Genomic DNA, 113,514 nt, shown 5'->3' on the forward strand with positions numbered 1-113,514 from the left:
ACGACTTACAACTGTTTTTTTTAAATATTAATCAAGTGAAGTCATGCTTTGCCAACGCTGAAAATACCAAATAGTCAAATCCATGGGATTACCAAGACACTTCTTTTCTACAGGTCTCAACACAGGCCTTATTAAAGTGGACTCAGATGTTTGCTCCATTGGAAAGCATTGAAACACAGTGAGAAGCTGCAGCAGAGTGCTAACATTTCCATAAAGCCTAATTTATACTGAATCTGACAAATGATAATATTAATAATAATAATAATTATAATAATAATAATAATAATAATAATAATAACTTAAATTTGTGTAGCGCCTTTTTTAAGAACCCAAGGTCGTTTTACAGGAGAGGGGTGGGGGGGCAGCTTAAGGGAGAGAGGAGCAAAAACAAAACAAAAAGGAATAGCTAAACTAACAAACTAACTAACTAATGGGGAAAGGCCATGGTGAAAAGGTGGTTCTTGAGGGTTGTTTTGAAAGTGTCCATTGTTGGGGCATTATGGATTACGGGAGGGAGAGAGTTCCAGAGGGTGGGGGCTGCCACGCTGAAAGCTCTGTCCCCGAAAGTTCGTAATCTGGTACGGGGGTTGGACAGCAGACCCATGTTTGAGGACCACAAGTTCTGGGATGGAGTGTGCTGGTAGAGAAGGTCAGACAGGTATTAGGGGGCGAGTGCGTGAAGGGATTTGTATGTGAGGAGGAGGAGTTTGTAGGAGATGCGGAACTTGACCGGGAGCCAGTGGAGGTGGATGAGGGTGGGGGTGATGTGCTGCCAGGGCTTGGTGTGGGTGAGAACCCTGGCAGCTGAGTTGTGCACATACTGGAGCCTGTCCAGGGCTTTGTTGGAAACCCCAGACAGGACTCCGTTACAGTCGTCCAACCGGGAGGTGATGAAAGCGTGGATGAGGATTTCAGCCTCGGAGTCTGAGAGTGAGGGATGGAGACGGGAGATGTTTTTGAGCTGATAGAAGGGGGACTTGGTGATGTATCTGATATGTGACTGAAAGGAGAGAGTAGAGTCCAGGATTACACCAAGGTTGCGGACCTCGGGAGATGTTGTGATGGAACAGCCGTCGACGAGGAGGAGGAGATATCCAACCTTCCGGAGCAGCGGCTTTGGGGCCACAACCATGAGCTCTGACTTTTTGCTGTTGAGTTGGAGTCGGTTCGTTGTCATCCAGGTTTTTATGGCATGAAGGCAGTTGACCAGAGACTGTGGGGTGGGCAGAGTTGATGGTGAGGTGCTGAGATAAAGCTGTGTGTCATCAGCGTAGCAGTGGAAGTTAAGACCATGGTGAAGAATTATCTGGCCGAGGGGGAGCAGGTAGATGGTGAAGAGTGTTAAACCGAGCACAGAGCCTTGAGGGATACCATGGTTGACTGGGGCATGGGGGGAGGAGGAGCTGTTGATGTTGACAAACTGAGTTCTGTTTGATAGATGTGATTCAAACCATGAGAGAGCTGTACCAGTGATGCCAAAGAGGTTGGATAGGCGTTTGAGGAGGATTGTGTGAAACCATGTCAAAAGCAGCGGAAAGGTCCAGGAGGATGACGATACGGATGTTACCGGAGTCTGCAGCGAGGAGGAGGTCGTTGGTGATCTTGATTAGGGCGGTCTCTGTACTGTGGTGTGCTCTGTAGGCTGACTGCAGGGGTTCATCATTTCTGCTCAACGTGAATCGACTTTCATTAGAGAACAGCACTGAGGCCACTGGTCCCTCGTCCAGCGTAAATGCTCCCTGGCCCATTCAAGACGATGATGGCTGTGCCTGGTGGGGTGGTCAGGTACCCTTGCAGGTCGTCTAGCACGCAGACCACGCTGATGGAAACGGTTTAGAATGGTCTGACGTGACACTTGGGTGCCTCTCACCTCCCTTAAATGTGCCTGGAGTTGAGTGGCATCATCATCTGGTTCCGCAGGGCACTGTTCACAATGAAGCGGTCATCAGTGTGGGATGTGGCCAAAGGACGTCCACTTCTATGCATTTCTGTGACTCTTCCAGTGTCTCTGTTGCAACCTGCTGATGACACTCTGTGACACTCTAAGCTCAGTGGCCACTTCCCTCTGAGAACATCCTGTTTGAAGCCTGTCAATGGCGAGGTACTGTTGATCAGTTGTTAGGTGTCGTCTTGGTCTCATGATGTCAAAATGTGAACAGCATGATGAAGAGGACTGTTTAAATACCAATTCTAATTGAACCAGGAAATGTATTGGTCGATTCATGTATCAAACACCTGTTGTGAATTTTGTTGTGCAAAAAGTACTGAAACATTGAACAGTTGGACATGTGCTTTCAAAAGTTTAGAGAAGGTCAAATTAAGTTCACCTGTAAAGGTTATAGTGCACTTTAGGTTCATCCTGAAATTTCACCCGAAAGCCAGTGTGTATATATATATATATATATATATATATATATATATATATATATATATATATATATATATATAGTTGTATATTTATATATATTTCACATCTCCATGCCAACCCGCGCAAGAGCGAGGCCCGCCCCACCACAGCCAACCAGACGCCCCACCAGCTCACAAGCCTCGAGCGCCCATCCACGCAGCCGAGTGTGCTCAACACATTTTCTCCTCAAAATTCAGACTTTGCATGTGTGCCTCTGATTGTCAGGGTAAACGCCGGTAGGCGTATGTGCAGCTGTCCTATCATGTGAGCGTGATCAGATCACGTGATGTATTTGTCATGACGAACAGCAGATACACCCAATGAGACCAAATGATAACAAAATCGTATTTCTCCGATCACGGATATAAACTCAAAATGGGGCGGGCTGGCTACGAAAATGAATCAACAAAAGTAATGTTTTATTAGGATTTTGTTTTGGGGTAACTCTAATATTATAAGTTATTTGTTGACTACTTGTTACGGGGAAAAGTAATATTATTACTGTAAGTAACGGTACTGTACTAGTAAGTAGCTAGGACTAGTAAACACTGGTCATTTGTCACATACTGTAATTAACTTTTATTTTGGATACATTTTCACTTTCACACAGATGATCCTGAATTTGACATCCAGATCCGGTTAAAAATGGAATTTTATCTAAATTACGCTGTGATTCTTGTAAATTGAAATCTAATAAGGAGTGGCACAGTGAGGGAAAAAACACCCAAAATGCATTCCCTCGTTCCAGTGCGGCTCCATTATAACGTTTCAACGTCGGAAAATGCTGAATTGCACTATGGACGACATGCCTCTCTATCTCTCTCTCTCAAACACACGCACACACGCACGCGCACGCACACACACACACACACACACCCTCACACAGTCAGTATTTGTATTGACAGCCATACATACAGTATACTATGTGGGCTTAGGGGATTCCATGTGGAATAAACCAGTATCACTGCAGGATTCAACACACACACACACACACACACACACACACACACACACACACACACGCACATATAAACACAGCATTGCTTGTGATGGTGGAAATCTGCAGTCATTCAGACGTGCGCCCATTCTGCAAGATTAACTCCGTGGACCTGGCTGTCTGCCTGCAAGCCCCTGCAACTGATAAGGGAAGCGGTGCAGCAGCGCTTGGCACCACCCCACCTGCATGCCCCGTGCATCTATTTAAAGCTCCTAATACACAAATAATACACACCAACACTGTTTGCTATTTTGAGATTTGTGGAAATTTTTCACAACAGATCAGACTGCTGCCACACGTCACCATTAAAAATTCACAGTTCAGGGCTTTTTTTAGCGAATGGAGACATTTTTAGATCACAGGGCTGCTGTGACAGGGTTGGCCACAGCTCACCCTCAGACTTTCTTTTTTAAGCCGGTTAAAGGAACAAGACACACACTGCCAGTCAGTATGTATAAAAATATACCTTCTTTATTGGAAATAGACAAAAAAAGTGCAACAGACAAGGACCGACTCGCATTTTAGCCGAGTGGTTTCAACAGGTTTTTCCCGTAACACATACAAACAAAAAACAAAAACAGTAATTATCTGGAATACAGCTACAACGTTGCGTTAAAGAATCGTTACATAAATTATAGTACAAAACTGTACACGGTCTTCCAGTATTTACACGTGGTGTAATCATCAAACTCCGAAATTATTCTGAGTTAATTCCTCCTCCTGCCTCCTTTAAATAAACAGTAAAGAGAAAGAAAACTAACAGCAAGTCTGCAGTGGAGCCACATGACGGAAGATGAACTGTATCATCATCATTTAGAAGGGTTATATTGAAATAGTAAGAAAAACTGAAAAAAAACCTTTGAATCCAAGAGGATTGAACAAGATCAATCTGGGGTCAATGAATGTCTTCCTAACAGCAAATGTTGTTTTGGTCTAAATGTCAGACTACGTTTGGATGGAACATTTGAAAGGAGTAAAAAGATACGCGTCAAAGATTCCTGCATTGTCATTGTTCTGTGTGCTTCAGAGATCTATGAACCCTTTACAAATGTTACATTAAAATGTTTCAGGACAGCAGTTTTTCCTTGCGTGTTGAGTGTGTGTCTGTGTGTTCGTTTGTTTTACTACTATACTATACTTGTGAGGTCTCTGAATTGACAATTTTTTGGTTTAGAAGTGCACCAGAAACATGGGTCCCCACTTACCATGTGTATTTACTTAGACCTCACTTTGTGTGTGTGTGTGTGTGTGTGTGTGTGTGTGTGTGGTTGTGTGTGTGTGTGTGTGTGTGTGTGTGTGTGTGTGTGTGTGTGTGTGTGTGTGTGTGTGTGTGTGTGTTGGTGTGGGCGTGTGCACCACATGCATGTAAACGTAATTGGCCAAAAAATAAAAAAAATAAAAAAATGGAATAAGGCAACACAACGCGGTGTGTAAAATGCAGCGTTTGTGTGTGCCTGGTCAGTGCGTCGAGTCTCCGCTCTGTGCAGCCTTTAATAGCGGGCCGCAGAGAGCGAGAGAGAGAGAGAGAGAGAGAGAGAGAGAGAGAAAGAGAGTTGGGCAAATGTGGAGCTGCGCGTTAAAAAGTCAACGTTAAATGCAATAAAATAAAGTTAAAATAATGGTGAAGGGATGGATTCCCGAGCTCTACTTCGCGTCTCGGAGAAAACACTCCCCCGTTACATTCCTCTTGCAGTCTCTTAACTAGGCTGGCGTTGCTGTGGGTGTGTGTGTGTGTGTGTGTGTGTGTGTGTGTGTGTGTGTGTGTGTGTGTGTGTGTGTGTGTCTGCACATGTGTGTGTGTGGAAGGGTCCCCAAATTTCATCATCAACAGCTGACAACAACTGTTTGGTTTTGCAAATCGACACACAGAATGGAGCTATGTCTCCTTGTGTTAAATTGTGCGTGTTGGGAACAATGACCTTTTTTTAGTCATATCTCATTGTCAAAGTGTGTTTCGTCAGTGTGTGTGTGTGTTGTTTTTTTCAATGGAGGCTCCAGGTTACATGTCGCGGTCGTAGTCCCCCGTCATCCTCCGCGCGTTGGAAGCCAGAAAGATGTCGTTGTCCCGCGGGCAGTCATGGTGGCAGGAGCAGGTCTTGATGAACATCATCTTCTTGCGGAAGACATCGCCCTCGGGGCAGCGGAACTCCACCTCCGAGGTGATGGTGGCGTGCGGGGTGCAGCAGCGGCTGTCCGTGCACACGCCGCAAAACTTGGGCTTGTAGAGGCGGACGCTGGCGCAGCCCGACAGCTCAAAGCGCATGCCCCGCTGGGCCTTGGGGGTCCGCACGCACTTCTTTCCTTTCTGCGGGAGAGAGAACGATACGATTGTGGGATTACATAGAAGTCCCCAAACGATAGTGTCAGTGTCCTCAATGTGAAGTGCATTCGCAATGATACAGTGAGGATAAGAAGCAGAAAAAAACCTTTAACCCCCAGCGCTCACCAACTGATCAATTGTGACGCAACTGACTGTGTGATATTTGGACCAAATGCCTACAGAAGGTGATGCGTGAACTGTTGCTGAATATATATATGTGATATGTGAAATCTTGTTCGAAAACTCGTTGTTTGTTTTTTTTGCAACTTCCGGTTTCTAACTACGTCTCTTCAAAAGTCCTGCTTCACCCTGAATATACCAAAGCCTTGGGTCTAGCTTTTGCACCCCACCTTGATGTCCTTCCCTTGCTCGGCGTTACAGGGTCTGATGATGCAGATGCGCGTCTGCCTCTCCAGCTGGCAGCGCTCGTTGTCGTTGGTGACGCGCGATGAGACCCCCATGCCGCAGGTGGCCGAACACTCGCTCCACTCGGTGGTCTGCACCACGCAGTTGTCCCTGGAGCTCTCCGGGACTGGGAGCGGGAGCGGCCTCTGGGCCGACACCTGCTGGAACACTGAGAGGGGAGAGGAGGAGTCGGGGAAGGAGGAGGAGGAGTGGACCCAGGGGTGAAATTCAGAGGCTCCTGCATTGAGCGTCAGATGAAAGGGAAAGCAGAAAGGAGGAGGCGGTCAGAGAGAGAGTTGGGATTGATCACTACAACTTCTGCAAAGAGGTGTCTGAAGGGGCAGCTCACCGGCCATGGCCGACTGGTACGGGTTCTCCTGCGGTGTCTGATCGCAGACCCACTCTTCGCAACACTTGCCGGGGATCTGTATGCGCCGTGGGTACGGGCAGTCTGGGGAGGGAAGGCGAACGTGGCTGGCGCAGGTGGGCACACAGCCGATCTCGCCGTTCATGCAGACGCAGTGGTGCTTGCAGTTGGGCTGGAAGCTCTCCCCGCTGCGGTAGACCACGCCCCCCAGGTCGCAGGTCTGGCCCTCCTGGGCTGGAGATGAAGGAAAGGACAGAATAAAGATATAATCTAAAAATTCTGCAAAATGTATTTTCTCTTTCACAGTCATTGATTGACCTAAGTCGTACTTAAAGACACACAGGAAGTTTTATTTTATTATTTATGTTTGGAACCTTTTGCTTGTACATGGAAACAAATGGAGAAAACTGGGTGAATGTGCACATTCTAAGCTTGTATTCAAATAATATTTTATTTATGCCTGTAATTGGGACTGTAGTGGGGAATTTATCATATCTTACTTGATTGTGGTGGAAAAAATGTCTGTGTTTCCGGAAGAAAAACACATTTTATAAGTTAAGTCTTATCTGTCATTTGTTAACAGGGAAAAAATAATGGATTTTTTTTCTATCATTTGTAATGACCTTTTCCCTTCTATCTTTTTTTTCTATATTTTTGCATACTGGCAGCTATAGCTTCTTGAATTGGCAAAATTATAAAGCACAATGATTTTGTGATTTTGTGCTGAAAACAATCGGCCCCACGCGTTAGTGGAATTCGGTAAATGTATAACAAAATGGCAAAAAAGACCCTAGACTGTGGGTTAAATTAAACAGTAGCTCTGGAGCATTTCCTTGAAAACACACGCACATCCACACACGCACGCACACACGCACACACACACACACACACACACACACACACACACACACACACACACACACACACACACACACACACACACACACACACACACACACACACACACACACACACAAAGTGAAAAGTGGGGGTACTGACCCATGCAGATGCCTGTCTCGGTGTCGCTCAGCACTGAGTAGTCACAGTAGAGCTCCTTGTGGTAGTCACAGGGCTCCAGCAGGGCACAGGGCTCGCCCAGCTGCCTGGCACACACCTTACAGCAGCCACAGTCATCCAGAACTAGGCTGGTGCCAAAAGGGCAGGGAGTCGGCTCCACGGGGCAGTCACAGGGCTGGGAGCAGTCCTGTGCGATGACCTGCAGAAGGGGAAATATGGGGTAATGCGTTTAAACTCATTGATATTTACGGTGCATATAATTACATGAGCTTTTTAATACATGGGCTGATGTCTCTTTTATTGGCTGTAGTTTTCTTGCGACAGTAAAAGTCACTGTGTGTGAGCAGTAATCACCACTAGATGGCGACACCAACCAAGCAACTTTTGTTGCTTTCTACCAATTGGGAACCATTTAGTTGTTATGCTGCATTCACATCATATTAGACTTAAAAAAGTTATTGACATTTTCAGGTGAGTTCAAGTCCTGGTTCTGTACCAGGGAAAACTTAACGTGTTGGATCACATGTTGCTTTCTCACAAAGTATAAATTTGCACACCCAATAATATAATAAAACGTTGATAATAAGACATGACTGTACAAAAATGATGATTCATTATGATTACATTTTTCATTTTGGATGTTTTCAGAAAGTTCCCATATTTCTACATCAAGCGGCTACATCAAAGTAATGACCATATATATATGTGTGTGATAAATAAACTCTTGAATCTTGAATCTTGAATTGTAATTGCTAAACAATTATTTTGCAGGAAAAACATTTTGCTTGAATTTTTTGGGGTTCTTTTGGTTTTTTTTTTTTGTGTGTGTGGGTTCAAACGAGAGATACCAGTGTTTGACAACGTGTTTTTCTAAATCCATTCCATCAAATTTCTCATAGTCATGGCAAGTCAAGTCATTATTATCCTATTATTCCGTGGACCTTGAACGCACCACTGTCTTGTGTAAAACGTGCTATTTGTTTTTCCTATGGAGCACGTGACCACACCTCCAGAGGAATGTTTTGGTGCCTACTCCATGTTGCCTTATGAATCACCAAGGAAAGTATAGACATTTCAAGTTTAATTTTATTTTAGGTAGTATTTTACTATTTACCTGACACCTTTTTTAAATAACTTCACAAGTTGCTGCATATTTTTACCCTTCAATCTTCTTTTTAAAAGATGTTTAAAGGGAACAAAAAAATAGAAACAAACTCACCGAGGTGATGAGAAGCAGGAAAAAACAGAACTTGGCAGGAATCTCCTCAGACATCGTGTGTTATTTGAACAGCGCGCTGTGCTACACAAGTGGTGTCGTGGTTAAAATTCTCCCGGAGGTTCCTTCTTCCTCTGTCCGAGCAGTTCGCTAAACTGAGGCATGGAGGGGAGAAGCACTACTTTAAATACTCCCGTGGACGGGGTGTAGCCCGAGAAACAGGAGTTGTGCCACGCGACCCAAAGAGGTGAAAATATTCAAATTCCAAATGGCTTTCTCAAATCCCCGCGGGGCTTAGAGACAGCCCCGCTGAATCGGGCCATTGTTTTCTATTCCACCTATAAAGACATAAGTCCAACCAGGTGTCCCTGAGCCGGAATGGCCGTCTGAAAGTTTAATTTTACACGGCCGGTGAACATAGGGATTTTTTTTTCCTTTCATGACACAGGTTATTGTTGTTTTCCTGTAACGTGTGCTTTTGACACAAGCGTTAATGCTCTCTGAGCGGTCTAGTGGCTGGAGTGGTAGGTGACGTGCAGCATGGTGGCTTAATGACACGGAGAAGCTGGCATGTGGCTGGCATGATGTTTGATGTGTGCAGTAAACCACAATCATTTGTTCTTTCCCACACACTCAGCCACTCCCCTTGTTCTTTTTAAATGCCATATCCAGACAGGTAGGGATGTTGATTACTGTTGGAATGTAATTTACTCAGTGAAATCCAAAAGGTCACAGAACTATACTCGGACCTTCAGATGATTAAAGACCAGGGAGGCAAACCTGTCATCTTTCTGCAGTGTTGAATAAATGTCATGTGTGTTTATTTGCACATTTCTTTGGCAAGGAAATTAAGTCTTGAAGTCCTTTTTTTGTTATTTACTTTTTTCTACCTGCTTGGCATACAACAGTCTGCAAGTGGAGTTTGCAAGAACTGCTGCAACTCTGTCCTGTGGGTGACCTGTTGGATGACAAGAGCACAGCTTTTTTGTTACACAGAACTGCCACCAACCCCCCTCTTTGGAGAACGATCTTACCATGTTTTGGTCTATAAACAACTATCATCATTACTACTCCAAGAAGGGAGAATCACCAGGGGTGAGACAAATAAACAGCCAGGTCCCATGTTGACAGACCGACACCCGCCAGAACCGCCCTCCCCACAGGCGAGCCGGCGGGGCCTCCATGCCCACCAACGCCCCATGCAAAGACAAGACCTGCCCCACTGCAACCGGCTACATGCCAGACCCAGCTACAGGCCTCGAGCGCCGAACCAGGTAGCCGAGTGCGCATGGCGCAAGGAATTTGACGTAAGCCCCCCCTCGCCAGCAGGAGGCGTCGCAGCAGGCCAGAAACCAGCCAGCACCAAGGGCAAGCCGCCAGGACCCGAACCAAGCCGGCAGGGGGCCCACCCGGTCACCACCCGGCCAACCACGCCCCCACACCAACCCACCAGCTCCATCGCATCCCCAGTGCTCAATGTGTGCTGTTGGTAAATACAGTTAAAATTGCAGGGTGTGGGGGCACAAGTCCTCCAGACATGTTGATCCACATCCCTACCCACAGAGCTCACACCACACCTGTCCCATAGACGTATTGTGTGGTGTATGTACTGAATTTGACTTCTGGCACTGGGAGAGATAGGTGTAGAACAACCAGATCAAAGTCCTACTTTAAAAGACTTTAAGACTTTATTCTGGTGATAATCAGTTATGACTGCATTGCCTTTTCAATGGGCTTTCCTTAGGGTAAACCTGTCAAGCTATGTTACTCTTATTTAGTAGCTCAAGTATTATATTTATATTATATTTTAGCATTGCATCAAAAGTTGAGCGGGAACCTGTCTAAATGAATCCCTGTAAGGTAGACAATGCATAAGCGAAATAATAGATATAACTCAGTAGCGATTAGCTAGAAGTAGCTACATAGACAGCTGTCTCTCAGCGACAGCAATTAACCTTCTACATAGACAAATATTTTCTCTTTCGTGGCAATTAACTACATCAGCTATCTTTTTCATCTTGTGTGTGTATTGTATCTGTCTCAAAGTGAGTAAGATATATGATGTTGTTAATGTTCTTTATGAGGGGGTTGAGGTGATGCCTTACAACTGGTGTTTTTATATGCCCTTTTGAATTTGAAGCTGAAGCATTAATGCCGGGAGGTTGATGACCAATCTAAATTTTAGCAGCTCCTTGAGATGATATCAAGCACAGAAATAAGGTAATGAACCACAATTAAAAATGTACATAATCAGCCACAACATTAAAACCATCACTAATAACCACTAGTATTGTGTAGGTCCCCCTCGTGCCGGCAAAACAGCTCTGACCCGTCGAGGCATGGATTCTACAAGACCTCTGAAGGTGTCCTGTGGTATCTGGCACCAAGACGTTAGCAGCAGATCCTTTAAGTCCTGTAAGTTGTGAGGTGGGGCCCCCATGGATCAAGCTTGTCGTTCCAGCACATCCCACAGATGCTCGATCGGATCGGACCCTAGCCCCGTCCATCCAAATGATGTAGAAGAAAACCTGATTCATCAGACCAGGCCACCTTCTTCCATTGCTCCATGGTCCAATTCTGATGTTCACGTGCCCATTGTGGGTGCTTATGGCGGTGGACAGGGGTCAGCATGGGCACTCTGACCTGTCTGCGGCTACACAGCCCCATACACAGCAAGCTGTGATGCACTGTGTGTTCTGACAACTTTCTATCATAACAGCATTAACTTTTTCAGGAATTTGTGCTACAGTAGCTCTTCTGTGGGATCGGCCCAAACAGACTAGACTTCGTTCCTGACGCGCATCAATGAGCCATGGGCGCCCATGACCCTGTCGCCGGTTGTCATTGGTTGTCCTTCCTTGAACCACTTTTGGTTCATACAAACCACTGCATACCAGGAACATCTCACAAGACCTGTCGCTATGGAGATGCTCTGACCCAGTGGTCTAGCCATCACAATTTCGCCCTTATCAAAGTTGCTCAGATCCTTATGCTTGCCCATTTTTCCTACTTCCAACGCGAAGACTTCAAAAACTGACTGTTCACTTGCTGCCGAATATATCCCACCCCTTGACAGGTTCATGTTGTGGCTGATCGGTGTAAATTCACATGGGTAAAAAATTCTAATTTAGAGGATCTCTGTCAGCTCAAATCTTCCTGTGGGGATTTGTACTCGGAAACTGTCGCCTTTCTTACCCATTGTGAGTTTGAATCTGAAAAACACTCATAGGAATATCGTCAGTGTCGCCCCCCCCTTCTGAGCTGGCCTTTACTGGCAACTATTTGCTATGACACGTCTGCTCTATACTGAACTACATATAAATTCAAGGTTTGTCTGCTCAGAGATTAAACTGGGCACAGTTATGTTAAGTTACGTTCCATTGGCCAATATGTAATAGAGCCTCTCATTCAACTCGAATGCCTCCTGCTGTCCTCAACCATGGGCTGGCTGGAGACAACCATGCCTTGGCAGTGCAGAGGGGCCTGGCATGGAGTTGAAAACACGTACTGTACTTAAGTTCAAAACACAACCGTAACTAAGGAGTGCCGTACACTTTCACAACTGTGAGGCTTGCAAAGAGACCTTCTCGCTCAGAGCAGAAGTTGGTAAGATCAGATCACACTCAGTTGCGTGCGAAATCGGCCCAGCCCCAGTCAAAGTGACAGAAACTTCTCTCTGACATGGACCTTAGGGAAGAAACAGAGCCACTAGAAAGCATTGCAGCAGTCCATTAATATGCCTTCCCACTTTTAGAGTTAAGAGTCCTGTCTAACCTGCATATAGAGACAATTTTATTGAGGCAGGCAGAATAAATCCAATCCTAAGAAATCAAAACCATTTGGGCTTTATAGGGATTAAGGCTGGTGCCTTTACCAGATAAATTTAGGAGGGAAGGTTTAGCAACATGCTAAATGCCACACCGGTCCGTTGCATGGTCACTCACTGAGGAAACCTGTGATTCCCCTAATCTGCATGTCTTTGGAGTAAAGCCCCTCAGCCATGGAGAGTACATGCAAACCCCACACAAACTGGCCTCGAGACAAGAACTGAGCCGAGATCTCCAGTGCTGAAAAGTGACACCGTTTTCCAAGTTGCCACCCAGAATTCCCTTTGTGTTTCTAAACTCCTTTGAAGTGTGACCAGCTTTGGTGCTGGGTGGGACAGATCACGCACCCAAAGTTGGAAGATTAAAGATAATATTGTCCCCACTAATTTTTGTGAGCCCACAAGATAAAGACAGAACATGCTGGATAAGGATGTAAATTCCAGTATATCCAGGACATTTGAGTTGAGTATATGCCTATCAAATGTGACAATATGAATATACAGTATTTCCCTCTCCTCACTAGTTCTTTGCAATATTATATAAACCATGGTCGCTGGTTTGCGAGCCAGAAGCCAATTAAAAGAGAGGCTGTCAGAAGTCAACAGGAAATCATGGTGTAATTTTTGCTGGATGTTTTTGCTTCAGTGACTATTGACCTCAGTCATCTCAGTGTTCATATTCACTTTGAGTGAACTACGGGCCACCTGACTCAACAGGTTGCTAGTTACAGCAGGATATGCAGAGTTAATTACATCCTGTGTTATGCCAAAAACATTCGAAATGAGCGAAAGTGTTTGACTGGAATCAGAGCTCAGCTTGGCGCTTTCAGCTTCTGATGTGTGTTCCGATGACTCACTCGAGCTGCCATTCCCAGACGTTTATGCACAGGCCACGGCTGAGCACACGGGTCCCCGGGACTAAAATCCCCATTACAAGATCAACACTTCTTAAACCCCCTTCGCAGGCCTTAAAGGACAGAGACGGGGAGGGCAAGACAAACAGTTGAGCACACCTGATCCTTGTGGTTTTATCATGATTAGGAATCAACCTTCCTGAATTGCATCGCTACTTAAAAAACAAACATCCCCTTACTGTACATGTACCAGCGCCGTATCCACTCCCCAGCTCCCATGAACCCAGACAACGTGTGAGGGCCAACAGGCTGACCATCGACTTTTCTCGGACCACCCATCGAGGAGATAGGGCAACCGGATCAGAGGTCATAACCCAGAGTGGTGCAAAAAAAAACAACAAAAAAACCTTTTGCACCGTTCTTTCAGCTGAGCAACGTTTCCCGAAAGATGACCTCACCTGTTATGGCTAGAGCAATCCGCTAGCATGGCAGGGTGGAGTCAACACTTTGACGCACAGTGTGATCAGGCCAACGGAACTGATTACGTTGGGTAACTTTCCTGCTGAGGTTGGAGAATGCAAAGGTGGGGTCCTTCAACCTTCAGACAGTTTCCCTTGATGCCCATTGTCCTGGGTTTCCATGAATCTGCAATATTCATTTCATCTTGGATGATGGCTTGAATATAATGTATATTAATATAAACATACAATAAGTAAAGAACCCCGTATTTGGCATAACTTCTGGAGTCCCAAACTTTGAGTTAGTACGTTTTGGTTCCGGGCCATGCAGTGTTAGTCAGTGTCAGCCTTTTCTGTTGTGATATCTCATCGTCCAATGGAATGAGCATTACAGACTAACAGAGGTCAGCCAAGGAAGACCTACAGAGCCTTGTCTCTTTGTGGGTCCCCCCTTCACCTACTCTCCACCACGACATCCCAGCATGCATCCTTCATCCTCCCTCCACTTAACCAGAGGAGGAAAACGACTTGCGGTCTCAACCCAGTCTCTCAGACCTGGACAAACTGTTCGAACTGCAAAGCAATTCTTCTTTTCTTGCCAATATTATTACAACTGGGGCTGAACTGAACACATCAGCAAAAAAAAAAGATTGTCCAGTGATTTAGTTAGCACTGAGGTAATGTAATTAGCTCCTTCTCAAAATTTGCTTGATTGGCCCGTCACTCCTCTCCCAGGACATTACTTCAACATTTGAATATTTTGTTGTTTCCCGATGTTTATTATTTTCAGTCTTTTCCCATGGGACTACCGTTGGTAAACCCCCTCCACCCTTTGCTTTCGAGACGCCTGGTTCAGCATCTGGAGCTGTTCCCACCCATTCCTATCACACATACTCCAAACTTCAAAGTATTAGCCATGGTGTAGGGATTTGCCAGTGGGTTTTTTTTTAATTTGTTGTTGTTTTGTTTTTTTTACATCCCCAAAGGAGTCAGTTCTCTGACAGGAATGTTTGGCGACGGTGTGGATTCAGGCACCTGTATCCTATGCACATGGATGCCAATTGGCTTAACTTATTATATACCTTAATACCTTATTTCTGTCTCATAAGAATATACAGTATATATAGTATATATGTAGCCAAATATTAGGCAGAGCCTCCTATATCCATTATTCCCCATTTGGAGAGATTAACTTAATAATATGTTATTGCTTCTGGACCAGCTCTTATTTCACTAAATTTTAATGAGAGCTATAGCTCATAAAATGCGTGCCCAAAGGTACAGAAAACATGAGTGGATCATAGAAATATATAAAGTCTTGCGATAATGTCCCATTTTCACTCATGGGTTTCACAGAGAGGCTTGAGTTTTGGCCAAGTGTGGGTGAGGTACAAGGAATTTCAGTTTGCTTTTGATGGAAGACAGATAGACAGGAGTTATAGGCAGTCCAGTTACAGTATATTTTGGAGCGGGCGGGGATGAGATAGAGAATGTCCAACGCCCTCCTTTAAAGAAGAAAGAGTTAAAGGAGCTTGCATGACAATTCCAGAAATAGTCAACTCCAGTACCCCAGAAAAACACTGATGAACAAAAAACGCTGGCGCTTTTTTTCTTTTCTGAGTAAAGGTTTGACCGAATGCCAGCATCTGCATTGCATAATTTCTACCAATGCCGGCAAAAAAAGACCTGCAGACGTAGAGATGAGTCGTGAAACCTTTTTTTTTTCTGCCTGATGTGGCTTCTTCCTCTCCCAAGCTCAGGTTGTTTTGTCCCAAAAGGCTGTGCCTCCGGGAGACCTACTGAGGTTACAAAAGCAACTCTTCTTTAATGAGGTGAGTTGGGGGGGGGGGGGGGGGGGGGGGCACACTAAAAATAGCCTGGGTCTCTTGGACAGAGCCCCAACACAGGCTTCTTCCTCTCTGTTCCCCCAGGTTGTTGTTGAAGTCTGGTACATTCCTCACACGCTTGGCCAGCCCTGTCCCACCCCCCCATCCCCTCCACCTCTACCCAAACACACACACCACACCACCCTCCACCCTCCCTGTTTTTCCTCCCTTCCACCTTCTTCTCCTTGAGGTCTGAAGAAGTGATCTCGAGAAGGACACTTTGTGCAGTAGCTGTGAAGTAACAGTGTTTCCAAGGCTCCCGCTTGTGGTTTGCTCAATGTCATTTCAAGATTCCAGTTTCTTTTTTTCCCCGTCCTCTTCTCGAAAAAAAACTAAAAACGATTGTGAACATCATTCACTGTATGTCCTGCGTTTGAATAGTTTTGTCTACGCTGCAAAAAATCTGTGTCCCAAAAAGTGGAAGATCCGCAAACAAATGAAAATACATTTAGAAAAGATACATAGCAAAATGATAGACAAATAAGGAGAGATTTCTTACTAAAAGTTTTGTGTGATTGTTGTGAGATTATATAATAGTGTTGCCAAAAGTCTCTATTGTAATAAGGGGAGCTGTGTTATTTGATCAACATAAGTAACAAAAAAGTTACGTATTTCACATTAAAGAAGTCTCTTAAATCTGTTACTTTTGACGACATATTTTCTCAAAGTCAGATGAAAAATCGTATACACAGAGCTTAGTGTATTGTTAATGTAACATTTTCAGATTGTTTTTGCAGTGCAGAGAATCTATTTTTAACCAGTGCATTAAATATTACAGACAGTGCACTCTGCAATTACACTTAGCAGAATAGGTCGTAAGTATGTATGTGAGTTCTGCTCTCTCAATTAAGGTCATGCACAAAGATGGCTCGGGTTCTCGAGAAGGGAGAGGAGCCAGAATGTTGCAGTGATGTCGGCCTACTCCATAACATCTGCCTGCTCTTCCTCGCAGCCATGGGAAGTCACAGAAGGACAGGCGTGGATCCTGGTTCCCAGGTCCAGATGTCGCACATATGAGCACAAAAGAACACACACAGGTAGCAAAGCCGCTCAAAAGGACCGGACAAATTCTCGGAAATGCACGGCACCTGACCCAAACATGCGGCCAAATAGGTTTGCGCACACGCACGCACGCATTCACGCACGCACGCACGCACGCACGCACACACACACACACACACACACACAGATATATACACACATTGTTACAAATTGTTTCCGCACCTGTCCAGCTGTCAGGCATTTCCATCCAACAAGTCAGTGACCCATAGCCTGCCCCCACCCCCCACATAGGGGTTCTTAAGTCAATAAGCTGAGCCCTTGTTCTATATATATCCCTGTCTGTTTATCCGGGCATTGGATCCTGAACTGAAGACCTGTTTTCCAATGTCGGTTTACTCGGTTGCCATCTTGCCAAGACTCCCAGGGAGCACGTTTGAGGCTTAATAGGCCAGACTCCTATAGCCTTCAATGGGGAGCGGTCTATAAGGAAGGTATCTTGCGGGGCTAGTTGTGGCAGACGAATTGTGGCAGACGATCCACTGGCCCACGGCCTCGTGGGCCAGTCTACTTACTTTCAAACTTACCTGCTCAGTTGGTGCGTTTACACATATTTTGCATTGTCATTTTGCCTTCAGTGAATTTCATCGTGTCTGACTTGGTTAGCGACCTGGTCTGGTTAATAGGTGGACAATGGTGAACTATTTTCTCACATTCTGAGCACCTCAACGATGATGGCTTTCTCGCCCAGCCATGTTGCAACTCTCTGTGGCAAAACTAGCTAATGGACTGCCCCATCTCCTGAAGGCTGGGAAACCTGTTTACCCGCCATATTTTTCTGGATAGTGAAGAAGGCCGCAGTTAACAACAAACTAGGAACTGCAAGCAGCAATAATAAAGAATGAACTAACACTAAATCTACATCCATGCTCAGGCAAATCAAGCAAAGAAAATTAATTCTGTCTGTTATCTTTCATTTAACTATGTACCATATCTGTGTATTGTTAACTATAGACATATATATGTGGAATTCCTCAGGCTTCTGCGGATGGCCTCAGCAAGTCCTTTTATTGTAGACCTTGGTAGGCATCTCACGAAGCTTCTCCGGCTGCAAAGGTCAAAGTGTTTACCAATCACCTACACAAGTAAGTTCCATTTGTCTGTTTTTAGTTTTCATTTGTTAATTTTAACTCCTCTACCAACTGTGTTGTTATTAGATAATCACATATTTGTGATTCTTTGGTCCACGAAAAACGAATGGTACTTCAGGTTGTTTTTTTGCCATAACGATTGCATGCAGATTTAGACTTAATTGAGAACATGTGTCCCAACATTACTGACAGTAGTGGCTTAACTATTATACAAATATATGACTTAGTACTCTGGACACTGGATCCCTTGAACATTTCTCTGGTTTGAAGTAATTGCTGATAGACTGTATGAGCATATGGCTTTCATCTGTCTATTATTGACTGAGTGAGAAATAATGAGGGAAGGTGTTCAATCCTTAGCGGGATAATAGAACTTGAAGGGAGCATTTTCAGGTTACAAGACATGTACATGATTCATATGGGAGGAAAACTCATTGGAGGCAATGTAGCGCAATGAAATTGCTGTTAAAAGGACCCTCATATGCCATTATCCTTGTAAGAACCTAATTTTTAATGGAATTTTTTAAAGGACACGGATTTCTATAATGATAACTGATTATCAAAATGATTATAATAAGTGATATAATAATAATATTTTGCTGATAGAATTAAAAAAAAATTGGAAAAAAAATAATTTTCAATCCATGCAAAAAACACCTTTGTGAATTTTTTTTGTCATGATTAGGCTAATCAAATATCTTGCATTGAAACGTTGAATATCACTTTAAATCTAGGGTTTGTTGCATCATTTTGTTGCATAAATATCATTATTGAAATGAATTATACCACAGACTCTGGACCAAAACTAATGGGTGCACCTGACGCAACACCATTTACATACTACATGACACAAAAGATATTACTGAATGTCGAGGGGTAAAGTATGTAAAGACGTCTTCTCATTGATATGGGAAATTGGTCAACAAGATATAATGATAATCCACCCCCTATTTTTTGAGTAATTTTGTTCACAAACAGACAGACATTGACATACATTCCAAAAACATAAACTTCTTGGCAGATATATTTCATATAAAGCTGAATACATGGCCGTGCGTACATCTAGAGAGCCTTAAGTCCCCACTGCCGACCCCCTGAGAAGGAAGGTTGCTGATTTTAAGGCTTTGAGGAGCACCCGAGGTGCAGCTTTTTCATCTGACCTGCCCCTCGAGCAGCGCTGCAGTTGGCGTGGCTAATGTGACTTATGTAAGACTGAAACAATTAGAGTCGTATCTCTTGTTGCCAGGTCTTACCCCCCCCTTCCATCCCCCAAAATAGTGAGACAGATCCATCCGTCCCTGGTAGCTGGACCGGCAGGAACCTGGAGGCCCAGGGAGGCGTAAGTCCACACCTAAGGCCAGGGGCCAAGTGGCCCGCTCCACCACTCCTGCTACATGGCCCCCCAGGGCCAATTTAAGCTGTGGCCTATATTATATAATTATAGATGACCTTCTGGTCTTATGATTCCTCCTGCACACACACACACACACGCACACACGCACACACACACACACACACATGTACACGCACACACACAAACACACACGGGACACCGACTGAGCCAGCTCAGATGTAAAACCGTATATGAAAAGTCCAGAATGCACATTATGCTCATAATGATGAAATGAATGAATAAATTGACTGTGTGCTTACTGCTTGGGGTGTTCCAGCAGCCTGACCCGGCTGCTGCCCATGTGATCTGACCCCATCAGGAGGCTAGAATAACACATTCGGGCAGGAGGGGCATTTACTGGTGTTTCAGAGGGCATTTTACTGGAAAGAGTTTCCTGTTTTAATTTCTTGAACAAATGAGAAGTACCTGACAAAGGTACTTTGGCAGACACTACTCTTTCAATCCTCAGCGTTTCAATCATGCGTGATCTGTGTGTGTGTGAACTGTGCGTGCCAATGCAAATCTTGAAGAGCTGGTTAGAATAAATAGATATTGTAGAAATAGTGCAAAAAGTAAAAAAAAATAATAATAATAATTATACTTGAATCAATTAACTCCTTATGTGATGAGAATGTAATATGTCTTGTGATAGAAAGTCTTAGAATGAGCTATTCTATTCACGCAATATAGTTAATATATTTTCCAAAGCTATCCTAATAACCGTAATCACACAATTCAAGATTCAAGAGATTCAAGAGGTTAATTCGTCACATACATATACATACTTTCATACATATATGAAAGTATGTATATATAAGTATGAGAAATGTCAATGCAACGCACCCAGTGATTACAGACAATATGTCCTAGACTGAACACAGTAGGCCCGTCCAAAGAAAAAATACCTATTGTATATTTCAAGATTTTCCAGGTAGTGGATGATGTGTAAACAGTGCATTGTACAACAGGTGGCAGCCATTGAGAGTCTGGCTAAACGAAGGACTTCAAACTGAATTTTTAAGTTTTGGCAGCTGGCTTAAATCTGTTAGCTGTTCGCCCCTTCATTGTGTTTGATGGCTTTGATTCTCATTAAAAAAGATTGTGTGTGTGTGTGTGTGTGTGTGTGTGTGTGTGTGTGTGTGTGTGTATGTGTGTGTGTGTATGTGTGTGTGTGTGTGTGTGTGTGTGTGTGTGTGTGTGTCAAATGTAGAAGAATTGAGTAAACCACATGTCCGGTTCCAAAAATGTCTTCGGTAACGCATGGTTACCATGCCCATTTTTTTTTTTTTAATACAGCTGTGTAAATGGATGACAGAGCAAATGTGTTAGCAATGGAAAAAAGACAACCGCTCAGCAGGAAGAACAAATCGGGGGCTCACAGGCAGGTGTGTAATAAACACGGAATGGAAAAGAGGCTCGGTAATGACTCGTTTCAAAGTTGCATCCTGCAAAGGGCTCTGCTGGGATTCGTCGGCTGCACGTATTCCTCCATCACATCACACACAGACCTTGCATCTTTTGGTATGTATTTAGGAAAGAAATGCTGTGGTTAACACGCGCAGAACACCAGTGCATGCTTTCCAGTTATACCAGATTTGCCTTTTCTTCGTGGGGGGGGGGGATTCTGGACACATAGTCCGGGCGAAAAAGCACATAGAGTAAAGAGAGAGAGAGACGGAGGGAGGAGGACGAAGAAGAAAAAAAGCCATCTACAAGACTGGAGGAATGTTCTTCTCTGCAGCCGTGCTTCTCATTCACGGCAGGAAGTGCCAGTCAAACCGCAGGAATGCAAAGCGCTGGAGCAGACATAGGTTTTCCACATGAGGAGGAGAGTGTGTGTGTGTGTGCGTGTGTGTGTGTGTGTGTGTGTGCGTGTGTGTGTGTGTGTGTGTGTGTGTGTGTGTGTGTGTGTGTGTGTGTGTGTGTGTGTGCGTGCGTGCGTGCGTGCATGCGTGAATGTGTGTGTGTGTGTGTCTGTGTGGGAAAGGGGGCGATAAAAGAGGCAGACGGACCATCGGTCGGTCCTGTGTGATGTCGGAAAATGGCCCTCGTACAAAACCAGATTAGGGAGATAAAGAGTCTGCTGGCATTCCATTATTTGTGAACATTTACCCCCACCCCCGCACGCAAGGAATATACTGTACATCTTGATATCAGCATATTGAAAGTGTATACTGGGAGATATATCTGACAGACAACTCAACAAGATTTACAGTACTTGCGTCGGGGCTCCATTGCTCATCATTCCCGGTGTACAGCAAAACACAGGCACTTAGTGAGATAGAAATATAGGAGTGATGGGCTCCAATCCCCCCGCTGGATAGAAGAGAAGAGCCCAACAGGTGGATGCAGTTGAGGTGGAGGGAGCGCAGCAAAGCAGGTAGGGCAGCCTAAATAGGCCGCGGAGTGTTGTTCAGTTGTCCGACAGAAATAGATGTCAATAACTGTTAAGAACATCTATTTTTATTCATTTATTCCACCATACATCCCAATATATTCTTTGTCCTTCATGAATAGATTATAATATATAATGACCACAGATTGTATGGCGGTTGCCTTGCAGCTACAGATCCTGGTTCTGAGGGCTCCCTGCCTTACATCCCTTGATGTGACCCACCAGCCTGACCGGGAAAGGCAGGTAAAGAAATTGTAAGGATGGATTAATGGGGACAAAACAGCCACAAATGATGTGTATGAGGTTATTTAGCTAGCTTTGAGAAAATAATCTTCAACGTCTTTAGCTATTTTACTTTCAGAGAGTAAAATTGTCCTTCCGTAGTGTTTTTTACATCGTTTTTTAATTGTCTTTTTTTGCATTGATTGTTTGCAGTGTGTGGCACTTTAAGTCATCATCCATGCCTGGGGGCCGCTGCAGCTCTCATACAGTCAGACAGGGGGAGTCCTCTGCAATGGTGGAGCCTCCCCGCTACTGTCCTGGTCAGACTGGAATGGTTTTCTAAAGGCCCCCCTCAAAGTTCTTCAAATCATCCCAATTTGGACCCAAAACAACAGATGGGAGTCGTGTACGTCCCTTTCACCATTATACTATGGCTATGAAGGGGGCTGGAGTTCCATCATCCCAGACCCCTGGTTGATGGTGTTTGCCTGTCTGGCAACCCAAACACATCAAAAAGCTAATCGTCTATTGAGACTCGTCTGGACCTAAAAAGAAAACCAAAAAAATCCCCACTGATGTATTGGATAAGCACAATGCTGACGCAGTAAGCAGCGACTGGAAGATACCACCCATTGGAACAAAGAAAGTTCAGCAACTGGGCCAGGCAGGAGGTAGACCGAGTCATAATAAGCACAAAGCCGGGAGACTTAACTAGGGAGCTAAACTAAACATCATCAGCTAGCCAGCATTTAGTCCCACACCCGTCACCTCCCTTGTCAGACAGATTTTCCCTCCCTCACTACAGCTGATTATAAACAGGTTAACGTCCAGGCACAGGTGTCTGTGTTAGCGTATGTCCAAGCCCTGTGGGACGATGTCACGTGAGGTCACGCGTGGTTGGAAACTGTCTTTTGAGAATAAGTGGATGTATAAACCCGCCGTCCTTGTCCATCAAGCATCAAAATGGGAAGCCAATATACAGGCCTCACTCTCACATCTAGGCCAGCTTTGGTCAAAGTGTTCTAGAAATGCCGGATTATCAACAAATTGAATGAACGTGGGGGCACCAACAGGTATTGAGATGAGAACACAGCATAGAAAACACAGCATGTGTTCATGTTATTTTACTGAAAAAAAAACAACAACAACTTTGTAAGTCAATGTCGTTTCAAATATGCACTGTGGGCACAGGCCTCGCAGAGTTAAAGGAGCAGCTTTTTGCAAGGTGGGGGAGTGGGGCTGTCTGTGAGAAAAGGCAACGCTGTCCAAAGCCGCCTGGAACAGGAGGCTGTTTTGACTGCTGGGAACTGGCAGAAGTAGCAATGTCCCCTTGGGATAAAACTGGAGCAGGTCTGAGAGGAAATACCACTGGCACACAAAGAAACGTAGGCGGGCGGGCGGGCGGGCGGGCAGGGAGGCTGGGCGGGTGGGCGAGGGGGCGAGGGGGCTGGGCCCAATCCATCCCTGGTTGGGTAAAACAACCGCAACTATAGCGTTGGAACTTGCCATGACCGTAGTGGAACATGGAAAAGGGAGTAGGTGGCGGCGCACAAGTGTGCTTTGCTGTGAGCTGACAGCCTCCGGTGACAAGGTAGGGGGAGGTACTTTTTGGGAACTCGGATTCCACGGGTTCTCCGCAGTGTCCCGGGTGGTGTATCACATTGCGGACCCCCCCCCCCCTCCTTTCAACCTCCCCACCCCAGTCCTGCTCTCTCCTCTGAACCATCTCACAGTTTCCCTCTGAGTACACACACACACACACACACACACACACACACACACACACACACACACACACAACACACAGACACACATGCACACACACACAGGAGAAAGCCCTTGAAGGCCGTCCAGCTTCAACATTTGGCGCGCCTGGAAGGAATTAACAGGGGGTGGGGGGAGAGGAGTGAGATGGATTGAGGTGGTCCTTGCAATTTTCCCAGAATCTCAGGGAGACCCACCCAAACTCTGCACCTTTTCTGCCCCACCCCGCCCAAGCTACCCTTGAACCCCAACCCACCCTTACCCGTCTCAGCCTCACACCTTCCCCCACTTTGTTCTCCTCACACATGCTACCCCTGTGTGGCAAATGGGATTGTTGTGCTCCTTGATATACATAATAGGATAGTGTCAATCTCTATACACATTGATGGCCTAGCGAACCACAGTCAAAGCATTTCGACAGCATCAATAGCATTGAGACCCAGTGAGTGCCTGTGTGGGGAGCACAGCAGCCAGACACTTCTTTCTATTGTAATGGTTGTAGTGTTTACACACAATGGGCCTCATTGAGAAACCAACATGGAAGTCCCTCCACTTAATTGGTGAGTTCCCCAGGTCCACCAGAGTTATAAATACCAACCGTTCCTAAACTGGATGTGTGAGTCCGACCAAGTTGGTTTGAACAGGGAGAGGCCCCGTCGGCATCTCGACGGCACACAGAATTAAGGGGTTGTGTGTAAATGAACCATCAACTTAAGCCAACATATTCGCGCGGCCCCTGAAGACATGCTTTATAGCACAATTAACCAAGTGCTGCAGTCAAAGCAAATAGACCGTTGGTGCAGGGTTTGACAGCACGCTTTTGGGCCCTTTTGTAGATCACCATTAATCGTTAATATGGTTACAATCAGAAGCCCGCTGCTCCACAAAAGCAATGCATAATTTCTCTAAATGAGGTTTGGCACCACTGAAATAGATTTTTCCTCAAGATTAAAACACTCTAAATAGAAACCACTTCACAGCATTATGCCTTCCTGCAAGTTTCCCAAGACATATATCTTGATCTGGGCAAAGAAGAAATTAAGACGAGGAAGAAAAAAAAAGATGATTGTATGCACATTTTGTAAATGACTGCCCGCTGTTTGATGGGTAATCGTAAAGTAGAACCTGGCCTGTGACTATCTGAGGACAGAGGTATGGTATATTAACTTGGGTCCAGCTTCAGGGAGTCATCATCAGACCTGAGTGATGTCATATATGCATCTAATGATATGTATGCACGCAGACTTTTCTTGGTATACATACTATATAGGCTTCTCTAAGAGGTTGCTGTATATAACGACAAATAGATTGCTCAAAATTGTACTCATTGAGTCCAGAATGATCTCAGACCAGTTCTGTTATTGGTCCTTTTTTCTTTTTATCTTTATCTTTTTGTGAACTAGGTGCGAAGGTACTGAGACCAAAATTCAAAGAGGCTTCAGCTTCAAGCCATAGGACATAGACATTACATAAGGTGTATATATACAGTGTATATATACAGTGTATGTATGTATATATATATATATATATATATAGAGTTTATTTTTGTCTATAGTGATCTATTGTGAACCCTAACCCTAAAAAAACGAAGCAAGTGACAAATTAGAGGAACGTGAAGTTAAGGGTCAAAGGTCATCCGTAAACTGTGTAAAAGATTACAGGGTAAGGGTTAGTGGGTGTTCATTCAAGTGAAAAGAACGTGTGTGTGTGTGTGTGTGTGTGTGTGTGTGTGTGTGTGTGTGTGTGTGTGTGTGTGTGTGTGTGTGTGTGTGTGTGTGTTGTGAGTGGGATTAAAAAGAAGAAGCCCATGGCCTTCCTCTCAGATCACACCTGCCTCACCGCGGACAGAGTGGGAACACTCCACTCTCTGCTCCACGGTCGGGCATTCAGGGGGGAATCCTCGCATCTGGTGCATGTTAGAGGTGGATCTGCATTGATCCAGCGTGGAGAACAAGGCGGAAAAACAGTCCTGGCATGTCCACGATTGCGGGTTTTGGACTGGGTTGGTACGGTTGGGGGTTGGCAGAAGTGGGTGGATGGAGAGTTTTCTGGGTGCTGGCCAGGTTCAGGGGAAGAGCCGAGGGAATCCTCGCTGTCTCATCTGCCAAGTGGCTGAGGGGGCTGATAGTGTGTGTGTGTGTGTGTGTGTGTGTGTGTGTGTGTGTGTGTGTGTGTGTGTGTGTGTGTGTGTGTGTGTGTGTGTGTGTGTGTGTGTTGAGGAGAGGGTATCATAGTACCCAACTTTGTGTCCAGCACAGTGAAATAATGAAAACGTCTGTATGAAGTCATGCATTTTAAAGGACACGCTGGGAGACTTTTTTTTTACCACTAGCTATGTAAGCCCATATATGTTTTATGTAAATATTCTTAAAATTTGCTTCTCTTCTTCTTCCACATTTTTCACTGTTTGCTCTTTTACTGAGTCAAATTCTTTGTATGTGTGAGGGCACTCACACTCACTAATTCTGAGAAAATCTCCCCGTTACGCACGGGGCTTTTTTGTTTCATTTAATTCATCTACTACAGTACATATACAATAAAAACATACTGTTTCATCTGTTTTGTGAACAGAGAGGAGATCGCTCTGATGGCCAACCTTTTTTTATTTTTTATTTGAAGGGTTAAATATACAGGAGATTTACGGGAAAATGTTCAAATGGGGAGGACAACGGGTAAAATACAGGAGAATCCCGGAGAAAACAGGAGGGTTGCCAGGGAGGGTTGCCAGTGATTTTCTTTCAGAGTTTTCATTGGATGGGCAGACGATTCCTCTGGGTGAGCAAGGCTTATCTCTGGGCTTGTCTCTCCCCAGCCCACCAGTAGACACGCACCTGTCATGCAGTATGTACAGTTACAGAATCAGAATGAGTTTATTTTGGCATGTAAGTTTTCATATACAAGGAATTTGTCGTGGTGAAGATCAGTGCGTTGCTCTACAGACAATTGCCATTAGTATGGCTGCTAGTATTGCTATGGGTATAAAATCAAATCAAAAAAAAATATATATATATACAGTATATAGTATATACTGTACGGGATGAATAAATAATGAATACAATAATATGGGTATGATAACAATAAATTAGTTGGCATAAATTACTACAATGTTATTACTACATTATGACAATGTTATTACTGCATTATGACACAGTCTACAATGTTGCCATCGTTGTCTTTTTGTGTTTGTATGTGTGTGTGTGGGGGGGGGGGGTTGTCCTAAGAGGAGGGTACAGTTGATCTTTTCGCTCACTGTCGCTGGAAAAACACTGACGCCACAGATGTCAAGTCTGGAAGAAGGCTCAGTGACAGGAATAGGAGGTGTGTGTGTGTGTGTGTGTGTGTGTGTGTGTGTGTGTGTGTGTGTGTGTGTGTGTGTGTGTGTGACAGTTTGTGTGTTTGTGTGTGTGTGTGTGTGTGTGTGTGTGTGTGTGTGTGTGTGTGTGTGTGTGTGTGTGTGTGTGTGTGTGTGTGTGTGTGTGTGTGTGTGTGTGTGTGTGACAGTTTGTGTTTTGGACAGCTGACTGGCTGAAGCAGATCACTGGGAACGGTTCCATTAACCAGAGAGAGGAGATGTTGTCTGCTGCACGGTCACACCCTTAGTGTTCCTACCTAGCGGACACCATTCCAGAATGTGCGTGTAAGAAAGGTAGAGATGCAATGATACCGTGTTCTCTGACTGAGTGAGAGTACTGATTCTGTGAGAGTTCTCATTCCTGGGTACTTGGGATACTGAATACTGATTTAAAAAGTCAGTACAAAAGTCACAATAATAATTACATCACTGAATGTGAGATCCCCTGTGCGCCCTATGGGCAATGCTGGAAAGACATTACACGAGGCAAACTATTTATTTAGTCATCATTTTATATGTTGTGTGTGATTTGAAAAAGGAAAAAAAAAGGCTTTTGATTTTTATGTTTTTTCCAAATTGATTAAAACAAACAAAAAAATAAAAAGTTTAAAGTTGTGTCTTTACACCCCTTTGTCTGGGCCTTTTCCGGGCCTGAGTTTGCGGGGTCTAGTACCCACTGCTGGTACCGCTAACCAACTCTGCAGCCCTAATTAGTGGTGATACGTAGTGAATACAGCAAAAAAAGTGTTTGATAAAGAAATATAATATGATAGTTAGTACAGAGCTACTGCGCTGAAGGGACCGATGAGCCACTTATTGACTTTTCGTTGTGTCATATAAGTGCTCTTGTCACCAGATACAGGAACAACATTTTTTTCTGACTAGGACCCCCCCCCCCCCCGAACAATCCCCAGCTCGGGTTTGGATTTGAATGTCCCTATTCTTAAGGTCACGAGGTCGGCGAGTATGGAGACAAACAAATTGATGGATATTTTCCGCAGACGCAAAGTGGACGCAGTTCCTGGTCCGAAACCTCAGATCAGAAATGTAAAAGAAATGCCCTTATTGTTCAATTATTCATTTTGCATGTACCCCCACCCAGAGAAAACGCAAAACCCAAGTAAAAGAAGCCTACGACGCTCTATCCAGGAGTGTTGCGGAATGAGATGACTTAATGTGAAAGGGATGCAGAGGGGGTTTTACACAACCTCCTGGCGTTCGGGGGTCTGCGTGTTGGGACTCCCAGAGCGACTGACAAGTGAATGAGGGCGTCGCCCCTGATCCTCAGCCAGCACCAGCCCCGCCTGCCTGCGCTGGTTTAGGATGACCAGCCTGAGTCTACAGCCCAAATAAGTCTAAATACTGTATATACAGTATATATACACTGTATTTACTGTATATATACTGTATATATACACTGTATATACAGTATGTATATATAAATACTGTATATATATATACACAGTATATATACTGTATATATACACTGTATATACAGTATGTATATATATACTGTATATATATATATATATTTGTATATATATACTTTTTTTAACGTATTATTTTTATAGGGCAAATGTATAGGGCTCAAATGCATAGGGCTCCAACACACACGCACATGCACACACACACACGCGCACACGCACACGCACACGCACACACTCAACCAACATCTGTAACCCATTGCACCTCTTAATTATCCCGGGGTATACTTTATGGAAATTGCAACGCAAGACATTGGAATGTAAACATGACCTGACGTGAACTCCCCTTCTACTGTAGAAGAACAGTGACAAGTCACTTCAGTTTAAATAAAATAGTTTTGTTATGAAAGTATATTAACCAGATATCAATATCGAGGTATCGGTATATTAAAAACAAATAGTGATATTTGATTTAGTCAATAACGGCCAACACAAATTGGAAAAGAATCGAAACTAGACCTGTTATAACAACATAATGAGATAATGCAGTGGTCTAGTTTACCAGTTTGGTCATAATACCTGGTGGTAAGGCCACAGTATTGTGGAAAAAATATATTTTGTGAAACTATGACCGATCTAACACACCAGCTAAAAGACATAATCACTGGTTAGCCTGTAAAATTGGTGTGTATGGGGTTATTGCGATACATAGTAGAGCAGCCAAAGCTCAAGCTTCTTTAATGCTGCGAGCATCATCTGCATGTCATACCATTTTATCCACATTTTTAATCTTCACGTGTAAAAGGCTTGAGCTGCGGCAGCTGGATTTAATTCACCGCTGGAGATTCGATGAAGATTAGTTGTTGCGCGGAAAAAAACCTCCACCCTGCACCAAGTCCAGGGAAACCCGTATCTTTTTTCCCCTCTGTTCTGAGTCAACCATCCACACTTCTAACCTAACAGGACAACCAGCAGAACACACACACACGCACACGCACACACACACACACACACACACACACACACATGCACACAAAACGACACTGAATGCAGGGCCCCTGAAAAAAAACCCCAAAAAAACATGTGCAAGTAATGAAATCCTGGAGGTTTCTCTCTACGCCCAAGTTCTTTTATCTAGCTTCTCACGCACCCTGTGTGACAGCAAGGGGAATGGATTATTGAAGCTGGCAGGGATAAATGGCCATTTGCTTTTTTTTTTTTACGCGCGCGGGGGGGGGGGGGGGGGGGTGAAAGGGCCTATAATACATATGATATACAGTTCTTGTTTAAAGATCAGGGTGAGTTAAATCCATTGTCAATAGTTTCAAGCGTGTTGATCTACAGCCTTCCTCAGTAAACGTCGCATTGAAATGACATTGAAGGCCACAAACTAATTAGGTGCGTTTGCTGTTATGTAACTAGGGACAGTTGGAGTGTACTCCAGTGTACCGCACTAAATGGGGATGAAGGAATTAGTGTAGTTTTCCATTTTGAAGCCATTGTGAGAACAGGAACCGGAGCTGCTCAAGGAAGCCCTACTCTCCAAAAAAAACGTGTCGCTTCGGTGGAGTTCATTCACAGAAAAACATCACATCAGCAGCGGATCACAGGTGATCCCAGAAGCACGCGACATGTAGGGTAGAGAAGGGGATAAAGGCTTTCGCGGTTTGACGGGTGTTTCTTCGCACGCTACCTTCCTCGCAGGAAGGTAGCGTACAAGCCCCAGCCAGCATCTACAACAGGCGGCAGAAATGGTTTCCCCGGAGCAAGGATATGACATAATGTGCATCTGAGCTCCAGGGGCAACGCCTCAGCCTCAGTTTCTTTGAAACCTATTTGCACACCTTCCTCAAGGGTGGTGATGATGGGGGGGGGGGGGGGGTAATAGGATATCCATTCTAATTAAAGGAAACTGTACATGCTTTAAAGGGGCCCTCCCTGCAGCAGCACGGCCCAGTCTAAAACTGTGCCAAGGTGAGAGATGGGGCGAACTCTTGAAATTGGGTCACAAGCGTTGTTGTAATTGCCGTGACGCTCGAAGCCTAAGCCTCAGGACCGGACCACCACAGGTCCTGATAAATAAACACTGATTACATTACATTACCTGGCAGGTACCAATACTGATATGAGACACGTGTTGTGTATTTTGTGTATCCCCATGCACAAATTTGATACCAAGAACTATGTGAAACAGGGCAGATATTAAAGGAGCTATCAGTAACAATGGAGACCTATAGGGCGCCATAGAAACTCAAATTACGTTGGCAACAGCCTGTCTCCTCCTCCACGATCCCAAAGTGAACAGTCGTTCCATGCTGCTGACTTTGCTGCTTTCTAACATGCCTCTACTGGAGCCATATGTCAATCATCATCTTCGATTGACCCCAAACTCAGGGTATAAGTTTAAGGCTTAGAATAACTTTTTGGTATGTAGTTTGTCTTATCTGTCCTTTGTCATTTTATAACCTCACAAAGATTTCTAGGGGCATCTCCGTGTGTAGGTCTCCACCTTCACCCTCGTGGGTTGCCTGACTCTTGAAGTGATTGGTTTCCCTGTAGGTTTACTTGCCCTCGTGGGTCGTCAGTCTGAAAAAGCGGTCAAGTCCAAAGCCTGGTCTGCACTGCCATCTGCTGGGAAATGTTGGTCAGCGAGGACTTCAACAATTAAAATGACGATCTGGATTATGTGGAGAAAATACATCTGAATAAATAGGAGACACAGCAGGAGACAGGATTGAGTTAAAGACGTGTTTATTTAATACATACTGACAGATAAGATAATAGAAATCAATACAAAATAACAAGTAGACAGGTTTTTAAAACTGGGGTTGCATTTTAGAGGATGTTCTTGATACTGTACTCAATGGCTGAATGGTTGATAATGCAGTGCTTTAGCAATATCTACAAACATTGCGATATTTTATTTATTTGTGATGTTGAAGCTGTTACGACATCCATTTTACAGCACTTGGTTTACAGCCACAGCCACAGCCAGCGCGCCATAGCTTCTCCATCAGCCGCGTTGCCTTGCAGGCTAATAGTGTACGATGTTGAAGTTGTCCACAGATGGTTCACGGGCTGAGCTGGTGAAATCATGCTACAACAACCTCACCCTCGCCCAGGGAGCACAAGACTACACAGAGAAAGACTACAACTTCCACGTGGCCCTCCACGCGTTTCATGTCGTCAACTACCAGAGTGTACAAGTGTGAGTGTATATATGTGTATATATTAAATAAAAAACAAACAAACAAAAAACAAAACAAACAAAAAACAAAAACATTCTCTGCCCATAGAAACACAGTACATTTGTTTAACGTTGACAATTTGCCATTTCTATTCCGAATTTATTTTATTTATACATACACATATATATACACACATACACATATATATATCTATATCGTGAAGTACAATGAATGCTAGTGTTAGTGCAGTAAATAAGACAAGATGCTGAATGAAATGGATCAATTGAAATGGAAAAAACCTAACTCTAAACCCTAATCTCCTATGTCTGAGTTTAAACAGTTTTTCTCAGGTGGCAGAAATTATTAAAAAAAAAAAAAAAAACCTCAGCACATACTCTCTCTAACACACACACACACACACACACACACACACACACACACACACACACACACACACACACACACACACACACACACACACACACACACACACACACACACACACACTTTTGCCCAGACAACATTCTGTCAAACTCACCACCACAAAAGAAAAAGGAACTCTCTTCCTCGGGTACTGTGGCGGTAAAATAAATAGAGCAGTGAGCGACGGCCCCCGTTTCATGAAGCCGTGCGCCAAATGATGATGCCCAGTATGACGAGCACGATGGAACCAACCAGAGCCAGGATGCACATCCTCTTCCTGGACTTTTGCTGTGAGAGAGACAGAAATTTCAGTTAAATTTCTGGAGTTATATGATCGCTTAGTAAGTATTTATTCACTTCATTATAATCTGTCTTATTTTCTGTTAAATTTTACTCTTTGGCAACACATTTCCATCTGAACGTCATGTCAACAAAGCTTTATTTAATTGAAGTAAACAACTGAGAGAGAGAACAAAGAGGAGAAATGTTTTAGCTTTTTATATGAGATTAGATTTAGTTGATTTTTTACTTTGAGTTTTCCATACAATTTCCATAGGGTATTTTATTTCAGTTCACAAAAATGTGTTTGTTTTGATAGTATGTATGTATGTATGTATGTATGTATGTATGTATGTATGTATGTATGTATGTATATATATATATATAAATAAAATTCCCTATGGAAATTGGCAGTGACGCAAATTCAACCAATCCTGGCATTATTTGTGGCAGTTTGCAATTTTGTCCAATCCCACATAAAGTTCCAAAAATTAAATAAAATAACATTACTGCAAATTTACTCAATAACCACATTTTCATGCATGAAATGATCCAGTTAAATCAAATAGTTTGCAAATGACATTACCATGGCGACATGACCAAAACATCCTACCTGGCTATTGCACAGACAGTCGACTGTTATAGCAACACAAACAGATCACATTTACCTGGCAAAATAACTGCAAAGAATGAATGCAAAATAAACATCTGCAGTGAGATACAATCTTTACGAGTAAAAAGCTGTTTTCCGGGTTCATTCTGGCATTACAAAATGAAACTCAATGACTTTCAAGTACTTTTTAAGCACTATATTTTCATGTTCAAGGACTTCATGCAAAACAAATATAATACATGTTCAATATGATCTTTATTAAAAAATGACAGTCTAAGTCTCATTGTGCATTTATTCTACTCTATTTATATTAGTATATCTATTATATATCTATGACTAATCTCTTTATCATCTACAATTATAAGTGTCTATTTCCAACCATGTTTGATTCAATGTACATTTCCCTGGCATAATTTGTCGCAAAAGCGATTCTGGATTTTTATTTATTACGTTATGTTTTGAATAACAAAAACACTTTAATCACATCACTTTTTTTTTCAAGGACTTTCCAAGCATTTCAGCACAAAAGAGGATATTTTCAAGGTGTTCCAGTACTTAAATTTCTGAGGACGAAATTCAATCACTTCAATAACCTCAAGCACCTGGTAAGAACCCTGTGTTTATCATACCCTGCAATATTGTAGTGGAAAACAAACTATAATCGTCAACTCAAAGTCACATTCCTGCTGCAATTTTATAACAATCGGGCAATTGTATATAAACATATAAAAAAAGCTGCTATTGCATCACAGCTGTGGCAAAAAGCCACTGCGAATTCAAACATTTTGGGCCGCAATGATTCCCCAAAACCTCTTGAGAAAGCCTGGCGGGACTGAGGGGTGGAATGTCTCCCCTCACCTGGTAGTACGCCGCTCTCTGCAGCTGCTCCGTTCCCCGCTCCACGTGCACCTCGGCGTTCTCCACGTTGGCTTCGATGCTGTCTGTAGTGCGGAGAGGACGGGGTTGGTCACAAACAGGACATACTGAGTACAAACGGAACGTGTGGGGAGTAAAGGGATGATGACACTTACCGATCATATCTCCCTGATCGTGGATCATTACCGCCAAGTCCTTAAAGATCTGGTTCACATCCATGATGTCTGACTGCAATGGGGGAGGGGTATTTAGACTAGTTATGCACGACACTCAATTGGGGTTGTTGAAAAGGATCAATAGTTGCATTTAGGCGTGTCCTGTCCACCCAAATGTTGTATAGATTTCACCCAAATGTATGTAGATGAGATTATGGTGTTTGGCATTTACCTTTCAGTTGCTGATTAAGGTATGTGTTCCCCAGTGTGTGGGAGCCATTTGAAGCAACGCCCCTTTTTATGATCCATGTGCTTTTGTTATGTTCTGTTAACATGTGGGCCATTGCCATTACCCACTGATTATGATTTCTATAATAATCAGATCTCTATATTATTAATATGGCTGGGAATTTGGCCTTACATTATTGAGCATATAGTAATTCTCCATTAATCCCAACATTGTTATTGATAATGTGCATTGATAAATGTAATAACGATTGATAAATGTGAATAATTAATATGATAACCATTATTTTTTCTTATTTATTTTTTCTCACACACACACACACACACACACACACACACACACACACACACACACACACACACACACACACACACACACACACACACACACACACACACACACACACACACACACACACACACACACACACATTATGAGCTCTCTGTGTAGCTGGTTTAAAGCCTCATTTTGGTTTTATCTCAGAGCACAGGACCCTCTTTGTGTCTGCGTCTCCATGTGCAGCTGAGGTTTTCAGCATTAAAGTGTCTGTTTGCTCACAATGAAAAACAAGTTAGAGCCAAAAAAAAACAAAAAAAAAAAAACGCTGAGAACAAGAGACAAAGAAAGATGGACACAAACTGCGTGTGGAATGGAATTCTACCTGTTCATATTATTGTCCAGTGTATTTTAGTATGTCTTAAGTTTGACTTTTCTGCAAGATCAGAAAAGTGCATTCTCAACTCCATGACATCTCTAATTCCCTTCTAATTTCCTAAATAGAGTATCTTTACTAAACTTGAAGACAGAACAAGGCACTTGACAACAGTGAATTTATTTAGTGGACTGAACTGTAAATCTCTTTCAAATTGAATAAGAAAAGGGCGTCTTGCCTCCAGTTGCCGGATGTTTGTCTCCCTCTCCTTGATGAGCTCCAGGTCTTCCTCCGTTATGGCGGCCTCTTCCGTTTGCATGGTGGTCTGGCCCCAGTCGTCTTGGCTGCAGGAGAAGACAGAAGATAAGAGCGCTCCAAAATAGACGGTGAGAGACCTAGAATCATACCTGAGCGAGGGCAAGTGTTAAAGTAGGAGTACACAATGACTCCAGAGGAAGAAGGGGCGTCTTACTTCTCAAAAGACACAAGCTGGTCGTCTGCGGTGGCATCGTCAGCCTGAAGAAGAGGAACCGACATGAGAGGATCAGGTCAAGTTCACCAAAGGCTGAAGTCAAAATTATTAAACTGTAGACTTTAATATACAGAGCTATTACAACAAAGTCTACTTCAAGCAATTTTCCAGAGATCTCAAGGTGCATAATCTCTCTCTTTTTTTTTGATGCCTTTTGACCTTGATGCCTTAGAGCGATATATGAGACCTGTCGCTTTTTTCCTCAATCAAGTTTTCTCATCATTTACTTGTGCTAAGCATTATGGAAAAAAATCCTACGTTTCCAGACATTCATTCAAGTTTCAAGCCAATTTCTAACATTGAAAGCGCAACATTACAAACAATAAAGAAAGCATAATTCTAACTTCCAAAATATTGAATAAAGCCTGTAAATGGAAACGTATCATTTGTCAACTCTTTTCTCAAGGTCCCACGCCCTTACTGAGAGACGGGATCCGGCTCTGGCCCGGGCTACGGACTCCTTCTCCTTCTCAGCGGCGCGGCGCTGGATCGCCTGGAAGTTGTTGAGAGCTGCCGAAAAGTCATTCATGAGCCGCTCCCGCTGGATCTTCTGCTGCCTCTATGGAGCGACGAAGGAGCCATGAGGAAAGTGAAATGGGAGAGAAGATAGAGGCATATATCTTCAGTAGGTAAGGCTAAAACCTTGCTGCCTATTTTACACCAATAGACAGGTTTCTCTGCAGCAATGTTTTAAAATAAATACTTGCCTGGTCTGAGGGCAATGAAGGCAAAGGGATGGAGCCCAAGTCTTTGAGGTGCTTGTTGGTTTCTTTGGCCAGCTGGTTGGTGTAATGCTGTATTTGCTGCCTGGGAGCACAACGGTTAGAAAGTGATTTATAAGTCCACATAATTCACATTCACCAAGAATTCAAACTGAGCGGAGTCTAATGAATGAGCAAGAGGTGACATATGGGAGGGGTGTAGAAGAAGAGAACGAGAGATTTTAGGTTGTAAAAAAGAAGAACTTACAGGCGGTCTTGAAGTTCGCTGTTGTCTTGTCGCGTCCCTAGTTGGTTTACCATGTTCTTGATCTGGGCAGCTGTATGAAAAGTAGGCACATGCAAATTATTTTTAGCCTGTATTCTATAAGTTAGCGCTAACATATGAAAAACACACTTTTTCAGTGCTTGTGCACATACATTTGGGTCTCTAAAGGCCCTAGTAACATACAAACTGTGAAATAAGACAACACAACCATTTTTTGTGAGCTGCTTTTGTTGGAAAACATGTGATTCAACAAGCCATTCAGATTTGTGTCTTCTTCCTATGTCACTTGGAGACTCATTAGAATTAGAACCACAGCCCATCTGAGTAACTATGGCTCCACGGATGGAGAACTACCAAGCCCTGCCGGACCCCCTAAGCATGGGAACTGCTCTGCTGGCTGGACAGACCAGCACCAATCTTTTACAAGAAAGAGGAATTATTACCAACTGTCTGTGTCAAAACAGCAGATGAGAGAAATGTAAGTATTTAAAAAAAAAATTGAACTGTGTGTTTATTTCTAAAATAAATAAATAAATAAATTAAGAAAAAAGGTATGTGAAAGGTTGACTGTAGCTGCGCCATAAGATCCGCTGCGTGTTTCTCTAAACAAAACCATGTATTTATGTTTATTTTACGATTTTTCCTAATTGAATGAAACAAGAAAAGCCCTGTGCGTTGTCCCAGTGTGGAGCAATCAGCAGCGCAGTAGTGCCCTTGCCTTATGAAAGTCGGAACATACTTTTAAATTTGGCCTTGTAGTTCTAATATGAGTGAAGATTCAGCAGTTGGATTGCTTATGATATTGTTTATAATTAATTAAAATGTTATTCTTGTGGATTTCATAACCTTGTTTTATCCTGTTATTGTAATGCACACTGACTCTTATTGAGCATAATCACCGGGTGTCATGACATTTCACTGCATATATGTATGACTGTATGTATGTATGTATCAAATATTCTCTTGAAGTTGGAAAAAAAACAAACCCAAAAATACGAACAAAACCGACTGACTATATTAAATGGTTGAAAAAAAAAAAAAAAAAGAGTGTAATAGGTCCTCTTTAATGAACCGCAGCGGTGGAACACCTACTGTTTTGTGTGATCTTCTGGATGTTGGAGCTGCATGTCTGCGTGAGCGTGTTGAAGTCCCGCGGCGCCGCACGGTAGCTTTCGGTCTTGCTGTAAGACATGTCTGTGCCGGTGGCCGGACGCTGGAGGGTGAAAATACAATCTCGGTGGAGGGAGAGGAGAGGAGAGGAAAGGGTGTGGAGCACGCTGGCCGGAGCCCAATTCTGCAGGGTGACAAGAGATTTCTTCCCAACACAGTCCTCACTGCAGTCAGCGTTATCAAAACAACAAGGTTCGGGGTTCTTTTCTGCGTGACATATTGGGCGAGGAAACGATCCTTTTGAACAACTTTTCAATGCAGCAAGAATGACATGCAATGCCACCGAGTGGATGATGAGAATACGGACGAGTCAAACAACTAGTTCATTTGAGACAACCTCATTCAACTTGCAATTATCGGCCGGATGAGAAAATAGCTATCTGGAAACGAGGTTCACCAATCAACCCCATCGATTTATAATAACTTAACGCCGCCACAAGTTAAGGTACAGCCGCTGGATGCGTACACTTATTGCCAAGATGGCATTATTTAAGTCGGTTCAATGTGTCATTCGTGCCACGATACGACGGGACAAGCCGGATGGCTGAGAGCGGCAATGTGCATAAACTCCGATCAGCTGTTTCAAACTGACTGACTGACTGACGCTAGCTAGCTAGCTCACACACGATGACGCCAGCGGACCAGCAAATAGCCAAAAAGCTTTTCTTTCTGCGTAACACATTATAACAACGTTGTATCTCGATTCTACATTGGTCGTACACAATGTATAAGAATCCCAGCGTTACTTGCGGTGTTTGTAGAAGAACAAAATAGCAGCTGCTTTCCGTGGCTTGTTTCGTTCCTCCCGAACGTCAAAGCTCGGCTTCCGGGTGTGGCGCATGACGTCCGGACGTAAAGTCACGCAGAGCGCTAATGCCGCGTTCCCTTGCAACTCGGCAATCAGCCATTCGGACTCGGTAGCCCCGATTTCCGAGCTAAAGATGCCGTTGCCTCCGTTCGGGGAAACATGTTCGCCCGCAGCAAATGTGTGTTTGTTCGGTAAGCACGTGAATTCTACAAACTACAAAAGCCGACGTCAAGGTGCCATCGACACTTTAGCGCAGTTCGGATCGAATTGAGAAGTGTGTTCAAATAAAACTCATGCAAACCTCGTCCCGGTGTAAAGTCAGGTCTGTTTTCTCGGGACAGATCGTTGTGGCCAGTTCAGACTGGGGCTTCCGTTTGAGTGGCCCTCCCTTTGCACGTTTTACAACTGGGTCGGATTTGTCCCGAGTTTCGTTGTCATCGGAACGCATCACGACCTAACGGTCCGCACCCGACTGCACCTGGAGTCAACATTGTGAAGCCACATCCAAACGGATTTGTATCGAAATAAATCACAAGTGGAACATTTTTGTGAGACTGAAGAGTCATGCTAAAACACATCTTAACGTTATTGCTCATTCTGATTCATTGTAGGCTGTGAAGAATGGCAGGGTTTTTGTTTAGTAGAACATGCCCCAGGCCCCGACATGGCCCTCTGGTCACTGGAGAACCTTGTGACTCTCATGTGGTTCTCTGCTCAATAAACAGGAGGCTTCGCTGTGCCAGATCAAGGGAATTAAGCCCCATCCATTCTGCTGGGATTGCTTCCCCGTTCCAATTTATAAGTAGGTTCTACTTTTTAGAGATTTCATCTCTAAACCTTTTTTTTTTTTTTTTTTTTTTTGCATAATTCCTCTCATTGGTTTGTCAGTGACAGAAAACGCACTGTTGCTGAAAGCTGGTTGACTCTACTTTCCTTTGCAATGACAAAATTTCCTGATCTATTCTACACATACCACAACTCTGAAACACCCTCACGATATACCCTTCTGGAATCATTTATTTCCGCAAGTTAATACATGACCTCAGAGCAGATTGTTTCTTGAGGTGACAGCTCTCACATATTACATCGGTGAATGCCACAAACTGATATGGGATAAACCACCCAGCAGTACTAGTCAGCTCATCTCATTATCTTTTAAAAATAAATGTATAATTTTTGAACTACACACTTTCGTACATGTGTCGCAACATCATTTAAAGTATAGATTAATTTACAACACTTAAATATGAATATTTTGGATGTCTCGTCTAAAAGGTTTTTAGCTTTTCATACTTATAGTGGCAATCTCAAAGTTTTATTATGTTATTTCTGGTGGCATCTATGGCGACGTGCCGTAATTGCAGGTGTGTTTTTGAACCCCACTTCGCAGAGATCAAAACAGTGTCGCCTGTGTGACGTGAGTAAGTTGGTAGTTAGCACCCGGACCAAACACTGCTGGGTGATGGAAAGTCGCCACAGACAGGTTCTACATACTCAGAATACTGCAAATGAAAGGACTTTCATCAGTGTGCCATACCTCATTTGGCGATAATGACTTAACAGACATTTATTTAACTGCAAATCTTCCAGATTGGCATTTGAACAAAATGCAAGCCATCTTCTTTTGGAAATAGACAGCTTTAAAATAAAAAAGGAAATGAGTGGTTGTTGTGGCCAAAGTCTTTCAAACATCAAAAAGAAAAGATCTCTCTGTGGCTTGAGGGAATTCCGAGGTCATATTCGGTAGAGGCGTCGGACAGTTGCCAGTGGGAGTCGATGAGGGCGTCATAAAATTCCTCACTGATTTCCATAAACTTTTTGTTGGCCTCCATCACATCCAGCTGTGGGTTCGGATCTGAGAAACAAACAAGGAGACAAGCAGACGATGAAATAACATTGACAAATCTTTATCGTAGGGCTGCAGGAACAAAATTTGAATATAATTCACACACACACACACACACACACACACACACACACACACACACACACACACACACACACACACACACACACACACACACACACACACACACACACACACACACACACACACACACACACACACACACACACCTTTTTGAATGATGAAAGAGTCATACGATTATTTTATAAATAAATAATTGATTATAAAAGTTTTTGCTAAGGTTAGCAGGCGGGATTTTTTCAGGAGCCATCTGCGATCTGCTCTGCCACAGCAGGAAACTGAGCAAATTCAATACATCAAGAGTTTATTTGCTTTGTTTGGAGAAAAGATCACTCTGATCAGAGCTGTGGAACCCCCCCCACCCCGAGTTCTAAATTTGAGCATTAAAAATTTCCGAATTTATTCGAATATTAAACAGAGCATTGCAGAGATCCAGTATCAAACGGGCCCCGGGGATAAATTATTTAAGACCGTAGTATCGATGAGTCCCGAGGTTCCGGGTTCTGTTAATGATATTGGAAGAAAGAAAATTGATCTCTAATATGGCCATAGTCCTGACCGCAGCATTATCGGACTGGTTATACGTCACGAGTAAATAGCCAATCCACACTGTATTCCCTATTTGTGGGAGGGACGCGGGAAAGAGGAACCCAGCGAGAGAGAGAGGGAGAGAAATGCACAGCTCCGACGAGAGCCACCCCCCCCCCCCGCTCATGTTACTCAAGTTGAAATAAACATCACAATAGTCTGTGCTGAAGTGTACTAGGGCCACGCAAAAAAAACAAAAAGCAAAAAACAAAGCCCTGGAATAACCTTCAGAGAACTTGGAATTTCAACTTTAAAGTCTCAATTGAGTTTTGAGAATAAAGTCGGCATTCTGAGATTAAAGTCAAAATACATTGTGAGAATACAGCCGGAACATATTCCATATGAGAGAGGAGTGAGAGAGCGACAGAGATAGAGACCTGGAGGGTTCAGATTTTTTACTGGTTTTAGTTATATTTACTTTAATCATTTTTACAGGAAAGAAACCTGACAAAGCTATTTAGTTCATTATTTAATCTATTCAGATATTCATACGTTTCAGTTCAGTTTACAAGAAATACTGCTAGAAGCTCCCTGCACTTTATTTAGAAAAATATAAGTTGAAAAGTTCTGCTTTCAAAATTTCTAGAAATTAATTAAACAGATGTTTAAAGGAAGCTTTGTGTTGGAGTTTGTGTTACTGTAAATTGACGATTTTCATTTAACTGCAAAACTATATCGGCCCAAAATAGTCTCCTTGATTAATAATAATCGGTATCTGCCGTGAAAGAACCATATCGGTCGAACTTTGAAATACGAGCAGTCATTCAAAACATTAGGAAAAGTGAATCAGATACAGAGAAATGTACCGTTTGACTGCCAGAATAATCCCATATAACGTTACATTAAATTTTAGTTAATTAAACATCAAATCCAATGAGAAAACAAACAATAGAAACTATGCGTGGGGAGTTCTCTATCGGGGAAGCGCAGTGAGCACAGATTGCGCGCCCCGATCGCTCCCTCTCCAAGCATAACACGCATCAAATAAACCAGTGTTAACTCTGCTCTTAATTCGTTTTAAGTTTATCTTAAAAAAATGAAAAATAACTGATAAGAGTACCATTAAAGGACTGGATCGATAAGCAGTATTAGTAAGAGAAAGCGATACAGTTAAATCTTAATGATACCCATCCCTATTCGTGCCCCATCCTCACACTGTTTTTATGAGTTCAGACTATTTGATTCCGGCATGATTTGCCCCTCGCAAACAGGTTATTCATTTATTATTTTACAATCTTTCTTAATTGAATGAAAAAAAAAAAAAAAAGCGCAGGGGCAGCCCAAACGGCAGCTCCAGCGGGGCAGGGCCACACCCGTCTTCCTCGCTGCCGATGCGCGTGCCAGTGATGGGGTGCCCGCGATTGGCACACCAAAATAGTGTTTTTATTTGAAATGCACGTTATGTTCATGCACAGGGTCCAAGCCCACAGCATGTGGGTGAAGACCCTATTGTTATTGCTCCGTTTATTCTTCATGTTTTATTTTATATCTGCTTCTGGAACTAAACAAATGTGTATTGAACCCTGCGTAATGGGGCCACTTTCTCCGTGACTCTCTCCCTGATCACCCCCCGCTCCATACGTTAGGTGCAGAAAATAATCTTAACGAGTTGTGCCCCGTTCCCCCGTGGCTTGTCCCCACACTGCTTTGAGTATTTTTATTTGGAGGAACGGGCATGACGACGGGGGGGGGGGGGGGGGGGGGGGCACAGCGATTGTGGCGCAGATCGACCCCAGGACGATTCACACACAAAAATATATATTTATGATTCCCTTTATTTATAATTCCCAATTGAAATGTTATCCCTTTGCAAGCTTCTGTTTTATCCTGTTATTGTAACGCACACTGACTGCTCAACTTGAAGAATCTCATTCGACTGACGAGTTTCCAACAGATGACTAATTATTATTATTATTGTTTTTTTTTAAGTAAACTCTACAAATTCTACTTATTCAAATAGGTGGTTTAGCTGGCTTCAATATACAGTCTTCAACTATGACTACTACCAACAAACCAACTAACTCATTGTTAGTTGCTTTGGACAAAACTGACATTTAAAAAAATAAAATAAGAGTAATAATACCCAGCCCTAGACACAATAATGGAGGAAATCACAACACAAACCTTCCAGACCATCATCTTGAATGGCTTCAGTTTCCTAAGGAAAAAAAACAAAACATTCTTGTTAGAACAACTTGGATAATTTATGTAAATTGTTATGGATGTGGAACCAAATGTAAACAAATATAGAGTATATTAACACAAACAAACCCAAGTGAACCTACCTGAGGCTGCGGGATGCACTGTGTGTAATCATACTGGTTGTAGTTGTATCCGTAACTGGGTGCATTTGGGTCGTAGCCCCAGTTTGAGTAGTACCCAGAGTACTGCTGCTGCTGCTGCTGTTGGTACTGGTCGTACTGGTGGTAGTTTTGGGTGTATCCTCCGGGGCTTGACTGCCATGATCTCTCCTCTGGTGGGTTTCTGTTCCTGCAGGCCACAAGATAATTACAAGGGGACACGACTTATTGACAGAAGAGATTGGAAAGGATTCCAGACCAGAAACATGCTTCTACGTGTCTGGAGGGGACTTACTTGTTCGTAGCCAGGCTCAGTCGCAGGGGTTTACCCCCGAGGCCCACAGCCCCCTGACACTCATCCAGTGCCCGCTTCTGCAGCCTCTCGTCTGGGAACTGAACAAAGCCACATCCCCTGAGGACAGAGAGAACACATCTGGTTAGGGATGTCACGATCATGACATTTGAGGTGGAGACTGTCATCCAAAAGTTGCGATTAACAACTGAAAAGTATTTTTTGTTCATTTATGTGAGTATTGTAATATAATATATAATAGTGTAATAATTCACATACATCATATGAAGAACAGATATTATTGGTATTTATCATTGGAACAGAACCCAACTGATAGACGCACCTAATTGTGAAATTTCAACAACATAGTTGAAATTTTCATTAGATATGGAAGGTAACATATGACTTTGGAATCTAACTTTTTTTTTTTACAAAATGATTGTGATAATCTGAAATAATTGTGACCGGGCGATTATGTAATAATTGTGACAGTTCTACGTTTAGTCACATAAACAATTAAAAACACAAATCACAAAGCTATCACCACTGCCTAAATATGGACTTGGCTTCAAAGTGTTTTCTCCATGGAGAAAATAAATAGGGTTCCCTCACAGTCTGTGACAATAACCAGCTGTTAAATGTTTTTTTTTGTTTTCTTTTTACCTATTAATCGCTGTAATGGCACTTAGGTAATTGATTTCTGTGACCGTTTTCACATCAAATAGGTCATTTTGCTAACAGCTACCAGCAATCTAAAAACTTGGGTGCAGGTAATTTGTGTCACCCACTGCTGCAATAGCCGCTCTACATTACTATGATGTAAGGCTGCAGATATTCCTCGTTAAGCACGGTTCTGCATCTCCGAGCAGAGCGATCTTGATCGCTCCTGAAAAATATCCTGCCAAGTTCCCACTGTCAGGTGGCAAATGCCCTGCGATCCGGCACGGTCTGCGAGCCGGTGGTTGAAAAATCCCTTTGGAATTCCATATTTGGGCAAAGTTCATGACACATTTGATGACCTCCAACTAGCAAGGTCCTTGACAGTGATAATTAGAACTCACTTTGAGTTGCCTGTGCTGTCCAGCACCACCTTTCCTCCACGACAGGATGGGTAGCGGTTATAGAAGAACTCGTAAAGCATGCCATCATCGACCTCTGCTGTGAGATCTCCCACAAACAGAGAGTACATCTGGCTGTGAGGAACAACAGATGGACAGACCAGAAAGGGAAACGGGCACAAACAGAGAAAGAGAAAAACAGGATGTTAGAAAAGGGAAAATATGTAAGGGATAAGATTTCCCTGGGACCATCTCATTTAGTAGAGGTTGGATTCAATGACAACATGAATACTCAGAAAGAGTATTCAAAGACAGTAGTTCCAGAAATCATGAAATTGAATGGATCCTTTCTTGAAAGCAAAAATGGTACAGACAGGGGAAATACGCCTTTCCTGCATTTCCCTTAGCATTGGGCTTTATTAGTCAAAAAATGTTCATTTATTTCATAAAATTTACTTTAACCAGCATTCTCAAATTACTATAAGCCATCCAACATCATAAAAATGTCTTTCATGGTTGCAGCAGTTTACCCGGCATAACATAATTTACAAATACCAGAGTTTCCGTTAGCCGGTAATTACCTATTTTTGATCGGGGAAAAAAGGAGAAGCAGAAAGATGATGTATCGTTGCCAACAGGGACACATATATTCATAGTTTGGCGTTTTTTTGGGATATTTAAGTTCCGACCCAAAGCAGACTGTAAATATCCACTGTGTTGTAAAATATATTGACGAGACGTTCCAACAATAAAAACAATAACACTGCACTTTATTATTTATTTAGACTTAGCTGTCATATTAAATTAAAGTTTTTGATTTTATCAACATTTTATTTAAATGAAATGTTCATTAAAGATGCTGCACTTGTTACTTATTGTTCATGATTGGAAATTATTTGATTTCAGATAGTAATATTCGTAATATTTATATTTTTAAATAGCGTAACTGATGGGACTAATTTTATTTTGAATATTTAATGATAAAAAATCCCCCCCCTCCCTCTCTCTCTCTCCCCCTCTCGCTCCCTCTCTCCATGCCTTGATGATTTCACTCTTTGCATAGCCTGCCTATCAATTTGTTTTAAGCTCAATAATTACAGATAATATTTGACCGGAATCCTACCATTTGTCCAGGACATTGAAATCTTCTAGGACACGTGGACTGTCACCAGTTTTTTCTAACGGACACTGACAAATTCCTATGCCACTCAGAGCCCAAAAAATAAGCTATATCTCCAGGGTTACCTGAACTTTTTTTCTTTATTCTTGTGTGGTTACGTAAAAGGTTGAAGTTTTTGTAAGAAAGGCCTTGCTTTCTGTCCAAAGAAAGGTCGGGAACCACTTCTCTACATCACTAAACATATGAGACCTGCTCAGATGTTGAGCTCTTTGGAGTAGGCTCAAGTCACTATGTGCATTTTGAAATTCTTACTCCAACGAAAATGTAGACTCACCCGCCGTCTCCTTGCTTCCCAAAGGTGGCTCTATTTAACTTAAATCTTCGTGGCTGTGGATGAAAAGAATGACTCCATAAGTTCAGCATTCACACTCATGCGGTTGTCCATCAATGTAGATGTGAACATGTATTATTATTAACAATAACATACCGGATTGGCTCCCGGTAAGACTTTTCCGTTGATTTTGCGTAGACACCTCTCGGCGGTGGCCTCATCCGTCATCTGCACAAAGCAGTAACCCAGACCTCCACTGCGTAAAGGAAAAACGTTAAACATAAAATAAACTAATTCCGTGGCGCATGTGTAGGATCGACATATTATTTACTACAACCTACCCGGTCAATTTGCTGCGAATGATGCGCACAGTTAAGACCTGTTCGCCCATGGTTCCAAAAGCTCTGGTCACAAACTTCTCGTCCATGTAGGGCTCCAGCTATGCAGCCCAGCCAGATACGTTTTGGAAAGCAGCGGTCAGAGAGAATCATGTCAGTCAAGACACTTGATCACTTATATTAATAATAATGTTAATATTGTTTCAATTTGTTTCAATGTATTAAAAGCTGGGTTATATTGACAAATCAAATACAGTACACTATTTTTGGACGAATGGTGGTGTTTTCAGGATATTTACACACTAGAAACATTTGAGGCACAGTTATGAGGAACAAGTTAAGTTCGAATAGTTAGCTAGAACGAGCCAGAAGAGTTATGAAGTTCAGAAAATTGAATTACTTTACTCACTATAACCAGAATACCAGGCGATATCTTATCTCATATCGCGATATCGATATTATAGCGACATATCGCCCAGCCCAACGAGTGATTGTGTGGCTGTAACAAATTCGTCAATTCGCTATCTGACCGGTTGGCACGTTTGTTTGATTATTCAGACGACGGTTGTTCGTTTGGTTCTGGGCTATCGAGCAGCTATTTCAACTACATATTTTTGTTTTCAAACACCCTAGAAATCGACTTACGTTTCCCATCCAAAGCGTGCTCATTGCGCTGCTGTTACGACCGCTCCCGTGCGACTGCTTTTGCGAAAAGTAGCTCGCAACTCCCAGAGCAAAAGAGGAGCGAAGAAACGAGGGAGCGCGCTGTGCGCGTAAGATATGCGTCACCGTGTGCGTGATGACGACACAGGAGGACGCCGCAACGTTTAAAGGGCGAATCCAACAGACGAAACAAACAGAAACGTCTCTGTAAAAACGCATCTGAAGATAGGTAGATTGCCTTCTTGGTTCCACTTTATCTATTTTATTTCTATAAAAATACGTATTTTTCTGTATTTATTTTATGTATAATTAAATTACCATTGTAATCGTATGATACTGTTGTCACAATCCTATGTTTTTGTTTATTATTAAACGGAACCTATCTATTTGCTGCACTATTCACTGCTGATTTCCGACTTGTAAATGACTTTGTATAACTTTGATCAATTTAATAACACGTTTAAAGGGTGAAAATAAACAAATTAATTCATTGTCAAAATTGTGGTCACATTCTAAGGTTAGTATAGACCTTCTACTTGTTTCTAACGTTTCACAATTCCCATACAGAACACTAATTTAAATGATTTTAAGCATTTTAAGGCAGATGTGTTCTAACCATAGTTCTGCTTTTTAGAAAAGAATGTTATATATATATATAATATAAATATAACATAAACTATATATTATATAATATTATACGTAGTTATAATATTTCCTCTTGCACATGGGACTCCTGCATTGCACTGCATGTGCATGACCAAGAGATCTCGGTCTGTGATCGGTTTTTGATCATTGACTGAGTTTAGGTGTGGTCTTAAAACATCAACAAATGTGTTTCAATTGTGACTAAATTAAATTAAGTGTGTGTTAGTTAGGGCTTTTTCCATCGCTTTGCCTGGAACAGTGCATTGACAGTGACAATGATGCCATTGAATTACCTCAGCTTGGGAAGATAAAGGAATTTTGCAGGATCTGTTGTTATTAACTGGCATTTATTGACTGCAACCACTGTAAATAAAACCAAGTCCTTTGTTTTTAAGCAGACCAAAATTTGAAGACAAACACACATTTGTTTACACATTGCACAGCAAACAAACAAAATTATACTCCATTCTCCAAAATCGTCCAAAAGGATATGTAGTGTTTATAAGAACAAGTACAACAACATTAGAATGTATCCTTGAAGGAGCCACATGTCATTTGCACCATTGATTTGATCACCGTAACCACCCAAACCCCAACAGACTGACAGATAAACTGAGTTTATGGGATTAAGAAGTTTGAAGAACTTCAAAAGTTTGAAGAGTTTGTCAAACATTGAGATATCTTACAATTTGTGTGGTTGGGGGCCAAAATAGAAAACTTCTAAAGAAAGGGGAAAGAACGGATTACCCATCGTTCATCTCTCACAGAACGAAGCCCTTTCTGCTTCTTGCAGCAATTCTCATTGAGTCATGATTTACATTACTATGGAAGTGGGATGCAACATAAAAAAAAAAACCAAAAAATAATAATAAACTCATGGAGGGCTGCCCAAACATTGCAGATTTAGATTTTTCACCTTTAAACCATTCTACCAACCTAGATATTTTGTTCCATTTCTATTTCTACAATTAAATATCCTGTTGAAATCTAGACACATTATGAGTATACAATGGTTGTATGAAAAAAAAAGAAGTACTAAACACACACACGGATGATCGCTACAGTTTTTAAATGGTATTCAAAAATGTTATTAGACGTCTCAGAATTTGTCTTGTTTAAAGCCTGATTACCAGACAGGTCCACATCAAATTCTATTCCAATACATTTTTTTACTTAATCACTCTAAACTCCAAGGGTATACTATTTATTCATTGGTAACATTATGGATCGCATCAATGACATTGTGATTTTAACATGGTCCATGAAGTCAAACAAGGAAATGGGGGGAAAAGGCATAGCAACAGCAAAAATCCCCTCCGACACCAAACCTCACAGTAACCACAGTGCAATAGCTCGACTACTAAACACGTGTGCGTCGATAAAATTAACATGAAAGTTTCAAATGTCCATGCACTCTTCAGTCAGAGGCACACCTTTAAGGCAGAGAATGAGATATACAGTAAGACCCGAGAACTCCCGACACAAATTAGAAACGACATGGAGACTGATCTAGGGGTATGAACGCGCCGTCGTTGGATAACACCGCAGCTCATTTCAAAGTTTGACAATGTGCATAAAAAAAGATGATCGGAAAAAGGAAATAAGCCCTTGCCACAAATAGCAGTCAGCATCAACACTCTCCAGAAGTCAGTTGATAGGAAGACACGTTCCCCACACATTGCATGCGGAGGTCCAATTGATATTTTCACAGATCTGATTAGCGAGTCGAGAACGGTTTGTGAATATCTCAGGCTGATTACCGTTAAAAATCAGGACATTTTTGGGTATAAATCATATGAGAAGCAGCGTAAGGGGCTGGGCTGAAGCTACATTCACACTCCGGCCCACTCTTATCTACCACTCTTATGTGACCTGATCCCCCGCGCTCCCCAAATCAGATCAGTTGTATCTCACACAGATCTGAGACAGCTACTCAGAATGTAAACAAAACAAAACAAAACTACACTAAATGTGGTGTTATATTTTGAGATGGCAAACAGGGCCTCCTTCATATGCGGCATTGAGTTCGAAACATACACTTGAGGAATGCGAACGAGGGGTATCAACCTTACGTGGAAATCGTATCGCTCGTGGAAATTCAGAACAAATCAGTTAAGCACTCTCTCTGTAATATAATTGTGCCTTCGTTTGTCGTCTAAAGTGCCGACTGAGACTGCACCACCAATGACAAATAAAGGAAGCTAGGAAGAGAAAAAAACAACAACTACGCAATGGTGTGGGAATATAACCACGTAAACCATGTGACCTTTGTGAAACTAGGAGTAGTGAGTGCAGTGCAGTGCAGTGAGAGAAGGAGAATTCATTGAAGAGAACAGGATTAGATTATGGGATCTGACAGGAATTGTGCACGACTCCAGGTCTCCGGAGCAAGGGGGGGGGGGGGGGGGGGGATAATGAAAATGTACGGGAGGAAGACGTAGGACCATGAAGGGGGAAGAAGATGTCGAGGTATACGAGTACGCGTTGCACGGATTCCGCTCGTAAAACATGCACTGAAATGCAAGCAATGCCAGCCCCCCCCGCACAAGCTTAGTCCATCTTCTCCTTCTGCACGAGTTTGGGAGCGTCCACAAAATCCTGTCCATAAAACATGATGATGGCGCCCGTGAGCGATCCGGCCACTCCCCAGAACGTCATGTAGGTGGCGGTCTCGCTCCAGTTGTCGCCTGCGGAGGGAAACACCGGACGGTAGATGGATTTAAGGAATAAAACCCATTTAAACCCAAACAGAGGAGATAAACAAACGCTTACCAGCAGTGAGGAGGCAGATGACACACATGAAGAACGCCACCAGCATGATGACGGGCAGCTACAGCAGAGAAAAATAATGGGTTTAAATCAGAATCAGAATCAGTTCATGCTGCCGGGTACATTTACATATACTAGGAATTGGCTATGGTGAGGTTTGGTGCGTTTCACTACGGACGATAAGCCAAAAACAAAATAATAATAAATAAAGCTAAACAGTCCAAAGAAATTCAGAATAAATATTAAATAGATATATAAAAAATATACAGAATATCAAAATGCAATACTATGCACAGGATACCTTTTTTTAAATTTGTATAAATGGCATACATTATAAATATGAATTATTTATATGTACTAACTAGCTTATTACAATATGTACAGCTCATGGACCTCAAAAGGCACAGATACCAACAGTTTGGAACTCTGAGGGGAACAGCGCTGTTCCAATACCACAGTGTAACTATTTAGGAGTGACTTCCAACTACTTACTGCAAGGAATTTCCAGTCCTTTTGGACACAGAGCGGAGAGGGGCCGTCTGACTCGTCCACGGCATAGTTTCCCAGAAATAGGTCGATGGCATCCTAGCGGAGACATAGAGTCAGTTTACTTACTCAGCCAGCGAACGATCAATCCAAAATACCAAACACAGCTTTGCTAAAACCCGGAGGTTAAACGGATCACCTTTTGCATTGAAGCAACCGAAGAATTTCAAAAATGACACCGGAAAGATTTTTTTTTTTTAATATATATAAACATGTATTACTCTTTTTATGCATTTTATAAATTATATTTTGAATAATTTGGCAACTGAAAATCTAAAAACCTGATATGAGTTGTTGAAATGGTTATCCATTTTGGTTATCCCACATTTGAAAAAAACACATTTCGGTCTGAAAAAAATACTTTTGTTTGATTTTAACAATTCCACCAATATGAAAGAAACCGTTTCTATCTTAAACTCGCCCAAATACCACAGTGCTTGAAAAACTTTTTTTTTGTTGTTATGTAATAATACATAACACTCTCCTGGTTTGAGGAAAACACTGAACGTACTTGTCGGAAACCGTCTGAAAAATTGTTTTTGTAGTAGCGGATCATGGAGTTCCAGCCGTCCATCAGCAGGCCCCACTTGGTCCTCTTCCCTGTCCTGGAAGGAAGTCAATCAAGCGACATCAATTAATGTGCAGAGCAGGTGGCTGCTCTAAAGTGACTCACTAACATGATTAGTGCATTAAACCAAGGGATCTGCGGTTATTTATGCGTATTTCTTCAAAGAGGGGGCCGTTCTGTACCTCGTGAAGTCGGTTTTCAAGGCTCCAGTTCCTGCGTACTGCACAGCGCATGCATTAGCGTTATCAGCCCATGCTGGTTATGAGAACACACACACACACACACACACACACACACACACACACACACACACACACACACACACACACACACACACACACACACACACACACACACACACACACACACACACACGTCGAGGTCAGACACTCCACCTGCATGATGCATCTATTAAAATCACCTTATTGTGATTTAAGATTGAACAAACTCTTAATGTGGACATACATTTAATATTTGTCATAGCCCCGTGGTAATACTGAACAAGTCACTTTCAATACCGTTTTTGTAGGTTTTCTCAAAGTCGACTTGCTCTTCGATACGTTGGCTCACGTTCAGGACCCCCATTCTCTGCAGAAAGGTGTTCATAAACACATATTGAGTCTGCGAGCCTCATGGTGTGTTCTGTACAGACCTCCCTTTACCCCCAACCCCCCCCCCCCCCTTCCCCATCTGTCGCATATCCATCTTACCTGCAGCTGGGACTGCAGGGAGCGGCGGGCGAGCAGGCTCTGGATGACATTGGTCCTGTCCAGACAGTCCATGCAGTTGCTGCGGAAGGTGCCCTTCTGCTGCGTCATGGCCTTCCCCTCAGTGCTCACCATGAAGTAGCTAGAAAACAGATGGACAAAAGGAGAGAGGGAGCGAGAGCGAGAGAGAGAGAGAGAGAGAGAGAGAAAGAGAAAAAGGAATTAAAAGTAGATTATTTCGAGTCTGTTTTTGCTGAGTCATCATTTTTATTTTCACTTTACTTTCATTTTCTCACTGCCCCCTTGCAATTCCTACACACCTACCACTACGGGGCATGCCCCACAGTTTGAATACCACTGGGTTACTGGACAATTCCGATACTATTTTTTTTACCTAAACCTTATTTTCTCATCATTGGGAGTCAATATGAGTGATTGGCATGAGAATTCATTTTGTATTAGGAGAATAGCTGAAGACGACGACCAAGCTGCAATACGTGGTACAACCGTGACCACGTTCTTCAGCGATGACAGACTTTAGCGCAATTGCCCCGGTACCAGAGATTCCTTTTGAAAGCACATAGATAAGATCCAGTGTGAGCTACCTGTATTCATCCTGCGCGTCGGCTACCGCGTCCACCAAGATCTGCAGGCGATCCCATCTCATTCTGCTGCACTCCTTATGGAAGTCAAACGCGATGTAGCTGTGAAAATCACGGTCAGGAGTGAGCGCACAAGAGTGCCGAACCTCACAGTTTGTGAGGTAGGACGACTTGGATGGAAACAAAAATGGGGAAAAAACAGCGAACGATAAACTCACTCGATCATTCCCTTGTCCGTGCCAGACATCATCTTGGCGAAGGCCTCCTCTAGGGGCTTCTCCGAACCTTTCTGATTAACCTGAGGAGCAGAAAGACAACGTTTATATAAAAATGTCATATAATGTGATAAGATCTCTTTTCTGTTCTGGTGATGTGGAACTGGAAGTTAAGGAGTTCAATGTCAAAGTAATCAAACTTTAGGTTTCCATATGAATGCACTATAAACTGACGTAGGAGCTTAAGAGAGCAGGTCTATCAGGGCTGGCAAATTGAACAAATTAAACCTTTTACTGAGACCACTCGGAAAGAAAAGTAGGACCAAGTGACTTTCATTTCAGAGCCCCATTTGAACATTTAATCATAATGTATACACCGCGTTCCAAATTATTATGCAAATTGGATTTATGTGTCATAAACATTTAATGTTTTGTTTTTCAATTAAACTCATGGATGGTATTGTGTCTCAGGGCTCTTTGGATCACTGAAATCAATCTCAGACACCTGCGATAATTAGTTTGCCAGGTGGAAAACTACTATTAAAGAGGCCTTGACATTAAAGGAAAACTACTTAAGAAGGATGTACCACATTATTAAGCAGGCCACAGGTTTCAAGCAATATGGAAAAGAAAAAGGATTTCTCTGCTGCCGAAAAGTGTCAAATAGTGCAATGCCTTGGACAAGGTATGAAAACAATAGATATTTCACAAAAACTTAAGCGTGATCATCGTACTGTGAAGAGATTTGTGGCTGATTCAGAGCACAGATGGGTTTGTGCAGATAAAGGCATAATGAGGAAGGTTTCTGCCAAACAAATTCATGGGATTAAGAGAGCAGCTGCTAAAATGCCATTACAAAGCAGGAAACAGGTATTTGAAGCTGCTGGTGCCTCTGGAGTCCCGCGAACCTCAAGGTGTAGGATCCTCCAGAGGCTTGCAGTTGTGCATAAACCTACTATTCGGCCACCCCCTAACCAATGCTCACAAGCAGTAATGGTTGCAGTGGACCGAGAAATACATGAAGACTCATTACTGACGAGTGACGTGCAACCCTGGATGGTCCAGATGGATGGAGTAGTGGTGGTTGGTGGATGGCCACCATGTCTCAACAAGGCTGCGACGTCAGCAAGGAGTCTTGTTTTGGGCCGGAATCATGGAGAGAGAGCTGGTCGGCCCTTTTAGGGTTCCTGGAGGTGTGAAAACTACCTTGGCAAAGTATATAGAGTTTCTGACTGACCACTTTCTTCCATGGTACATAAAGAAGAACCGTGCCTTCCGTAGCAAAATCATCTTCATGCATGACAATGCACCATCTCATGCTGCAAAGAATACCTCTGTGTCATTGGCTGCTATGGGCATAAAAGGAGAGAAACTCATGGTGTGGCCCCCATCCTCCCCTGACCTCAACCCTATTGAGAACCTTTGGAGCATCCTCAAGCAAAAGATCTGAGGCTGGGAGGCAGTTTGCATCAAAACAGCAGCTCTGGGAGGCTGTTCTGACATCCTGCAAAGAAATTCAAGCAGAAACTCTCCAAAAACTCACAAGTTCAATGGATGCAGGAATTATGAAGGTGATATCAAAGAAGGGTCCTATGTTAACATGTAACTTGGCCTGTTAAGATGTTTGTGATTGAAATAGCTTTTGATTTCAGTAAATATGACCTCCTTATGCTGCAAATTCAACAAATGACCTTTTTTAGTTCTTTACAACCTATAAAATGTTTTGAAACTCTGTTGTGCATAATAATTTGGAACAGTGCATTTTGAGTTTTTTTATTTTTGAAAAAAATACTGTTATCAATGGGAGGTTTGTTCAGTAAGATTTGAATTACACCCTAACCGTTGATGACTTGAAAATGATACTGAATGTCATTTGCATCGACTATTTAGGAAAATCAGAGAAAAATATCATTTGCATAATAACTTGGAACGCGGTGTAAACTGAGTTCCTGCACACCAGAATGTTAGAAGTGCCCAGAAGTGATGACTGTGGCCGTGGGAAGTGACATAGAATCGCTTCCTGAAGGTGTGAGGAAGCGACTGTCGTGATTTTTGAGACCAATGTCAACCTAACTTAGAAGACAAAGATTGCTTACCAGATTAAGAATGGTCTGTTTCCCATAGATCAGGACCTGAGAGTCAAAATGTCTTTTGAAGCCATCCATCTAAAATAAATGTTTTAAAAATACAAACAGGTAAGACTTAAAAGCTCATACTCACGAGACCGCTAATAACTAAGCAGCGAGAAAGGCACTTACGTGATTGGTGGTTTTGCTGATCAGAGGTTTGGGCTTGTACTTCAGGTTGGGCCTCTGAGACCAGAAAAACGGCATGGAGCCTCGCGTCTGTCAGGATGGGGGGGACAAGAAGTCGTGAGGACATTTTCTTCTGAACCTCACAACTTTCCTTTTGAAACGCTTCAAGACAACTGCAAACCTAACCAGAGAGTGTACTTCCAACACACAAAGAACCACCAGCGGCCATGTTCCCCATCACTGTTATCAGTATACTTCGTCAGAAGTCTAGTCGTCACGATACAGTAAGGACACAAAATAGATGCTCTCCTTGACGCATCCAATTAGGTGATTTGGACCAATTGCATAAAGGGAGAGGTTGACAAAACCGTAAATAGTTCACTCTGGGGGCCTGTACGCACTGCAACATGCAACCTTGAAACAACGTCTTTCCGGTCGGTCCGGGTTTCAAACTATCTTTTTGCTACAAAAGTACTGTTATGCAGTACTAAATGCTCAATCCGTCCATAGAAACATGGTACAAAAAGCAGACAATTACCACAAGAACAGACACATGAAGAAAATCTCCGCACTTGCCTGTACAAAAGATGCCCTCGCTCCTTCGTACAGAACAATCTGCTCCGTCTCCACAAAGTTGGCGGCGTGGCCTTCTGAGTCAATACCTGTAGAAAGGACAGAGGGCAAAGATATACAACACGGATACCAGTCATCACAAGCGTTTCTTTGCCACCAAACCCAGCCAGGTGCGGAGTCCCGAGCTGGGCGTAGGAGGCTCTTTACCTCTAACGTAGTATCTGACTCCGGCCCTGAAGCAGCTCCGCCTGGAGAGGAGGATCCACTCAAAGATCTTCCCATTGATGCGGCACGGCTTAATGACAATGACTGGGCCGAAAGAGGTCAAGGTATATGCTGGTATATACAGTTCATCATAATATCAATTTTGTAATATGAGACCATATGTCGCCTGGGATTTTGGTTGTGGCAACACCGTAATACAGTTAGATGTTGTCTTTAATAATGCCATTTTCTGAACTTCGTAGACTGTTCTAGCTCATATCCTGGCCTCTATCTCCTTGGTTATAATATTCACACTACTAATGATTGGTCTTCAAATGTTTCTTAGAAAAAGCACCAATAGTCATCCCAAAATATCATCAAGTCAAGGTATTCATTAAAAATAGACATTGTGATTGATTTTGTCAATATGGCCCAGTCCTAGGTCAAAGAGAAGGATTTTCTAAGGAGTCTCTTTCCAAAGCATACATATTTTCACAGTGCGCTTTGCAAATGAACACTAAAGACATAAGCCTTTTCTTCGACTGTTATATTTACACCCACACAAACGGGCCCAAGTTAACTGCATGTCTGAAAAACGTATTTCCTAAACCATATCAACAACGCGTCCATGGAAAAAGCTGTAAAATACCCTTACAAATAGGCAGAGCTGTACATACATGATTGTAATGATTTGAGCTGATTACAATCATTTATCAAAATTGCTACATTTCATATTTATATATTTAATTCAAATTTCAAGCCATTGTTGGAAATTTTGCAAAAAACAGAATGTGAATTAGGTGCACTTCCATCGATTGAGTTGAAGGAAATACACTACCATCTGAAGTTTTAAGCTGATGTTCAATGCCAATAAATGCTTTTTCTTCATAAGGTGTATTGTATGCAGGTTTGTTATTATGTATGTTATCTAACACTCTATCATTGGTTTATACTAAAATAGTGACATAAAATGAAGATTAACTAACTGGTTGCAATCATTTGTATGACAGTAGATAGTCAGCTGAAATTTCACGGCCATGACAATCCTGGTAAGACAAGCTTGGAATGAAAAGGATACAGCCATGGACAACCGGGAGTGCAAACTTGGCAAGCTGCAGGGCCGCATAAGAATGACACAGTTAATGTCGACAAACAATATATTATAGGATAGATTTGCTATTTTTCAACCTGGGCCTTATTGAAATGTTGAAGAAGCCCAATTTCCTGTTTCTAGTCTCTTATGTTTCTCAATGGTGTGTTGTCAAGAACATTCAGCGAGGCTGAGGTTATAAATGATGGCAACCAACAACTTAAGAACGCCTGGGTTGAAAAAAAAGTTTGCCTATCCTTTAATAATATAAAAACAGTGACAATGCACATTATACAACATGAAGATTAGTGCTAGAAAGGACGGAATGGAAAACACTTCCTGGTCACCTCTGGTTGAGCAGCCAATTCCCTCAGGAGATTCCCATTCCAAACAAATCTCTGATCTGCCTGAAAACAAAGGGCTCAACGTTAGACCAGCGGCAGTATCATTATAGAGGAGCCACAGCACTCTCGCAGCTTTTAATGGGAAAAGCTGCAATGCTAAAGATGAGTGACACATGGTATCAGTCAAACTCTGCCACACCTATGTGCAGCAACAAGAAAATCCACCAACCGTCCTTTCAGATTTCCTTTCACACTTGTTTCGAATGTCGGAAACGTCATTCTTTCAAGGGACTGAAACCTAATACTGTTACTAAGGTCAAAAGACTTCCTGACAACAGGGTCATTTGGAACAACATTTACCACTGTGTTGATTTAAATAATCATTATCATTTAAATAAAAACAATAACTTGGGTACTCCAAAAGTTTGAATGTTTCCGATATGGGCGCCGATCTATAGGCTCCTGTAAGATTCACTCCAAACGAACCAATCCAACGAAACTCTCCTTTGTAGGATTGGAATTTGAAACTGAGAACAGCAAGTTCCCAGCTATAGGCATGGTGGATGACCTGTTTTCAAACCACACCCACCTTTATCCATATCAAACCAGACGGACTAGAATTAGGAAAAGAGGAAGTGACTTCACATGGAAGACGGCCATCTTACCACACAATGCTGAGTTGTGTATAAACAACTGGGACTGACAGGTTTGACAAGCCATTTTGTATGAGTGCGACTGTGTGCGTGTCCAAAGTAAGGAATTGGGTTTGGGCGTATTGGGAAGACTAACTGGACTCCTGGGCAACACTATGTGAAAAGCTTTTGCTTCCTACCCTCTCCAGCAGGCTCATCTCGTGGAAGTCGGGGCTGGTGTTGGCGAGTCTCTGCAGGGTGTGTGTCAGGTCGAAGTTGGTGCAGAAGTAGAAGCTTTCTGTGCTCAACACGTTGTCGATCATGGACAGGAAGGTCTTGTGCTCTTGAGACTGAGACGAGGTTGAAGAAAAAAAAAAAAAAAAACATTTACATTTAAGAGATGCTTTTCCCTCACGATCCTGGCGACGCGAGAAAGTTGGGCAGATCTTTACTTTACGCAAATAAGCATCCACATGGTGTAGTGATGGCCAATCAGAGGGCGGATGTGTTCCTCCGGCTGTAAAAAATATATAAATATTCCTACCGATCATAAAACGAAGGAGCAGCTTATTGTAATGAGAGCCTGCTTTCCGTTTGTACATGACGCGTCCATGTTTTTTTAGAGGTACATAAACAAATAAAACGAATTGCTGTGTGGTGAGGATTATTACATGCATTATTGTGAAACCAAGTGAATCACTGTTTGAATGGTGGTTAGCTAACATCATTGACTGCCAAAGTAAGGAATGCCTTCACATTATGTCCAGTCATTTTACATGCAGTAGATATGTGGCTTTTATTTTAATGAAAACGGGAAACTTTACAAATTGTTAACATCATTTTGACAAAAAATATATGAATGTTATATGATGAGTTTACTATTTTTAAACCCAGGCATTCTTAAAAATGTTGAAGAGGCACAGCGTCGGAGCAGTGCGGATTTAGCCAAAGGGGCGGATTTCCAGAAGTCAGTTATATTGTTTGCCTCCTGATTTTTGAAAAGGAGATTAAAAATTTTGCCGTTTGGACTGCATTCAAGCACAGTGAGAAGCTCCAGAAGAACGGTATTCTTCTCAATGGTGTGTTGTCATTCATTGACTGCCAAAGGAAGGGATGCCTTCACATTATGTCCACCCAATTAACATATATTAGGATGATATGTTGTTTTTATTTCAATAAAAAGTGGAAACTTTACAAGAATACAGTCGATATAATGTCAACAACCAATGTGAATACTAAATGATAAGTGGATTCTCTAAAAAAAACAACAAAAAAAAACATGGATATATAGAATTACATATAAAATAAATGTATTCATATTCTAATGATTATCAACATTATTATAACAATTTAAACTTCTACATAAAGTTGAATGACCAGACAGTCCTGGTTACACTTCCCCAAAAGGTTCAACAGCGTCACCCCACAAACTACAAAGTGTAAACCTTCTTGAAAACAAAGATCCTATTTCATAACTTTTGTCTGGTTGTTAATTGGCGTTCTAGGGACATTAGGCATCTGTTTCCTGTTCCAGCCAAGCTACAGAGTTAAAGAGCCTGAGCGTAATCCCTCTCCAGGTGTCCTAGCATTCCATTCAGGTTTCCGGAAAGGGAAAACAAGCGAGCGAGCAGGCGATGGCTGACTTAAAGCATTAGTTGCTGTACCTCGCAAAGCTGAGAGGCCACTGTCAAGGCCTCTGGGCCTCTACGGGTCCGAGTTGGGCTAATAGGATCTGCGTCGCTAAGCCAGTTTTCTTGGACAGCCAAGCATGACAAGATTTAGACACCCCACCCCCGTCTTTCTTAACGACTGTATCTGCCTCCCTGTTTTCAGACGGTTTTTGTATCGTTCCATTACTAACCACGTCCATATTTTCCCAATGCCATTATAATTGATTTATAGTCCTAAGTACAGTATACATGTAGCCCCTGCAGTAACTATTAAAATTATCTCCAAGTAATTTTTTTTAACCTAGTAAATGACAAAGCCCCAAGCCAAGGCTGGCTTTTCAATTAGCGGCGCAAGAATGGAAGCAAAGATTAATAATGTACACTGGACGGTTGACTGAAATCAGACACTGCCGGGCACAGGGAATAAAAGTGATACTGTTGGAACGGGGGGCCAGCCGGCTCACTCAGACATACTGTAACTCCGTAAAACCCATCAGCTCGGAGCAAACCGTGCAAATTTCACATTTCTGAAAGGCATCAAAAAACAGGGTACTGTGCTCAAGGACTCAGACTTGTAAAACCCTCTGACCTCCAAAGCACAAAACAACATGACTTCTTATAGTTACATTCTTATAGCTAAGTTCCCATTTCCTGTTTGTCAGTGACAGTTTAATGTCCAAATAATGAACGGCATCCTGATGAATAGGAAGTAGCAAGAAGTTAGAATGGCTGACCTGGTCTTCTGTGAGGTGCAGCAGTGTCTTCTTGTAGGAGATGACATCATATTCCACCATCTTCCACACAGCGTGTCCAAGGAGGCTTCCCACGTTTCTCTTCTTTGTTATAACAATCAGGTACATCCCTGTGGGGTGGGGAATTAAATAACTCCATGCTAATGTTTTGTACATTGCATAAGGAAGACTTGTACAAAACTTGACCCTAGATGTTGAGGATTGCAACCAAACATCATGAGCACACACCTGCTACCAGCCGGATGGTTCCCATGATGCCGCAGATGGGCCTTGTGATGGCTGAGGGGGGAACTTCCCTTTTCACTAGTAAATAAAGAAAATTAACATTATTACTTTCAAAATCACAGAATGACAAAAGTATAAAAAAGAAAAGATAAACAAAAGAAAAAAGAAAATAAATAATATTAATACATTAATAATAATATTAATTATTATTATTATTATTATTATTATTATTATTATTATTATTATTATTAATAATAATAATAATAATAATAATAATAATAATAATAAGAATCAAGAACCTTGCATTACGAGTTTAATTCGTTCCATGACCGAGCTCGTTTTACAATTGAATTTTCCCCATTGAAATTAATTGAAATATAATTAATCTGTTCCAAATCCCAAAAAACAGCCAAAAATCACCCAAATTTTTATTTATATGGGTTTTAAACCAGAAAAGGTGTAGTTACACTATGCGCGTTCCTTTTTCATGTTTATCAAGCAAAAAGCACACAAAAATAAAAGAAAAACACTGGGAAAACACAATAGAGATGCTTCGACAACAAGATATCTGCGTGACCTGAGCGAGCGGTGGCCACACTTGTCGGGAGAGGGTGTGCGAGCCTAGCAGTCACTGTATGAACCTCGCTCGTAATGTGGATTTCCACTCGTAAAACAAGACAAAAATTTGCACGAGCCTCGGCTCGTAGAACAAATTACTCGTTAACTGGTACACTCGTAATGCGAGGTTCCACTGTATTAGGTATGTAATACAGTTTTCAGGGTTCTCTGAAACGCAGAACGATTTTCCGAGTATACTTTGAATGCCGCATCGGCTCCCTCAATTTGTCGTCTCCTGGTTGCTCGACTCGCGGTGCAACCATTATGAAGACTACATAGCGCAACCCTCTAAATGTGAATGAGCACCCAGAGATGGAAACCGGACTTATACAGTATAACAGCGGTTCAGGATGTCACAAAGCGCCTCGCTTCACAAACTAATCGAGGTACGCCAAAATTCTTCAACTTCGAGATAGTTTGCAATGGTTTCTCCACTAATTCCTGCCACATATATAGATCAATGTGAATAAAACTTGCACCACAAGATGTCTGAAACGCTCCGGTTGTTATGAGACCATGTCCGTGGGTTCAGCGTTTGTCGCGTTCCAGATAGTTTTAGCCCGAGAAACAAAGAATGAGAATAGTTTTTTAAAATACAAAATCCCAGCATATTTTCGGGGTTTTGTAAAATGCAGCACGAGTCACAGTGTTATGAATTTACTTTAAACGCAGCATCGGCTTCATCTCTTCATCGAGAGATGAAGCTTGGACTTAAATAAGTTTGGATGATGATGTCACAAAGTGGCCTGCTCCTGAAACTTATTAAAATAGTCTCAACATTCTTCTACTTCCGGTAAAATTTCCGGTGAAAACAGTTTTTCACTAAATTCAGCTCAAAATGTACATCGATATTGATCAAAATTGAACGACAAGACATCTGAAACATGCACATGTCAGTGCGTACTGCGATTGTCATGTTCCAGATAGCCTGAAAAACGCCAAGAAGAAAAGTAAAAGAAAAATCTGGCTTTGTGCTGAAAGCCTAATAATGATAATAATAATAATTATAATTATAATTATAATAATAACAACAACAGTAATAAGCCAAACCACTATATAAATTCTAAAATTTATCATTTGAAACAAGATAAAAAATAACCATATATAAGAACAGTAAAAGAAAAGAAGAAAATACTACTAACTACTGTTGCTATGAGTTATACTGGACAATAGCGATGTCAATATGAATATAATATAAATATATCCAAAAAACTGAATAGAAACATGCAATGGAGAGAGCCTGACTATGGGTTGCAGAATACAAGTTGAGCAGATCCACATTAAGGTCTACTGGGAGAGACTGGAAGAATATACTGTACACTTCACATCCAGCAGGTAATGATTGGAGAAGACTCTTTTACTTGGAAGAGTTTACGTTTGACTTTTGTCGTGCCCGTAAAGATGGATGAAATGCTCTCCATTTTCCACTGCAAATTGCAAGACCCATCTCTTCAGGTTAGGCCTGGACCCTGCCTGCACTGACTTCTGCACCACCTAAGGATCCTTACCTATATATCCTTAACATTCTAAAAATAAAACATCTTTGACTTAACTACTTTGGACAAAAGAGCCCGCTAAATGATATCATGTAATGTCATTTCTACCTGTAAGGGTCATCTCATTGGACACCCTGTCAATGGCAAGGACTGCATCAGCCCCTTCATCACAGGCCTCGATAAAGAACTTTTCAGGGGTTGTATGCCTGGGAAAGAGCAAGAAAAGTAATTATGAAGCCTTGCTTTGTTTGATAAATAAGAATTACTTTTTAAAGAGTTCTGCAGTCTGTTTCTGTCATAGTTGCACAAATGGCACTGATAAGATGTGTCTGGTAACTGGAAGCTGAACCCAAGGATGTCTGACAGCTTCACAATAAACCCAGTGTAAATTGCTAAGCTAGGGTGGGTGTTTATTAAAGTTAATAAGAATGATAATGACTCAATTGTCAAGTATATGGCAGGAAAGAAAATAGTATGAATTATAGGTCACAAAACTTTCATGAAAATGCTTACAGCAACTGATTTGCCAAAGAAGCTGTTCACACTTTTAGCGCGTTCCTGCAGAAATAATGGATGATCGCTAAAAAATTATTATCGTGTTAATGCAACCATCAGTGGCTTGAAAGTAATTATGCATTATTATTGCAAAGTAATTAAATTGCTGTCAAATACATTACTCTTTAAAATCACTTTTAATACCACGCAGTCGATCTTATTGAATTAAAGCTGCACTCTCACAAACTGAATGTGAATAATTCACTACAATTGCATTTCTTGGATGTATAAGGATTAGGGGTGTCACGATTCCGATTCGAAATCGAAAATCGATCAAAATGAGCACTCGATTTCGAACTTCCAAATCACAAGCAGGTTTGTGATTCCCCCCGTATTTTTGTGGGTAATATTGTTAGACACGGTTGCCATATTGGGGCGGTCAAGATCTGCCGGTAAAGAAATGCAGTGTGATCTGGGGGTTGTCGACTATGGCTAGCCCCGCCCGTTCATGACATTTGGTGCGGAGTTTGGAGAGCTGCGCTGCGCCGTTGTGCCATGGATGGGTCCGCTGCGCAACGCGCACTGCACCCCCCCCATGTGGCATGAGGGCTGCAGGAACAAAAACTGAATACAATTCGAATATTACAAAAAAATAACAATAAAGTTCAATATAAGTTCATCCAGTTTGTTGCACAGTGAAAGCACATTACAGAGAAATATTCCTAGTAAAGGTGTGCCAAGTTCGCGTCGGCGAAGACGCACAGCACATATCCCTGTCCTCCGGCGTTTCATTGTGTGTAAGGGAGAGTGCACCTTTGACCAGAACTCCAGAAATTCCAGAGAGGTGGCGATGAAAGAAATAAACCCGACCATCACCAACGAAATGTTCCCTCGGGCAGAGGTTCCCAACCACCAGCTCGTGGAACTTTCCGGGCATTTGCCACCGGACCATGAGAACATGGCCGGGATGTTTTTCAGGAGCCATCTGCGATCTACTTCGTAACAGAGCAGCAGCAGAAGGAAACAGAGTAAATTAAATACATTGAGAGTTTTGATTTGCTTTGTTTGGAGAAAAGATCGCTCTGATTGGAGCTGCATGTAGTAATTTGCCTTTAACTGTAATACCAACGTTCCCCTCTGGCAAAAATAGCATCTGTTTTTCTGCGTTTATTTTGGTGAGTAACTTTAAAGTAGTGTAAGAAGTAACATATTGTTTATTATTCTAAAGTCTCGTTTTCAGAAAGCGCTTCACTGTTTAGGTGTGTGTTAAACATTCACATATTTTTGTTATTATATAATTTTTAATATTCAAATAAAATGTGCTTATCTAGAAACAAGTGTTTTCTTTACAAATCAAGACTCCATAGTCTTACAATGACATAGCTGTCAGTGCTGAAAAAAAAAAAAAAAAAGTTTAAATCAAAAATCGCATCGAAACCTTAAAATCGAATCGTGGATTTGGAGAATCATGACACCCCTAATATGGATGGATATCAGAAATCCTAAACTATCCCTTTAATAACGGTAAGGATTCATTTTGAGTAAATGGACAGTTGTCCACATTGTTGCTGTGCTGGCTCTAGATTGTCACTCGGAACGGTCTCAACCACTTTCCTTACGTTAAATTGTAACACCCTCAAGTCCAAGGATGTTTGGAAGCACAGAGAACGGTATTGAAACACTGAGCAGCTTCGCATGATGCAGTGAGAGTTACACCGTGCAGCACAGAACACTCCATTGTTCGGTTTCCTAATCCAAACAGCTGACTACACATTTTACTGTACAGTACTCGGATATGACTGAGTAGGCCTACACAAAATACAATTCTTTTTTTGCCACACCAATGATAGGATCCTAGCCACTGGTTGACCGAAACATTTTGTCCTGGATTAACTTTCAACTGGGAGTGGTCCTTAGAAGCCTGGTTAGGTCAGCATTCCAACCAATTCTCTTCTGGTTCCCACTTGAGGACATTAGCCCCGAAATGAGGAGTGTGCACAATGACCGACTTGACCACCGTATAAAACTCGTTGCCATTGAGTCTCCCTCTTTTACGATCTGTGTTGCGCGCTACGGATGGACGAGCGCACGGATCCAGACGTGCCGGTCAGCCGAACCAGGCAGGCACCGACAAGTAGTGACGGAAAATCCGCAAACGATTCGTTCGCAGCGAACCGATCTTTCAAAAGGAGTCCGGCGTCGCGAGTCACTCCGGCAAAAGAATAGGCGAGCGAGTGAATCTTCCACTCAAACTGAATACTAAAGACTAAACACTAAAGACTAAAAGTGAACGCCCGAGGGAAAAGGGCCAAGGTGTCCAAGGTATTAGCCATAATTCATTTTGAAAGTGACTGATTAACACTTTGCATGTCTCTGCCCAAATAATTTGTTTTGACACAAGTAGGCAAAAATATGTGATCCACGGTTCACATCATTACGCCTAAATAAATACCTATGACAGAATTAAATGTTTGGGGTTTTTTTTGTGAGAATTCCATTCACATCTCAGAGCGGGCCGGCCGTCTCCATCGTACGTCGTACCAACAGAACGAAGAGTCGGAAAATCGACCGACTCATTTCACCGAGCGACTCGTCAAGAACCTTTCGCCGCTACAGCCAACTTCAGCCGGATGATGTGTCATCGACTTCTGACAACCGATTTGGGTGGGGGGGGGGGGACCCCAACAACCTACTAAAAATGCTCGCGTTTGCGTCAATAACAGCAACCGCTCTTAGTGTTCGCATACGGTGTGAATTGGCACAAATCTGAACGACGTCACTGGGAATATCGTACTTACAAATTATATCGCTCGTAGACGGCCGCCATCTTCACTTCATATACCTGACCTGGGTGACGTAAGAATAATAAATGTGGGCTGTGCGGGTTGCCAGGTCCTGTCGTCGAGCACCGCCCTATTGCAAGGGGTATAGTACATACTGCAGAGGGCGTATTTCAGTAAATAAGTATCCAAACTGGCAACCACAGAGGGGTGAAACGGGTGTTTTCCCTCCGCCAAGCCAGTGTTTACAGCCGGTCTCATGTCGAGCGGCCCCGCTGCTCAGGTAAAACTAGCAAGCGGTCAAATATGGGGACCATGACACCAGGTTGTCTGTAGGTGTCAGAAAGTTCAATTGAATTCCCCTGAAGACCCTTTACGAGTATTTATAAGTGAGTTATTTGTATATTAAAATTAAAACAACAATCAAGTTCGCGTCTCGATATTTGTTAATTCAGCCATTCCTGTTGCTGTTGATAATTCCCCTTGCAAGGAGGTCGTGTTTAGATAATTTTACCTGGATAAACAAAAATCACCACCTGGAAAAACAAACAAAAAAAAATATATATATATATATTGTGCTTGAAAAAGACAAGGGGGATTCAAATGACTGTATTTCGTGGGTACACTGAAAACCAAGTGGCTAGGGAAATGTTGAGCAGCTCCAGGCTCTTTGTGGCTTTGATTTCTCATAAGAATTAACCGTTTTAAAATTTACATTGGGTTGCAGTTATGATATCGCTAAACGACCTTGTAATATTTCGCATTCCCATGATTCAAGATTCAAGATTTTTATTTGTCACATACATATACATACTTTCATACATATTTGCAGTGAAATGTAATAAACACTTTGAATAAACACTTTTGCCCTGGAAAATACTTTTTTTCTGTCCACACATTTTCAACAACAAAACAATGTCAACAACATTGCATTAATAACAATATAGTTTATGCTTCTGAACTATTAGACAGCGAGGTGACCTTTTAAAGTACTTACTTTCACTCCATGGAGAATGCATCCCCGTTACGAATGCCATTCCCTCCAGTTGAATCAATTCAATTAAAGGCCATTTATATAATCAAGTTATCAGTAAAGCAGAGCCTAAACGGATGCTTGATGGAATAAGTATAGTATAACAGATGTGAAATGCCCCAACGAACATTAGAGACACCTTATTAGAGCATGTTGGACTGTTCACGTCAATGAAGTGTTGTTAATAGTGATAGTATTTTCAGTGCTAGGGGAGACACCATCATGCACATGAAATGAGGAACTCGCTGTTTGCTATATTTGCTGTCAAATTATTTAAAGATGACATTACATACGCTGGACCTGGCTTAGGCAAGACTCTTTGAAAGTTCCCTTGTGCACCATTGTGGAATGAGATTTATTCAGAAAAATAAAGTAAATAAGTTGTTTATGTATAGTAATACTGAATAAACCTCATGAATCTTGAACCTTGAATCTTGAAGGGCAATTCATATAATGATTATGTTCCGTTTTAAATTCTAAGGATATTTTGTCCATGAAATGTGAAGTTTTGAATTTAGAAATATATAGAAATTGTGCATTTCTATGTAAAAGTGGTGACTATTGTGATTTTATCCTTATGAATGGCGTTCCTATGAATTTACAAAAGGCAATTTAGTCGACAGAAACAGGCAGTTTTTCGGACGCCCAAAGCCTTGTGAAAGGACCTGGTATAAAGCCCCTGCACACGAGGCGAACCGTCTCTCTGGCTAATTGCTAGCAACAGTTAGTGGGAGCCTGGTGTGTGTGGGAGAACTCTAACCCCCCCCAAAAAGAAAACAATGGCTCATGTGACGCCTTTAGGTTTTCAAATCCCACTGAAGAAACATTGTTCTACTGTTGCTCTCAGGAAAACGGTACAAATGTAAGTCTAGATATTATTGGCATCATTCTCTGTTCTTTGCAGCGCGCTTAGTGCTAGCTTCTCCCAGCACGTGGGGGCAGGTCTGCAGTTTTCGTGTCTTAACTGAAACAAAAGAAAAACATGATTTTTTTTTTTTTCCAATTCTCAGATATTGGCGACGTGGTTGATCTGTTTGATTTGTTGCTAATTTCAGGCAATCGAGCGCTAAACCGCTGCTGCGTCAAGATCCAGATGCAAGACGGGATAAAAGTTTTAATCGCATACCTTGATCAAAAAAAACAATCAAGATATGTGCTGGGCGTGTGTAACGGTAAGTCATTACACGTGTGGCTCGATGGCGCCTGTACGGAGTTGATATGCTGCAGTGATGACCTTACTAGACTAGAGTCTCTGATTCACAACATGAAGCTCTTTTCACAGTGCACTGAGGAAGCATATCTGTTACAATACTTAAATTACGTAGATTTGACTGTTTTAACTTGTAATGTTTCTACTTTTAGACGTGACGAGATGATGGAGGTGACTGGGAGACTGATCCAACTCCCAAGTCGGTAAGCTATACCCCAAAGTTTTACTGAATCGCAATTTTGTGGAGTGATGATTTCATAGACTAGAGTCTCTGAGCAAAAAGCATGAAGTTATCTTTCACAGTGCACTGACCACATTGACGTAACTTCAAGTAATTTATTTTGGCATCCGATTGTGTTGACGATTATTCTGTTTTGACAGTTTATGCCTCAGTGCGATCTTCAAAATGGCTGATATGGACTTTGCACCTGTAAGTATAAATATCAAACTATTTTAAAAGGGCTGGGTGATATTAACGTAGTAAAAATCACAATTTTGTTTGGCAATTCTCTTGATATAGATTTTTTTTTTTATATTGTAGCGTAATTGAAGGCATTGCTTAAAAGTTGGAGCAGTCTCTGAAGTTCAGAAATTCCATTGCTTTACAGTGATGCTGTATTACATTTATTCATGAAAATCAAAATCTCAGCAAAAAGTGTCCTATCATGATATTGATGCGATATATTGCCCAGCCCGGGTGTTTGTCCTTGTTATATTGAAACTGTCAATGATGATTCAGTTATCGGTTCGACTGATCTATACTGATGTTTGCTCGCAGCGCACTGAGACAGTTTTAGCCAATTTACTTTTTCATCACCCAAGGGAAAATAATTCCAAGACTAATATCTTGTCTTTCCATCTTGACATGTGAACACAGGAATGACTTCAAAGGCTTGGATTTCAAGTAAGTATCCTTGTCTGGGTTGCATTCTTTCATTCAAGTCCTGGGTTTGTATGCTACAAAGATGATCTCATGAGAAGTCTGATTCACAACATGAGGCTCTTTTAACAATGCACTGACAGCAGGTTTTTTATTACGTTTTTCTTGTGCTACATATAGGTGTGATGACATGATGGGAAGACTTTGAGACACTGCTCAATCTACCAACTCCAAACTAAGCAGGTCAGTAAGCTATACCCCACATTTATACTGAATTGCAGTTTTGTGGAGTGATGATTTCATAGACTAGAGTCTCTGAGCTAAAAGCATGAAGTTATCTTTCACAGTGCACTGACCACAGTCTTTACATAGCTTAAAGTTCTTTCTTTGCCTTTCGATGGTATTGATGATAATTCTGTTTTACAGTTTTCTCATCGCTCTGAACTCTTCAGATAATCATCGTTTTGCACCTGTAAGTACTGATGTGAAAGTATTTAGGGCCTTGTAATTAGTCTATCATTGATTCAGTTATCGGTTCGACTGATCTAAACTGAAGTTTGCTCGCAGCGCACTGAGACTGCAGACCTGCCAACCTGCCCCCATTTTGTGTACCAACTTGTGAACCAACTACTCTTAGTCAAAATACGCAGGTACAAAATGCCAGCAGAAACTGCAAAATTATATATTGTAATTTAATGACTGAAATAAATACAAAACAATATGTACATTTATTGGGTATTTAAACAACATCCCTCGAATTGGACCGATGCTGCGACGTGCTTGTGGTTCTGTAACCCTCTCCTCTCACTCACTCAACATCCACTGATAGGCAGTGCGGCGGTACTTTATTATCCACTGAGGTGTAATGCTGCATTGCTCAGGTAAAATGGATAGTGGGGGAGTAATAAGCAAGCACAAATGACTAATGTTAACATGAAACGTAAGATGCACCGTTTGGCCGCGGACCGGAGTTTGTCAGTTTTCACCGACCTATGTTTCAGATTCTGTGCCAGTCAAATGTACACACAATACTGTGTTCATGTACTGTACTCGTAAAAAATGTTCCGATACTCAAACCAGATGCCAACGTAATGTAACCTAGTTGCGTAGATGGCGCTCACATAAAAGCTGAATAATGTTGGAGGTACTTCAAGGTAAACAAAGAATATTCGATTAATTGTTTATCTATCGCCTGACAATATTCAGTAATTGTGTGACTTATCTTTTACTTTCATTAAAGCAGAGTTCTATTCGTGATAAAGTTACTCTTTGAAACTTGGTTCTTCACGTGTCACCCAGTAAAGAGAGTGAGAAGCGCCAGCCTTTAATTTTTTGATTGCGATTTGCTTGCAAAATACCAAATAAGTATAATAAAAATGTATGCATTTAGACACACAATGTATTTGTCATCGACGTACAGCAGATCGAAATCTGCAGGTAAAAAAGAATACAATAAAAAATGTGACTCAGCCAAGAAAACAGCAATCGGTGCATCTCTCTTTGGTAAACATGTTCAGTAACTTTAGGAGATTATGCATTTCAAGGGGTATATCCTAATGTGAAATTATGTGCGTGTGTTAGCTGTAGTATCTCAGATATGATGTGATTAATTTTAGAGACTGCTAGGTGTGAATAACGAATCGTCAAGCTGCAGTGACTAAGATGCCACGAGACACTCAGTTACACTATTGTACTAAAAAATATTGTCAGGGTTGGCAGGTCTGGGACTGAACTAATGCCTACTGTGTTGTGGCCCGAAGGCAAATGATTTTAACGCTATTTACTTGTTCTCCCATCTAGACGTGAGCATTGGAAAAAGTTGAACAGCCTCAATGTCTAGTAAGTATCTTAATGTCTGCTATGGAATAAGGTGCCGAACCAATATGCTGCAATGATGATTTCATTAGACTAGAGTCTCTGATTTACAACATGAAGCTCTTTTCACAGTGCACTGAACAGACATTGTCTTTCATTGCCCAAATATACAATATGGCCTTTTACTGACTCAAGCATATATTTGATTTGTACCTCAATAGGCATGCAAGGAAAAGAAGGTGGACAGAATCCATAAAGTTCATGACTGTTTAGCGTGTGAGTATCTTGTCACCTGGTCTCAACAACTTTGTGGTGCGATTTCTTGTGCCGGCATTTTATTTTTAAAAGACAAATTGTGAATCCTAAACTATATTGGCCAATAAACAAATATCACTGATCTGTTAAATTTAGAGTAACCTGGATGCTTTGTTTGGGGTCAGAATGCTGTCCCTTTGATTTTTCTCCATTGGCTTTCTAAAATGGCCAACTGTCTGCCTTTGTTATTCCCTAATATACAGATTCTGATATTGACATGTATTTGGAATATTCTGATCAAAATGCCATAAATTGGTCTGGTGTTGGGCAGATGCCCAATATCAATCACTACATGAAGCTTGGTTTCAATGCATTGACCATATAAATCACAATGCTCTTGTGCTGCATTTTTAATCACTGTTGCATTTACAGGTGCCGTGACTTGGAGAATTAAAGAAGTTGTGACCAATGAACCTCTCAAGTGACTCTGGATCCAGGAGTTGCCTGAAGGCTGCAGACACCGTGGACTACAATGTGTTTTTAGTAAACTCAGCGAGTTTCTTAATGCATAGGTGTCCTTTCAGCAGAGTGACTTTCCAATGGGTGACTTCCAAAATAAATGGCGTTCTGTAACTTGTGTTGACAATCTGTTTATCAAAGTATGCATGCACAAATTGGGTATTTAAGTCTTGACTGCAATGTGTTTATATTTTAGTTAGGTCGCTGAGGCATTTATGATGAGTTTTCTACTCAGAATGTGAAGCTGTGATGTTTCAATGAAATGTAATTTCCTCAAAATAAACATTAAACTTGTGTTTTCGCCGAGCTTGGTTGTTGCTTTATTGAACGGCCGAGCACGGCCATTTCCCCGAGAGGGTCAAAAGAAAGTAAACTAAGTAAAGTAAGGCAGCGGCGCTTTGGGGTTGGAGTCCTCCAAACCGGATGTGGTAGTCATTTCCGGTGATGGAACGCGATAGAACGTGGAGAGAAGACCGTGAAGACCAGTTTCTCCGGAGAGGAACCAGGTCCGGCCGCGTCGCGGTGAGTGCCGCTGGGTGACCGACAGACACCGAGCTGTGCCCCCGACGGCTCAGAGACGGTGCCGGTCCCTCCATTTGGATTGAAGGTGAATATGTATTTTAACTGAAACATTTTCCTTACTTGCATTGGTAACCTTGGCAGTATTGAGATCGCTCGGCATCCTCACAGGTTACCTCCAAACATGCTAGTTAGCTAGTGTGTGCTAGGTGATGCTAGTTGCTAATCGGACCTGCAGGGGAGAATGTTTCGTAACTGTCTTTGCATTCAGGTTTTTCATCGGTACGGTGATTATTCCACGCTTATTGATCTTTCTCCTCCGCAGGTACGAGGAGTTGTCGTTGTGGCGAAGTTAACTTCGTAGGGGAGGCTTGACGCCAGGGTAATGAGCTCTGCGCTTCTCGCCACATAACACTTCCACCGGGTATTGTCCCTAGGCGTTCTAAGACCAAGGGGAGAAACGATGGCGATGTCGAACCCATTGTTGTTTTAAAAAGCTCCTTTGTGACGCTAGGGAGGATCTCCCTGACTTTACGAGATAATTTCAGAACGCTCCGGGGTGTGTCGCCTCAGGAATTCACTTTGTCCTAGCTTCAACTGCTGCAAAAAAAAACAACCATCTGATCTATTAAGTCATTTGTTTTATAGTGGGGGCTCATGCTATTTAAGAACAACCACAGGACTGTGCAGCCACCCAATACAAGGGAAACCCTCAGTTTCACACCAGCACATTCGGTTACACGGAATTAAGTAAAAAGGAAGAAATAAGCCTGGAGATGATTGCAGTTGTGGGTAGAGTGTGGGAGTGGGTGCGTCCCACCCTCTCATACCGGCCTTGGGGCAGCAGCTCTATGGTGGACCAGCCGGCTGACCCTGGAACAAATGTGGGGAAAAGCACCACACATGGCTGGGGCCTGGGCGGCGTGAATGCGTGGCTGTACGGAAGGTTCCGGGGCGAGCCGGGGAGCGTGAGCGAGGAGTTCTGGGAGGCCCAAGAGAAACTCCAGCCCACGGAGACGGAAGTGCTCGGGGCGGGGAGACCAGATTGCGAGAAGGGCTACGCCTCCAGATGGTGGGGCAAGATCCGGCCGCTTTCCTTCTCCTTCTGGAATCCCAAAGCGGGATCTGGTGTGGCGAGACGGAGGAAAGGTGACCTCACAGGTCACCACGACAACGACGGCGAGTTTTCCGACTACGAGACCCCGCCGCCTTCCCCCACGCCCCCGACTTCTCATCTACTCTTCCCCTTCGCCGCATATGCCAGCAGCTGGAGCGGCGAGATCCTGCCCGAGCACTACGACATCTGTTTCAACTTCCTCCGCCACCTGTTCGACCTGTTCACCGTGGGCTTCCTGTGGACCGTGTCACCGCCCACCAAGCTGGTGCTGGAGGTGCTGGGCGTGCAGGGCGCGCTGAGGCTGTGGCTGCATGGGATGGCCATGTTCCTGGTGTCCACCGCGGGCATGGCCGGCGTGCTCTGGTTGATCCAGGAGTACCTTCCCCAGTTCGCCTTGATCTACGGCATTGTGCAGGCAATAGTGATCTCCGTCAGCGTGAAGCAGAGCCTGATCCTGGGAGGAGTGGAGGAGGAGAAGGAGCAGGAGAAGGAAGTAAAGGATGACAACCAGGAGGTGGAGAAGGATGGAATGGGTGATGGTCACAAGGAGCAGCAGGGGTCTTCTACAAAGGGCATGGCCATGGCCGGGCCCTGACTGACACTAAGTTTGGTAAGTTCCTCTTGGTGTGTCATTGTAATGCTGCAGTGGTGGGTGACTTGAGGCATACTGTCAATATGCTTATGGGATATGAGAAATGGATTCCTACACGCTGGCCTTGTAAAACATGAGTTTTCTCCCTGACGTTTCGCCCCAGCTAGACCTTAGTCAGTGTACAGAAAGTGAAGATTTGGAGATAATTACTGGTGGTCTTTTTGAAATAATACTCACCGTTATCGTCAGATATGACTCAACAGCAGCACCAGTACTCATACCGGGACTTTGATATTCTTCTTTATACTTGGAATACTAAGTTAAAGATCCAAAACTTAACTCAAAACACCCAAAACTCATCATATAACCAGAACAAAAACTGTAACATTCCCTAAATGGTGTGAAACCAACTTCACTGAATGGCGTTATAGAGGGGGCAGCATCTGTTATATTTATCCTCACATTTTACACAGACAATCCCAATGTGAGAAGGAGTGGAAAATCAAATTAGTTGAATTGAGTTGCTGATAAGGAGCGGACACAGCCCGCTCTTTCCATTGAATTTTCTTTTAATAGTGACTGAACCGAGGCGGTGCATTCAAATTGCATTATGGCTAGAACCTAGCACTCAAGGGTCCAAAATAATTCACTGCTGCATGACTGAGTTCAAAATGTGTTTGCGTTCTGCAAAAGAGGAATCTTAATCTTCAATAGATCCATTTTTTTACTCAAAGATAAAACCAAGTGAAAGTGGTGTGGACTCATATGCATAAGATTATTCAATTTGCTTCGAGGAAAGATAAATTCATAATTAATTCATTCTTAACTTAATTCATACCTTTACAAGATTCCATGATTAAAATGAAAATAGCAAGTTGGATGTTCTTAAGAATTATTTCTTGGAGCTGGATCTTTACATTTATTTCCTAATTTCTGCCAAGGCCAAAGTGAAAGCATTAATAGGAGACTTGAAGTGGAATCATCTACCAATGCTGCCACTTTTCACTGGTGAAGCAGCCTTAATCTATTTAGTCCAAATGAAGGCAGCATTGTGTGGCGGTGTTTGAGGGGGGGAAAAAAATCCATGACCATTTTGGTTTCATTTTTTCTTCCCACAGAGCCGATTCACCACCGAAGAAGCCGCTGTGTATTCCGAGGATGCGAAAGATGCAGTTTTAATAAGAAATGAGCACCGGACGTTAAGCGTGGCGTCCAGTCGGAGCTCGAGGCTCCAGGAAGCATTTCACTGTTACAGTAAAATGCTACTCACTCTCTTTTTTTCCTCTTTAAAAAAAACAATCTTTCCTAATTCAATCGAACTATCAAGCCTTTTTTTTTTTTTTTTTTTTTACCGGTTCCAGGTTTTGGAACCCGGCGCTGTTCCTTAAAACGGGAACGGATCAAGAGCTCGGGACTTAGCTGTCGTTGCTTTTCTGACGAATCTGTTAACTATATTTTCCTAATATGTCGATTCTAAATACCAGCACTTTAGGTTCCAGAGTGTGCGCTCGCCGCGTTCCTTTTGCCCACGTGCAGTCTTCTGCGCCGTCGCACACTTTGCACGCTCCACTTTAACGTCAACAGGAAAGAAATCGTAACACTTTAAAAAAAATGTGTTTTGCGATGGATGTTTTTTTTTTTTTTTCCTCTCCGTGCCACGGCCTCTTAATCCATGTCTCGTGGGCTGGGAAAAAAACAAAACAGGTTTGTTTTGAAGATCCTCGCAGCTTTCATCTTGGACATTTTTCTAGCCAAGTGAATTTTAAGCTGTCGCCATTTCACAAACGAGCATCGTATTAGAAGTGGCAAATGCCAAAGAAGTTTAGACAATGTCTCCCAACTGTTGTATGAGCTTTGTCATGAATGGTATTTTTGTATATAAACACTAGATTACAGAGATTTTTTATTATTTTTTTCCTTCCCCCCTTCAAATGGGCTGGATCACTCGTACACATGACACCTGGACGTAATTCTGGACACAGTGCTGCATCACAGTGGGAAACAGAATTACCTGTTTTGTAAAGTTGAAGAAAAGTGTCATGGAAGCCCCCGCCGCTTGCGTACACTCAGGCCACGAGATGTTCCACCCGCTCAATAAAGCCCATACCTTTCTCCTTTGTGTTGGAATTCATTTTCAGCCAGAATTGAGTTTGCAGTCCCTCTTATGTGGGAACCAATGATCACAGTTCAATGTTTCCATGTTAAGTGGATATAAGCTGATGCAAAGTGGTCCAACGCCTGTTTTTGGTGGTTTGCAGTCGCTACCACCGTTGAGCCGTTGAACTCCATTCAAATCTAAGTTGTGTTTTAATTATCTACTTTTTGGCCGTTTTATGCAGAAGTAAGCTACTGGGTTTAGTTGATATCCATAGACCCTCAAAGTAAAATAAACTATTTGAGACTTGGAGCTGAACATGGCACATTTGCAGTTCACTGTTAAACTACAACACGGAACAAATGTTGGCGTCTGTAACAATCTTCTCAATCATCTCCAGGCTTCTATTGGTCGAAGGCAGCAGTGTTCTGGAAAGTTATTGTTCTGTCCCCTTTGGCGTTTGGAGGCTTTCAGCAGCCATTTTATGGTTTTCCTGACCATAGCAGTACCTATATGTTTACTATTTGACTTTTTGTATTGTTTGTCCTTATTTTTGGCACTATTTTGTCTCATATCTATTTCGCTGTCTTAACTCCTGCTGCTGTAACACCCGAATCGTCCCCATCACCCCCACCCGGGGGATGAATAAAGTGTTATCCAGTACTCTTTCTGAAATTCCTAATACTTAAAGCACATCAACTTCCTGTATGCTAATATTATTTCTCACTTGTGTATTATCCTTGGCAGGGTTTGTCTTAAATCCCTTACAGGTCGCCTACTCCCTTTAATACATCGATCATGTCACATCCAAATTCTATAAATTTGTGTATGGTCGAACATGGTGTATGACTTTTGTTTTAACTTTTTTGTTTCATATCCAGCTACAGCTCATTGTAGATGGATGATGCAGCCTTTGCAAAGTAGTCGTTACTTCCTGCATGTCTTACGTTATGTAGCAGTTGTGTAGAATTGTGGAACACGGCCCCCCTACTCTTATCAATTCTACAATCTCCTGGAAGGCCGTCAATCTACGCACTAACCATCAGTTTTGTGTGTCCGCGTGAAGCCACCACAAGGGCCCCCAGCCTTCAATTAAACCCAAAACCAAGATAATGACTTTAGACTCTGATCTGGGTGCATTGCAAATTGAGGTGGCGAAGATGAATCGACTTGCGTACTTTACGAGCAAAAATGTCCAATTTGACACATTTATACTTGTATAATAATGGCAATTGTCTGAAATCCATATGGCATTGGGTTTAAAACAAGATCATAACATCCATGGATTGGAAGTGAATACAGTCCCCACTGGTATTAAAGGTGCAGTGTGTAGAATTGAGTAGAATCTAGCAGTGAGGTTGCAGAATGCAACTGAATACCCTTCCCCATGGCCATGCAACATGGCGGCCTCTGTGAAGCGTACCTGCTCCCTAGGTAGATAAAAACATCCTTCTATGGAAACGCCAACACAATTCTTATTTTCATGGGATTATACACTAATTAAAACATACGGATATTGTATTCCATTTCTGCCAAGTCCATTCACACTGCACCTTTAATGAGCTTTTCAACGTCGGCTCTATCAAATACATTTTTGTAAGTACAGTGTTAACGAGCTAATGACAATGGTGTACCATACCAGTGGGAAATGGAAAGTGAGGGAGTACCAATTCTCTCAAGTGTGAGGATGAAGCTGTCAGCTCCCAAATGCAACAACCCCAAAATGTTTACACTGTAAGTACTGTTCTTCAAATTACCACTAGCTTGGTGTTTTAAGAAGGCTAGCAAACTATGCTGCCCGTCCCGTTGGGGGACAAAAAAAGTTTTGATTGATACACTTGTAACGTGCATCAAATCCCTTTATTTTACATGTTAACTCATAACCACCAGACAATTTGACCACGGTTTAAAACTTTTATTCACATTAAATCTGCTCTATGCATTTTGTCGTATATACAGAATGTGTTGACAGTACAAGAACAATTTACATCTGCATGTATTGAAGTTACTGCAAATGGTGGCCTATGAAGGAAAATGTTTTTTTTAATCCACAGTATTGTCACATAACACGAGAAGTGCAGTTTGGAACCAAGATATGACGATGCTGTAGACTTTGGATGGTGAAATTGGAATCTTGGGAAAGACTTGTGGTAATACCAAGCTCAAGCCAGCGGCCATGCAGCCTAGCCCGGCAGTAACTGTGTGCCTCCTTTGTTTTGTTGCGTTGCAGAAAAGTAACAACTCAAAACACCAGAATGCTACATGATTATTCACTTAACCTCCCCACAGAAACAGGCTTTTGGCAAACTTGAAAGCTCTGAAGCTGCAGCTCTTCATAATCTGCATGCAGCTGTGCTAAATACGGGTAAATGGTTTTGGTGTGTTTTCCTAAAAAAACAGAACTGCACAGAAAAAAAAAAATCCCCAGGAGAGATGGACTGTGTCATTCATGCACATTGATGCACAGGAGTTATTTGTGTGGAAAACATTTTCATTCCTTATAAAGAGGACTTTTTATTAACATACTGTCATACACAACTTAACCTTCATACCAGCGAGTGAAAAACAGTGAAAGCCTGATTCAAAGAAAAAATTATGCATTGATCAAGCATTATGATTTAACTCTTTCGACGGACACTGAAAAATGTACGATAGCCATCAACTCTTAATAAAACACGTTTTCAACCTCTCTTGGATTGTCGATATCAGATAGGGTTCCAGATTCAAAACACCTTTGTCTGCATCTAGTAAAGGCTGTGTAGGTAGGCTAGTAAGATAATAGAAGCACATGCTCCTGCCAGCCCCATCTCTCTCCTAGATCTCTCAAGACCACACAGATGCCTGTGTTTGGCAAAATGAGCAACTCAAATTCCCATTTTTTTTCCGAAATATAAGCAAATAACAGAACTGATGTGTTGCTGTTTGCTGGGCTCAATTTGTCACTGCATTTAGCATAGTCAAACAAACAAATTCCCCTATAAATCGAAAAACCCCCCAATAAAAGCAGTTAAGAAAATGATCTTTGATGGCAAGCAAACTGATCTTCTGAGAGCCTCTAATGCTTAAAACATTATATTCATTAGCAGGGAGGAGGACGGGGAATCGCGCTCTGGGAGATCTCCGTATGAACGGTGGCAGACTTCAACAGTACCAGAGCGGCAAAACACTCACATTTTAGGCTCGCGCTAGCACGAATTCAGATTGAAAGACTGGATTTGTAGAATATGACTATACCATTTCAGAGAGCGCATTAATCATCACAAATGCAGTTGACGATGCAGCTTCCTATAGCTTTACATCCAATTGTCAATCCAATCGGCTGTTTGTCGCAAGTAAACACCGTGCCCCGCTACGTTTCCCATGACCGCTCCTCCACTCATTTAAAAATCTGTGCCGACTCCCATAACAACAACGTCACGACACAGACTACGGCCAACTGCATGTCAGGTGTTACAAAATCAAGCGTTAAGAAAAGCAAATAAATAAGGGAATCTAAGAAAAATAAGTGAATTATATACAATCACTTCTGCCTCCTCACTAAAAGGAACAGACTTGGCTGTTTGCTGCCTTCATCCTTCTCTGAACACCTTTTTTTTGTTTTCATAATTCTTGCCTGGTAGCGACAAAGTGACAATTGAACAGAAGTGAGCGGAGTATTGCAGTATATGCCTCAATGTCGCGATCAGGTCGAGGAATCCACCGTCTCCGGGTACACAGCAGCGGGACTCTTGTGATATTAGTGGGCGGAAGAGCCTCCGGAATTCGAGGGCGCTGCAGTTCCGCGGCCGCCCTGCTGCCCGTGACCCCCTCGGCCGTGGCCAAGGATGCAGTGCGCGCTCCCGCAGCCCTCGTCTTCCTCCTCCTCCGCCTCACTCTCGGAGGAGGACTCTCCAAACTGTCGGGGCTTCTCGTAAACGCAGCAGCCTGAAAACGTAAGTAAGTTTCTTGTTTTGCAATTCCATATTGCTGTTGTTGTTATACCTTTTCTTTAAGGCGTGCAATACACAACTTGGAAGATAAGGCAGTCGACAGTGCATTTATCTACTAGCAATATTCTCTGACACCTATTTTTTTTCCCAATGACTTTTCAAGTACTTCAGCACAAAAAGTGGATATCTTTAAGGCATTTCAGTACTTACATTTCTATAAACAAAATTCAAGCTCTTCAAGCACCTAAAGGACCTGGTATAAACCCTGTGCAATGATGACTATGCCTAACAGTTTTTTCAGGTGGACAAAAGAGTACAATACCTCCATTGCATTAAACATATTGTGTGTTTTTGCCTTTTCATAAGCTGTGTGCAAGAAAAATAAAGACCTTATCCTGTAATGGGAGTGGAGGTGAAATCCGTATAAAGTTTTGACTACAGAAAGAAGAACTTACATTTTGAAGACCTCCTTCCGAGGTGTTCGTTGTCAACGGTGTCACTGGACCACTCTACTTTCTTCTCTGTCTTTCTCTTCCGCAGCTTGATTGTAAGGCTCCGGCCCTCCTAGGACACATGGAAACAGGCCTGCTCAGTATTCTCCTCCAGAGGTAGGCTTAAAGTGAAACGAGGCAGCATTGAGCTATCCTATACTTAATGTGTAATAGGGCTGATCGTGTTGACACAATCAAATATCACAATTTATTTTGACCAATAACTCAATATCAGTAATTTGACAAAATTTCTGGACAGCTACTGGGGATTTCGTAAGATATTTGAGCACAAGAAATAATCAAGAAACAATCATTAGTCATATATTATAACCAAGCGAGCAGAGGCGTTGATTGGAGCAGATAGAACAGTCTACGAAGTTCAGAAACTGCATTAGGACTCCTTACTGTAATGCAGCATTTAAGACAAGAAGTATCGTGATATTATGATAACCAAAATCACAGACAATATCTAGTCTGATATCGCTAGCCCTACCTTGTACTACAAAGACAATGACTCAACAATTCTAACAGGACCCTAAACCTTTTAAGTAACGCCTTAGATAGAGTTACTTTATTCATCCCCGAGGGAAATTGCAGTGTCACAGCAGCTCACATCAAAACGAATAGGCGATCACAGTAAAGTACATACAAAAAGCTTTAAAAATGGCTCAATACAAAAATTGTAAAAGTTCAAAATATAAAACAAAAATAGAAATAAAATGAAATATATATATATATATATATAAATAAAGGCCATGCGTTATGGATATTGTCATATGCTTCAAATCCTTCATATTGCCATGACGACTTGAAACTTATGAAGGTAGGTGTGGCTATGATCCAAGTATGTGTTGCCCGCCCTGGTGTACAGTATATGTGCAAACCTGCACAATTTCCTTTTTGTGACAGTGTGAAATGTTGATACAGATGTTTGTTATTTTGTGGGTTTATTGCATCTACCTATCCATCCATCCATCCATCTATCTGCCTGCCTGCCTGCCTGATGAAACTTTGAGCGTTTAAGGCTTTTGAACCAACTGTAGGCCACAGTAGCAGTCGCCTCGCTTCAGAGTTGCTTACCTGCTGGGGCGGTGGCGGCGTCTCGGTCTGCACGGTCTCCGTGATCGTCTCACTCGAAGTCCCTGGAACCTCCGCCATCCCTAACGCCGATTCGCTAACGTTAGCAGCCTTAGCTCGATAGCGTTCTTGTAATGAGCGGCAACTTGGTCCACCTGTCAGTGTGTGTGGGGGGGGGGTCGTGTGTCAATCAAACTTCCCCACGGGCCCCGTTTGTCGATGTCACTGATTTCGTTTCTATTTTTTTGTTTTTGTTTTTGTTTTTTTTACGAAATCCACGCATTAAGCCCCAAGGCGTGGACTCAGGTAAGATGAGCCAGGAAGTGTTTAGCTGTTTTTGCGGAAGCTATTTTCAGACGGACCGGCTAGACCACCCTAAACTCCGGTCCGTCAGTGAAATCAGTCCGACTCGGTACCGGTGTTATTGAATGACGAGGGGTTTCCATTACAACAACGTTACTTTTATCGAAATTAATGTTACAAACATACACGGGAATGTATATATATATACTGTGTGTATATGACTACATTGAAAGGTCGTGTCTGGAGTTTACCCACACGAGTACTTGACATTGAAGCGATACGTTGTATGGTAGTATATCGTCAAGTTGTATGGTGTATTTTTCCGTGACTTTTTTTCATGACCGCCCGATATCAAGAGGCGTACGAGTTCATCGCATTTGCGCCGACGCGGCAGGCACCATGGTTTTGTTTGGCACTCGTCACCTAAATCTTTCCACTGTCTCGTGATTTGGAAGATGTGGAGGAGGGCAGCCCGTGCCCTCTGCTTGACGTTAGCACAGAGAGGAGGGCGCGCAGAGTCGATCAGACACTGTTCCAACAACGGGACTAAACCCTCAACACAACAACAAAAGACCTTCCTGCGGACCAAGACGGAGAAACAGAAACGGAGACAAGAGAGAGAGAGGGCCATATTATCCAGTCAAGACAGTGTAAGTTAATGATAAAGCAAAGGTCTTCTTAACCAATGTTTATAACTCCAAAACTTGTCTTTCACTGCCCCCTTTTTTTCCCAGAATAAAGAAGATAATGGAATAAAATGGAGCGAAAAAGAGAAGATAGAATACATTTCTTCAACACTTCCTGGGGAAAAGAAAGGTGTTATGTTATGGTTATAATAATATTGTATGCAGTAATAGTAAAACTGTATATATTCTATTGTTATAACCATTTATATATCCAGTGGAGATTTCGTTTTCAGCGTAAGATTTCTCAGGTGTTCTTTCTCTCTCTCTGAGAAACGACTGTCTTTTGTTTTTATATTTCACAGACACCACCCTGCCTTTTCCACCATCCTACAGCCCAAATTATGTAGAGTCCAGCTGGTATCAGTGGTGGGAGAAAGAGGGGTTCTTTGCTCCAGAGCAACATGTGAGAGTCTGAACATCTTTTTAATCAATATGAGGTATATGAAAAAACTTTTTCAGAAGTTGATCTCATTATGTGTTCTCATACTTTTAGGACACACTACCACATGCAGTCAACCACTCCTTTTCCATGTGTATCCCACCACCTAATGTGACTGGCACTTTGCACCTTGGCCATGCCCTGACTGTGGCTATAGAGGATGCCTTTGTTAGATGGTAATTATTATAATAATAATAATAATTATTATTACTATTGTTATTGTTGTTGTTGTTGTTGTTGTTGTTGTTGTTATTATTATATTAAATCAAATTAAATTGCATCAAGGAGAAGAATGCAGGGCTACAGAGTACTCTGGGTACCTGGTTGTGACCATGCAGGTATCGCCACACAGGTATGTTGTGTCTCTCTCTCCCTCTTTCTTTTTCTCTTTGTCTCTGCATGTGTCCCTTTCGTTACATTTTTTCTGTACCATTGTACCCATGGATTTTTATGGTGTACGATGAATTTCAAGTACCCTAAGTGAATCTTCTCATTGCTATGTGAATTTCTATAACGTGTGTTCTCAAAAAATGTGATCTGATCTTTCTTTTGTGTTTTCCCCGCCAGACTGTGGTTGAGAGGAGACTTCTCCAGAAACAAGGGAAGCACAGACGCGACCTCAGCAGGGAGGACTTTCTACAGGAGGTGTGGAAATGGAAGAATGAGTGAGTGGGCTGCTTTTGTATCTGCTATTCATCTATTTGCGTGAAGGCTTTTGAGGGCTGGTTGTTGACATCTTTTTTTTCTGTCTCAGGAAGGGAGATGAGATCTACCAGCAACTGAGGAAGCTCGGGGCTTCCCTCGACTGGAGTCGAGCGTGCTTCACCATGGATACAGTAAGAAAGCCATTATGATACTTTGCCGGCAAAAGTCGCTCGCGTCATTGATAAAATACATTATTACATAACCATACTTCTATTAGGAGAAGTTTTTGACCAAAGTGAATTACAAAAAGACCATTTATCTTTAATGGTTAAACAAATTGTAGCATTTGATAGGTTTGATAAGTAACATAAGAGAGTCAAACATAAGGGTAGAAGGGAATGATGGGTGAGACATGACAATAATAATTAAACATTAATAATAATAATAATAATAACAATAATAATAATAATTATTATTTTTTATTATAATGAAAATAAATAATAATAAAAAATAATAATAATTAATAACATCATATTGGGTGAGGTGTTTCATAATGGAGGGCATTATGGTTGGGGGAACAATTTCTTATAATAAACAAAGAAAAACACATTTAACACAATATCAATGTATATCAAGACGTTTGGAAAATGATCCAACTGAGGTTTATCACATGTAACTGTATTTTAATTTAAAGTGTCTCAGAATTAAAAAAAACACTCACATATCCCAGAACTTCCACCAGGAGAGACTACAATATTACATATCATGGAATATCCTTTTTTCAGCACAACCCTTTTTTCATCCTAGAAAGACAAATTATAGAATTATCTCCCTTCTCTAGATTCCCACCGGATACCAATTCGCTCCCTGCCTCAGAACACATGCAAGTTAGGAAATTGCTCTCGGATGTCAATGACCTCTTGATGAAAGGCGCCACGCGGGCTGCCTTGTGCCGATATTGAATTGGGTTCAGCCCCCTGTAGCCCTGAACTGTAGTAACAGGGTGGAGATTATGAACTTATATTTTGGGCATGTGTTTTAGGGTTTCAGCGGGGCCGTGACTGAGGCCTTCGTAAGACTCTGCGACGCCGGTCTAATCTACCGCTCGGAAAGGCTGGTCAACTGGAGCTGCGCCCTGGAATCGGCCATCTCTGACATAGAGGTGGTGAAAGTTTGAACTGTACTTGATTCATTGTTTCGCACGGGGGAGTTGCCATTCATTGTGTATAATTTGACTAATTGACGTATTCTTTTAGAGTGGTATACGTTCACACACAGATCAGCCGCAACATTTAAACCACCTGCCTAATATGGGGTAGGTCCCCCTCGTGCCGCTGGAACAGCTCTGACCTGTCGTGGCATGGAGTCCAAAAGCCCTCTGAAGGTGTCCTATGGTATCTGGCACCAAGACGTTAGCAGCAGATCTTTTAAGTCCTGTAAGTTGTTTCTAGCACATCCCAGATATGCTCGATCTGATTGAGATCCGGGGAATTTGGAGGCCAAGGAAACCATTCCTGAACATTTTTTGCATGTGTGGCAGGGTGCATTATCCTGCTGAAAGAGGCCACTGTTATCAGGGAATAACGTTGCTATGAAGGCGTGTACTTGGTCTGCAACAATGTAAAGGTAGGTGGTGTCAAAGTAACATCCACATGAATGCCAGGACCCAAGGTTTCCCAGCAGAACATAGTGCATCCTGGTGCCAATTCTTCCCCAGGTACATGACGCACATGTACCCGGCCATCCACATGATGTAGAAGAAAATGTGATTCACCAGACTAGACCACCTTCTTCCATTGCTCCATGGCTCCTTGCTTCCATTGTGATGCTCATTTGCCCATTGTAGCCGCTTTCGGCAGTGGACAGGATGCAGCATGGGCACTCAGACTGGTCTGTTGCTACGCCGACCCATACACAGAAAGCTGCGATGCGCTGTGTGTTCTGACATCTTTCTATCATAGCAGCATTAACTTTTTCAGAAATTTGTGCTGCAGTAGCTCTTGGGTGGAATCAGACCAGATGGTCTAGCCTTTGCTCCCCACGCACCTCAGTGAGCCTTAGGCATCCATGACCATGTCACCGGTTCACCAGTTGTTCTGCCTTGGACCACTTTTGGTAGGTACTAAACTCTGCATACCAGGGACTGGCAGGGCTTGTGGTGTACAAGACCTGCCGTTTTGGAGATGCTCTGACCCAGTCGTCTAGCTATCAAAATTTGGCCCTTGTCACTCAGATTCTTACACTTGCCAATTTTTCCTGCTTCCAACACATCAACTTAAAGAACTGACTATTCACTTGCTGCCTAATATATCCCACCCCCTGACAGGTGCCATTAGAAGGAAATGAGCAATGTTATTAACTTCACTTGTCAGTGGTTTTAATGTTGTGGCTGATATACCGGTATATTGCCACTGGATTTTACCAGTAGCTGGTCACTGGGTGGAGAATTAATCTTTTTTTGCTACAGGCAGCTGTTGTCCACTGTCTCCTATTGCTAACCTTGTGTCAAAAATATACAGTACTTCTGACCACAATATCGAGCCATTTGAAATGGCAAGTATATCAAAAATTATTGTGGGTCAATACAATTTACAGTTTTCAATGTTCAGTTCTAAAAACCTGATTTGTCTTCTGATTTGGGAAAGAGAATCCTACCTGGTAGATTAGCCATTTGGCAGCAATGTTCATTTCATTGATCCGAATGATGCATATGTTGTTAAGTCTCTTCCTCTTATTTGAAGTAGACCGACGGCAGCTCCTCCAAATTCTTGGGTTTGTGACATCACATGACGATGTCTCCCCAATGGCTGCAGCCCCAGGGCTATGTGGGGGATTCCCCTAGTATGTTTACATGCGTTTCCATGACGATTACCTCTCTTTGCCACACTAGGACAAAAAGTGGAATATTTCATAAACCTTTGGCTAAAGTAATAGCACACCTGTCTTGATCAAGCCGGTCAATTTGATATATTTTGCATGTATGTGACTTGAAAGCTGGGGGAGGACTGAGTGAAAAGCCGCTGAGTGGGGAAAAAAAGAGAAAAAGTCAATCTTTGTTTACCATGCAGCAAAAACACCAAAGCCACCACCTATAAAAACAAGTGGCAGTATATGGAGTTATATCATATTGAGATACAAACCATGAACCGTAAGATTTTCAACAAAACGTCTGTACCACTTTAAACTCATGCAACCCTTTAACATTGTCCCAAAGATCGATTCAAAGGAGCTCCCTGGCCGGACAATGCTGTCCGTCCCAGGCTACGAGAAGAAAGTGCAGTTTGGAACCATGATCACCTTTGCTTATCCCATAGAAGGACAGGGTGAGTATCATGGAGTCGGGGTGTAAATTTGAACCTATACTGGGAGACCGTCCCAGTTAGCCACATTTAATTTACTCTTCATTCATTTGCACGTATTTTCTCTTTCCTCTTGATTTCCTTCTTAAGACGGAGAGGTTGCTGTGTCGACCACCCGCCCGGAGACCATGCTGGGAGATGTGGCCATAGCCGTCCACCCAGACGACCCTCGATACCAGGCCAGTGGAAAAAAAACAAACAAAGCAATCCTTTTGTTCAATGACTTATTTTAAGTTCTGTTATTATGTCAGAGTTTTTGGATTAACTCGAAGTGTCTGAATAAATGGCAACAATAAATTGGAAACAAACTAAATAAAAATAGGAATACTGCTTCGTCGCTGTTGCTTGTTCCTAGAGAATGTTTAGCTGGCTGTGACAGATAGTGATAGACAGTGGTTTGATACTGTGACAAAATGTACTTAGATAACTTTGGACAAAAACGTCTGCTAAATTAGGTAATGTAACGTAATGTAATACAAGAATTGGACACAAAGTGGTGCTAATGCCAACAAAAGGAAGACAATTTGTGCCCATCCAAACATGGGAGAAAAACACTCTCTAAATCAGTGGTTTCCAACCTGGGGAAACCTTGAAGTAAAAAAAAAAAAAAAGTCAGAACCTCTGCTCTTAAGAAATAAATAGCTGACAACTAGTTGAAATGGAAACTCCTTACTGAAAGATAAAACATAAAACAAATGTCAGTTGGGAATAACATTGTCGACATTAAGAAGACCGGTTTTAAATTAGTCTGTAAAATAAATACAAACAAACAAATACAAAAGGTCTATGGGGACGGCCAGTTCCATAATGACATTTTTAAAAACATGGATGTGTGGCGAATGTTATAGTAGGACTGGGCCGAAGGATTTTTCAAAGCTTTGTCAATTATTTTGTTATGCTGTTTAAGAGCTGTTTGATAACTGTAAATGTTGTGTGAAATTTGTATTCTTGTTTTTTACTTTGTTAGGTGGTCCACGGCAAACACTGCAGACACCCGTTCACCGACAGACTCATCCCCATTGTGACTGACACAATGGTGGACATGGAACTAGGAACAGGTCCGCCTCACAGTTCTCTTAAGATCAATGGCACACACTCTTTACCTTACGAAAGCCTTCATCTGGTGTTGGTAGGGGGTTGAGTTTGGAGGCTTAACCGGGTCATTCTCATGAAACCAAACTGTCTGAAATGAATTGATACACAGAGTGAATCATTTTATTCGTCCAACAGGTGCAAATGCACTTAACACACACACACTCACACACACACACACACACACACACACACACACACACACACACACACACACACACACACACACACACACACACACGCATACAGGGAGTGGTGACGACCATGAACACACACACACACACACACACACACACACACACACACACACAGAAGGAGGGAGTAGGCGCTGGCGAAATTCAGCCTCTGCATTTCTCCTATCCTAGCTGTCCTTCCTCCAGGGGGGGAGTCAGGAGCAGTGGGTAGCCTTCACTTCAATGGCGCCCGGGGACCAATTCCATGTGTAGATCCATGTCATGGTCAGGGACAGGACAGGAAAGTTTTTAATTGGGGTGCTTTTCAATATTAGAGGAGACCCATGTGACCACGGGGAGAACAGGCAAACCCCACACAGAAAGGCCCCTCATCGGGGGATAACCCACCTGAGCACGGTGCCAACAGCGCCCAAGGTGGCAGTCGAACCCAGGATTTTCTTGCTGAGAGCCAGCAGTGCAAGCACGGTGGAGCACAGAATGTGAAATAATTTATTTAAAAATAAAAAGTACACAACGCCTACTATATGGCCCACTTGATTGTTTTTAACTATGATATTATTATTATTTTAGTTGTTTTTGTTGATGCTTTTCTTATCAAAAAATGCATTACCGTAATGCGTCCAGACAATTAAAGATGGCTGTTACGGTACACAATACATGAACATGAACACAAGAGAAAAATGTATACTCCCATCACTACATCACTACTCTTTTCTATTGTCTTGATTAAATGTTAGAAAATTAATGTTTCTTCCAAAAATATGAGATTTCCATTTTTACAGTAATGTAGGGGTACATTACCATAACAATGTATTTTTGCCCGGACACAATACAGTAATTAATTTTTTGATCAGAAAAGCACAGGAAAAAAACAACAAAAATAATACCATAGTTAAAATAAACTAAATCGGCCATATGGTTGTCAGTGTGTACGTCAATATCGAAAGTAATTATTTCACATTCTCTGTGAATACATATGTATGTATGTGAAAAATGTTTTTGGACATGGTTTATGGTGGTTACATGAGAATGACCCAACCACTCCCACCTGCGTGGGTCTTTGCAGGCGCGGTGAAGGTCACGCCAGCCCACGACCACGCCGACTTCCTGCTCTCCCAGAGGCACTCGCTGCCGTGTCCCACGGTGATCACGGGCGACGGGCGAATGACTGCTTCCTGCGGCGTGTGGCTGGAGGTGCGTCAACTCACCACCACCACCACCTTGGATTTTCATTTTATTGCCTCAGGAAGTATGGCGTGAAGCTGGGAAAAACCTTGACACCGACAGGAAGTAGCTTTTCAATCTTAATTCACTCACTGGACATACAAACGTTCTTTATCAGAATTCACCGGTCAACCAAAACAGTTTCTTTGAAGGTTAAATAGCTAAAATCCCAGATTTTATCTCACCTTATTGCACACTGTCAGAATTGGAAGACAATTAGCATTAAAAAAGCTGAACAGTCTGGGAAAATTGAGAATGAAATAATAAAATAATTCAATAATTAATAATGAATAATAAAATGAAATAGAATAAAAAAAAAAAGTTAAACATATATAAATAGCCAAAAATATAGAAAACAGAAATAATCAGATATATAAAAAGAGTCAAATATATACAAATCAGCCAAAATAACTAAATAACGAGAAAACAGAAAATAGTCAGAAATTTAATTTAAATATACAGAATATACCAAAAAAAATCAATATTATACCAGCATTTCGGCCATTTCTACACTGAAGTCATGCTGTAATCCTTCCCTTATTTATTTTCAGGGGTTGAAACGCTTCGATGTCAGAGAACGAGTTGTGGATGCCCTGGCAGAGAAGCAGCTCCTCAGAGGGGAAAAGGACCACGCCATGTCTCTACCGATATGCAGGTACAGGGAGACACACCAGGGGCAAAAACCAGATCAATTCCTTTTCAACATCCCAGATTTTTACACATTTAAAGGAACGCTATGTAACACGTCGTGTGTCCGAATTGCACCAAATTGGACACTGCACGTCCTTTGGTCCCCTGGCAATACACCCACCAAGTGCGAAGTAGATCGGATGAACGGTTGTCGAGATAATCGAAGGTCATACAGACAGACAGAGATTCCCTCCTTTATAGTTAGATATAATATACACCCGACATACACAGGATTCTCTCCAGGTCCCTGAGGTGATTTTAAGGGATTGAATTTCATCCTAAGAAATTTAAGCACTGGAATACCTTGACAATAGCCACTTTTTTGCTGAATTGCTTGCATGAAAAAAACGTCACCAATGAAAACCTATGATATTCCGCCTGGTTTTGTTATTCAAATCGTAACATAATAAAAAAACACTCCAGAATCACTTTAACCACATACATTATGCCAGGGAAATGTACATTTAATCCAGCATGGTTGGAATGGAAACAGACAATTATAATAATTGACAATTAGATTACAATTAAATTATAAATCAATTAATAAAGATCACATTGAAAATGTATTATACTTGTTTTGCGCGAAGTCCTTGAAAATCAGTACTTGGAACTACTTTAGATTCCTTGAATTTAATTTTGTAATACCAGAGTGAACCCTGAGTACAGTATATAATACACAGAGTATCTTCCCCTTTATGGTCAGGTTTAGATTTACACTGTGTGCTTTGAAACATTTATGGGCTGTCACAGAAATGTCTCTCCGAATGGAAGACTAATAGATTTTTAGGTTTGGCAATGACCGCAGTCAATGGATATTTTGTGGTAAATGGGTCACATCCGAATTGATCTTTAAAAGTCCCCAAGGCATTTCCAACAATGTAACATGAAACTGGATCGTAGGCCCCAGAACGGTATCTTGTTGCTGTTTTTTGGGTGCTTAATTCATCATACCTACCTGACATGAAACATTAGATGCTACACAAGCTGCTGTTTTAGTATCTCTCTCTCTCTCTCTCTCTCTCTCTCTCTCTCTCTCTCTCTCTCTCTCTCTCTCTCTCTCTCTCTCTCTCTCTCTCTCCTCTCAGTCGCTCAGGGGACGTCATTGAACCGCTGTTGAAGAAGCAGTGGTTCCTGCGCTGCGACCAAATGGCCAGGAGGGCAATACAGGTAGCCGAGTGGCGTTAGGCTTCCCAGGGCTCTGGGCTCTTTCCGCCCCAACATGCGTCAAAGCAACGCAAATGAATGAATCACAGTCAGTTTATATACATTATATACATATGATACATTTATATACAGTATATTATACTAGGAATTTGTACTGGTAAGGTTTGGTGCGTTTCACTACAGACGATTAAGTGTTAAAATAAAAATAAAAAAGTGTATGTGACTGATTGGTTGAAAGGTGGGGGCGGTGGGAGTGTGTGAGTGAGAAAGAGATAATCAGTGGGAGGGCAGAGAGAGAGAGACAGTGATAAATGTGATAAATGGATGAAAGTCTCTTTGTCCTTCAGGCTGTGGAGGACGGAGAGCTGGAAATCATCCCACACTTTTACACCAAAATGTGGAAGAACTGGCTGTCCAACATCAGGTCACTAAGCACATCTTCTTTTCGTCGAGTTGATGCATCTAAAACGTTTAAGTGGCCTGACGGTGACGGCGACAACAGATCCTTTTATCTAGGGTTGTTTTGTTTTGTGAACAACAAAAAAAAAAATTAAAACAATCCAGATAAAAGTGTTGTTGTGACAGCCCCCGGGCGGTCAACAATGTCCCTTTTGTTTTCTCCACGCCAACAGCGACTGGTGCGTCTCCAGGCAGCTGTGGTGGGGTCATCGGATTCCTGCGTACAGGGTGTCGCTTCCCAGTTCGCACGGCGACCAAGAGGTTGGGCTTGAGTTGGATTGCTTATTTTTTTATATATTTTTTCCCACTGCATGAAAAACCCGGTCACACACGCTAACATCCGGCATTCGTCACCAGTGGGAAAGGTAAAACCCGGGTCTCAGTCCCGGGTCAAATGACCCTGCAATAAACACCGTTTTTAAAGGGCTCCACCTCCGATCGGCTCCGATGTGAACAGGACACCCGGGTCGACACGCTAACTTTGGCCCCTTTACCTGCGCGATGCATTCCGGACGCTGGTGCATAAATAGACAGGAATATCCCTGTATTATTTCATAATTTCATATCCGATTTAGAATCCAAAATCCAAATCAGAAGTTATTGACTTTTTTCCAAATGGGGCACTGTGAAATGTTTTGAGTGTGGGGATCGCACCGTGGGGACCACAGTGGAGATCCCCCCCGCCCGTCCCCAAGCCACTCCAGCACCGCGCCAAGCCGGTCCCTGCTGCCAAAGAACCGGTGCTCCATGCTGCTTCTACTGTAGTGTCGGGTCGTTCATGAACGATCTGATTCTTTTGAACGGCTCAAAATACTTTTTTTTTCCAAGTTGTACAGTTTTATGTCGTTGTTTGTTTATGTTACTGTTTGACACTCGACCATGACACGTCTCTTTTCCAATGTGTTTGTGACGTCGAACGTGACGCACCAGAAAAAAACTGCATTTCTCCTGGCATTGGGAAAGGTGTCAGTCGCCTATTTTTAGTGGGTCAACCTGCTAATTTTGGTGTGAAGACGCTATAGGAAGAGATGAAATACTTAGTTATCAAACTTTGGCACTGAATTCCATAGAATGTTTCTATGCTCTAAAAGCCACGCACAGGGCGTCTCTCACGTTCTCACGTAGCAAATGTGTAAGTTCAAATTTGGAAACTCTACGCAGAGGTGTTGTGCAACTCCTGGCGTTTCACATAGAGACGCTAAATACAAATAACAACAACAAGTAACCGTTTCCGGGTAAACATAAATTGAAATGGCAGTGACGTGATCCCGTGCCCCCTGGTGGATTAGCCTTGTATGACTCTGGCAAGGCCCCAAAATGTGTACGGTACAGTATATGTAAGTAAAAGATATGTAAGTGTTTGTGTATTGTGTACTTCAATAGTTAGGCCTGTTACATCCCAAGCGCTAGTTCAATGTTGAGGAACATCAGTAGAAGTGAAGCATGTGTTTAAAGAGGGATTATTATCTATGAAGTATTCCGTGTCTCTGTGACAGGAGCTGTGGGTGTGGGGACGGAGTGAGGCTGAGGCCAGAGAGAGAGCTTTGGCCAAATACGGAGTGATGCAGGACTCGCTAACGTTGACTCAGGGTGAGTCAACTCCCACACTCATTGGCTCGTTTGCCATCCCATCATTTGATTAGTAGTTTTATTTGTAGTTAATTTTTACCGGTGGTTGAGAGCGGTTTCACATGAAGCACGTATTCATGGATCACAGCTTCACAGGCCAGCACCAGTTTTTTTTTGTTTTTTTTTTGTTTGTTTTTGGAACTGGGCTTCAAATTATGTAAATAAGTCAGGTTCATAAAATAATGACATTATTAACGTCCAGCTGTTTTGATACAATTCCACATGGGTTGTGAAGTCGGCTTCTGAGCGACCACAGCCTTTTGATGACAAGTCTGTCGATCACTTTGTTCACTTTCGCTCTTTATTATTGATCCCAGAAACTCGGGTTTGTTTATCACTGGTTACCATGGGGACAGTCTATTGCAAGTCCACCCCCCATCGAGAGGTGAATTTCTATTTCAACAATGGTGAAGGTTGGACAGTTTGCGTATTCAAAAGTTATGTATATTATAAAAGGGGTGATGATGGAAAAACAGACAAAACCAGCAGCAACACTAGAAGAAGGTACCGACTCTCCAGGGTGCTATTTGTGATATCGTTACATGTTTGCCTCCTTTTCCCTTACGTGTGTGTGTGTGTGTGTGTGTGTGTGTGTGTGTGTGTGTGTGTGTGTGTGTGTGTGTGTGTGTGTGTGTGTGTGTGTGTGTGTGTGTGTGTGTGTGTGTGTGTGTGTGTGTGTGTGTGTGTGTGTGTGTGACCCCTCATTCAGACCCTGATGTGCTTGATACCTGGTTCTCTTCTGGGCTCTTCCCCTTCGCCATGCTGGGCTGGCCGCAGCAGGTATTGTGTGTGTTGAACATGTTTTTATTTTCACAAGCTAAATCCCACATTGGTACATTGGGAGTGAATTTCTCTGTCCTGAATTCTAATTGAATGTGTAACTCATATTTTATTGTGCTTCTTACTTTGCGGGCTTCTTACTATGTCTTGTTTTATTTTATTTTAGTTTATTTGTTTTTTTATTAATTAGATTTATGTATTATTATATTTTATTTCATTTTTTATTCCCACTCTCTCTGGTTTAAATTTTCTTCAGTTGTGTTTATTTTATGCTGCCTGGAGCATAAAACACTTTGTAGCGGTTTGTTCTAAAAAAGCGCTATACAAATAAAGATTTACTTAATTACATGAAACCAAAGTCACCTGACATGTTAACCCCGCTGTCCTAACTTGACTGCAGACAAGTGACCTGAAGCGGTACTACCCCAACTCCATGCTGGAAACAGGAAGTGACCTCATCTTCTTTTGGGTGGCAAGGATGGTTATGCTGGGCACCGAGCTGACCGGGCAGCTACCGTTCAATAAGGTAAACCTGCTAATCGCAACGGTATGAACCAGGACGGAGTCACATTACAGAAGATTCACGGGAAAACAACTCCTGTTTCCCCTCTGCTCGATCTGACGTCAGGTGCTACTTCACTCTCTGGTGAGGGACAAGCATGGCAGGAAGATGAGTAAGTCTCTCGGAAACGTCATCGACCCGCTGGACGTGATCTCCGGCATCTCGCTCGAGGTTGGTGCCAAACTGGGCTCATTACCATTTATGATGATAAGTTAAAGGTCATTAAAGTTCTGATCATTGAAATCAGGCGGATTTTTTTCAATGGTTGTACTAATACCGATAGCATGACATCCATACCGGTTTCTATGCTTTTTTTCAATGCTTGTTTTTTGTTGTAAATATTGGATATTGAATATTGGCAATGCTCAGTTAAAGGTCATATGCTGTTTTGAAATGAAAACATCTCTGCCATACATTAACTCTTACTGTACAGATCTTTTATTCAATTTTTGGCTTTTCAGTATTAAACTTCAGTATTGAATACCACGAAATGCTACTCTGCCAACATCCACCCTCGATAGGGGTCCATTTTGTCATGGCATCCCGTCTCTCCTCTCTCCCCAGGGGCTTCAGCAGAAGGTGACGGAGGGTAACCTCCATCCCAGGGAGCGGACCGTTGCTTTGGAAGCTCAGGTCAGTGCACATCGCTAAATTAGCGGGGTGGCCTTGCCAAAGTGAACACGCTCACTCAAGCATTCCCCTCTATTCTCATTCTCTCTCTTTTTTCCCTCCACCCCCCCAGAGGAAAGACTTCCCCAAGGGAATACCCGAGTGCGGTACAGATGCTCTGCGATTCGCTCTGTGCTCATACCGAGTGCACGGTGAGTGGCTCTCCTCTCTTGCCGCTCCGTCTGCCACAATAAGAAATGATTTGTCGACCATACGGAACAAACTTTTCATGTATTGAAAAAATACAATTTAGTGTATTAAAAACTTGAATATATGGAGAGATATATGGAACATTTAAGATGCAATATATGTCGTAATTTTTCTCTTCAGGAATTTCAAATATTAAGAAAGTATTTTTCTATAATTCAGATATATTTTTAGTATATTTATGATATCTGAATATATTTTAAATATATTTAAAAAATATATATTTCAAATATATTTATTATAGTTTTTACAATATAATAAAAGCACAACAATAACGGGAATAATCCTGGTATATTGGTATATACTGCAAATATAATCGTAATTATATTTTCCAATATGTATGAAGATTATACTAATTTCGAACAAATGCCTATGGTGAAAATACTGTAAGAAAGGTGATTAATTCACTCAAATGATGGAAAAACCAGGAATGCCAATACGTTAAACCACCACACAGAGAAAATATGTGGAAAGCCATTGCGCTCACTTTGGAAGGAGCCTAGAATTTAAGGCTTACTTCTTTTAATTTAACTCTATATCATTTTTAATCATGTTCAATTTATTGTGTTCTGCGCCTGTACATAGGCTGTGCGCTTTAATTGTTGACAAGTGGGACAGTAATTCCGTTCGTAACTCTGTTTGTCCTTCCGTCAGGGGAGGACATCAGCCTCTCCGTGTCCCAGGTGCTGAGCGGCCGGCACTTCTGCAACAAAATGTGGCAGACCGTGCGCTTCACACTGGGAGCGTTGGGAGACGGAGGACCAAGGCCGCAGAAACTGGCTGAGGTGATGGGGGGGGAGGGGGTCATTCAATACGTTTTTTTGTTTTTTATTATATTACGATGCTGACTCATTTATTTAATCTCCCCCGTGAAGGAATAAACATCTCCGGGGATGAATCAAGTGTCTGTCTGTCTAGTAGTCAAAACCGTAAAATTCTATAAAAGTAATAGTAACAATATAAATATAGTTTGCGTTATTAACTCACAGTATCAAACGTAAACATAAAACTTTGCCAGACACCGACGTTTGAATATTTATTCATACTTGCATCCGTAACTTTGACTGTAACCTGTGTTTGTAGGGCCCCATCAAGTGCATTAATGGCGAACCCTAAGTTACAATACACATTTGACAACAGACATATTCCTTTGAGCACCGACGTAACAGGTGGAAAAGGGCGAAAGAGCCTCCCTTGTTGATTGGTAAATTCCGATAAGTGAGGTTTCAGTTTAATGGGGTTCCACTGTAAACTGCAGAAGTGATTTATAGCCATGTAGCAAGAAAGGGGTGGGCAGCAGTTGTTGACTGCACGATAATTCAAAGCACTTGTCTCTCCTGCACTACGCTCTCAGACGACTCCACTGAGCGGCGTTGACCGCTGGGTGTGCTCCAGACTCCACAGCACGGTGCTCCAGTGCCAGAAGGGCTTTGAGGCACACGAGCTGCACGCCGTCACTGCTGCCCTGCATTCCTTTTGGGTGCACAGCCTCTGCGACGTCTACATAGTAAGGAGCTGCCAAGACGCATTTATCAAAAACAAAAAACAAAAAACAAAAAAAAAAAAAAAAAAAAAACCTGCACTTCCTGGTCCTTTCCCTCATTGTATGTGTCTCCCTGTCTTGTGCAGGAGTGTATTAAGCCTGTGCTTGGCCAGCAGGGAGGGGGCGCGGCGGGGCAGAGCTGCACAGAGCCGGCAGAGAGCGGCAGGCAGGCAGCCAGGAGCGTGTTGTATCACTGCGTGTCTGTCTCGCTGGCCCTGCTCTCCCCCTTCATGCCCTTTCTCTCCGAGGAGTTGTGGCAGCGGCTCGGCCCGCTCCGGCCCCACACAGACACCGTGAACACCAGCTTGTGCTTGCAGCCCTATCCCCGGCCTTCTGAACTGGTAAAACTCTTTTCACAACAGCTAGGGGACTTTTAGGGGCAGTTTCGCAGACGGGATTGAATCTAAATCAGGACTAAAATAATCCTATTTAAACTTATCCAGAATTGAAAAATGTCCTTCTAAGACGTTGCTTCATTTAAGATGAATTAATGCTAGACTAGGAAGTCCTACACCAGGGGTGGCCAATATGTCGATCGAGATCGACTTGTAGATCGCAAAGGTAGAGCGGGTAGATTGCGCGCCATTCAAAAAAAAAATATTTTTTTTTTTAACCGATCTGACCATCAGGTTGAATGAGCTTAATTTAAAGCTGCAAGGAAAAGTCAAAACCGTGGTCAACATGATCAGTTCAGTTAATGCTTTCAAACGAAAAATGCAACTTCTGTCCTCAAAGCTGCAGCTCCATGATTTGGGGAACTTTCAAAACCTCGCATCAGAGCTGGAGACCCAAGGGAAGGCGTGTGCACAACTTGACAGTGCGCGCTACACAGAGCAGATTGAAAACTGTCAGACCGTGACAAACGGTTTCAAGACTTTGCTTTACTCGAGCCAATGGCTACATTTATGTGCTGCCCATTTAGGGAAGATGTTGAGGTTGATTTATTCGCATCAAAAATTGCGACACTGTTTCACCTGAACTGGTCTGCAGTGGAGGATGAGATGTTGACACTACAGGCTGACATTGAGCTGAAGTCCAGGGCTCAGGGACCGTTTTGGAACCTACTCACAGAGGAAAAGTACCTAAACATGAGGAAATGTGCTACCTCCTTGACTGCCTTATTCGGCTCTACTTATTTATGAGTCAGCCTTTTTCCACATGAAGATTTTAAGTCCAAATACCGTTCCACCATGACCGATGATCTTTGGGAGCCTGCTTGAGGCTGGCTACCAGCAGCTACTGTCCGGACTATGCAACCCTGGCCGACTCCATTCAGTGCAAGTCGTCAGAGTAAGGTAGTGACCAGAAATGAATTTAATTGTATTGTGCTGTAAGGGTTCATGCAGTTATGCAAGGTATGCCAACATATATTGTATATATAAAGTATACTCAGTGTGTGTGTGTGTGTGTGTGTATATATATATATATATTTAGCATTTTTTAATGCAGGTAGATCATTTTGACCTGGTCGATTTAAAAGTAGCTTGCAAGCCGAAAAAGTGTGGGCACCCCTGTCCTAGACTAATGTAATGAAGGACCAGTCAGCTCCTTGTGTCTGGTCTTGGTGCTGGTCCACATCCATTAACCCAAAGATAAACCTGCCTCTGGCCAGGTTTAATTCAAGCCTTCACTTAGAACTAGATGAGCTCTAATCTCCCCTCTGGTAATCCGATTTCTTTTAAACTAAGACTAGGGCAAGTCTGAGCCTTTATCTTGTCGGATATCTTCTGAAACCCCCATTTCAGGGATGCTTGTTTTCCTTCGACCCTTCTGCGTCAGCGCTATTTGTTTTCCTTGTGTCTCAACCTTGTCCATCCTGCCAGGCACACTGGCACTTCCCCGAAGAGGAAGCGGCATTCCTGCTGATACAAGAAGTGGTGCGCGTCGCCCGGTTCCTGCGGGCCCAGTGTGGCCTGACCAAAGAGAAGCCCAACAGTGAGTTTGAACACCTGCCGTGATCTATAAAGGCTCTTATACTGGGAAAACTAAAATAACCCCACTTTGTTCATTTTTTTATAATACTACATTAAAAATAGAGATAAATGCTTTTTTGTGACAGTCACCTGGAATCAGTGCTGTCAGGCTATTGGAGTAAAGAGCTTAATTTAGAGAGAATAACTACATCAAAGCTTCTGGTGGAGGTCTATATGAGTTGCAACATCCATTACATTAGAAGTTCACATTGTACGCTTTATTAGCGATTAAAATAACAAAAGTAAAATTTTAAAAAGGTGTTTGTAAGGAAATTAAACCGCTTCAACTATTGTTTGTTTTTGTGGGTGTTAATGTTGATTTTATGTCAAGAACCTGCTCTGACTGGCTGCTGTGTCAGAGGGGTTGGGCTGAGGACGGAAAACAGAGAAAGTGATATAACTTGAACTTGAAAGAGTTACGTAGTCCTTAAATAGGCAAAGGCAAGGGGGGGAAAAAAAGTCTGGGACAATGGGTGACCATTCGGAAATATTTGGGAATGTCAAAGGTCATTGTGCTTTCTTTCCTCTGTGCGCTCCAGTGTGGGTGGTATGTTCACCCAGCCAAGGCCAGAACCTCCTTGGCTTCGAAGTGGCTGTGAAGACACTGAGCCGTGTCTCCAACCTGCACATCCACTGTCCACAGGTCACCGGGGGCCCACTCCCCCCTCCTCTCCCCACGGGGGGCGCAGTGGGTGTGGTGGACCACACCTGCCAGCTTCACCTTGAGGTCCAGGTGACTATCCCATGCAAGGTCTTACAAGTAAAAGTAAATCTACTGGGAGTTTTTTCCCTGACCCGCTGGAGGTTAAGGCCCCTTGAGACTGTACTGTGATTAAGGGCTTTAGAAATAAACTTCACTTCACTTTACTTACTGTTGTCGAATGAAAAATCAGACACTTTCAAAAAGTAAATGTTAGATGTAAAAGTAGGCTGACATCTTTTATTTGCCAATCCGAAATAATTTTGTGGATGCAATAAAATGTGTACTTATTTCCTTTATAAACAGTTAACTGTGTCCCATATCACTCAATGGTCGTGTCTCTATCCATACCTCTACATTCATTCATTCACCCACTGTATATGTTCAATAATTCAATATTTATTTATCCATCATCCCTTTTTGCACATTCTATCTCCTACCATATGCTGCTTGCCCGTTGCACACACATTGTAAATAATGCTTATTATTGTTTTTCAGATCCTATTTAGTGTTTTGTGTAAATGCTTTTCTTAAAATTTGTTTTAATTTTTTTTGTTATTTTCTTACCGTTTGTTCTGTACGTACTGAGAGTAAAATTTAGTGTACTGTATGTGTACACCTACTTGGCCAACCAATAGCCTGATTCTGATTCTGATTCTGCTGAAACCGCTAAACTGTGCTATTTCCGCATGATCTCCTTCCGTGACGTCCCCAGTATCGCACGCCTTCGCACAGCAGAGGCTCCTTGCAACTCTGGAAGGTTTCTCATCTCGTTCTCTCTTCTAGGGCGGGCGGAATGTCAAGGGACAGATCTCCCAGCTCTCCGAACGCAGGAGGAAACTCCTCCCCAAGCTGGAGGAGTGCCTCTCCAGGACCCGAGCTCCAGATTACCTAGAGAAAGTTCCGGAGCGTGTGAGGCACGAGATGGAGAACAAGGTGGGTCAGAGGATCCACAATAAATCCTTAATAATAACGTTGAATAGAATCTCTACCAAGCATTGGAGTCCACTTTGTTTCTCGCTATATCAATGTTGTTATTTAACTATTTTGGAATTATTAGAATTGTCAATGGAGAATGCGAAAACGTGTGTGATTTTTCTTAAGTTCCTTAATTAAAACATTCCTCTCCGCCATTGACCAATCAGATCTCCGCCTTGGAGCGTGAGCTGAGGAACATTGAGCAACAGCTGTCAACGCTCCAGGGAAAGAGACGGCAGAACGCATAATGGTAAACAGGAAAAAAGGATCCGGGAGTGACTCACATATTGGCTTGTTTTATGAGCAATAAACAGACCTCAAATGCATCTTATGCTGCAGTCTGTGAATGTTCACACTTCACAAGAGGTTTTATATATGCGTGCGTGTGTATATATACACACACACACACACACACACACAATTTTTCCCCTGTTTTTCGTTCAAGAGCATGCAGCAATTTAGAGTCTGAATACTGTAAATCCCTATGTTTCTAGACAAATCTATGCATCCCTAAACAAATGAATAAATAAAAATGCGCGGATAATATTCTAAATGAAATAAAGCGTTGCTATCATTGATCAAGATTCCGGAGACATCCGTTAGAGCAGTTTGTTGACATGCCGTGGTGGTGCTGCCTTCATAAATCGTGATGAAGCTATTTTATGCAAAGATGGAAACGTCAAGCAAAGGCAACTTTGTTCATCGTTGACGGGACGCGCGACCTGCTGGTGACGTCATATTTCCCCGAGTTTTCCCGTCGCTGGAACGCAGCATCTGTCGCTATGGTGAAATGCAGATCTGGAAGCGCGCGTGCTGCGCTGTCATTGGTCGGGTCTAATTGGACAATCCGGAAGTGGACTCTTGTCAGTGGGAAACGAAAAATGGCGTCATCGTGCATCATGAGACCGCCGGAGCCAGTCCCCAACAGACACCGCTGAATGGAGGAGGAAAGGGAAACGAGGCTGCCCACGGTGCGCGGACGGACGTGCGGGGCTCCTTTCTTTCCAGGTGTCACCCACTGACACGCGGACGCTGCTGCACCCCGAACAGGAGCGCCGGGTCCCGCTCCGCGACTGATAGCGGCCCGGGGGGCCGGGAGGAGGATGGTCGGTGGGAGCGCAGCGGGATTGTGGCACGGTGAGAGCCAGGCGCTGACTGTGGGCGATGGGGTCCGGACTCTTCTGTAACGTGCCGCGGTCCGAAACCTGGAGTGTCGGCGTGCGCCTGGTCTCAGTTAGCCAGGCTGCTAGTTTTAAGCTAGGTGAAGGTAGCTTCGCCAGTCCTCTCGGGGAGTGGGAGCCCTGGCAACTGAAACCTACTGTAGGAGTCGACGCCTGGAGATTGCTTTTTAAATATCAATAGAAAAAATAGCTTTAAATAGTATTATCAAATGTTTTTTTTTAGCTTCACTTTATTGTGATGCTAACTAGTGACCAGAACACCAGTCTGAATGTTTATTCGGCCAAGTGCATTTTCATATACAAGACATTTTTATTGGTAAAGCTCAGTGTAATGTTATATAGACAACATAAAATAAGCTAAGCAGTCAGAAAAATAAAGAGAAACAATACAATGTTTGAATTAAAAGGCTATGGCAGGGAAGTGGCCGCATGGTTGCTACTAGTATTGGCTGAGAGCATACATGTAGACTGTATTGGATTTTCTGTACAGGGTGGATAGATATGTAAACAATTATACGAGCATGGATAACAAAAGATGGGTAGGTCCAACTGATCACGGCGTTGGCGCAAAATTATTACGATCTCTAAACATTGTGTGACGCAAGTTTCCCACGACCGCGTGAGGTCACAATAATGTTGCCACGTAACGTTGTCCTCCCGCTTACTTACACGTTTGCCTGCGGGCTCAGACAGGAGCGGGTTAAAGAAGCGTGGAAGTTTCAGTCTCTGCGAGAGCTTAGCGCAACAATTCCCCTCCCACTTCCACAGCCTCCCCTTGTGTGTGAGCACGCCGACTCTCTCTCGCGTGGACAATGAGTAGGTGGACTCATTGGCTCTTACTCAGGTAAAGTTTTATTTCTTTTTTTTTTTTTTTTTTCTTTTGATGATGTAGTATTTTCACGTCCGGCTCCGTTTTTCCCCAACTCAAATCAAATGTAGCCCATCTGCTTTTAGTTTGGTTGAAGCCCTTCTCTCTATCGCCTTTGCTGCTGTTCTGTTTGGAAACCTGCCCGTGTACACAATGTAAGTTCGTGATTTTAATTGAAGCCAACACTGTGTCACACTGCCAGTAAATTCTGTCTTCCACTTTGTTATGATAGCGCTAACGGTTTTCCAAAGAGCGTTGTTTAATATGATTTCACGGTTATTTTCTAAAAGTTGACAGTAATGAGAGATGAATTAGGTTGACATCTTGAGGGGGCTGTCATGTCAGTTGAGCACGGCCAGGGACCCGTTGCTAATCGGATAGTTTGTGCCTGGCAGTCAAATGTCCATCCCTAGTTTGAGATTATTGTCGACCTATATTTATCTCCAGTAATTGGCTTGGACACCTTGCGTTAAATCTCCTCCTGAAGAGCTTGGGTGACCCTCAACTTCAGTTACTTGTTTAATCTCCAGCTTAACTTCAAGCATTCACTGAAGTACAGATCTTGCACTTTGTCAGAGCTTGTTGTGCGTTATCTTTCATTTGAAAGCGTTGGCTGATTAGGGACAACCACGTGATTTCCAAAAACCCTGTTCGATGAGTTGCCTTCATTGATATGTTTGCCTACAGGAAATTGGACTTTGACTGTGCAGCACAAGACCCAGTTTATTCCGATGAATAGAAGCAGTGGTTCACGTGACGAGGCAGCTTTCTATGTTTGCATATTTATTGCAGGCTTTGTTTGTTTGTTTTTTTTCATTTGTTTTTATTAAGGAGAGAGTGCTTGTTTAAGTGTCAAGCCACAGCTGTAAAAATAAAATTATTAACATGCACAGCTCTTCATGGCTAGAGAACCAGAGCACAGATGTTTATGCTTTTGTGGACTGAGCAAATGTTTCATTGAGGTGTTTGGCTAACGCACGAAGAGGACTTTAATTTTATTTTTCCCCCCCAAAGTTAACACAACTGAAATCAATCAAAATTGTTGGTAAATCAGTCACCCTACTGAATTTACTCAGTGGAAACAGAAAATGCCTTCTTACTTTTGGGTTTTTGAATGAAGTAGTTTTCCCTGATAACACGATATAAATGGACTTCACACGCCACAAGAACCAATATCATTTTCAAGGTAATGTCACAGTTGGTTAGGTGAAATCAAGCGGTAAGTGCTTTTTCCAGGAAGTGTTGATCTGCTGACATCTTGGTTTATGTCAGCTGCCTGACAAAGGCTATTTAGTGTCAGTGCTGTAGATCACACAGAACACAAAAAGTGTCAGGAAATCCTGTCAGCCCATCTGGTCATGTGGTGTACAATAGACTACGAACATAGCTGGTTTGCACCTTTGCTCTCTGCCTCATGTCAAAGAGTGCTGAATTTATTTGCATTTTTTTGTTTTGATTCAGGATGGTGGCAGAAGGATAACGTCCAAGAAGAAGTAGCATTCCCTCACCCCAGTGGCCCCGAGTTTCCTCCTCCCTTTTTTTTTCCCATACTTTCTCAGCACCCCCAATCTCACCCCCAGTTAAACTATTGTCTTTCTGTCCCAGCTCTCCTAGAATGCATAAATGAATTTTTCATGGACCTTGCTTTATATGGTTCCCAGGACCTCAAATCCCTTAAATCAAATCCCCCTCACCTGTGAATGAAATCCTGGCCAGTGGTGGTTTATCTTTTTATGTTCCCAAACCGCGCCTTTTCCTTTTCCTGAAGCCGCATCCCTCCCTTGCTGCGATCGTGCCATGGTGCGCAAGAAAGGTTCCCTCATTCTGTGCGGAGCTTTCCTTTTCGTCGCCTGGAACGCTTTGCTGCTGCTCTACTTATGGGGGCGACCGCCGGTGGGCCGCCACGGAGAGGGCGGGGGCGCAGAGCCCGGGGGGAAGGAGGAGTGGGGGGCAGGCAGGGCTAGAGCAGGTGGCGTCAACCTGGCTGGGGAAGTGATCCGACTGGCGGAGGAGGTGGAGGTGGAGCTGGAGACCCAGAAGAAGCTGCTCAAGCAGATCGAGAGCCATCGCTCACTATGGGCAAAGAGGAAGGACCTCGGCAAAAGAGAAAGCGACGGGCCCATGGCGGAGCAAAAGCAAGAGGATGCCAAGATGACGCCAGAGGCGCCACCTCCCCCAAAAGACACTTCAGATAAGGAAGAGGGAACCGTGGCCACCAAGGCCAAACTATCACCAGCGACAGTTCCCACAGAGGTTAAGGACATTAAACAGGAAGACGGGGCCAAGGAACTGACCGTTCAGAATAATGAATTGGACGTTACCAGCACCAGCCCTCAAACTGTCATCCCCATTTTAGTTATCGCCTGCGACAGGGTGACTGTTAAGCGGAGCCTGGACAGATTACTACAGTACCGCCCTTCCGCCGAGCTCTATCCCATCATAGTTAGCCAAGACTGCGGCCACGCCGAGACGGCCCGTGTGATTGGCTCCTATGGCGTTCAAGTGACGCACATCCGCCAACCCGACTTGTCAGACATCAGGGTGCGGCCGGAGCACAGGAAGTTCCAGGGCTACTACAAGATCTCCAGGCACTACCGCTGGGCTCTCAACCAGGTGTTCAACACCTTTTCCCATTCCACCGTGGTCATTGTGGAGGACGACTTGGAGGTAAGACTTTGGTTGGCCGCCGCAGAGCTATTGGTTGGCCACTTTGTGATTTGTTATGAAAAGGCAGCAGTCTAAAACAGTGCTTCTCAGCCTTTTACAGATGAAGGACCCTTAATTTGATCTGCTTTAGGCCACGGACCCCATTTGATTTAGTCTCTGCGACCCCAATCTAAGAGGATTTGTATTGTTGGATATGATTTTGTTCAAACTTCTGTACCTGTCTGTACTATATTTAGGGGGATTGTGAAACTATGACCAAAACAGTGATTCTTTTTTTAAAGCATTTCTGGGGCTTTTTTTTTTTTTTTTTTTTTTTTTTTTTTTTTTTAAAAGAGAGCAGTGGAGAGAGACAGGAAATTTCCTCTATGGTACACAAACTACTCTGGTTAAGCAACCAGTACTGCCCCTTAACAGTGATTATTGTACATTCTCTAATGGTGCTAACGTATTGGAAATGGCACAACAGTGAAGTTGAACTATTAATCATTTTGCTGGAGACCTCCCTGGAACTCCCTAGAAGGGCCACTAGAAGTCCCCGGACCCCACATTTAGAACCACTGTTCTGAAAGATTGTATGCTTTTCAGAGAGTCTGTCGGTTCAAAAGGAGTCCGTGGAGAATGCCTGACCACTCATCATGCTCTCCAGAAGTTGCTGTTTTATTTTTCCATTTTCTTTTACTTAACTCAAGTAAATGTAGCGGTTGAATGAAGCGTTAGATTTTCAGTCCAACTTGGCCACAGCACAGACAGATAGCAGTCTCTGATGTCGTTGTTTGAAATTTCCATATTAATTTCCATAGATTTACATGTTACATGACTCTTTGATGGAGGGAGTCTGGCGTGTAAATAGACCCTCGCTCAAATTCAAAGTTGGCAAGTCAGAGCTGATGTTTGGTTGCATCACATTCTCACTTTAGTTCCAGAGGCGTCAGCGTTTGTGATATTAAAAAGAGAGAAGCGGTCTGCAGTGCAATCAGTTTGCTCTCTCGCTCTTTCTGTGATTACACTGCCGTCCCTCAAGGTGTGTGTGTGTGTGGCATCAAAAAACAATCGTTTTTATGGTTTTGACTGAATTGCACTAGCTTCCGTAGTTAGAAGTTTCTCTTTTAATTTGCCAAAAGTAAAATCCAAATCTTTGTACAGTGAGGATAAATGTCCCATTTCAAGCATTGTACAGCCTTGGAACTAAGTGAAAGCACAGATAACGGTGTTTACATTTCCCCCTCCCTGTTTTTTGGGGATGAGTATAAACAAATGTCTTAACAGTCCATGTCAAAATTCTGGGTAACGAGTGGTTCTTGCATTTTGGTGAGGGGGGGTGAAAAATCACTGAGTTCCAGCAGCAGCTTTGTTGAGAGAAACGTTGTTCCCTTGAAGGGAGGGGGGCGGCAAAGCATGGGTGTGTGTACACTTTTTTTTTTTTTTAATCAGACAACAGAGGAGGTGCTTTTTAAATGCTTTTTGCTCTGTTTTTCTTGGCTCATCCTTTCTAATCGACAGAATAGTTGGAGTACAGGCACTCCTCACTTAACGACCAAGTTCCGTTTCTAGGACCAGGTCGTTAAACAAATTGGTGGATAAGCGAGGAGCCGTGTTATTTCATGCTAAGGGGGCGTGGCGATGGGGAACGCTAGTGTAGTCAACACTGACAGACTGTGGGAACGAGACTGAGAACGGTGATGAGATGTATATAGTTTAGGTAGTATAGTATATAATATAGTATTCTTGATTTTGAACGCTGTGTGTGATTGGTCTCCACCCCTGGATGTGTGTTGCAGGTGGCGCCTGACTTCTTTGAGTACTTCCGAGCGCTGTACCCGGTGCTGCGCTCGGACCCCAGCCTGTGGTGCGTGTCGGCCTGGAACGACAACGGTCGGGACGCCCTGGTGGACCCCGGCGGGGCGGAGCTCCTCTACAGAACGGACTTCTTTCCCGGCCTCGGGTGGATGTTGCTGAAAGAGATGTGGGATGAGCTGGAGCCCAAGTGGCCCTCTGCCTTCTGGGACGACTGGATGCGGCAGCCGGAGCAGCGGCGGAACCGCTCCTGCATCCGCCCGGAGGTCTCCAGGACAATCACCTTTGGTCGCAAGGGCGTCAGTCTTGGTCAGTTCTTCGACCAGTACCTGCGCTACATCAAGCTCAACACTGAATTTGTGCCTTTCACCAAACAGGACTTGTCTTATTTGGTCAAGGAGAAGTATGACGAGCGCTTCATCAAGGAGGTCTACGACGCTCCGCTGGTGAAGATGGAGGACTTGCAGCAGGGAGGCAGCCTGAGGGGAACGGGTCCGTACCGAGTGCAATACTCGAGTCGGGACAGTTTCAAGGTCCTGGCTCGCAACTTAGGGGTGATGGACGACTTGAAATCGGGAGTCCCTCGCACCGGGTACAGGGGCACAGTCAGCTTTCTGTCCCGGGGCCGAAGGGTGTTCTTGGCGCCCCCAGAAGGGTGGACGCGGTACGACGTCAGCTGGAGCTGAGGGACGTAGCAGCTGCAGAGTGTTGAAAGGGTGGAAGACGGCAGAGCAGAGCAGAGGAGGGGAAACTCTCTCAAACCAAAGAATTTCAGTTGGTCACAGAGCAAAACCGAATGACCTTGCTCTGCGGGTGTCGAGGCACCGGGCAGGCAAACTTTAGGGTGTCAAGTGTGCCGACAGGATGTTTTTGTTTTTTTCCATAGAGCTTCTAGAAAATGACTGCTGCTCAAAGGTCCAAATGACCAGATCTACTTAAACAACTCAAATCAAACATGTCCTCGATTATCAGCATTCCTATTTTAAGGTAATTTACGATAACAAGACATAAATACAATGTTGCACCAGGCGCCAACACGACAAATCCACAAGAGATTAGTTTCACAGAAAGGGGTCTGATAATGTTGGCTTTATTTAATGTCAGGCCGAGTTGCCCTATTTACAGCCATCTTGCTGTCTGACCTAAAGTAAAAATAGTTCATTTTGAACAAAAGAAAAGCGATGTATATGACAAATGATGACTGACGTTATTTTTTAAGATATTGTAACTCACCATGAAATTTGTTTTTTTTAAAAGGCTGTTTATGCTGCAAATGGCTAAAGATCATTTGTTCCGGTATCTGTTGTTCATCCTGTTTCAGTGTTATCACCACTTGCCCTGTAATGACATCCAAACCATGGTTTGGTAAAGTTAGGTTTGTTGAAAAACCAAAAAAAAAACAACAAAAAAAAATAACTTTTGTTTCTGCAACAGTAAATGTGGGTAGGAGTTGGATTGGTCTTAATCGTTGTACTGTATTCACATTTGGGAATTTATCCAGACAGTTGACTGAAGGACTCTGATGCCTCTACAGTGATGTGGGGGAAAAACCACTACCTGATGTGTTTATAATTTTAATACATTGCAAATAAAACCAACTATTTTGATATGTGTTCATGTCTGGGGAGTCTTGTCTGCATTTCTGTTGGATGTAAAATACGTTGACAGACTGTTAAAGCTGCTAGCTGTCAGCAGTACCATGGAAGTCTTATCTCTCACTCGCCTTCCTTTCACACCCGTCTTCCTGTTGAGTTGCCCTCAACATTTAATATTTTCCCAGAGCCCCCCTTTAGTTGACCAAGACTGCCAGTGCACACTGTTCCTACTGAAGCCCTGGTTATACCGTTGCGCCGCGCAGGTGCGACAGCTGGCACACGGTCAGAATCCTCAGAAACCACGGGTGGCGTTAGAAAGTACTGTGTGAAGCAGTAAGTAGTAAACTAAGAAGAGCGCTACACTGCAAACATGGCTGCACGCACGGAACTGCGCTTGTGCAAAGGGGTGTTCGTGGTGGTTGAAATGACAGCGTGGAAAAGGAGCTGCTCTGTCGGCCTGTTCCAGGCAGAGTCCAGAGGGGCAGGTTGAAGTTATGTCCTGCTCAGCAGTTTATTAAAGAGGAAGTTACTGAATTATGGAACACCGTCACAATGAGTAATTACTCTCCCTCATTGCAAGACTCAGGAAAAGCTGCACATTAAGTACCAATAAAATCATTCCCTTTTATTTGTAAAATGAACTTTGAAACGACCGTTAATTTACAGTCCCCAAACCTGAACGAGCCGTTTTCATATACTATTTTGTCTTGTGTCAAAAATTGGTACACATCTGACCTGTGCTGCAGATCAATGTTGTCCAACATATTAGAAATAAAACAGCAAAACGCTGATCTCCCATCGCTTCCAATGCAACTCCAAGGAACAATCCTCACACCAAGTCAGTTCAATCGGGAAACAAGTAGATGCCGCTCCCCGGGGCCACAAGCCTCTGAGAAGCCTGGGATAGCCTCGTAACTACAGCACCAGATGCCCAGGACATCCCACACAGCTGGAAAGCACACATCTGACCGTAGAGTCCTGGCGCAACCCGAAAAAACCCATGTCCCAATACACCATTACATCATCTCAACTCCGGAGGAAATATCTCAAAACTTGTCCGAGCTAAAGGATTTGCGAGTCTTATGATTGGTGAGAAGCGCCCCACGACCCTGTATATTGTCAGACATTAGTCGAGTCATCGCGAGTGATGGTTATGGTCACTGGTGATCCTCATGGAGTTTATCCTACACTTTTGTGTATGAAGGTACTGCATTGGCTGGAAGATCAGTGCTGGGGATGTTTTCACCGCACTGCACAGGGCCTTTGTGCATTGTGCAGCCTTTGTGGAGGCAAAACAACCAAGGAGAGGCCAAGACTCTGCAGGGAAGACATTGAGGAGTCACTTTAAAGGAGAACAATTCCATCTACTAGCTTTTTATAGAAATAGATAATACACAGGGGAAGACATACCATGAAAAAAAATGAATGTTGGAATCCCGGCTTAAGAAATAATGAAATTAAAGAAAAACAAACTTTTGATTTGAAATTGAAAGGCTTGCGCAACATGTAGTCTGGGTCCTACTGCTATATAAGGACGCATTTTGGGTGTCCTAAGTCGCATGACTAAAAAGCTATTGAACTTTGACATTTAGAAAAACCTATATATAAAAACACACTTTTATTTTGACGGCATCTGTTAAGGCTTGCCTGGTCCACCTGTGCACCTCCCGCAGCTTTTCACGGAAGGTTGGGGAGGTAGTCCAGGCCGGGCTCCCCAGCACCGAGGACGGCCCTAAGACTAAGTCTTCCGGGGTACAGAGTTCGTGTCCAAACATAATCGCTGTCGGAGTGCAGAGGAACACCGGGTCCCGGGAGAAGCGGGCCTACGACTCCCGCTGGCGGGGAACGGACTCAGCACCGGGGACCCAGGTGTGGGTCCACTATCGGGAGAGAAGGGAGGGCCTCTCCCCCAAGCTGTCGGGCTGGCCCTTGCACTGTACGTGGTGCACAGGGTGCGGCTGGTCAAGCGGAAGCGGGTGGCGGCCCTCCACCGTGACCGGCTCGCTACCTCCCGGCCCCTGGCTCCAACGGCAGCACGCTGTTTCTCGTCCCTCCGCCAGTGAATCTGTGAGAAAACCACGCCACGGAAATGTAGAATTATGAAATAAAAGTGCCATGAAATAAATGTGGCATTGTGAAATATAAGTGCCCTTAAATATATCAATGTGGAATTATGAAATAAGTCCCCTGAAATGAATCAAACGCCCTTTAAAAAAAAATATGAGAAGAAAAAAAAAATATATATATATATATATATATATATATATAGTTGATTTTTTATTTATTGAACTATATTTACTATTTATTGCCTCCTTTATTTATGTTACAATTTATTTCATAAACAGTCTTTTAGTGGCAGATTTACCTTTGTATGTATTTATTTAATATTGACTCAAATGGCGTTTCGTTGGAGGTCGTGAGGCGTCCACCGGACACGTTGTCGCGGCGAGGAGTGTGGTTTTTCACCGGCACCGTCCAACAGGCGTTAATGTTGTCGTAGAGAGGACTAGTATTGGTAAAACAGGGATTCTTTTTTTTTTTTTTTTAACAGTTTGACCACCATTGCTTTTATTGTTTTTTTGTGTGAAAAAACCCCCCATAAAACAATCTTTATGATATGCGCTTAATGTTTAAAAATTCCATTACAATATTTCGATCTTATTTAGACTGTCTCACAATGTCCTATGATCTCTGCGTACACTTTAACTTAAACAAGGTCTTGCAGTTATCCTGTTAAAAAGGTATTAAAATAAACATTTTTTTTATAGTAGTCTAAGTGTGTATGACTGGGGGGGTTTCAAGTTCATTGGTGGGTTGTTATAATTTGCAGTAGTTCTTCTCATTGGAGGGAAGGTGTCCAGGAGAGTGGGTCCTTTGTCCAGGTGTCTGTGTGGGAGAAGTGTCTGAAGAGAAATTCGTAATCAAAAAGGGCCACAGCCATCCCAGGGGGTTATTTTCCGACTGGACACCTCAACGCCGATATAGTTGTAAGCCTAAATCCTAAAATGCAAATTTAAATTTTGTACGAACAGGGCTAGGGGACACACTGCGAAGCTAGTGTGCCGCCCCTAGTGGCCATTGGGCCCCGGTGAAATTGCACCGGTTGCACTGTCAATAGTTACGCCACTGCTTCAGCTTGCCACGGAGGTTCCGTCTGCGTTTCCTTCATTGTGTCTGTCTGGTCGACCTCGCCAAGAATCATAATATAATTGAAATGTGAGCAACAACTGTTATTGTTGAATTTGGTGAGTGGGACATGTTTGTACTGTATTGCATTACTTCTACGTTTACATATGTTTGTTCCTTGTATTTAAAACGGGTCTGGATCAGTAAGCAAATCTGACAGCAGCTCTAGGTCTCTGGTACAATGTAGACTCATAAAAACACATTTAAATTGATTGCACTATTTACAAAAACATTTATTTGTAGTTTATTCTTGTGTTTCTGTGGAAAAGGCTTACATGGCTGCTGTTGAAAAAAATAGAGAAATGCCGGCAAAGCTACAACGGTGAGATCAACATGGATTTAGGAAGCTCATCAGCGTTGTCAGTATACGTGTAATCAAATAAAGACAAAGTACTTACTGTATTTACAGTAAGTGGTGATCCCAGCTTCTTGCTTGTTGTGTATTGTGTCAGTGGCACGGTGGTGCATTGCACTGCTGCCTCAAAGCAAGAAGGTCCTGGGTTCGATTCCCGCCTGGGGCGCTGTTGGCACCGTGCTCTGGGTGGGTTATCTCCCAAAGGGGAGCCTTTCTGTGTGGAGTTTGCATGTTCTCCCAGTGCTCACATGGGGTTTCCTCCACCTAACGTCAGTCCAGACCCCCACCAAAAACATGCACACATCATCGTCTGACCAGCGATGGACACTCGTCACCTGGTCCCCGGGCGCGTCCACGAATGCTGCCCACTGCTCCTGGCTGCCCCCCCGGAGGAAGGACAAGCCAGGATGGGTCAAATGCCTCATTTCACCGGCCACCATCCAAAGCGTGTGTGTCCGTGCATGTGTGGGGTGTGCTGTGTGACGATTAAAGATTGTTCTTCTTCTTCATAACAGTCAATTACAAACAAAATAGTCTTTCAATAAGACTGGAGTGGAGCTGGGGCAACTGCCATGATAACGTTCTTGTCTTTTCAGTGGGACCAGTTGCTCTGATTGGGGTTCATATTGAAGAATGACATTGTCTTTATAAACCCAAAATGGATTATTGTGTTACTTTAAGTTTTGGTTCTTGGTCCAAAATCATAGGGTATGGCAGGGTAGTGCTGCCGAGGTGCTGTCCTATAATGGACCCTGTGACATTAACCAAGAAAAACAAAACAGAGAGGAGGAATGAGGACAAAAGAGAAGGAATCCCGTTTTACACACCGAGCTGCTCGAGCATCTTGTCGCATT

At 42.7% G+C, this 113,514-nt stretch overlaps 8 protein-coding genes and 1 long non-coding RNA gene across 12 annotated transcripts; 4 read left to right on the forward strand and 5 right to left on the reverse strand.

Annotated features, from left to right (window-relative positions):
• Positions 1–3,849: 3,849 nt before the first annotated feature.
• On the reverse strand, positions 3,850–8,872 carry ccn2b (cellular communication network factor 2b). 2 transcript variants are annotated; one of them, XM_080002156.1, is made up of 5 exons: positions 8,733–8,872; positions 7,496–7,712; positions 6,479–6,730; positions 6,075–6,298; positions 3,850–5,709 (listed from the first exon to the last, which is right to left on the reverse strand). In XM_080002156.1, exons 1-5 carry the CDS (start codon positions 8,784–8,786, stop codon positions 5,404–5,406), a joined length of 1,053 nt encoding a protein of 350 aa, XP_079858282.1. In that variant the 5' UTR covers positions 8,787–8,872; the 3' UTR covers positions 3,850–5,403. The 2 variants fall into 2 exon arrangements, with proteins under 2 accessions (XP_079858282.1, XP_079858281.1); XM_080002155.1 differs by having other exon boundaries at positions 6,075–6,367.
• Positions 8,873–31,199: 22,327 nt separating this feature from the next.
• stx12 (syntaxin 12) lies at positions 31,200–38,391 on the reverse strand. Of its 2 annotated transcripts, none has more exons than XM_080014111.1 (10): positions 38,296–38,391; positions 37,498–37,618; positions 36,388–36,457; positions 36,126–36,225; positions 35,840–35,977; positions 35,359–35,402; positions 35,125–35,230; positions 33,988–34,060; positions 33,815–33,897; positions 31,200–32,352 (listed from the first exon to the last, which is right to left on the reverse strand). In XM_080014111.1, the coding sequence occupies exons 2-10, from the start codon at positions 37,595–37,597 to the stop codon at positions 32,260–32,262; spliced, it is 807 nt and encodes a 268-aa protein (XP_079870237.1). In that variant the 5' UTR covers positions 37,598–37,618; positions 38,296–38,391; the 3' UTR covers positions 31,200–32,259. The 2 variants fall into 2 exon arrangements, with proteins under 2 accessions (XP_079870237.1, XP_079870238.1); XM_080014112.1 differs by having other exon boundaries at positions 38,322–38,370.
• A 1,025-nt stretch (positions 38,392–39,416) lies between these two features.
• Positions 39,417–47,099, reverse strand: LOC307247995 (tRNA selenocysteine 1-associated protein 1-like). The gene is made up of 9 exons (XM_080024177.1): positions 46,983–47,099; positions 46,341–46,438; positions 46,156–46,255; positions 46,003–46,055; positions 44,552–44,683; positions 43,494–43,610; positions 43,184–43,388; positions 43,023–43,056; positions 39,417–40,238 (listed from the first exon to the last, which is right to left on the reverse strand). The coding sequence occupies exons 1-9, from the start codon at positions 47,004–47,006 to the stop codon at positions 40,075–40,077; spliced, it is 927 nt and encodes a 308-aa protein (XP_079880303.1). The 5' UTR covers positions 47,007–47,099; the 3' UTR covers positions 39,417–40,074.
• An 876-nt stretch (positions 47,100–47,975) lies between these two features.
• sacm1la (SAC1 like phosphatidylinositide phosphatase a) lies at positions 47,976–66,252 on the reverse strand. The gene is made up of 20 exons (XM_080000379.1): positions 66,205–66,252; positions 63,020–63,117; positions 60,801–60,875; positions 60,555–60,682; positions 58,351–58,500; positions 57,522–57,581; positions 57,163–57,196; positions 56,088–56,189; positions 55,884–55,969; positions 55,311–55,397; positions 55,149–55,217; positions 53,056–53,135; positions 52,841–52,939; positions 52,239–52,377; positions 52,047–52,116; positions 51,711–51,783; positions 51,472–51,565; positions 50,907–50,999; positions 50,418–50,475; positions 47,976–50,332 (listed from the first exon to the last, which is right to left on the reverse strand). The coding sequence occupies exons 1-20, from the start codon at positions 66,231–66,233 to the stop codon at positions 50,196–50,198; spliced, it is 1,761 nt and encodes a 586-aa protein (XP_079856505.1). The 5' UTR covers positions 66,234–66,252; the 3' UTR covers positions 47,976–50,195.
• A 1,686-nt stretch (positions 66,253–67,938) lies between these two features.
• LOC307242071 lies at positions 67,939–72,199 on the forward strand. Its single transcript, XR_013844579.1, has 10 exons — positions 67,939–68,081; positions 68,275–68,391; positions 68,582–68,632; positions 68,811–68,859; positions 69,307–69,333; positions 69,490–69,552; positions 69,736–69,781; positions 71,110–71,148; positions 71,346–71,400; positions 71,812–72,199. It is a non-coding gene; the product is annotated as an uncharacterized lncRNA (long non-coding RNA).
• Positions 72,200–72,375: 176 nt separating this feature from the next.
• On the forward strand, positions 72,376–76,237 carry cUnh6orf47 (chromosome Un C6orf47 homolog). Its single transcript, XM_080018727.1, has 3 exons — positions 72,376–72,505; positions 72,743–74,144; positions 75,245–76,237. The coding sequence occupies exon 2, from the start codon at positions 73,194–73,196 to the stop codon at positions 74,127–74,129; it is 936 nt and encodes a 311-aa protein (XP_079874853.1). The 5' UTR covers positions 72,376–72,505; positions 72,743–73,193; the 3' UTR covers positions 74,130–74,144; positions 75,245–76,237.
• A 1,890-nt stretch (positions 76,238–78,127) lies between these two features.
• On the reverse strand, positions 78,128–82,041 carry ppp1r11 (protein phosphatase 1, regulatory (inhibitor) subunit 11). The gene is made up of 3 exons (XM_080014645.1): positions 81,722–82,041; positions 80,606–80,714; positions 78,128–80,145 (listed from the first exon to the last, which is right to left on the reverse strand). The coding sequence occupies exons 1-3, from the start codon at positions 81,797–81,799 to the stop codon at positions 79,958–79,960; spliced, it is 375 nt and encodes a 124-aa protein (XP_079870771.1). The 5' UTR covers positions 81,800–82,041; the 3' UTR covers positions 78,128–79,957.
• A 132-nt stretch (positions 82,042–82,173) lies between these two features.
• vars2 (valyl-tRNA synthetase 2, mitochondrial) lies at positions 82,174–101,405 on the forward strand. Its single transcript, XM_080011226.1, has 29 exons — positions 82,174–82,671; positions 82,756–82,837; positions 83,010–83,110; positions 83,201–83,322; positions 83,432–83,498; positions 83,714–83,811; positions 83,901–83,982; positions 84,834–84,953; positions 87,006–87,114; positions 87,241–87,329; positions 88,118–88,208; positions 89,503–89,630; positions 90,212–90,315; positions 91,436–91,517; positions 91,862–91,938; positions 92,147–92,234; positions 93,470–93,563; positions 94,312–94,382; positions 94,783–94,908; positions 95,011–95,115; positions 95,509–95,577; positions 95,687–95,765; positions 96,475–96,605; positions 97,175–97,327; positions 97,450–97,704; positions 99,187–99,298; positions 99,876–100,069; positions 100,823–100,972; positions 101,182–101,405. The coding sequence occupies exons 1-29, from the start codon at positions 82,477–82,479 to the stop codon at positions 101,260–101,262; spliced, it is 3,255 nt and encodes a 1,084-aa protein (XP_079867352.1). The 5' UTR covers positions 82,174–82,476; the 3' UTR covers positions 101,263–101,405.
• Positions 101,406–101,895: 490 nt separating this feature from the next.
• mgat1b (alpha-1,3-mannosyl-glycoprotein 2-beta-N-acetylglucosaminyltransferase b) lies at positions 101,896–109,127 on the forward strand. 2 transcript variants are annotated; one of them, XM_079998949.1, is made up of 3 exons: positions 101,896–102,151; positions 104,525–105,730; positions 107,509–109,127. In XM_079998949.1, the coding sequence occupies exons 2-3, from the start codon at positions 104,861–104,863 to the stop codon at positions 108,208–108,210; spliced, it is 1,572 nt and encodes a 523-aa protein (XP_079855075.1). In that variant the 5' UTR covers positions 101,896–102,151; positions 104,525–104,860; the 3' UTR covers positions 108,211–109,127. The 2 variants fall into 2 exon arrangements, with proteins under 2 accessions (XP_079855075.1, XP_079855076.1); XM_079998950.1 differs by lacking the exon at positions 101,896–102,151 and adding an exon at positions 102,946–103,039.
• Positions 109,128–113,514: the final 4,387 nt, after the last annotated feature.

Source organism: Zeus faber (assembly GCF_960531495.2).
Source record: "Zeus faber genome assembly, chromosome: 1".
Lineage (NCBI taxonomy): Eukaryota > Metazoa > Chordata > Actinopteri > Zeiformes > Zeidae > Zeus > Zeus faber.

Coding starts and splice junctions, on each gene's coding strand:
- cUnh6orf47 (XM_080018727.1), top strand. CDS start 73,194: ATGATTGCAGTTGTGGGTAGAGTGTGGGAGTGGGTGCGTCCCACCCTC.
- stx12 (XM_080014111.1), bottom strand. CDS start 37,597: ATGTCTTACAGCAAGACCGAAAGCTACCGTGCGGCGCCGCGGGACTTC. Junction 36,226..36,387: donor AGCGAACTTCAAGACCGCCT/GTAAGTTCTTCT, acceptor TTGTGCTCCCAG/GCAGCAAATACAGCATTACA. Junction 34,061..35,124: donor CAAACATCCGGCAACTGGAG/GCAAGACGCCCT, acceptor CCCCCATTGCAG/TCAGACATCATGGATGTGAA.
- ppp1r11 (XM_080014645.1), bottom strand. CDS start 81,799: ATGGCGGAGGTTCCAGGGACTTCGAGTGAGACGATCACGGAGACCGTG. Junction 80,715..81,721: donor CGCCGCCACCGCCCCAGCAG/GTAAGCAACTCT, acceptor CATGTGTCCTAG/GAGGGCCGGAGCCTTACAAT. Junction 80,146..80,605: donor CGGAAGGAGGTCTTCAAAAT/GTAAGTTCTTCT, acceptor TTACGTTTTCAG/GCTGCTGCGTTTACGAGAAG.
- mgat1b (XM_079998949.1), top strand. CDS start 104,861: ATGGTGCGCAAGAAAGGTTCCCTCATTCTGTGCGGAGCTTTCCTTTTC. Junction 105,731..107,508: donor TTGTGGAGGACGACTTGGAG/GTAAGACTTTGG, acceptor TGTGTGTTGCAG/GTGGCGCCTGACTTCTTTGA.
- sacm1la (XM_080000379.1), bottom strand. CDS start 66,233: ATGGCGGCCGTCTACGAGCGATATAATTT. Junction 55,970..56,087: donor AGTCAGATACTACGTTAGAG/GTAAAGAGCCTC, acceptor TCCTTTCTACAG/GTATTGACTCAGAAGGCCAC. Junction 55,218..55,310: donor TCAGCAAAACCACCAATCAC/GTAAGTGCCTTT, acceptor CATTTATTTTAG/ATGGATGGCTTCAAAAGACA.
- ccn2b (XM_080002155.1), bottom strand. CDS start 8,786: ATGTCTGAGGAGATTCCTGCCAAGTTCTGTTTTTTCCTGCTTCTCATC. Junction 6,731..7,495: donor CGAGACAGGCATCTGCATGG/GTCAGTACCCCC, acceptor CTTCATCTCCAG/CCCAGGAGGGCCAGACCTGC. Junction 6,368..6,478: donor GTACCAGTCGGCCATGGCCG/GTGAGCTGCCCC, acceptor CGCTCAATGCAG/GAGCCTCTGAATTTCACCCC.
- vars2 (XM_080011226.1), top strand. CDS start 82,477: ATGTGGAGGAGGGCAGCCCGTGCCCTCTGCTTGACGTTAGCACAGAGA. Junction 83,812..83,900: donor GTGTGGAAATGGAAGAATGA/GTGAGTGGGCTG, acceptor TTTCTGTCTCAG/GAAGGGAGATGAGATCTACC. Junction 100,070..100,822: donor AGCTTCACCTTGAGGTCCAG/GTGACTATCCCA, acceptor TCTCTCTTCTAG/GGCGGGCGGAATGTCAAGGG.
- LOC307247995 (XM_080024177.1), bottom strand. CDS start 47,006: ATGAGCACGCTTTGGATGGGAAAC. Junction 46,256..46,340: donor ATTCGCAGCAAATTGACCGG/GTAGGTTGTAGT, acceptor TCCTTTACGCAG/TGGAGGTCTGGGTTACTGCT. Junction 40,239..43,022: donor TCAAGATGATGGTCTGGAAG/GTTTGTGTTGTG, acceptor TTTGTTTCTCAG/ATCCGAACCCACAGCTGGAT.